General features: G+C 42.1%; 4 protein-coding genes across 8 annotated transcripts in view; all 4 read right to left on the reverse strand.

Moving 5' to 3' along the window:
- Positions 1-22,886: 22,886 nt before the first annotated feature.
- LOC143482357 (ribonuclease inhibitor-like) lies at positions 22,887-24,983 on the reverse strand. The gene is made up of 4 exons (XM_076980701.1): positions 24,971-24,983; positions 24,642-24,852; positions 24,286-24,462; positions 22,887-23,669 (listed from the first exon to the last, which is right to left on the reverse strand). The coding sequence occupies exons 1-4, from the start codon at positions 24,981-24,983 to the stop codon at positions 23,663-23,665; spliced, it is 408 nt and encodes a 135-aa protein (XP_076836816.1). The 3' UTR covers positions 22,887-23,662.
- Positions 24,984-25,462: 479 nt separating this feature from the next.
- Positions 25,463-85,273, reverse strand: LOC143482222 (NACHT, LRR and PYD domains-containing protein 12-like). Its single transcript, XM_076980526.1, is given in 24 exon segments — positions 25,463-26,259; positions 26,880-27,056; positions 27,238-27,414; positions 27,669-27,845; positions 28,127-28,303; positions 28,592-28,768; positions 28,956-29,164; positions 29,504-29,546; positions 32,198-32,374; positions 42,305-42,481; positions 47,028-47,204; positions 47,518-47,694; positions 54,463-54,639; positions 54,758-54,934; positions 57,171-57,347; positions 57,723-57,899; positions 59,962-60,138; positions 60,428-60,604; positions 68,858-70,625; positions 70,756-70,960; positions 73,916-73,973; positions 76,132-76,239; positions 82,728-82,805; positions 85,127-85,273. Coding segments are annotated over 23 exon segments (5,094 nt in total). The 5' UTR covers positions 82,769-82,805; positions 85,127-85,273; the 3' UTR covers positions 25,463-26,252.
- On the reverse strand, positions 32,652-34,953 carry LOC143482220 (ribonuclease inhibitor-like). The gene is made up of 5 exons (XM_076980524.1): positions 34,887-34,953; positions 34,033-34,075; positions 33,485-33,693; positions 33,121-33,297; positions 32,652-32,832 (listed from the first exon to the last, which is right to left on the reverse strand). Exons 1-5 carry the CDS (start codon positions 34,898-34,900, stop codon positions 32,652-32,654), a joined length of 624 nt encoding a protein of 207 aa, XP_076836639.1. The 5' UTR covers positions 34,901-34,953.
- A 13,675-nt stretch (positions 85,274-98,948) lies between the features above and the next one.
- The window catches only part of LOC143482203 (NACHT, LRR and PYD domains-containing protein 12-like), a 46,612-nt gene continuing 1,381 nt past the window's right edge, over positions 98,949-144,179 (reverse strand). For 3 of the 5 annotated variants that reach the window (XM_076980498.1, XM_076980494.1, XM_076980495.1), the window contains exons 2-13: positions 142,109-142,187; positions 139,381-139,497; positions 138,948-139,005; positions 138,640-138,844; positions 134,788-136,558; positions 133,568-133,735; positions 131,889-132,065; positions 107,009-107,185; positions 106,070-106,246; positions 105,334-105,510; positions 100,981-101,157; positions 98,949-100,743 (exon numbers count right to left, since the gene is read on the reverse strand). In XM_076980498.1, the coding sequence (XP_076836613.1) occupies positions 100,575-100,743; positions 100,981-101,157; positions 105,334-105,510; positions 106,070-106,246; positions 107,009-107,185; positions 131,889-132,065; positions 133,568-133,735; positions 134,788-136,558; positions 138,640-138,844; positions 138,948-139,005; positions 139,381-139,497; positions 142,109-142,149 (3,414 nt within the window). In that variant the 5' untranslated portion in view covers positions 142,150-142,187 and the 3' untranslated portion in view covers positions 98,949-100,574. Of the gene's footprint in view, positions 100,744-100,980; positions 101,158-105,333; positions 105,511-106,069; positions 106,247-107,008; positions 107,186-131,888; positions 132,066-133,567; positions 133,736-134,787; positions 136,559-138,639; positions 138,845-138,947; positions 139,006-139,380; positions 139,498-142,108; positions 142,188-142,433; positions 142,749-144,179 lie in introns of all 5 variants that reach the window. The other 2 variants (XM_076980497.1, XM_076980496.1) reach the window with 1 other exon arrangement.

The following is a 144,179-nucleotide window of genomic DNA, read 5'->3' on the forward strand; positions in this document are numbered from 1 at the left end:
ACATGGAGAGAGGCCAGATTTACCATAAATTAAATAAAGTGAATCTTTCCCACTCACAGTCATTTTTGTATTCCTCAGGCAGCAGGGTTGCCAACTTTTGACGTTCGCTTGAAGTGAGATTTTAACCTGGAGCCGGTGGCGAGTGTATTTTGTTGAGCGGGGGTGGGGGGGTCGGGGGGGGTGGCGAACGTAAAATGGACACAGATTCAGTGTTATATCGCCGGTGGATGGCGCCAGAGCTAGCGAACTAGTAACGTATTGAATCATATATGTGGATCTGAGGTAAATAAACTGGATATTTTTTTTCCGGCGTGAGATATCGGAAGTGTGGCGTGAGAGCGTGTGAAAACGGTCAAATGCGTGTGTCTCACGCTCAATACGTGAGAGTTGGCAACCCTGAGACAGTATTTTATTTTAGGTGTTGCATTTTTTAATATCAATGGGCAACAGCATTAAGGATGGTACAGAATGCAGGGAAAACAGAACAGGGTGCTAGCTACTTCACAGCCTGCTAGCCATGTTTTCCGTTCATACGAAAATCCCCGGTTATATTCTTTTCCTCACTTTGTAGACACTTCACTTGTTTGATGTTTAAATTTGGTCTCAGTGGCCCTAATTCCTTAGTTGCTAGTTTATCTTGTTTATTACGATGACAGAATGGCACTTCTCTTAATGGAACAATAGAATTGTTCCAAGTTGAAGAAACGCTGGCCATGTTGAGCAGATCGCTAGCTGCCGTTATTTTTCCTAGGTTAAGTTACGTCAGACGCAAGCACCCCGATATTGCATTGCAGTGCCTACACTTAAAAAAAAAACATTAATATGAGTTTCTACCAGAGCAATCAGAGCGATTTTCAGTCAGACTAAAATCGCCCAAAAAGGGGTGGTACTACAGGGAATGCACCTTAACGCTGATTGGACATACTGACTTCCTTTTCATCCTTTCGTGGTGCGTCGCCCAATTGCCCTAATGAACAAACCGCCCCTGCAAGTGAGAGACTGTCGTGGTGCCGTGGAGAGACTGAAGTTGGTCGGAGGGACTAAACGAAAGCCAGACTTACCTGCTGAGGGGGTGGACTACCCACCTCCAGAGACTGGTTGGCAGGAGCACCGACTAGCGCGAGAGTGTGGAGGGGACTGAGTTCCCATTGAGAAGGAGCCCGGAGCAGCCAAAGTACTGTGAGTTATGTGAGGTACTGTTACACCCTTTTTCTTTACTTTTTATTTTTGCCCTCCTGGGGTGAAGCGGCCAGGTGGGAATATGTGGGAAAGGGATGACCTGACTGTATATAGTGCTAATTCATTAGCCCAAATGAGTGTGAATGTGCTGGATGTCTCTCAAAATCACAATCTGAAGTGTGATCAATAAATGTAAGTTTAATGGGTAATAACAAGTATAAATTGCACCCCTACTGTGGTTTATTTAATTAATCTCTAGTTCAAGGGTTCTCAACGGTCTCAGCGAGGGACCCACATTTTCTCATTGTCATTAAGTCACGACCCACTTTTATACAATACGAATGTTATAACAAATTAAAATGGTAAACAATTGGTGGTTACCATGGCAACAAGGGCTCCAGACAAAAAATACTCAAGGAGCAAGTGGGTCCTAAAAGGAAAAAACCCAGGTGCCAGTAACTTTTTCTAGGCACCATAATAATATACAAACTAATAAGCATTGAAACACCCACATCAAGTCAGCTCTTATTTAGGATCTCTGCCATCCAACATGACTGTCTCTTCCTTGCTACTGCAGTAAAGTTGGTTTCACAATCGTGGTCAGTTTTTGTTTAAACATTTCAATAGCTTTTAAACAGTCCATCATAAGACCATAAACAAGGTATATTACACAAAGTGTATCCTAAATAACAACCTAGAACCTGGATACAGTGGGGAAAATAAGTATTTAGTCAGTCACCAATTGTGCAAGTTCTCCCACTTAAAAAGATGAGAGAGGCCGGTAATTGACATCATAGGTAGACCTCAACTATGAAAAAAATGTGTCAAAATGTGGAAAAAAAAATTTAGAAAATCATTTTGTATGACTTTTAAAGAATTTATTTGCAAATAATGGTGGAAATTAAGTATTTGGTCAATAACAAAAGTTCATCTCAATACTTTGTTGTATATCCTCTGTTGGCAATGACAGAGGTCAAATGTTTTCTGTAAGTCTTCACAAGGTTGGCACACACTGTTGCTGGTATGTTGGCCCATTCCTCCATGCAGATCTCCTCTAGAGCAGTGATGTTTTGGGGCTGTCGGCGGGCAACACGAACTTTTAACTCCCTCCAAAGGTTTTCGATGGGGTTGAGATCGGGAGACTGGCTAGGCCACTCCAGGACTTTGAAATGTTTCTTACGAAGCCACTCCTTTGTTGCCCTGGCAGTGTGCTTGGGATTATTATCATGCTGAAAGACCCAGCCACGTTTCATCTTCATTGCCCTTGCTGATGGAAGGAGGTTTGCACCCAAAATCACACAATACATGGCCCCATTCATTCTTTCATGTACACGGACCAGTCGTCCTGGTCCCTTTGCAGAGAAACAGCCCCAAAGCATGATGTTGCCACCCCCATGCTTGACAGTTGGTATGGTGTTCTTTGGATGCAACTCAGCATTCACTGTCTTCCAAACACAACGAGTTGTGTTTTTACCAAATAGTTCTACTTTGGTTTCATCTGACCATATGACATTCTCCCAATACTCTTCTGGAACATCCAAATGCTCTCTAGCAAACTTCAGACGTGCCTGGATATGGACTGGTTTAAGCAGGGGGACACGTCTGGCACTGCAAGATCTGAGTCCCTGGCGTCGTAGTGTGTTGCTGATGGTAGCCTTTGTAACGTTGGGCTGAGATCTTGCGTGGAGCCCCAGATCGAGGGAGATTAGTAGTGGTCTTGTAGGTCTTCCATTTTCTGATTATTGCTCCCACAGTAGATTTCTTCACACCAAGCTGCTTGCCTATTGCAGATTCAGTCTTCCCAGCCTGATGCAGGTCTACAATTCGGTTTCTGGTGTCCTCCAACAGCTCTTTTGTCTTCACCATAGTGGAGTTTGGAGTGTGACTGAGGTTGTGGGCAGGTGTCTTTTATACTGTTAACGACTTCAAACAGGTGCCATTAATACAGGTAATGAGTGGGGGAAAGAGGAGCCTCTTAAAAAAGAAATTACAGGTCTGTGACAGCCAGAAGTCTTGCTTGTTTGTAGGTGACCAAATACTTATTTTCCACCATTATTTGCAAATAAATTCTTTAAAAGTCAGACAAAATGATTTTCTCAATTTTTTTTTCACATTTTGTCTCTCATAGTTGAGGTCTACCTATGATGTCAATTACAGGCCTCTCTCATCTTTTTAAGTGGGAGAACTTGCACAATTGGTGACTGACTAAATACTTATTTTCTCCACTGTATGTGTATTTATACCTTACTCCAATTTGTAGTGGTCAGTTTTTGTCAAATATTTCAATAGCTTTTAAAATGTCCATCATAAGAGCATAAAACAAGTTATATTACATTAAGTGTATCCTAATCAACAACTGTCACGGTACGGCGGCCCCCTACTGGTCGCCCCCGTCTACAGCAGCAGCTTGTCCTGTGGGTGTGGCGTTGTGTTCGTCCCTCAGGTGGGCGGAGCCCGCGATCCGTCTCACCTGAGGGTCATTTGTTCATCTATATATGTCTTGTCTTTGTACTAGTTGACCGCTGGTTATTATATCCTTAATTCGGATCAGTTCACAGGTTTTGGTTTGCGCACTTTTCATATTAAACCATCCTATTTCCCTGAGACTTGGCGTGATCACTTCCATTTATTTTCACTCACCCTACCCGTCACAGAAGCCACTTTCGGAAGCCGCCAGTCTCCTTTACTTTCTCCTTCGTTTGTGGTCATGTCTCGTGGTAAGTGTTTGTCTGCGTGGTGTTTTGTGTGAAGAGCTCCGCCGTGCTTATGTGTTTTGTGTGTGTGTGTGTGTGTGTGTGTAGCACAGCGAGGACCAGGGCAGTCTGCCCTGGGAAAGCTCTTCATGTCCGTTGTCTGTTTGTCCGAAGAGTTCCGCCGTGCGTTTGTGTTGTGTGTGGCACGGCGAGGACCAGGGCGTCTTCCCTGGGAACAACTGATCTGTGATCTGTGTGCGTTGCTCGTTTGGGTTTATGTGTTTTGTGTGTGTGACGCAGCTGCCGCTCGTCACCGTCGCCTCGCTCCCCGTTCGTCTCGTGTTTATGTGGGGAGCGACTGCGTACTTGAGCGGCGCGTCACTATTGGGGAAACGAGCATGTACACGTGTGGGTCCCGTCCGTTCATTGTTTGAACAAAATTTTTTTGGTTGTCTAGTCTTTGCGTGTGTGTTGTCCTCGCGTGCCTGTGAAATGTTGTATGTAATTCCACGCATGCTCCTCCCCTTAAGTGTGTGTTTGGGGGGAGGACCGGCTGTGGTCCCGTGCCACGGGGAGTGGCACGGGGGGCGTCACTCCTGAGGGAGGCCCTGACCAGGAACGTGGGGGGTTCTCCTGAGCCGGTGGAAGTCCCCTGCTGAGATGGAGACCCCTCCCCCATTGTAGGGGGAGGTAGGTCCAGGAGGTGACGTAGCCACCCCCCAGGGAGGTAACCTGCACACATACACCCCGGACGGACAAGGAGCCGTAGCCCGTCGTCCTCGCACCTGTGGGGCTATGCGGCTTAATGCCGGTTAGGGCGTGAGGGCCCTGTGACCGACCGGGGAGTGGTTTTGTCTTGTTGACGGCCCAGTCGGTCCAGGGCCCCACCAAGGTAGGTGAGCTAACGTGTGTTTGTTTGTGTTTCAGCTCCGGGACTACAGGGGGTGTGTCCCTTGTCCCTGCCTTCCTGCCCCTTTGTTTTGTGTGCTGCCGGTGAAGGGGAGTGCGGCTTGGAGGGGGGATCTGTCACGGTACGGCGGCCCCCTACTGGTCGCCCCCGTCTACAGCAGCAGCTTGTCCTGTGGGTGTGGCGTTGTGTTCGTCCCTCAGGTGGGTGGAGCCCGCGATCCGTCTCACCTGAGGGTCGTTTGTTCGTCTATATATGTCTTGTCTTTGTACGAGTTGACCGCTGGTTATTATATCCTTAATTCGGATCAGTTCACGGGTTTTGGTTTGCGCACTTTACATATTAAACCATCCTATTTCCCTGAGACTTGGCGTGATCGCTTCCATTTATTTTCGCTCACCCTACCCGTCACAACAACCTTGTTTAGTGGACTTATGATGGACCGTTTAAAAGCTATTGAAATAATTAGGAAAAAACTGATCACCACAAATTGGTGCAAGGTATCAGGGCCGGAGTGGACCACTTTTTCAGCCCGGGAGTTTCATGCCCAAATCCGGCCCAAAATTATTTTTCCCTCCCAATCGGCCCAAACTAGAGACTGACATGAGCCGGCACATCGGGAATCCTCCCAAATCTCCCAATTATCCACTCCGGCTCTGCAAGGTATAAATACCCAGCTAAAAGTTGTAGGTTGTCGTACATCATGCACTTTATGTAATACAACTTGCTTGGTGGTCTTCTGAAGGACCGTTTAAAAGCTATTGAAAAAAACAGTGTGTGCAGGGCTCTGGGGCCTTTACGACCACCACTTGCATCTGTGTTAAGGTATTTGTAGACGGGGGCCTTTGACATTGGAGTGGTAGTACATTTAAAATAACATATTGTCTGCTATTTAAAATATATCTATTCCTGATGTAAACAAAGTTGTAGATATTTGTCTTGGTAGCCAAAAATAAGAATTTTAATATGTTGGCACTTTTTGATCCAAACATATTGTGAGGGTTTGCTGGGAATGTCTGGCAGAGGAATGTCAGAAAGGTCTTTAACTCCCACATCCGACAGAGCTTTGACCACATCCCAAGGGAGGCCAGTGACATTGAATCTGAGTGGGCTTTGTTCCGTGCCTCCATTGTTAATGCGGCAGACTGGAGCTGTGGCGGCAATCCCCGAACTCGGTGGTGGACAACTCTGGTAAGGGAGGCCGTCATGAAGAAAGAGTCCTATAAGGCCTGGTTGGCTTGTGGGACTCCGGAGGCAGCAGATGGGTACAGGAGGGCTAAGCAGATTGCGGCTTTGGTTGTTGCAGAGTCAAAAATTTGGGTGTGGGAAGACTTCAGTGAGTCCATGGAAAGCAGCTTTCAATTGGCTCCGAGAAGATTCTGGCAAACTTTGAGGCAACTCAAGCATAGACTGAAGACTCACCTGTTTGTTGAGTTCTTAAAAGAGCACTAACTCAGCATATAGCACTTGCCATTGTTCTTAAATTGTATGTATTTCTATGGTTATTTGTGCTTCTTGGTAAACGTTTAACTTGCAAAACACTAGGCAATGACATTGATTCCTGTAGTTTAGTAGTAGTCTGACTCAAGGGTATATTGAATTCTGGCCTATCTGTACTATTACCTAGGATGAATTCTGTCATCAGATGTAAAGCACTTTGTAAGTCGCTTTGGATAAGAGCGTCTGCTAAATGCATTAGAGATAAGGCTCTGCCTTAGAGATAAGGTACGGAACACGGTCATCCGGGAGAGCCTTGGAGTAGAGTCGCTGCTCCTCCACATAGAGAGGAGCCAGTTGAGGTGGTTCAGGCATCTGGTTCGGATGCCCTAGGGAGGTGCTCTGGGCATGTCCAACTGGGAGGAGACAACCGGGAAGACCCAGGACATGCTGGAGAGATAATATATCTCAGCTGTCCTGGGAACGCCTCGGTATCCCCCCAGAAGAGCTAGAAGAGGTGGCTGGGGAGAGGGAAACTTGGGCCTCTTTGCTTAGGCTACTACCCCCGCGACCCGGACCAGGATAAGTGAACAAAAATGGATGGATATTTTGGCTCTTTTGCTAATACTGTCTTAAAGTTATTGAAGAAAGAATTCCGAATATGCGAACGTGAAACCAACTTTACTGAATTTTCCTAGTAGCATACAAGTGAATTTTGATCCCATTAAAATTAACTTAAAACGATGTACAGTTATAAAGGAGTGTGTCATCTTTGGGTCAGACAGAGATGTAGACTGTGAAAAAATGTGATATTTTTTGCTTGGCCATTTTCAATGCTTAGTGCTAAAGGTTCAGCTCAGCTCCGCTGCTTTGTGAGTCCCACTGGTGATTGAATTCCCGCATTTGTTAATGGGCAGAGACATCCATGTGAGTGGGAGCTACAGCATATCATTTAACTTTTTCAAATACAAAATCAAAAGAAAATGGTGGATATTTTTTCCAATTACAAAAATCCTCACCCATAAAAAATAATGTAAAATAATTATATTAATCACAAGCAGGCCCGTTGACAGTCTTGCTGGGGCCCGGGACAAGAAAGTTTCATGTTTCAAATGCACGTCATTAGAATTTTCTCTGTAGCAGACAATCCTTGAGTTATGTCATATAGTATATAATATAGCCACACATCAAAGCTGTTTCTGACAGCTGACTGGTTTATACTTGATGCGTTGCGAGCTGCGAGAGGGTTCGCGAGGCGAAAATGACGTAATCGCAGTGGCACTGCCCGTGCGCGAGGGCCTCACGCGCTGTCGATTCGCGAGGTCGTACACCTCTTGAATTTTGTAACTTCGCAATGAACAAAGTCATGTTTGCAGGGTTCATACACCTTTATAATGTGGAATTAAAGCACTTATACGTCACTTTAAAGGTCCATTTTAATATTTTCCAGCACGTTAAACTTAATAAAGTTAAATATTTATACATATACTCGAAATAATTCGCTTTTTATCACATTATTTAATGGTTGTTTATTTTCAAAACGCCCAATCTTAACGTCTTCACGTTCTCTCATGTTTTGTCCTGGAATTACAAGAGGTTAACGTAATACAAGAGAACTCTTCAGTCAGATTTGTTGTGAAACGAAGTAGTTACAATTTCAAGCATTTTCAAGTACTTTAGCCTAAATTCCAGCACTTTTCAAACCTGGAACACAATGCAACTTTAAAATTCGTCAGGTAAATGTTTTTCCTTTCTTTTCTGCGCTCCAGATTTCTGTATTTACTTTAACTATCCACCACTGTATTTCCCGCTGTTGGGCGGGTACCAGCCGGTTACGGTCGCTGGATCAAACCATTTTTCAGTGGGAGGCAGGAGTATATGCACTTAATGGAAAATATGCAGATAGGTAAAAAAACATACATGAGCTTATTTTGAGTACAGAATTTTATATTAATGAAAGATTTCAAGATTATTTAAAAATTATAGACTTTAAATAAAAAATAAATTGCTGGGCTCTTTGATGGGCCCCCCTGGCCCTGGGGCCCGGGACAACAGACCCGGTTGTCCCCCCCTGTTGACGGGGCTGATTGCAAGTTAATATTTATGGTCATGATTGCCACCATTTTAGTCGCAGTCTGGATCCCTGGCATGTCTGACGTGTGTAGAAGAGTAGCCTATTCATTTTTTTACAAGCTGTCCGCAACCCAGTTGAAAATGACTGCTCTAGTTGGATATACGTGTAACGTATCTGTCACGTAGGGCTACGCCCCCCCCCCTCTAGCTGTCACTTCAGTTTCCTGCTCCTCGTGTCTGTGTTGTTTCTTGCTTGTCTGTTCCCATGGTTTCCCACCGTCTGCCACGCCTGTGTCATCTGTCTCCACCTGTGTCTAGTTTAGTTCTGTGTATTTATAGTCCGTGTAGTTCTCTAGTCGGTTGTTTTGTGGATTTGTGTTCATGTGATCGCTGCTTCATTGTGATTTGCATTCTTCGTTGTTTTTGCTCTTGCCTGATCTGTGTTACCCTGCTCAGTTTTGTTCAGTATGTCATTCCGTGTTTCATGTTCTGATCATCTAACCTACGCCTTCCTTTTCAACTCTGATTTTGGAATTCCCTTCATTAATTAAATCTCACTCTCCTCAGCGTTTATATCTGCCTCCTGCAGCACGAGCTGCTTTACAGTATCGCTTTTTTAAGCATTAGAAGGAATCCGTTGTTATTCTGTACACAATTACATTCTAAATAAAAGCACACAAATAAACCATTAAATAAAATCAAAATGAGGCGTCACCGGGGGAACCAAAGTGATGAGGAGGAATCGTGACAAAAAGCTGCAGTATGACACACTGCAATTCACTAAACAGACTGAAAAACTTAAATAAACACTGCCTCTCTGTATATTTCGTGTGTACAAAGAGAAAGAGAGAGAGTGACTGACCAACAGTGAGAAGGGGGGAGTGTGTGATTAATATAGTGATATGTGTGTTTGAGAGAGGAAGAAGGATTAATGTCTGTAGAGGGTTTTCCATCCACCGAGTTTTTGCGCATTTTGAAAATGCGCATGAAAAAAGCTGGATGGAAAAAGACCAAAATTCGAAAAAAGCCCCAAATGTCGCAAAAAGATTTTTATGCTAAGAGGAGGTGGAAAAGTTAGACTATCGCATCGCCAAAATTCGAAAAAACTGGATGGAAAAGGGTTTTTCGCATAAACGATGACGTATCATGCCTCAAGTCATGTGGTTCTGTACATGATCACGATGTAAAGATGGCAAATGCATGCAAAAACAGTTCTGGAGAGAGCAAAAATTGAATTTAACTTCTCCATGTATAGAAAAGAAAAAGAAAAAAATGTTTCAAAACCTCAACGTGCAAAAATGCGTAACTGCCAGATGGACGTAAAACCACTATTGTTTGGCGTCCTCTCACGTGATCTAAAGTTTATTCGCATAACTGTAATGAATGGAAACAAGGCTTAATTCGCATTTTTTTCTGCCGAAACTTGGAAATTGCGCATAATTTTTTCGAAAGGTTTGGATGGAAACCCGGCTTGTGTGAGAGAGCAAAAGCCAGAAAGGGATGTTTGTGTGAAGAAAGACAAAAAAAAGACAGAGGAATGTTGCCTCTCTCTGTGTTTGTGTGTGTGTGTGTGTGTGTGTGCGTGTGGTGGAAGGTATTAACTGTGTTCGTACGTAAGACAGTAAATCAAAAAGTGTATATGTGTGAGGGTGTGTGTAGAGCCAGTAACTCACTGTAGTGTCTTCAGTTTAAAGTGTGGGTACTCCAGTAGAGCAGAGAGCTGCTTCACTCCTGAGTCTCCTGGTTCATTGTAATTCAGATTCAGCTCTCTCAGGTGTGATGAGGGGTTTGACCTCGGAGCTGAACACAGAGCAGCACAGCCTTCCTCTGGAATACTGCAGTTAGACAGGCTGTAAAGAGGAGGAGGAAAACTCACACTTACAGATCAACACACAAAATGTCTTTCCTATAATTGTACGGACACTCAAAAATGTAGTTCACACTCTTTACAACTTACCAAGCACATGCAATATGTTGTGTGTGTGTGTGTGTATGTGTTAATGAGACAGGGATGCAGTGTTAGTGTATATGAGTATGTAAAGTGTATGAATGAGTGAGCATTAAAGAGATGAAAAGAGTGTGTGTACACCTAAAACATTAATATATTGATTACATGTGTATCAGAGACAGGAAGAGGGTAACAGTAATTATATTTGTTAGTGTGAGTGAGAGAGAGAGGACATTGACTGTTTGTGTTTAAAGACACTAAGTCAGTAACTTACTGTAGTTTCTCCAGAGAGCTGCTTCAATCCCGTCTCCCCTAGATTGTTATAGTTCAGATTCAGCTCTCTCAGGTGTGATGAGGAATTTGACATCAGAGCTGAACACAGAGCAGCACAGCCTTCCCCTGTGATACTGCAGTCAGACAGCCTGCAGAGAGAAGACGAAAAACTGCTCACATTTACAGCTCAACTCTGAGACATACATTTAGGGCTGGGTGATAGGGGGGGGGGGGGGGGGGGGGGGGAATCTTATGATAATTTATTTCATATTAGCCCATATTGAAAAAAAGTTTACTTTTAATTTTTGCGTAAGACACACTAGGGCACACTATACATGAATATATATATTATATATATATATATAACAAGGGATAAACACAGCAACAAAATGATGGGAATGAAACACAGGAAGCAAAAAGCGATATAGTCAGGGACCTTAAAATCAGTGAGGATGCCAGGAAGAGCAGACCCAAGCATGTTATGAGGGTTCGCTGGGAATTTTGGCAGAAGAAACCATCAGAAGGACGTTCAACTGCCACATCCAGCAGAGACCATCTTATGGCTCCTGCAGAGGCAAAAATGTGGGTGTGGGAGGAATTCCGTGAGGCCATGGAAAACCATTTTCAGTTAGCTCTGAGAAGATTCTGGCAAACCATCAGACATTTCATGAGGGGGAGTGGTTCCCAACCAACACCATACACAGTAAAGCTGAGGAGTCACCGACCTAGACTGGGAATATCATCAGGAAGGAGGGAATACAGTGATCCCATGTCACTTCGCACTTCAGCTTTTGCGGCTTCACTCTTTCATGGGTTTTTATAAGATATTAATGGGAAAATTGTTTTGTAAATCTTCGCTTTTTCGCTGGTTTTCTGCAGGATTCGATTGGCGGAAAATGTATATATTTTATGAATTTTTACATGAAAAAATTTATTTAAAAAATATATAAATATATTACAAATATTAATTGTAAGAATCTAGTAATGTTATAAATAATAAAAAAGTGTCACGGTGAGGCGGCCCCCTACCGGTCGCCTCCGTCCGCAGCGGCTGTTGTTGTTGTTGTTGTTTTGTGACGTCGTGTGCGTCCCTCAGGTGGGCGGAGCCCGTGATCCGTCTCACCTGAGGGTCGTTTGTTTGCCTATATATGTCTTGTCTTTGTACCAGTTGACCGCTGGTCATTATATCCTTAATTTGGAGATATTGCACGGGTTTTTGGTTTGCACACTTTCTATTAAACCATCCTTTTTCCCTGAGACTTGGCGTGATCGCTTCCTTTTTGTTCGCACACCCTGCCCGTCACAAAAAGTACGAATTACAGTGCATGAGTGCATATAATAGTGCATATTTATGTAACGAATCAAAGGACGGGCGTGACGCAAACGCAAGCAGTATTATAATTTATTAAATCAAACAAACACCAGAATTTAACAAGAGAGTACAACTACAGAAAAGAGATACACACAGGGCGAGCAGACGAGAGACAACACAACCAGCACGTAACACACAAAATAAAACTACTTTAAACACATTACTGATTACACTGTAACACGCTACTGGAAGGATTACTAGACTACAACGACGGACATTCTAACAACCACGAACATGTGACACAACTACTACTTAAACCGGACAGTTAAACTAAACAAACAAGAAGATAGAAATGCACAGGGTAAAACATACACAAACCTAAACAAGAGAGACGAACATTCAACTAAAGAAAACTACATAATACTGACAGGGAGACCTACAAACGCTGAAGAGGAGAAAAACACGCAAGGGAAACACGCATAACAAGAACTAACTAATTAAATGACGATGAGAATCAGTAAGCACAGGAGAGAGGAAGAGAAACAGAAGCAAAGCAAAACGAGAACCAAACAGGGAAGGCAAAAACAGAACAAACCGGACCGGCACACGGGAGAAGTGAAGGGGAAGCACAAGATACAGAACGCGGAGGGCATGAAACACAAGAAACACAGGAAACCTTACAAACACAATGACCGACAACTACCGGATAAGACAGAGGGGATTAAGTACCTGGGAACATGGAGGAGAAATGAGACACAGGTGTGGGCACTGAAGACAGGGGCGTGACAGACAGAAGGGGAACCAAGGAAACGGGGAAACTAGGCGGGACCAGGGAGGAGGGTGGAGCTGGACATGACAATTTACTCTCAGAAACAAGAACAAGCATTGATTGCCTGAGATGCTTCTCGCCTACGTAAACAACACACGATTGATTGCACATTCACAGAACAGTGTGGGAAAGGTTATTAAGGGAATGGGAAAGTATTATGTAAAAGTGTGGGGAGGGTTAATAAAGCCTTAATATAGTGTATAAATACTTAAATATACCGTTTCTACTTCGCAGATTTTTCGGTTATCGCGGGTGGTTCTGGAACACATCTCCCGCGATAAACAAGGGATTACTGTACTTCAAGGGTCTTCGCAATGCCACCAGCTCGCCTTCCACAGAGGAATCATAGCTCATGGAATTGGACAAAAGTTCACATCACTTGAGCTGAGTGACCAAGATTGTTGGTTAGCTCCTTGGCGGCAAATCTTTTTGAATATTCAAGCCAAGGGTGGATACCTTTACCAGTTCACCATGACTGAATTCTATGGCTCTAACTGTCTTTAGTATTATTATTTTTTAATGTCACGTATAGCTCCGCCCTCTAAACCTGTCTTGTGTCATCTGTCCTAGTCCCGCCTTATTTTTTGGTTTCCTTGGTTTCCCTTCTGTATAGTTCAGGGATGGGCAACTGGCGGCCCGCAAATAGATCAATAATAATTTAATAATTAAAAGAAGAAAAAAACAGATATAGCAGGACTTTTTTGTTCTTGTCACGTAGGGCTACGCCCCCTCTCCTAGCTGCATAGTTGCCAGGTTTGCGGTTTTCATGTCAAATTGGGCTTGTTTGAAAGTCCAGCCACGGGTAAAAATTCTGGGGTCGCGGGGTGCGGTTTTTTGGGCTACTTTTGAGTTGGGCTACCGCGGGAGTTACAAGTCAACACTAAGAATCGATCGCGATATAATACTTAATTCGTCTCCATTTTACACTCGCCACCTTCCCTCTGTCTGCCATGCCCGTGCTTGTATCTCTGTGTTTCGCCCGTTGTTGGTTATTTGTGGTTTGTTCCGATTTGTGGATTATCTGTCATTGTTGTTCTGGTATTTTCCGTCTCCGTTGTGTTTCTCCGTTGTGAATGGCTCTCCTGTTACGACTCCTGCCTGTCCTGGTGGCCACTTGGACGGCTCTCCCCTTTTGACCTGTGCCTGTACAAACGACCTATGGAATTCCCCTTATTAAATCTCGCTCTTCTCAGCGTTTGTGTCCGCCTCCTCGCTCCACAGCGTGCTACGCGTTACACTTCTTTGATATGAAGGAGTTCAAATTCCTTTTTGCACTGTTTTATTAAGTAAATGTTTTGTCTTTCTTGCTTATTAAGGACATGTTAATGCATTTATATGCAGAAAATAGATGTATGTTGGTGCAATAAACATACAGATCTGAATTCATTTAAAATGTGTTCTTATTGAGAATAATTTGTAGTGTCTTTCATATCCAATTATTTGAAGTGTGTGGTCATGTGGCCCTTCAATGACAGGGCTGAAAAACTTTTGGCCCTCTTTGTCATGGAAGTTGCCCATCCCTGGTATAGTTACATGCAGCTAGCTATGAAATACTTCATATGCAGCACATTCTCATAATCATTAGCCTAGATGACTGCATGTTGCCAACTCCTCACTAAGAAAAGTAGCTATTGGCTGTCCTGAAATGACATAACCCCCTAAAAAAGCCCCTGGACCAGACAGTATACCTGGCAGAGTGCTCAGAGGATGTGCAGAACAGCTCACAGATGTTCTCACAGACATTTTCAACATCTCTGAGCACTGTGGTCATGCCAACGTGCTTCAAGATGCCAACCATCGTTCCTGTGCTGAGGAAGTCCCGAGTGTCCTGCCTCAATGACTACCGTCCCATTGCACTTACTCCCATTATCATGAAGTGCCTTGAGAGGCTGGTCATGAGGCACATCAAAAACCAGCCCCCTCCTTCACTGGACCCACTGCAGTTCACGTATCTTCCAAACCGATCAACGGATGATGCCATCTCAACCACACTACACCTGGCTCTCACTCACCTGGACAACAGAGACTGTTACGTTTGAATGCTGTTCATCGACTTCAGTTCAGCATTCAATACCATTTTCCCTCAGCATCTGATCGAAAAACTGAGATTGCTGGGCCTAAACTCCTCCCTCTGCAACTGGGTCCTGGACTTCCTGACTGAGAGACCACAATCGGTCAGGATTGGAAACAACACCTCCAGCACCATCACACTGAGCACCGGTGCTCACCAGGGGCCTCATGTACGAACGGTGCGTACGCACAAAAACATTGCGTACGCTATGTTTCACGCAAATGGTCAGATGTACGAAATGTGATTTGAACGTGAGAAAGTGCGTACACCCACGACACCTTCACCTCTGGCGTACGCATGTTTCTAATGTGTTTTCGTCAATTAGCGACACTTAGAGGTGATGCATTGAAATTACAACTATTAAGATATTTAATATCTTAATAAAGATAATCAAAGCCTGTTAGAACTTGCCCCACCCAAACCACTGAAAGTGTTTGAACCAGAAAGTCCAAAGGTGAAAATATTTACTGATAGATTTTCCAAAGCTGTCCAAGACTGCAGTTATTGATTACATATATGAATATAAGATAACTTCGGAGATTAAACAGAGGTATCCACAACAGTCTAAAGGGGAGAAAACAATGTCAGGACAGATTAAAGAACATTAAAGAAATTCATAGTCAAACTGGTTAATAAACATCATGACAGGTATGGAAATTACATTGGAAGATCTATTTATCTATTAAATAGACAGGTGTTTTGTCTAGGATATTGTACTCTTGTAAGATAAAACCCTCTTCTGTAAAAGAGAGGATTTTATTCTTACAGATGATACTTTGTCCATATAGGAAGTGGTATCAATATACAAGGAGAACCTTTATACCTTCTTTTGAATTTTCAAGTGTGTGTGTGTGTGTGTGTGTGTGTGTGTGTTAGAGAGAATGTCTTTGGTGTCATCCTCTTCTCTGTAGTGTGAGTGACTCAGACCAGATCAGATCAATAGTATAAACTTACTAAATATGTCCTTATTTTTATGTATAATTCTTAAATGACAGGTGCGCTTCAGATACTCACCGTTTTTCCTTCCTAAAGAAATGTGTATTCCACTTTTCACAGCACTGCTGAAAGTTTCATTTTAATCACGGTGAACAGGTGGTGTGAATTCCGCCCACGTAGTAATCCTGCAGGATATAACAACTCCAAATGGGAGGTGCTGAGGTGAGGAGTTGTGTTGGGTTGAACTGGGCTTACACAGTGCACTCACATGCCCATTAAAGTGAACTTTAGCTGATCGACCGTCAGATCGGCTGACAGTGCAGCATATGAACTGAATACCACAGTGAACAGTGAACGTTAGGTCACAGCCAGAGGTGGAAAGAGTACTGAAAAATTGTAATTGAGTAAAAGTATCATTACTTTGCCTAAAATCTACTCAGAGTAAAAGTAAAATTACCCATCTCAACATTTACTCGAGTAAAAGTACAAAATTACTTCATTTAAAATGTAATTTGAGTAAAAGTTACTTAGTTACTTTCAGTTATTTAATGCATGGATGAATCATGAACCAAATTCAGCACAAGTTGTTTTAATCGATTTCAAAGCATATTTAAGTGCACATCCACACTTGCAAAAAGATCAGTTGGGCTCAGGAACATACTTCCTCACAGCACAAGAACAGTCACAACCTGTACCATAAAGTGCAAACAATTTTCAGTCCTATTGTCCAACAGACAACACTATGATAAGAATAAAGAAATTTAAATGACAAATTATTCAAAAAACAAAATGCACACAAAATTAAGTGCCGACAAGATGCCACAAATCAAACTAAAATGCAACAAGATTGTGCAGTGACCTAAGACCACAAACCAAAAATTTACTAGCATGACCAAATTAATGAATAAATGTTCAAAATTATAAGCATTACATGTGGAATTATTTGGCTCAGATGAGTAGCTAATCCTAATAAGTAAGCTTCCTAGTATAAATCAAAAGGAAAGCCATAAAGCAATAGATTATTATATACCTATGAATGGACTGTGTAGCTAAAGTAAACTTTCCCTAAACAAAGTAGGACCAAGGGAAAAGTAAGGACTTTAGGAGGAAATCAGAAAGTGCGCAGAACCCCCAGACTGAGGCTAATGAAGAGCACTAGCCATACCAAACGTTATGGAGAGAGAGAGGACTCTACAGAAAAAGACGATTCAAGGCTGGCACCCCAAGCAACATGTGATTGTGGCCTACTTGGAGGTTGAAAGGGAAACACATCCGTAGGCAGTCAACTGTCGAAATTTTCAAATGTGGACTGGACTCGACACGTCTTGGAGCATGGATCTTGGCCTTGCAGTTGGCGCTTACACTACCCGGGGACCTTTCTCAAGTTCAGTTCACAGACGTTCACAGAGTCGGCCTAGTTCAGGCTGCTCCCAACTTCCTTGGTTAGTGAAGTCTGTGCAAGATGTCACCGCAGTGGCTAACAGGTCCTCAGTTGAACTTTCGTCTGCGTTATCTTGACGTTGACTACACTGAACATTAACTAAAATCAAAATCTGCCAGCCAAGCAAAATGAACATTTAACTTAACTGAAATTAAAGGCTCGATGAATGAGAGCAATTTGACAAAATGACATAAAACATGGGTCCAGACATGTATAAAGTAACTTAAGAAGAAGTTGTGTTCTTTAAAAACTATACTTAAGTGGAAGTACAGAAGTATTCAGCATTTGTTGTACTTAAGTATTGCAAGTAAGTTTATTCTAAACTGTATTACTGAATTACAATTACACAGTACAAGTACTGTGTTTTGTATTAATTAAAGAAAGCAGTCAGTTTGATTATCAAATTGCTTATATATCACTTACATATCAAAGCTGTCAAATACCACAAAGGGTTCTGTTTGGTAAAACTGGTCTTAACACTTCGTACACAAAAAACAGTGCTTCTCCCTTTAAACAATCCTTCCCTTCCCTGTTTCTCTCCACTTATCTTCTTAAACTAGAGTGGTAGTGTTGTTTTTTTTGGAAGTGTTACGACCCCACGTATAGGGGAGACCGGGTATGGTTGTAACATGGGGAGAGTTGTAACACCATCAGTTCCACCCATCACGGATAAGACAGGAGTCATATGATCATTTCAGTATTAACCAATTCCTCCCTGATCCCACATGGTGAATATCAAGACTGTAAACAGGCACATGCAGATTCCATCGCGAAAAAAACTGATTTTGAGGTGAGAAAGTACATTTCTGAATCAAGACTATATTTTGAATAGTACTTATACTATTGCAGATAAAACAATATGAATTATATTACATTAAACTGTAGTTTCTCAGGTAAATTGTGATGCATTTTTCCCCTGTTAATTTCAAATCACCTTGCTAATACAGCTAGTTAAACACTGGCTGACAGGGGTGGGGATGGTTGTAACACAGCTTTAAAACGTGTTATAGCCATCCCCTGACATAAAAACTTTATTGATTTTTTTTATCATTTTAAAGAAAGACTGACAGAGGTGTGCCTGCAAATGTTTTTAAAAGAAGCATCTGATGAGGTCACAAATAAGGGCAAGCCAGTCAGATCAGTTGCAAAGGCACATGTGTGTGTGTGCCATTTAGCGCATCAAAGTTAAGGAATCCAGAAATATTTTGTTTATCCTCAACAAAATATTTTTTAATTGAATGCATTCAGTCTTGCTCTTCTAGGACTAAAGACTAATCCTCCTATGCTAAAAGCCTCTCACAGGCTGCTAATGCTGGAAGGGTTGTGTTTAGCCTAACAGACAACTTACACACAGCTGGAAGTCTTGGAGCAAGTCCATGTTATCTGATGGACAGGACAAGTACGCATCTAGCTGTTTGGCACCGTCTTGTGCCTTAATCCTGCAAGCCAGAACGAGAAGAGCTCAGATGAGCTGGACCTGCTGACCTCAGAGGACTGCAACGAGGAGTGTTCATATGATACTCTTTTTTTTCGTACTGTTTTTGTGAAGTACTGAGGGTCAGGCTAGCGAAGGCAATGGGCTTTGCTTTGTTTTCACCAGGTGGTATCTGTGACAAAACTGCTCCTAACCCCTCCCAATGATGCATCTATGGACAGAATAAAAGGCTTATAAAAATCTGGATGAACCAAGACAGTACAGTGCAGCAGCCTCTCCTCGAGTGTGTTAAAGGCATGAGTACACTCATGCGTCCAATCAACAGATGTAATCCTTCTGAAGGTACCAACCCGGTTTGCAGCCTTTCTCACATTTCTTTTCTTTTGTCCAGCAGTGAGGCCAAACAGGGATATTGCAATAGCAGAGCAATTTGGAATGAAATGTTGATAGTAGAACACCATCCCCAGGAATGATTTAATTCTCTTCATGGATGGAGTAACACCACCCCCTCTCCATGAGGTCATCTGTAGACATGTCTGATATCACACTGACCTTCTCTGGATCTACAGATATACCACTACCTCTAATGATGTGTCCCAAAAACGTAAAAGATGTGTGCAAGAAATTGCACTTTTTCTGACTTAACTTAAGCCCCTGGATCTCAAGTCTCTCCAGCGCCTCTCTCTCTGAAGACACAAACACCAGTAAGTAATTTAGATTAGCGGTCATCAACCACCGGGCTGCAGACCGGTAACGGTCCGTGGGTCATTTGGTACCGCACAGATAAAAAAAAAAAAAAAAAAAAAAAACATAAAGGTACCGGAACTAAATGGGGCACAGACATACACTATATTGCCAAACATTCGCTCACCCATCCAAATTATCGGAATCTGGTGTTCCAATCACTTCCATGGCCACGTGTATAAAATTACGCACCTAGACATGTAGACTGTTTTTGCAAACATTTGTGAAAATGCGTCGCTCTCAGGAGCTCAGAGAATTCCAGCATGGAACTGTGATACGATGCCACCTGTGCAACAAGTCGTGAAATTTCCTCAATCCTAAATATTCCACAGTCGACCGTCAGCTGTATTATAAGAAAATGGATGTGTTTGGGAATGACAGAAACTCAGCCACGAACTGGTAGACCACATAAACTGACAGAACAGGGTCAGCACATGCTGAAGCACATAGCGCGAAGAGGTCACCAACTTTCTGCTGTCAATCACTACAGACATCCAAACTTCATGTGGCCTTCAGATTAGCTCAAGAACATTGCGCACAGAGCTTCATGGAAGGGGTCGAGCAGCTGCATCCAAGTCATACATCACCAAGTGCAATGCAAAGCGTCGGATACTGTGGTAAGGAGCAAATTATAAACAACATTTAAAACTAAAAACAACGGGAGATAAAAGAAAATCGTTAAGCTTTCTATGGCACTGGTATTGGCACCCTTTACAATAAATCAGTATGCAAACACATTTTGACTCACCTGTGCTAAATCACAAATGAGAATCACAAGTGATAAATTGTCAGTGCCCATGTGACATTAATTATCCAATGAATGATCACCAGATCATTCATTGGGTAATGCTTCAGCAATTCAACAGAGCACCTTTGGGATGTGGTGGAACAGAAGATTTGCATCATGGATGTGCAGCTGACAAATCTGCAGCAACTGTGTGATGCTATGACTGAATGAATGTTAAATTTATATAGTACCTTTCAAGATACCCATGGTCGCTTTTACAATTTTGACCCAGGTACAAGTCTTATACAATCACACACGGGCGAGAAGCGGCAGCCAATTTTGTACAGCATACTTTCTACCAGAAGCCACAGCCCCCTGGGGGACTGAATCACACACAGAAGGGGAGAGAGGACAGACCTGAATGACAGAGCACCATCCACCACTGGGCATACAAGCACACACACATTCATGCACAGACACTCAGACAACACAGTCACACAGGGAGAATTTTGTCAGGGACTCACAATTTACCTAACCACCATATTTTTGGACTGTGGCAGGAAACAGTGGGCAAAAGGGGGTCCAACCCCCTTTATATATAACTGTGGAGGCGATTCGAGTACAGTGAACTCAATGTCGTGTTCAAGAAACCAGTCTGAGATGATTCGGGCTTTATGACGGCACGCCATCCTGCTGGAAGTAGCCATCAGAAGATGGGTATGCTGTGGTCATAAAGGGATGGATATGGTCAGCAACAATACTCATGTGTGGCGTTGACACAATGCTCAGTTGGTACTAGTGGGCCCAAAGTGTGCCAGGAAAATATCTCACACACCATTGCACCACTACCACCAGCCTGAACCATTGATAAAATGCGGGATGGCTCCATGCTTTCATGTTATTGACCCCAAATTCTGACCCTACCATCCGAATGTAGCAGCAGACATCGAGACTCATCAGACCAGGCAACGTTTTTCCAATCTTCTATTGTCCAATTTTGGTGAGCCTGTGTGAATTGTAGTCTTCAGTTTCTTGTTCTTAGCTGACAGGAGTGTCACCCGGTGTGGTCTTCTGCTGCTGTAGCCCATCCACCTCAAGGTTCGATGTGTTGTGTGTTCAGAAATGCTCTTCTGCATGCCTCAGTTGTAATGGCTGGTTATTTGAGGTACTGTTCTATTGTTCTCAAATGAGAACTCAAATGAGCCGTTCTATTGACTCAAACCAGTCTGGCCATTTTCCTCTGGAATTAACAAGGTATTTGCGCCCACAGAACTGCTGCTCACTGGATTGTTTCTCTTTTTCGGACCATTCTCTGTAAACCCTAGCGGTGGTTGTGTGTGAAAATCCCAGCTTTCTTCCCCATTCTGATGCTCTGTTCGATTGTCCTGGCCATGTCTACATGCTTAAATGCATTAAGTTACTGCCATGTGATTGGCTGATTCGACATTTGCATATATATATATATATATATATATATATATATATATATATATATATATATATAAAACAAGGCCATGGCAGGATAAAACAGAACAGTGGACAATAAGAGATAAGACTAAGTTTATGAGAACATTTCATTGAAGTATTGAAGTTTAAATCTCATAAACTGCAGCACAACATTTTGAACAGTAAACAATATGAGGTTTGTGTTGAGGTCACCACGTGTGTGCTCCAGGGATGGACCACAGTCAGCCACCAGAGGGAGCTGATGAGTTAATGAAGCCAAATAAGCCTCAGCTGATGGTTAGGCTTTATAAGGGCTGGGAGAACAGGCTCAATAGGCTGAGTATTTTGTTCAGTGTCCCGTCATTATGAATGAATGAATGAATTAATGTTCCAATTTATATAGCACCTTTTCAGGATACCCAAGGTGCTTTACAATTGTTAACACAGCTACATCTCAGACAACCAATCACACACCGGCGAGAAGCGGCAGCCAATTGCGCACAGCGTACTCTCTACCGGGATCCACAGCCCCCTGGGGGACTGAATGGGGTGCAGGAAGGGGAGAGAGGACAGACCCTAGTGGCAGAGCACCATCCACCACTGGACACACAAGCACACACACATTCATACAACAACTTGTTTTTATTGAACAGAGAGAGAGACACAGACACACACTCGGGGAGAATTTGTCTGGGACTGCCAATTGACCTAACCTCCATGTTTTTGGACTGTGGGAGGAAACCGGAAATCCTGGAGGAAACCCACGCAAACACAGGGAGAACATGGAAACTCCACTCAGATAGGGACTTGAACACAAGACCCCAGTGCTGAGAGGCAAACGTGCTAACCACCAAGCCACTGTGCTGCCATTATGACCGACCTGTAATTTCGATTGGGAGCCCTGGGAAAATATTTCAGAGCTCCTTTTCTCTTGTCTCTACACGAGTCTTTTCCATTCCATCGAGTAATCTTTCTTTTCTAATAATTATTGAAAAACTAGTCAAAGGACCAGTCTGTTTCTCATTTTTGTTTTTCTTTGATCAGTGTTTTTTGGGGAGAGAAATTAGTTTGTCCCTAGTTAGTCTTTCAGTGTTTGATAGAGCTGTGTTTCCAGTTGTTTCCTTGAAGCTCCTTGAGCTAACTGCTCTAATACCCACTTCCTCAGCCTGCTGAAACACAGCCTACATGGACCCTGCTGCTCTTCCTGATATGGATCAGGTCAGGATTGCCCTGACTAATCAAGGGGCTGTGATTGGGAGGCACGAGTATTACTTACAGCAAATACTATCTCAGCTGCAGGGACTCATTGTTACAGCAGGCTGTCGCTCTGGTAATGGTTCCCAAGGAAACCCACCATGTTGGTCAGAATTTTTAAGTCAAATTGATTACAGACACAATGCAAACTGACTGAACAATGATGTTCGGATGCAAAAGGTTTGCTCTTCTCATATAAGCACACATTTATTTGTATAACATTTCATACACTGTGGAAATAATTAAATACAAAAATAAAACAAATCCATCACATCAGGAAAGTACATATTAAAAAATGTACTTAACCGTAATACAAATGCATCGAAATAATTAAATTTATTAAATAATAAAACTTATTACATTGAAATAATAAGATGGATTAAAACAATAAACTGAGTGAAAAATCCATTTAGAAGGAGGTGTGTACAGCCTTTTGACTCCTCCCATCAGTCCATATCCAGGTATGTCTGCGTTCGTGTGTTCGCCTCTATTTATCATATCATCTGTTGTTGGTCTTGTAAACACCGTGTTGCAGGTGTCTTGTTAATGTTCGTGTATTTAAGTGTGCGTTAGTTACGTCTTTGTCGGTTCTCGTCTTTGTCCCATTACGTCGTCTGTCTGAATGGTACCGTATGGTTGGTAATAAACGTTAACATAACATGCTCTTCGCTCAGCCTGCTTCCTCACTGCATTACAAGATGATATGTTGTTTTAATATTATATGTGATTCTCTTATAAAACTAGATTTTTTAATAAACCTTTGTTTTACGTTCATACACAAGTGTATATCTAATAAAAACTTGTGTGTGGTGTCCAGGTCAGGTGTGTGTGTGTGTGTGTGTGTGTGGTGTCCAGGTCAGGGGTGTGTGTGTGTGTGTGTGTGTGTGTGGTGTCATGTTCGCACATTCACACCAACACACGTTACCAGAGACTCATATGTACAACCGCCTGTGTGACTCAGACACTGTAAGAGAGAGAAAATGACAGAATGATCAGACATGAATACACACTCATTAGTCAGACATCAGACTGTATGCAGAAGATCAATTTTGTATACCACACATACAAAGAGGTATGATTCTTATTGGTGTCCAACTTTAACATTAATCAGACAATCAGCCTACAGCTCACTGCTCATATCCAGTTGTTCAGTAACAGCTCATACTGTGGTTGTGTGTGTCCACATGATAAAGTACATTTAGGCTTTATGTTACTGCAGCTGTCGGTGAGACTGTGTCTAAGTAAATTCCTAGCATTTCTTACTAAAAACCTACTGAACTTTGAAACCGTGTAAATATGTCTCCCCTCCATGTCTCTGTCTATCATAATCACATACACCCATTCAACGCCTACCATCTGCTTAAAACTACAAAACTCCTTAAGGCTACAAATATTCACATATGTCAACGCTCAGTTAAATTGTGTGTGCAAGTGAGTAACATACGGAAATGTGTGCATGTGTGTGAGTGGGTTTGTGTGTGTATATGAAGAGATACTGACTGCACGATGGGAATATTGAATGAGCATGTGTGGTGGGATACTGACACACACACACACACACACACACTATAGTAACTCACTGTAGTTTCTCCAGTTTACAGTGCGGATCCTCCAGTAGAGCAGAGAGCTGCTTCACTCCTGAGTCTCCTGGTTTATTGAGGATCAGATTCAGCTCTCTAAGCTGTGATGAGGGGTTTGACATCAGAGCTGAGCACAGCGCAATACAGCCTTCCTGTCTAATATTGCACCAAGACAGACTGTAGATGGGGAAAAAACACTTACAGCTCAACACAGACACTGTGTATTCATTAAAGACATGTAGTAATGGTCTGTGTGCAAGTAGAATGAGCAACAACGTGCCTGTATGTGTATGTCTTATTAATACAGTAATGATCTGTCAGAGAAAAAGGTGGGCTAGATACAGTAAGTAACTCACTCTAGTATCTCCAGTGTACAGTGTGGATCCTCCAGGAGATCAGAGAGTTGCTTCACTCCCGAGTCTCCTAGTTTATTGTTGTTCAGTTTCAGCTCTCTCAGATTTGATGAGGGGTTTGACCTCAGAGCTGAACATAGAGCAGCACAGCCTTCCTCTGTAATACTGCAGTTAGACAGACTGTAGAGAGAAGCAGAAAATCTCACATTTGCACCTCAACACCTCAAACGTGCTAACCACCAAGCCACTGTGCTGCCATTATGACCGACCTGTAATTTCGATTGGGAGCCCTGGGAAAATATTTCAGAGCTCCTTTTCTCTTGTCTCTACACGAGTCTTTTCCATTCCATCGAGTAATCTTTCTTTTCTAATAATTATTGAAAAACTAGTCAAAGGACCAGTCTGTTTCTCATTTTTGTTTTTCTTTGATCAGTGTTTTTTGGGGAGAGAAATTAGTTTGTCCCTAGTTAGTCTTTCAGTGTTTGATAGAGCTGTGTTTCCAGTTGTTTCCTTGAAGCTCCTTGAGCTAACTGCTCTAATACCCACTTCCTCAGCCTGCTGAAACACAGCCTACATGGACCCTGCTGCTCTTCCTGATATGGATCAGGTCAGGATTGCCCTGACTAATCAAGGGGCTGTGATTGGGAGGCACGAGTATTACTTACAGCAAATACTATCTCAGCTGCAGGGACTCATTGTTACAGCAGGCTGTCGCTCTGGTAATGGTTCCCAAGGAAACCCACCATGTTGGTCAGAATTTTTAAGTCAAATTGATTACAGACACAATGCAAACTGACTGAACAATGATGTTCGGATGCAAAAGGTTTGCTCTTCTCATATAAGCACACATTTATTTGTATAACATTTCATACACTGTGGAAATAATTAAATACAAAAATAAAACAAATCCATCACATCAGGAAAGTACATATTAAAAAATGTACTTAACCGTAATACAAATGCATCGAAATAATTAAATTTATTAAATAATAAAACTTATTACATTGAAATAATAAGATGGATTAAAACAATAAACTGAGTGAAAAATCCATTTAGAAGGAGGTGTGTACAGCCTTTTGACTCCTCCCATCAGTCCATATCCAGGTATGTCTGCGTTCGTGTGTTCGCCTCTATTTATCATATCATCTGTTGTTGGTCTTGTAAACACCGTGTTGCAGGTGTCTTGTTAATGTTCGTGTATTTAAGTGTGCGTTAGTTACGTCTTTGTCGGTTCTCGTCTTTGTCCCATTACGTCGTCTGTCTGAATGGTACCGTATGGTTGGTAATAAACGTTAACATAACATGCTCTTCGCTCAGCCTGCTTCCTCACTGCATTACAAGATGATATGTTGTTTTAATATTATATGTGATTCTCTTATAAAACTAGATTTTTTAATAAACCTTTGTTTTACGTTCATACACAAGTGTATATCTAATAAAAACTTGTGTGTGGTGTCCAGGTCAGGTGTGTGTGTGTGTGTGTGTGTGTGTGTGTGTGTGTGGTGTCCAGGTCAGGGGTGTGTGTGTGTGTGTGTGTGTGTGTGTGGTGTCATGTTCGCACATTCACACCAACACACGTTACCAGAGACTCATATGTACAACCGCCTGTGTGACTCAGACACTGTAAGAGAGAGAAAATGACAGAATGATCAGACATGAATACACACTCATTAGTCAGACATCAGACTGTATGCAGAAGATCAATTTTGTATACCACACATACAAAGAGGTATGATTCTTATTGGTGTCCAACTTTAACATTAATCAGACAATCAGCCTACAGCTCACTGCTCATATCCAGTTGTTCAGTAACAGCTCATACTGTGGTTGTGTGTGTCCACATGATAAAGTACATTTAGGCTTTATGTTACTGCAGCTGTCGGTGAGACTGTGTCTAAGTAAATTCCTAGCATTTCTTACTAAAAACCTACTGAACTTTGAAACCGTGTAAATATGTCTCCCCTCCATGTCTCTGTCTATCATAATCACATACACCCATTCAACGCCTACCATCTGCTTAAAACTACAAAACTCCTTAAGGCTACAAATATTCACATATGTCAACGCTCAGTTAAATTGTATGTGCAAGTGAGTAACATACGGAAATGTGTGCATGTGTGTGAGTGGGTTTGTGTGTGTATATGAAGAGATACTGACTGCACGATGGGAATATTGAATGAGCATGTGTGGTGGGATACTGACACACACACACACACACACACACACACTATAGTAACTCACTGTAGTTTCTCCAGTTTACAGTGCGGATCCTCCAGTAGAGCAGAGAGCTGCTTCACTCCTGAGTCTCCTGGTTTATTGAGGATCAGATTCAGCTCTCTAAGCTGTGATGAGGGGTTTGACATCAGAGCTGAGCACAGCGCAATACAGCCTTCCTGTCTAATATTGCACCAAGACAGACTGTAGATGGGGAAAAAACACTTACAGCTCAACACAGACACTGTGTATTCATTAAAGACATGTAGTAATGGTCTGTGTGCAAGTAGAATGAGCAACAACGTGCCTGTATGTGTATGTCTTATTAATACAGTAATGATCTGTGTCAGAGAAAAAGGTGGGCTAGATACAGTAAGTAACTCACTCTAGTATCTCCAGTGTACAGTGTGGATCCTCCAGGAGATCAGAGAGTTGCTTCACTCCCGAGTCTCCTAGTTTATTGTTGTTCAGTTTCAGCTCTCTCAGATTTGATGAGGGGTTTGACCTCAGAGCTGAACATAGAGCAGCACAGCCTTCCTCTGTAATACTGCAGTTAGACAGACTGTAGAGAGAAGCAGAAAATCTCACATTTGCACCTCAACACAAAGTAATACAACAACCATACACACAATACAAAAAATGTCTGTTCCACACATGTTCACACTTAATAACATCAATACACAAGGTTGAAATGAAGTTGCACCACTTCACTAAAACTCCCATTATATAGTGTGCGAGTGTGTGTGTGTGTGTGTGTGAGAGAGGGAAATGGCATATTGACTGCATGTATAAATTACCAGTACGTCAGTAACTCACTGTAGTATCTCCATTTTACAGTGTGGATCTTCCAGTAGAGCAGAGAGCTGCTTCACTCCTGAGTCTCCTGGTTTATTGTAGCTCAGATTCAGCTCTCTGAGGTGTGATGAGGGGTTTGACCGCAGAGCTGAAGCCAGAGCAGCACAACCTTCTTCTGGAAAACCGCACCAAGACAGACTGTAGAGGGTAAAAAAGTGAATACAGGCACTGTGTGTGTATTTACAAGAGACATGCAGGTGTTTGTGTACAGAAAGAGTTATCAAGAAAGTGTGTGTATGGATATACAATTAATACAATGGTAGTTTGTTTTAGAGAAAAAAGACAGATATTGACTGTATATGGGACAGGGAGGAGATACTGACTCTGTGTGTGTGTGTGTGAGAGAGAGAGAGAAGAGAATGACTGTGTGTGGAATACTGACTATGTATGTATACAGAGCCAATAAGTTACAAACTCACTGTAGTTTCTCCAGTTTACAGTTTGGATCTTCCAGTAGATCACAGAGCTGCTTCACTCCTGAGTCTCCTGGTTCATTGTCATTCAGGTTCAGCTCTCTCAGGTGTGATGATGGATTTGACCTCAGAGCTGAACACAGAGCAGCACAGCCTTCCTCTCTAATATTGCAGTTAGACAGACTGTAGAGAGAGGGAGAAAAACTTCATACTTACAGATCAACACTCACATGCATGCAACACTCAAGTGAACACAGGCACTGTGTGTTCATGAAACACATGCAGTAATGTGTGTGTATAGGGAGAATGGGCAAGAAAGTGTGTATATGAATCTTAGTAATACAGTGACAGTGTGTGTCTGAGAGAAAATGGCAGGGAGATGTGGGGAGGATATATGGACTGTGTGTGTGTGTGAGTGAGTGAGACAGAGAGAGACTGTGTATGTTAAAAGGCACCCAGTCAGTAACTCACTCTAGTTTCTCCAGTTTACAGTGTGGATCCTCCAGTAGAGCAGAGAGCTGCTTCACTCCTGAGTATCCTGGTTTATTGTAGCTCAGTCTCAGCTCTCTCAGCCGTGATGAGGGGTTTGACCTCATAGCTGAACACAGAGCAGCATAACCTTCGTCTCTAACATTGTTCTTAGACAGACTGTAGAGAGAAAGAGAAAAACCTACATTTACAGCTCAAAACACACACGCATGCATGTGAACACAGGCACTGTGTATTCATGAGAGACATGCAGTAGTGTGTGTGTGTTTAGGGAGAATGAGCAAGAAATTGTGTATGTGAATCAAATTAACTGAACTAGTATTGTTTGTTACTATTAATACTGAACCTTGGAAGTGCTTGATGGAAGCTGCCTCTCACTGTAGATTTCTGTGGACATTCAACTGGCATCATTAAAGACCTGGTATTTTCATCATGGTGGATTTCGGGCATTTGTTCATCGTTGCAGGCCTTTTTTTTACGAGGAGGAACGTCAACCCGTTCTGCCATTCTCTTCTTGGCTGCTTTTGAACGCAGAGAAGCTTTGGTACGTGGCATCTACAAAAACAAGACCAGAATATTCCACGTTTTCTGCATTAATTATTAAAACAATGATGCGTAATATGCAGGTTAAGTTAATGTAATCTGATTTCAAACCTCAAAGCACAATGAATAAAGGTAAAAAACCACAAGAAGACAGAAGGGACAGTTCACACTGAATTGGTCTTTTGGAAAGATGCCGCAGTGTTTCCATGAATCACTACAGGTAAATTCTTATTACAAATCATGGCAACCATCATACTCACCAAGACGCTCTGTGTACTATTTATAAACGTAACACCACCAGAAATCATTCATTATAATCATTCATGATAGCCTACACTATAAACAACATACCTTCAACTTGTAGCAGTCCAATATTCTTTCACCAACAGGTAACCTTCCGAAAATACAAAGAACACATTTGTAACAAGAAATTAACATTACAAAAAGGAAAAATATTATATGACATCATGTTATATGACAATAATATGACATCATGTTGGACAAATAAGAGTCCTTAGGCGTACAGCTACGGTCCTACAACACCACTGAAACACAATGCTCATCAAATTCAATTCATAATTTACCCATTATACACATACCAGTATGTACCAAGTGTAGAACACTGCTCATTCCAAAACCTGCCTTTGTATGCACAAACATATGCCACTCTCCCTTTATCACACACTTCAAGTACTTTAAAATAATTGATATATGATTTCAGGTTGATATAACCTGAAATCATTAAAAAAAATAATGTTTACATCATACTTCGAGAACTAGGCTAAGATGAATTACATTCATTCGAAGCACATAAATGATAGGACTGTACAATCTGAATTAGGTTAATTTAATCTAGCAGGCATACTAGTTTAACAACATAATTCCTTCTTTACTCACAGCCATTAGACCCCTTCAGCAATATAACCAAACTTGACTAAAGCTACATCGATTACGACGCATAAACCAAGGAACAATAAAACAATGCACAAAACTAAATTACTACTAAGATAGGTCACCTTGCACAATACCTATCGAAAGGCAAATCGAATTAAATTAATTAACTGTAGATTAGTAGAAACCCTCGATCTTAGTATTTGTAGTGATGAACGGTGTGTTTGTTTAGTCGTTAAAATAGGCGACCCACTAAAACGCGGTTTCAACTTTGCTTGGAAAGCTAGTTAGTTATATAAATAACATCAAATCACCTGGTAATAAACATCTAGCGAGAGAACAAGGAAACTAACTGGGTTAGTTAATCACAAATTTAAACCAAGACTTTATGAATACTTTGAAAGCAATTTTAAAAAGGTACATTAGATTCACTGCATCAACTCACCTCATCAATGAAAAAACTCGGAGGAAAACACTTCCGGTGTCACGTGTATTTAAGCAGCAGTAGTGAAGCAAGCGAACACACGGCACATTTCAAAATACCAGTACTGTCAAACCAATTACAAGAATGCCCTGGTATTACATATGCCCGGAAATACTGCATTTACATCAATATTAGAAAACATTAAGAGATTTGTATAATATACCTCATTATATACCTGAGACATTTCATCCCTGCACAGCTTCAAGAAGAGTCTCAAAACCTTCCTGTTTAGATCTGCTTTTAGCTAAGAAACTCTAACTCTGTTCCATTTACTTTATTACATTGTTGTCTATTATTTTAGAATTTGTCACTTTATTACATTATTTTATTGTGTTTGTTTCCTTTTAATCTTTAATTTCTTTTAATATATTCTTTTTGTCTTATCTTTGCTTCCTTTTAATGTTTATTTTTTATTTACTCTGTAAAGCATTTTGAGTTGCATGTGTGTATGAAAGGTGCTATACAAATAAATATTATTATTATATTATTATTATTATTATTATTATTATTATTATTATTATATACCTAAAAATATTTAAGATTCTTAAAAGGTTACTAACTTAAGAGTGCAACAACTTACCTCCCCTAAGAGTTAAATGCAATTTGGTTAATCTCCAAAATTTTAAGCTACAGGCAAACAGCAACAACCAAAAAACCAAAAACAACCAAAAAAGTGACACTTTGCCTGTTTGGAGAGCATGCATATGGAAATACTTTCTAGTATAATCAACAAAACATTTCAAAGTTAAAAACCATGCAAACAATACATTTCAAAAACAACCAGAAATACACAGCAAAATATGTAACACACAAGAAACCAAAAACTTAGTGCTTAAAACAAAATGACTTCAACCGTTTAGATTTATATGTACATATGTTTATATGTACATTACATAGTACATAATAATTTACATTATTTACATTAACATTAAATTTGAAGCAAAATAAAACATTACACCTGGTAAACTATATGAACTAGTATAAACATAATGTACTTAGTAAATCCCACTACTACTACTAATAATAATCATAAAACAACGTATTCATCTCTTTCCAAAATACACTTTCCTTTTCATAATATTTCACTAGAAAACTGAAAACAAATCAAAGAATTAGTTGAAAATATTCGTCATGGTTACAATACACTCAACAAATTGAAATTGAATTCAATATTTACAAAATGAACAAAATAAATGATCATCACTACTGTAGAACCAAGACAATCAGAACATGTACCAAGTGAATCAACACAGGTCTTCAGCTAAATCTGCCTCCACAGATAAAGATGGACCTACACCTGTTCCAGCAGTCTCTCTAGATGGATGTACTGTGTCTTTTTCTGCAACAATTTTGCTGCCTGACCCTAATGCCAATTATTAATTGGCGGTATCTACAACAAAAGTTAAATTAGGCATAAAAAAAAAAGAATCTAATGCTTTGTGCACAACTTTGAAATACAGTCTTTACATTCATCTGTGATTATACCACCAGCAATATTTTCTCATAGCAAGCTGATTCTTAATAACATCAATACACAAGGTTGAAATGAAGTTGCACCACTTCACTAAAACTCCCATTATATAGTGTGCGAGTGTGTGTGTGTGTGTGTGTGAGAGAGGGAAATGGCATATTGACTGCATGTATAAATTACCAGTACGTCAGTAACTCACTGTAGTATCTCCATTTTACAGTGTGGATCTTCCAGTAGAGCAGAGAGCTGCTTCACTCCTGAGTCTCCTGGTTTATTGTAGCTCAGATTCAGCTCTCTGAGGTGTGATGAGGGGTTTGACCGCAGAGCTGAAGCCAGAGCAGCACAACCTTCTTCTGGAAAACCGCACCAAGACAGACTGTAGAGGGTAAAAAAGTGAATACAGGCACTGTGTGTGTATTTACAAGAGACATGCAGGTGTTTGTGTACAGAAAGAGTTATCAAGAAAGTGTGTGTATGGATATACAATTAATACAATGGTAGTTTGTTTTAGAGAAAAAAGACAGATATTGACTGTATATGGGACAGGGAGGAGATACTGACTCTGTGTGTGTGTGTGTGAGAGAGAGAGAGAAGAGAATGACTGTGTGTGGAATACTGACTATGTATGTATACAGAGCCAATAAGTTACAAACTCACTGTAGTTTCTCCAGTTTACAGTTTGGATCTTCCAGTAGATCACAGAGCTGCTTCACTCCTGAGTCTCCTGGTTCATTGTCATTCAGGTTCAGCTCTCTCAGGTGTGATGATGGATTTGACCTCAGAGCTGAACACAGAGCAGCACAGCCTTCCTCTCTAATATTGCAGTTAGACAGACTGTAGAGAGAGGGAGAAAAACTTCATACTTACAGATCAACACTCACATGCATGCAACACTCAAGTGAACACAGGCACTGTGTGTTCATGAAACACATGCAGTAATGTGTGTGTATAGGGAGAATGGGCAAGAAAGTGTGTATATGAATCTTAGTAATACAGTGACAGTGTGTGTCTGAGAGAAAATGGCAGGGAGATGTGGGGAGGATATATGGACTGTGTGTGTGTGTGAGTGAGTGAGACAGAGAGAGACTGTGTATGTTAAAAGGCACCCAGTCAGTAACTCACTCTAGTTTCTCCAGTTTACAGTGTGGATCCTCCAGTAGAGCAGAGAGCTGCTTCACTCCTGAGTATCCTGGTTTATTGTAGCTCAGTCTCAGCTCTCTCAGCCGTGATGAGGGGTTTGACCTCATAGCTGAACACAGAGCAGCATAACCTTCGTCTCTAACATTGTTCTTAGACAGACTGTAGAGAGAAAGAGAAAAACCTACATTTACAGCTCAAAACACACACGCATGCATGTGAACACAGGCACTGTGTATTCATGAGAGACATGCAGTAGTGTGTGTGTGTTTAGGGAGAATGAGCAAGAAATTGTGTATGTGAATCAAATTAACTGAACTAGTATTGTTTGTTACTATTAATACTGAACCTTGGAAGTGCTTGATGGAAGCTGCCTCTCACTGTAGATTTCTGTGGACATTCAACTGGCATCATTAAAGACCTGGTATTTTCATCATGGTGGATTTCGGGCATTTGTTCATCGTTGCAGGCCTTTTTTTTACGAGGAGGAACGTCAACCCGTTCTGCCATTCTCTTCTTGGCTGCTTTTGAACGCAGAGAAGCTTTGGTACGTGGCATCTACAAAAACAAGACCAGAATATTCCACGTTTTCTGCATTAATTATTAAAACAATGATGCGTAATATGCAGGTTAAGTTAATGTAATCTGATTTCAAACCTCAAAGCACAATGAATAAAGGTAAAAAACCACAAGAAGACAGAAGGGACAGTTCACACTGAATTGGTCTTTTGGAAAGATGCCGCAGTGTTTCCATGAATCACTACAGGTAAATTCTTATTACAAATCATGGCAACCATCATACTCACCAAGACGCTCTGTGTACTATTTATAAACGTAACACCACCAGAAATCATTCATTATAATCATTCATGATAGCCTACACTATAAACAACATACCTTCAACTTGTAGCAGTCCAATATTCTTTCACCAACAGGTAACCTTCCGAAAATACAAAGAACACATTTGTAACAAGAAATTAACATTACAAAAAGGAAAAATATTATATGACATCATGTTATATGACAATAATATGACATCATGTTGGACAAATAAGAGTCCTTAGGCGTACAGCTACGGTCCTACAACACCACTGAAACACAATGCTCATCAAATTCAATTCATAATTTACCCATTATACACATACCAGTATGTACCAAGTGTAGAACACTGCTCATTCCAAAACCTGCCTTTGTATGCACAAACATATGCCACTCTCCCTTTATCACACACTTCAAGTACTTTAAAATAATTGATATATGATTTCAGGTTGATATAACCTGAAATCATTAAAAAAAATAATGTTTACATCATACTTCGAGAACTAGGCTAAGATGAATTACATTCATTCGAAGCACATAAATGATAGGACTGTACAATCTGAATTAGGTTAATTTAATCTAGCAGGCATACTAGTTTAACAACATAATTCCTTCTTTACTCACAGCCATTAGACCCCTTCAGCAATATAACCAAACTTGACTAAAGCTACATCGATTACGACGCATAAACCAAGGAACAATAAAACAATGCACAAAACTAAATTACTACTAAGATAGGTCACCTTGCACAATACCTATCGAAAGGCAAATCGAATTAAATTAATTAACTGTAGATTAGTAGAAACCCTCGATCTTAGTATTTGTAGTGATGAACGGTGTGTTTGTTTAGTCGTTAAAATAGGCGACCCACTAAAACGCGGTTTCAACTTTGCTTGGAAAGCTAGTTAGTTATATAAATAACATCAAATCACCTGGTAATAAACATCTAGCGAGAGAACAAGGAAACTAACTGGGTTAGTTAATCACAAATTTAAACCAAGACTTTATGAATACTTTGAAAGCAATTTTAAAAAGGTACATTAGATTCACTGCATCAACTCACCTCATCAATGAAAAAACTCGGAGGAAAACACTTCCGGTGTCACGTGTATTTAAGCAGCAGTAGTGAAGCAAGCGAACACACGGCACATTTCAAAATACCAGTACTGTCAAACCAATTACAAGAATGCCCTGGTATTACATATGCCCGGAAATACTGCATTTACATCAATATTAGAAAACATTAAGAGATTTGTATAATATACCTCATTATATACCTGAGACATTTCATCCCTGCACAGCTTCAAGAAGAGTCTCAAAACCTTCCTGTTTAGATCTGCTTTTAGCTAAGAAACTCTAACTCTGTTCCATTTACTTTATTACATTGTTGTCTATTATTTTAGAATTTGTCACTTTATTACATTATTTTATTGTGTTTGTTTCCTTTTAATCTTTAATTTCTTTTAATATATTCTTTTTGTCTTATCTTTGCTTCCTTTTAATGTTTATTTTTTATTTACTCTGTAAAGCATTTTGAGTTGCATGTGTGTATGAAAGGTGCTATACAAATAAATATTATTATTATATTATTATTATTATTATTATTATTATTATTATTATATACCTAAAAATATTTAAGATTCTTAAAAGGTTACTAACTTAAGAGTGCAACAACTTACCTCCCCTAAGAGTTAAATGCAATTTGGTTAATCTCCAAAATTTTAAGCTACAGGCAAACAGCAACAACCAAAAAACCAAAAACAACCAAAAAAGTGACACTTTGCCTGTTTGGAGAGCATGCATATGGAAATACTTTCTAGTATAATCAACAAAACATTTCAAAGTTAAAAACCATGCAAACAATACATTTCAAAAACAACCAGAAATACACAGCAAAATATGTAACACACAAGAAACCAAAAACTTAGTGCTTAAAACAAAATGACTTCAACCGTTTAGATTTATATGTACATATGTTTATATGTACATTACATAGTACATAATAATTTACATTATTTACATTAACATTAAATTTGAAGCAAAATAAAACATTACACCTGGTAAACTATATGAACTAGTATAAACATAATGTACTTAGTAAATCCCACTACTACTACTAATAATAATCATAAAACAACGTATTCATCTCTTTCCAAAATACACTTTCCTTTTCATAATATTTCACTAGAAAACTGAAAACAAATCAAAGAATTAGTTGAAAATATTCGTCATGGTTACAATACACTCAACAAATTGAAATTGAATTCAATATTTACAAAATGAACAAAATAAATGATCATCACTACTGTAGAACCAAGACAATCAGAACATGTACCAAGTGAATCAACACAGGTCTTCAGCTAAATCTGCCTCCACAGATAAAGATGGACCTACACCTGTTCCAGCAGTCTCTCTAGATGGATGTACTGTGTCTTTTTCTGCAACAATTTTGCTGCCTGACCCTAATGCCAATTATTAATTGGCGGTATCTACAACAAAAGTTAAATTAGGCATAAAAAAAAAAGAATCTAATGCTTTGTGCACAACTTTGAAATACAGTCTTTACATTCATCTGTGATTATACCACCAGCAATATTTTCTCATAGCAAGCTGATTCTTCCCACGACTCATACATAAATAAAATTTATGCTTAATAATAATAATAATAATAATAATAATAATCTTTATTTGTATAGCACCTTTCATACATACATGCAACTCAGTGCTTTACAGTATACATAAAATAAACATTAAAAGGAGATAAGACAAAAAGACAAAAGGAAAATGTTAAAAGAAATTAAAGATAAAAATATTAAAATAACATAAAAAGTAAAAAAGGTAAAGTAAATAAGATAATAAGAAGTAAAGTAAATAAGATAAAACTATTAAGATAATTGGATTTAGAAAATAATAGACAACATAATGTAATAAAGTAAATAAGATTGAGAATTTCTTAACTAAAAGCGGATCTAAACAGGAATGTTTTGAGACTGTTCTTAAAACTATGCAGGGATGAAATGCCTCTGAGCTCTTCAGGAAGAGAATTCCAGAGCTTTGGGCCATAGTGGCTAAAAGCACCCTCGCCAATCTTTAATCGGTTTTTAGGAATCACCAGTAGATTACTGTTTGAAGACCTGAGAGACCTGACTGGAACATATCTAACCATCATTTCACTGAGGTAAAGAGGGGCAAGACCATGAAGACATTTAAAAACCATGACTAGAACCTTAAAATCTATTCTAAAGCTTACTATCAATACCCTGTGTTTGGTTTACTTATAAGTTGAACATTTCCATTTCAAATGGAGGTAATCGGCAATTATTTGGCCCTGAATTCACTGGACTTTGATGCAGCCCTGGATGATGGGAATTGTTTATGCTTAATTGTTTAGGGGTTTCCCCCCTTCACACACTGGTATATGTACATGTATGATATTTATTACGCCCATCCCCACATACAGTGATATTTGGGCTGGCTGATAATTTCCTAGAAAAACCCAAGATTTATTACCATTACATCATACAGTGCTACTGGTGCCCCAGTCATGTCCCTTATAGTGGAAGTCTGAGATAGATGCACATACATCATAGTAGAGGAGTAAGGAAAACTCACATGTGTCTTTTTAGAGATAGGCTAAGGTGCTTTAGGGGTCCCTACAGAATTTCCTCCACACTAGGCACACTATCAGATCCTAGCAGTGACAGGAAAACATGCTAACCACCAGGCCACCGTGCTGCCTCCTAGAAAACAGGAATGAAGGATTTTCCGATGAGATCGGGTGTGCTTATGTATGTCCAGGTCAGGTGTGTGTGGTGTCCAGGTCAGGTGTGTGTCCAGGTCAGGTGTGTGTGATGTTCCAGATGCTGGAGGACACACAGCCCTGTGCTGCAGTCATGTTCACACATATTTGCTGACACGTTACCATGGAGAATCACATGTATAATCATATATTTGTGTGTCTTTGGTTGTCCTCTGTGCAGGATTCAGATGTTAGCAGTATGGTGTCCAGGTCAGATACTGTAAGAATACAACACGATCAGTCATGAAGATCACAGTCAGCCATCCGACTGCACATAGGTGAAATGAATGTAAACATCATGCAGGCACACACACACACACACACACACACACACACACACACACACACACACACACACACACACACACACACACACACACTGTAAACTTTGCGTTTGTGGTCAGCACAATGATATTTTAAAATTGATCTATTTTTAAGGATATTCGCCATATTTCAAGATACTTAAGAAGCTTCTGGAATTGTGAGAACTATCATGAAGTTTCTAGAACTGTCCAGAATTATCTAGAACTTTCTGGGACTGTACAGAATTGTAGGTAGCTGTATAACTAGTTATATAGGGACACTATAGCCCTTCCTGAGAGACAGAGAGACATGATCTAATTGATTGGGATTGCATAGTAAGTGGGCAACAGCCATCACAGACAAAGGGGAATTGACCTAGACAGACAGGTGTGAATTCATTCTCTATTCAGATTCTGATAACGACAGTATTCACACTTCACCCCACACCCATTACAGGAGGAGCTTAGGAAGGACCACTACTTTCAAATGTATATATTGTGTGTTACTCTGCTACCGGGTGATCAATCTTGCTCTGCTGAATACTCAGAACACTCTTGTACTTTGATACTGCATGGAATAAAGATTGACCATTTTTATAGAGTTTGGAGAGACGTCCTTTTTCCTTACAGTACACAGTAACTTAATCAATTTAGATGGCATCAAGAGGTTGCATACATCCAGCAGACGCATTTTCCTATGTATGTGGCCATTTTATAAAGACACGAGCCAAAAAGTACTCTGCTGGTGTCAAATGGTGTCATTCCTGATGGGCCTCGAAGGTGGTTTTACTAAGTATCCTTGCTTTATTTGCCTTTGGGACCCACGCAAGGTGCTGATGCCACCACTACACATCAAGTTGGGGCTCATAAAACAATTTGTCAGGGCTCTAGATAAGGAGTAGAGAGCTTTCAATTACTTTCAAGATCTTTTCCCTAAGCTGTCTGAAGCAAAGATCAAAGCTGGTGTCTTTGTCAGACCACAAATCAAGAAGATCATAGAGTGCAGTGAATTTCCCAAGAAGCTGAATAGGAAGGAGAGAGCGGCTTGGAACAGTTTTGTCACAGTGGTTCGCGGCTTCCTAGGCAATCATAAAGATGAAAACTATGTACAACTGATTCAGACTCTGATAAAGAACTATGCTGCAATGTGCTGCAGGATGTCACTCAATATCCACATCCTTGATGCTCATCTTGATAAGTTCAAAGAGAACATGGGAGTTTATTCAGAGGAGCAGGGCGAGCGCTTCCACCAGGACATTATGAACTTTGAACGCTGTTACCAAGGACAATATAATGAGAACATGATGGGCGACTATATTTGGGGATTGGTTTGTGAAACTGATTTGCAGTATAGTCGTAAATCTCGGAAAACCACACACTTTGGTAATCTGTGTAAATTTGCAATGCTTATAGTGTTCTTAGTCTGACTGTATAAATGAGAAGATGCAAAATAGTCTGTTTCTATAATAAAAATTCATAATTTTCGTTGTTGTGGTCACAAAAGCGAAGAATGTAAGCAATTTTTAATTTGTTTTAGACATAAGCAATTGGAATATAACATTAAAAAGCTGGGAACAAAACTTGTGTTACATAGTGTAATCACAAGAAAAAAAACAGGAACACTACTTATTATATTCTCCACACAAACTTCCGCAAATATCAGCAAAACTGTAACATCACCATAGAAACAAACATCTCATTCTCTCTCTCTTAAACACTCTAAGCACAATTACACATGCTTGGAAAGAAAATGCATGAGAACAGAATCACTCAGTACAACGTAAAACTAGTCAGCCTCTCGAACAAAAATTAACTGAAATACTGTTGGAAAATCCCCTCTGAAAACAACATACTCTGTTTCACTGTGGTGTGATATTAGAACATCTACTCTAGTGTTTAGATGACAACTGCTACTGTGTGTACTCTGAGAATCAGTATTGTATTGCCAAGCCTTGTTCCACCTGCCCTGACACGTGATCTACAGGACGTGGGTCTGTAGTTATTCAAACTAGTGATGTGGATGGAGCGATTACAAATACACACATTTTTGTGTTGTGTTTGTGGTAATGTGAAGGGGTCAGACAAAATAAAAAAGAATATTTGTGCCAGACTGACTTTTCCTCAATGTTTCAGTGTTAATGGAGTTTTATGTGAAATCTCCTGCTCAAAAACCTCACACCTAAAGAGTAAATACTAGTGCTGTCAATTCCAGGTGCCGCGATTAAAAGTCCTCACCAGGATTTTGCTCAAGCTTGCTAGATTTTCTAATTAGCAATCCAGGTAAAATTAGTAGAATCAACACAATCCAGGAAGCCTGAACAAAATCCTGGTGAGGACTATTAATCGCGGCACCTGGAATTGACAGCACTAGTAAATACCCATACAGATACTGTGGTGTATGTAGTGTTGAGTACTGAAATCAGTACCACTTAACAGTTTGGCAAAAAATAATAAAACCAATTAAAAACGATATTGTGACGTTCGGTGCGACATGAAGGACGAGACAGAACTCCCACTTGACAACCGACGTCACGTTTATTTACACACATAAATTGCGCTCGAAGCGCACGGAGACACACAGAACACTAACGTAAACGTGTGGACTCAGGCAAAGACGAGCACAGGACACTGCGCGAACGCACAGTAGACAAACCACATAAGCCCCACGTGATGACGAGACGAGCCACAGGTGAGACGAATCAGCACAAGACACAACCGCAACCACGGAGATCCACAGATGCAGACTAGGAGACGTAGATGACGTAAACACACGCCCAAAAGGGAGGGGCCGGGGTCCTCAACGTGACAGATATAATTTAATATATAATATTATATTCTCTTAAATATAAATAATTATAATTAATTATATATAATGATACTACAATTGTTATTTATTATAAATGCACTTATTATCATTAACCCCAGAGTTTTTTTTATTTAATTTTCCACGCCCCTCAATTCGTGTTCAATTTAGTTCTCCGTTAGGTTTTAATTTATACTCCTGCTTTTGTTTCTTTATTTGCTGGTCTGTTTTTTCATGAACTTATGTTTTCGCAACCATTTGTTATTTTCTGTTTTGGTGTTCATAGCTTGGTCACTCCTGTGTGTTATTCCTCGTCTATGTTCTTAAGTGTTAATATGATGTTTTGTCATACACTCTTTAAGTGGTTTGTTCTGTTTGTTTCGTGTTTGGTAGTTCCCTGTTTATCTCGTGTCCTGGCTGTGTTCTCCCCGTGTACTTTGTAGCTTTTCACACTTTGTATCTTTCTATGTGGTTTTGTATGCGTAGTTGAAGTTCAGTCTCTCGTTTTGCTTAGTTAATCCACCAATAGTATTTATTTAGCCCACTGTTTAGTAATAACTTGTCTGTCGGTTGTCCCTCATTTGCTTCTCCAAGAGGATTTCTCCATGTAGAATAAATCAAACTGATCTCTCTCAGTGTCCTAACTTTGCTAATTTAGTCTAGAACAGGGCTATACAACTGGCGGCCCGCGGGCCAGATACGGCCCTTTAATGAACTTGTACCGGCCCGTGGCCCATCTCCCCGTGGAGAAAAATTACATTTTATACACATACCCCCCCCTCCCCCTCGTCAACAAATTACATTCTGGCCTACAGGTCAGAGCCCTCTGCCAAATCTGACCCACAGAAAAATATAGTTGAATAGACCTGGTTTAGAAGAACAGCAGCTAAAGTTGCTGCTAAATAATAGAAAATATATTTATTCACTTTTATAGTTTACAGTTGGTACAACTGCTTTGTGGGTGTATTTATGAAGGCTGTTTGGATTGTTACTGGCTTCCAGGGTTTTGTTAGCAATGTTGGCAGTTAGCGACCTTTGTTCCAATCTAAAGAATTAAAATTTGGACGACTAATCATGGCCGATCGACCGCTGTAAAAAAATCATTTGTATCAAAATTTTCACTTTGAATTTTCATTTTGAATACTGATACCAGTCACAGAAGCAGAGCTACTTGTCACACTCCCATTGCTACCTAACATCTCACATTTGAGCACAGTGATTATTTAGTTTTTAATTATTTTAACTGTTATTTAGTGTGGATGAGAGAGAAATGAATATTTACTTGTGTTTGAGAAAGATACAGAATTGGTGTGAGTATGCCTGTGTGTGTGTGTGTGTGTGTGTGTGTGTGTGTGTGTGTGTGTGTGTGTGTGTGTGTGTGTGTGTGTGTGTGTGTGTGTGTGTGTGTGTGTGTGTGTATAAAGAGACAGCAAGTCAGTAACTCACTGTAGTTTCTCCAGTGTACAGTGTGGATCCTCCAGTAGAGCAGAGAGCTGCTTCACTCCTGAGTCTCCTGGTTCATTGTCAGTCAGATTGAGCTCTCTCAGGTGTGATGAGGAATTTGACCTCAGAGCTGAACACAGAGCAGCACAGCCTTCCTCTGTAATACTGCAGTTAGACAGACTGTAGAGAGAAGGAGAAAAACTCCTCACATTTACAGCTCAACACATACACAGCCAAAAATACACACGAATAATACATATGAAAAATACATATGTAATCTTTCTGCATGTCAAGTTACAGCATCAGTTACAGCCCCTCCCCTCCCGGACCCCTCCCTTTGGGCCTGTGTATATGTCGTCTGCGTACATATATGTACTTCTTGTGGGTGTGGTTGTTTGTATACGTGTTCACACATATGTGTCTAATGTGTTAAAATTGCTCGTTTGCTGAGCACTATGGTCTGTAGTCGCTATTCACTTAACACTCTGTTATCAGTGTGTTAACTTGTCACTGCATCCTGCTAAACCTGCCAATGTTAAACTGTATTTTATCTTCCCATATGTCCTAAATTGACATCATTATCGTATTATTAGACATGGTTTGGTGGATCAGTTTCAATCTGAATAGCAACAAGCATTGTTTTATGTTGTTTGTGAAATGGTACCTCTAAAGATTAGGAATAAAGCCTCCATTCACCTTGGTTTCATCATTGATGGATGATATAAATGATGATATAAATGAAAATGTTAATGGATTGAGCAACTTTGGAAACATTCTGGGGTCTTTGGTAAAAGAATAAGAGTAAAAGAATACTGGGTGGCTTACTTTGCCAAATTAATCAAAGAATCCTAAATCTTATTAGCCAAGCGTATTATTCTTGCTTATTAGCCTTACTCAATAATCTACTTATTAGCCTTAAATATTACTTATTAATCTTACACATTAGTCTTACTGTCACGTTGTGGGGGGGGCCCCTGCCGGTCGCCCCCGGTTACAGCGGCAGTGGTCCTGTTTTTGGTCACGTGATGTTCGTCCCTCAGGTGGGCGGGGCCCGTGATCCGTCTCACCTGAGGGTCGTTTGTTCGTCTATTTATGTCTTGTCTTTGTACCAGTTGACTGCTGGTTATTATTTCCTTAATCTGGAACAATGTCACGGGTTTTTAGTTTGCGCACTTTCTATTAAACCATCCTCTTTCCCTGAGACTTGGCGTGATCGCTTCCTATTTAGTTGCTCACCCTGCCCGTCACACTTATTAATATTACCATCTCTTTTTAAATTAGTATGTTTCTCTTTTTATTGTTTATGTAATTAGATGCAATCTGGTTTCTGGAAATTACACTCTACAGAAAATGCACTGTTGAGTCTCAAAAAATATGTTTGTTTTTATGTTCCACATATTAGTGTTACTTGATCTTAGTTCTGCATTGGACACAATAGCAGAGATGTTCAAAAGTCTCCAAATACAAGTCCAAGTCAAGTTACAAAATCTTTCGGCTAGAGTCCAAGTCAAGTCTCATGTCAATGCCAGGATGAGCTTAGGGACAGGAGATGGAAAATAACTTTTATATGTTACCTTGGTAGCACCTATTGTCAGCCGTCACCCATTATCGGCCACTTCCACGTTATCACGTTTGCAGGAAAACAAGGTTTATTTTTTAAATGAAACCACCAATTGAAGAGGGGAATATAACCAAGCACGGGGAAACACATGCAACAATAGACCAAATGAAGTGGTGTTATAGAAAATGCTGAATTTCTACTTTCTCCTGAGAGTATTTTTAAACATAGCGTTGTCTTGTGACCAAATGAGGAAATTTAAGGTCACCCTTAGGGTCAAGGGATTAGACAGGGAGAAGACGGGAATGGAGACATGTTACAGACAGGTGACATGTCCCAGACAGGTGACATGTCCCAGACAGGTCACATGTTCCAGACAGAAGACCTGTGCCTGGCAAGAGCAAGTTTTTCCTAGGACTGCAGAATTTATGTGCTTAAGTAGGCTTTACTGGTACTAACATATCTCATTGTTATCATATCTCATTGATATCTCTGGCATCATGTGAAATAAACTAGAGTGATTTTGGTGAAGTAACCATTCTGTGTGTGTGTGTTGCTTTCACTTACTGACACTCTCTGAGCACTCGTAACTCTTCTTACAGAGAGACCTTGGCTGTTGTGACGGTGAATTTCCACGACAGTGGACATGGTGAACAGGCAAATAGCGACGAGGAAACAAAAATGTTAACAAAAGACAATGGACATATACTGCTACAGCCAGTGATGGCTTAGTTAGCTTGAAAAAGTAATCCGATTACTGATTACTCCTTTTAAAAGTAACTTAGTTACGTTACTGATTACTTGATTTTAGAAGTAACTACGTTAGATTACAAGTTACTTTAGTAGTTACATTCAGCAGCAAAATTTATTTTTCCAATACTCACTTTATTGGAAGTGCATTTTTAACAGTAACAATGTATTAAAGCAGTAACCGAGGCAAAAATCCCGAGCAGGAAAACTTTATTGATAACGCAACCCTGGCGCGCGCAGGCACCGCCCCCCCAGTGTCACTTAAAGGGCTAAGACTCCTTGAGTGGTCAAGTGTCCGTTAGGGAATTCACCGTGAGCAGTAGTAGTCGCTACAGTATCTCCTGACATTACGTTTGTGTAGGTGCACGGTATTATTTGTACATTTATTTGGTAACGTAATACAAGCGAACTGTTCAGTCAGACAGCTATTTGTTGTGAAACGGAAATACCATTACAGTTTCAAGCATTTTAAAGTAGGCTACGTTAGTCAAAATTCCAGCACTTTTCAAACGTGGAACACAGTGCAACATTAAAATTCTTCAGGTAAATGTTCCTTCCCCTGTTTCTGAGGGGTATTTCTGTCACGTTGAGGACCCCGGCCCCTCCCTTTTGGGCGTGTGTAAACGTTGTCCACGTGCTTTGTCTGCGTCAGTGGATATACGTGGTTGGGGGTTTTTGTCGTGTGATTTATAAGTTTCACCTGTGAATCGTCTCGTGATCACGTGGGGCTAACGTGTCTTGCCTATTTAATGTGCGCTCGCGCAGTGTCCTGTGCTCGTCGTTGTCTAAGTCTGCACGTTGTGTGACTCGTGTGTGTTTCTCGTGCGCTATTGCGCAATACCTGTGTGCATTAAAAAGTGGCGTCTGTCTACAAAATCGAGGATTCTGTGTCTCGTCCTTGGCGTAGCCCGAACGTCACAATTTCTTTATACTACCACATATCGTTACTGCAAAATAATGACTTGTAAAACGTGCTCGCGCTCTCACAGGGTCGCTCGCATCGTGCGGAGTCGAGCGCTACGGTCAGACGCAAAAGTAGAACTGAGCCAAGAAGAAAGTAAAAATACATATTTTTACTAGGGAAAATAAAAATAGTAAAGCACGGTTACGTGGATAAGTAACTTTAATCTGATTACTGGACTGGAAATAGTAGCGCTTTATATTACTCGTTACCGAAAAAAGTGGTAAGATTAGAGTAACGCGTTACTGACATCACTGGCTACAGTAAATCTAAATAACAAAGAATACAACGAGGACGAGAGACAAAACCAGTGACGAGGATACAGGGATAACGGGGAGAACTAGGAATAAACGCAACATAGACGTGAGCTAGGAAGTCAGGAAAACGAAACACGCACCATAACTAGACACCTCAGAGATTGAAAAAACTGAAACAACCAGAACTAAACAAAACACAGGTGGGAACAATAATCAAGGGGCAGGGTTACAAATGAAGGCAGGACAAAGAGGCAGGGAAAACACTGACACAGGAAAGAGAGGAAAACAGAAATTCACAGCTAGTAGAGGGGGATGGAGCCAGACGTGACACATGTATTGCATATTTTCTGTCTCTCATCACCAACAGGATTTTGAAAAAATGTAAGCTCCCATCTTAAACTTTGCTTTAGCAAGAACCACATCTGAAAACTATTTAAATAACACTAACAATGATGTAAATTTTCACGCCCAAAACCATATAGAAAGCATCACAAATTTTCCTCCCGGTTATTTGTGTCGGTGTAAAACGATCTTAACGTGGTGGTGATATTGGGTAACAGATACTCCAGATACTAGCGTCAAAGTAAAAAATATAACTACAATAAAGTTTTCTCATTAAGACATGAGTCAAATGAGTCCTGTATCACTCCTGTAAAACAATAATTGTGGAGAGTAAAGTACTTAGTTACAGTTAACTTAATATTGATAGTTGTTTTGATGTTTATTTACAAGTGGCTTCTATGCTAATTGCTAACTCTAATGACGGCTAAGTGGCTAACGTAAACAAAACAAACATATCCGGGTATGTTTTATATATTAAACTCCCAATAGCCAAAGACTCCACATACAGTACTCCAACTGAAACCAAGGCAACCTTGTTTGTTTACGATTAATGCTTCTCTTCGATTTCCCGAATGTTGATACATTCTTCGGAGAAGGTTGTTCCTTGGATTAAAAGTCTTTGTCCCTTGTGCTCTGCTGCCCATACATCTCTATGTAATTTAGGTATTCTAAGTCTTTGTCTTTTGATAGTCATATAAAAACGTGTGTAGGTCCATGTGCATGATGAAGGGAAAATTGTTTCTCTGTGTGAGAGATACAGTTTGTGTGTGTGTGTGTGTGTGTGTGTGTGTGTGTGTTAGAGTGAAAAGGTATATTAACTATGTGCATATATAAAAATAAAGTAAGTCAGAAACTAACATTAGTTTCTCCAGTTTACAATGTGAATCCTCCAGTAGAGCAGAGAGCTGCTTCACTCCTGAGTCTCCTGGTTTATTATATTTCAGAGACAGCTCTCTCAGGTGTGATGAGTGGTTTGACCTCAGAGCTGAACACAGAGCAGCACAGCCTTCCTCTGTAATACTGCAGTTAGACAGACTGTAGAGAGAAGAAGAAAAACTCCTCACACTTACAGCTCAGTACAATCCCCCCACCCAGACGTCGCTTCCATGTACACACACCCACACACACAAAGAGTTGATTAATTCAAAAGCAGGCTCACAGCAGACATGTATGGAGGTATGTGGTGCTTGTATATGTGTATGAAACAGAGATAGTGATCATCTTGTGTATGTGTATGCAAGAAAAAAGTTCAGTGAAAATGTTCGTGTGAGAGACAGAGCTGTCATGAGTGTGTGTGTGTGTGTGTGTGTGTGCGTGTGTGTAAAGAGACATTACATCAGTAACTCACTCTAGTTTCTTCAGTTTACAATGTGGACCCTTTAGTAGAGCAGAGAGCTGCTTCACTCCTGAGTCTCCTGGTTTATTGTGGTTCAGATTCAGCTCTCTCAGGTGTGATGAGGGGTTTGACCTCAGAGCTGAACACAGAGCAGCACAGCCTTCCTCTGTAATACTGCAGGAAAACAGTCTGCAGAAAGAAGGAGAAAAACTCAGTAAAGCTCAGTAGATACACAATGTCTCTCTCTCTCACACACACACACACACACACACACACACACACACACACACACACACACAATGTCTTTCAATACATGTACACACATACACACAAGCTCATGTTCTCTGTATGAGACTGTGTGAGTGTGTGTCAATGACTGTGTGAGTGTGTAAATTACAGTGTGTGTTTGTGTGCAAATCACGGTGTCTGTATGTCTAGTGGTGGATGGTGCTCTATTTGTTACATCGGGGTTGCCAACAGTGGGCAAAAATTTTAACCAGAGGAAAAGCAAACATAGGACACCAGGGTGTGTGTGGTGAGCTGGCTACCTTAAGGACTGAGAGAAAAAACAACAAAAAGACCTTCCCTAAAACTACAGACTAAAATTTAGGTAAGTAAATGTTAGAAAATCTGAGACTGAGAAAAACCAGAGAAAAACCAGATAAAAATGGAAGAAGAATCCCAGGAGGAAATGGAGAATTAGGAGGAAAAATTCACACTAACTGAGGAGAAGCCTTTACCCTCAGGTCATTTGAACACTAAACTCACCAGATACACTAAACACATAACACACGTGGTCCATTCCATTCTGTTCTTCATCAGACACACAACCACCTTATCAAACACGCAGTCACTTTATCACTTTATCAGTCACTTATAAATTTATTTATATGTATATGGTAGATTTATTTATTCTCATTTTTTTTATACTTTATATTTGATAACTTATAAATACTTGTTAATTGTAAACTGTAATTTTATTTAATTGCTGCATAATGTATATATTTATGTGACGCTGGGCGCAAAGCGACGGACAAGACAGAAATCCCTTTACGTTTCTCCAAACGTTACGTTTTATTTCACACGAATGAGCACAGACAGCGCACATACACTTAAACATAAACGTACAAACAACGACGAGCCGTGCTATGGTTTGTGTCTCGCGTCTCTCTCCCTGGAATATTTTGAGGATGTGTATCTAGTTGGAACCTTGATCACTGGGTTTCTGTTGATTGGATTAGGTGTTGCCCTGGTGTGCGTTGGGTAGAGCTGTCGAAAAGCAGACTGTGACTGTCAGTAAAGCTGGGATTCGATCATGGAGGGTCTCACTGCTCTACCTACAAAGTTGGATCAGTTGGGAGACCACTGACTTACGAGGAGTTTCATGTGCTCAAGGACGGGCTCCTTGCTAAATTCTGCATTTTCGTTTATCTACATTGGCGCCCAAACAAAATTCTCCCTGTACAAAATTCATGTAGGGGCTACACCCCCCTCTTTTAGCTGTCACTCTGGTTCCCTGTTCCTCGTGCCTGTGTTGTTTCCCTGCTTGTCGACCCCACCTTGTTATCTGTTTCCATGGTTTCTCTCCGTCTGCCATACCCATGTCATGTTAGTCCTGTGCATTTATAGTCCCTGTGTTTCCCTAGCCCGTTGTCGGTGATTTTGTGATTTGTAATCCCTGGTATTTTGTGAGTTTGATCTGTTTATTCGCATTGTTTATTCTAGCATTTGTTCCTGCCTGTTCTGTGTTACCCTGCATTGTTTTGTTCATTTTGTCAGTATGCCTATATATCTTTCTTGTTCAGACTGCCCTCCTAATAAGACCCAGTGTGAACAGGTTCACAGCATTAGGAAATTGCTGCGGTACTGGTGCTAACATACAGACCAGAGATGGGGACTCGAGTTTGGGACATGTACTCAAGTCGCACTTAAGTCGCATATACAGTGACTTCAGACTCGACATAGACTTGCATTCAAAAGACTTCCAACTCGACTTGGACTCCTGATTTGAGACTCGTGAACAATCTTTTATTTGTAAAGTTCTTTTGTGTTTCATTTGACAACCTCTTCTCCGCCTGTCTGTAGCCTATGCTTTTCACTTCCCACTGACGTAACATTTTCGGTGCGCGGACCCTCGTGCCAGTAGCAACGTGTCAAGTATAAACCTAGCTTTATGTGACACAAATGCGTGCCCCGCAAACCATCGCGATCATGGCGGCGCTGGTGAGGATGCTCGCTTCTGTTCCACTATTCATAATATGTGTAAATAATTAATATTTACCCAGTTAGCTTGGTATTGACTTGCCACCAGTGTTCAGTCATGGAGGCCTCATAATGCACCCTCACCGAGCCAGGCTAAGTGCAAGTACCCTGATCTTTTAAAAATGTAATGCGTTAGTTGCATAAACATTTTCCTTGTGTTGGGACATTGAAAGACATCTTGAAGTTCAAATAGATTGTGTTTGATCCAGTTCATTAGGAGACAAAAAGATGTTGCTGCAGGGCTTTTTATGTCAGGATCACTATTATTGTAAAATTTGAATTCTGTTTTTAATTATTTTATAACCACTAATTTGGTTGCTATTTTCTTTATATGCAAACTGTCACGTTGAGGACCCCGGCCCCTCCCTTTTGGGCGTGTGTTTACATTGTCCACGTGCTTTGTCTGCGTCAGTGGATCTCCGTGGTGATGGCTATGTCGTGTGATAATCTGTCTCACCTGTGAATAGTCTCGTAATCACTTGGGGCTAATGTAGTTTGTCTATTTAATGTGCGCTCGCGCAGTGTCCTGTGCTCGTCGTCGTCTAAAGTCTACACGTGGCTGTGTATGTGTGTTCTCTGTGCGCTATTGCGCAATCTTTGTTGAATTAAAAGTGACGTTGGCTGCTATAGAGGGTATCCGTGTCTCATTCTTCACCACGACCCCATCGTCACACAAATCTTTCATATATAGGCTATAGTTAAAAATGTGATTGTTAGAAAGATTAAATTTTTTTTATTTCACAGCCCGCCTTTATCTTTTAAAACAAAATATAGCAGATGTTCTACTGAAAGAAGAGAATATTGTATCCAGAAAAATATCAGTTTTGTAAGAAAAATACTTTTTGGAGAAAAATACAGAACACAGCCCTGGGGAGCGCCAGTGCTGATAGTTTGGAAATCCGAGACATTCTTCCCCAGCCTTACGTGCTGCCTCCTGTCTGTCAGGAAGTCAGTAATCCACTCGCAGAGGGAATCAGGCACGTTCATCTGAGACAGCTTGTCTTGGAGAAGATCTGGGAGGATGGAGTTAAAGGCAGAACTGAAGTCCACAAACAGGATCCTGGCGTAGGTTCCCAGGGAGTCCAGATGCTGCAGGATGAAGTGCAGCGCCAGGTTGATAGCATCGTCCACCTGTTGGCTCTATAGGCAAAATGCAGGGGGTCCGAGAGGGGAGCTGTGAGGGTCTTGAGGTGGGACAGCACCAGATGTTCGAAAGACTTCATGACCACTGAGGTCAGTACCACAGGTCTGTAGTCAGTAAGTCCATTGATCCTTGGACAGGAATGATGGTTGAGGTTTTAAAACAGTCAGGCACATGGCATGTCTCCAGTGCGGAGTTAAAGATGTCTGTAAACACTTAGGCTAACTCATTAGCACAGTGTTTCAGTGTGGCAGATGAGACAACATCCGGCCCTGGAGCTTTGCGAGCTTTGACACACCTGAACTGCTTTAACACCTGGTCTACTTGAATACAAAAGTGTGTCGGGGTGGAGGAGGAGGGAGGTTCTGGGGTAGGAGACCTTGATCATGTGGACTCCTTTGTGGTGTGATGAGTGGGGCAGGTGGGGGAGCGAGTTTCCATGCTGGCTGTATTGTATTCAGGACAAATGGGACAAGTGGAGGAGTGAAGGTGTGAATGGCTGCTGAACTGACCGTCAAAGCGACAACAGAACTCATCTGTAGGTCATCTGTGGAGTGGGGGGTTTTAGGCTTGTAGTTGGTAATCTGCCTAAAACTTTTCCACACAGAGGTTGTCGTTCTGAGATCTGCTGCTGCATATTCTCAGAGTGGTGTAATCTAGCAGAGGCCACTTCCTTGGTAAACCTGTACTTCTTTCTAGCAGTCTTTGTCCCCACCTTTCAAATCCTTCCTCTTCTCTAACCACAGCTGCTTCACATTGGGAGTAAACCAGGGTTTGTCACTGTTGACTCACCCTGGTGCGTGATGGTACACTGCTGTCCTCACAGAAGTGAATATATGAGGTTACAGTGTCTGTATAATCATCCAAGCTGTCACAGGTAGTTCTCATTGAGTCCCAGTCTGTTGTTTCAAATCAGGAGCGGAGCGCCTCCACAGCCTCGTGTGTCCACTGCTTTGTTGTCCTCACCACCGAGTTTGAACGCTTTAGCCTCTGTTTGTATGCTGGGATCAGATGGGTCATGTTGTGGTCAGAGAGGCCGAGTGCAGCACGGGGCACTGTGTGATAAGCCCCACTTATCGTGCTGTAGCAGTGGTCTAATGTCTTTTCCTCTCTGGTCGGGCACTTGACGTATTGTTTGTATTTTGGAAGTTCCCGATGCAGGCTGGCTTTATTAAAGTCCCCAGGTATGATAATAAGTGAGTCCGAGTATGTCCGCTCCATGCACAGAATCTGTTCTGTGAGCGCACGTCCGCATCTGGCATGTCGTAAACAGCCACCAGTTTGAATGAAGTGAACTCCCCCGGAGAGTAAAAGACGGAGAGCAGTGCTCGCTGTTACATCCGTACACCAGCCACTGTTGATGTAGAAACAGACACCTCCACCTGTAGCCTTGCTGGAGAGTGCAGCTTGCCGGTCCACGCGGAGGATATTAAATCCATCTAACTGAAGCGTGCAGTCCGGTATCTCCTCACACAGCCACGACTCCGTGAAGCATAACACACATGATGTGGAAAAGTCTGTTCATGCTTTTCATCAGTGTCAGTTCGTCCATTTTATTTCTAAGTGAGCGCACATTGGAGAGGAAAGTCCCAGGTAAGGCTGTGTGTAATCCACGTCTCCTCAGCCGCACGAGCACACCTGCGCGCTTACCTCTCTTTCTCCGTCTCACTTTCCGGATCAAAGTATGTAGTAAATCTGTTGCAGATGCAATAATAACAGGAAATAGATCCATAGGTGTTGTAGTCCTAAGGTTTAAAAGCTCTTCTCTGGTGTAAGAATACCCAGAAGAGTGACCAGACACACAAATAACGCACAAAAACAAACAAAACAGAGCACACCCAAGTACCAGGGCGGCCATTCGCAGCACCATCTTGTAACATCTCAGTGCTTTACACAGTGGCCCCATGGGAACTGAATTTCCCACTCGTGGGATCAATAAAGTATAACAACATAACATAACATAACATAACATAAAATACTCAGCAAGGAGTTGCTGAGAAGCCAGCCTATATAAAGACAAAAAGGCAATTGTGGCTCTATCAGCTTAATTCAGCGTTTTTCAAAGTGTGGGGCGGGTATTGCAGGTGGGGCACAAGCAATTGGAAGAAATTAACCTTTTTAAGTCTGTCGTTTTAATGCCTGTTCGATTTGCGTAAGCCCCGGATGTTTAAAATGTCTGCGGAACAGTGTGAACCAGGGCTAGATTTGGCCCTTTAATGAATTTGTACCGGCCCCCCTGGTCAACAAATTACACTCAACACACCCCCATCAACAAATTTGTTTGGGTGATATTGGACAGGTGGGGCATGGAATATCTCCTTCTTCTGAGGTGGGGAATGATAGAAAAAGTTTGAAAACCGCTGGCTTAATTGGACTGGTTTAGGATAATGGCTCCCTCTAGTGGTGGCTGGTGCCAGGTTGCGAGCTACTTATAAGATGACCAAGTCAGAAAGATCTACCTCGCCCCGAGTGTAATTTGTTGACGGGGGGGGGTGGCGAACGTAAATTGTTACCGAGGCAGTGTATATATACAACCGTCAGAGCAGATGGACGATATCCTGTCATTCATCCACTACTTTTTAATGTCATGCGATCTACCCACATTCCTTCACGATCGACTGACACTTCCTTTGACGTAATGAGCACCCCTGACTTACATTATTGTCCTCTCCCCTCCTTCCTCGATTCTCCCACCCTGGGTAGCTGTGGTCTCTGACTGTGAGTGATTGGCTGCCACTGCTCACAGACGTGTGAGTGTAAGTGTTGATTATAGAGAGTCTTTGGGCTCCTTTGAAAGGTGCTATATTCACTCAATCATATTAAGTGTGTGTGGTATCTTAGTTAGTCATAGAGAAGCTCACCTGGAATCTAATTTGACTTCCCTTCCCCAGTACCTCATACCTCAGGGCACCAAACACGTTCAGCACTGCCTGATCTCATTATCTGGGTAATCCGTTCGGTTTTCTTTTGTTTCGTTTTTTAAGTAGTAGAGGCAAAAAACATTTAAAAACATAATTGCTAAGTGGAACTCTAGTTGCAGGCGGAGGGAAGAGGAAAGTCTGTGTGTCTCCAAACGCACCAACAGTCTCGTTCTTCCTCTAGCTCACAGGTGAAATGTAGTGGGAGGTGACTGAACTCTTGTTTGACTCAGCTGTGCCTCGACTCTGTGGAACCAAACTTACCAACAATTACAGTTCTCTCCTCAAGGACAATGTTCTGTGGGAAGGTGTCTGAGTGTTTGATTCATTCTATATGGTTTCCTTATACAGATTTGTACAGTGTATAAATACTGTAACTCAACATGCGATCACCCCACACTTAAAATTAAACTTAGGTCATTTTCTGCAGAAGGTAGACGTTTTGGTACTGAATAATATTTCCAAATTTCCATCACAGAACCAAAGTATGAATCCCAGCTAAGTGATGTCATCTGAGCTCCCCTGAGTGAGTCTCTATATCCCGTGATGGAGTCTATTCCAGAGTCTATTCTAATCTCCTAACACACATGCAGGGATCAATGCACAAACACACATCCCAGAAAGTCAGTAACTCACTGTAGTTTCTCCAGTTTACAGTGTGGATCCTTCAGTAGAGCACAGAGCTGTTTCACTCCTGAATTTCCTGGTTTATTGTAGTTTAAATTCAGCTCTCTCAGGTGTGATGAGGGGTTTGACCTCAGAGCTGAACACAGATCAGCACAGCCGTCCTCTGTAATACTGCAGTTAGATAGACTGTAGAGAAGGAGAAACTCCTCAGACTTACAGCTCAACACACACACAATGTACACGTGTGTGAGAGAGAAAAACTGACTGTCTATTTGTCTAAAGTGGCAATAAGTCAGGAACTCACTTTATTATTTCCAGTGTACAGTGTGGATCCTCCAGTAGAGCAGAGAGCTGCCTCACTCCTGAGTCTCCTGGTTCATTGTAGTTCAGATTCAGCTCTCTCAGGTGTGATGAAGGGTTTGACCTCAGAGCTGAACACAGAGCAGCACAGCCTTCTTCTGTAATACTGCAGTTAAACAGTCTGAATAAAGGAGAAAAACTCTTCACACTTACAGCTCAAGTACATACACATGCACACACACGTACTCACAAAAGGTAGTTCCACACTCAAGTGACATTATTGGTCGAGGAAGTGCAGTAGACCTTCATCTGGACATTTTAACGTTATTTCATTATTTATTACTTTTGAGAAGATGCTAAAATGAAAAATCACAGTTTCTATCATGTCTGTCTGTGTTGGATATATGTAAGTTTCTGATTGCCCTCGTTTTCAGACCTTGGACTGTATTACCAACTGTGATTTTGCATTTGCCCTTAATAAATCTCGCTCTACTCTGTATTTGCATCTGTCTCATAAACTTTAGTGCCTCCGGCTTTACACCTTCATGATTCTCTCTAAAGCAATTTTTAAGCCATTTAAGAAGGTTCTATAAGAAGTATATATAGAGTCATATATTACCATATTATAAAGCACAAATTACATGTGCTGTGTGTTCTGTGGATAGTAATGTATTCGAGAATGTATAAAGTTATGACTATCACTCAAATTAAACTAGTCTGTCCATTCACAGTTCAGGTTGTTAAGACGTCTTTGGTCTCAGACATTTGCATTTGTCAGATGTCGAATCTACATGACCCACTGCATTTCGTTCTAAGCATCACAAATCTCGAAAGGCTAGGTGACGAGAGGCGCCGAAGCAGCCACATTTGTGCAGTCAGAATTGTGTGATTGATCCACGTACGGTTCGGACGGAGTTCTTGGGTGTGAAAGCAAGCCAGCAATCACGAGACCCTCCCTCAAACAAGCCCAGAGTCAATCTTGGTGAGGACGAGTAAGGACGAGTGTGAAAATGCCATGAGACGAACCAGAGCCCAGTTTTCAAACTTGAACAAACGTACTAAATTCATGCATGAAGCAGATCTGGGTGCAGAAAAAAGCTGTAGTGTGAATAAACCCATACACAGCACAAGCAGTCAAGAAGTCCATCATAAAGCTGCACCACTCTTCACTAAACACCCAAGTATGTTTTGCGTGCACGCGTGTGTGTGTGTATGTGTGTGTGTGTGTGCGATAATTTTCATGAGACTGTGTGAGAAAGTGTAACGATGGTCAGAGGCAGGGGTGACGCAAGTGCAAGTTACTGAATATTTATTAAAAGAAAAACAACAAAACACTAGACAGAAACACAAAATACCGATGGGGACTACACCTTACAACGAAGGGTTAATACTAAAGAATGGGACTACAAGACAACTAAGAAAAGTTAACATACATAGGAACATCCTACAACACACGCTACACTAACATAGAAGGGAGAGCCAAAATACCAAGGACAGCAACGACAACCGGGGAGAGCGGGGCACAAATACCAACGCCAGGCAAAGTACAAAATAACAGAATAAGGTAAACGTAACCAAATGCAAACCTGTGCGAACGAGAGACTAATAAGACAATACACGAACGAGCAGATAATGCGGAGCACAGCGGACAGTAGTCGGGAGAAAACATAAACTAACAAAGCTACTTTTATAGATATAGAACAAAGAACATGAACTGGCATAGGGAGGGAGGGAGGCACGGAGGAGCAGGGAGGCACGGAGGAGCAGGAAGGTAAGGGAGGACTCACGTACATTGACCGACACAGAGGAGTGAAACAGAGGGGATGATATACACTAAAACGGGAGTGAAAACGAGACACAGGTGTGAATACTGAGGACAGGGGCGTGACAGACAGAAGGGAAACCAAGGAAACGGGTAAAACTAGGCGTGACCAGGGAGGAGGGAAGAGCTAGACGTGACAGAAAGAAAGTTTGTGAGAAAATAAATTGTGAAAGATATATATTTTCAGTGTTTGTTACAGCTATAGAGACTGATTGATAGAAACCTTTTTTGCCCCAAAAGGAATTTGTTTTGCTCAAAAGAGCCACATTAAACATTAAAGCACAAATAACAATGTGAAGATTAGTACTGTACACAAATTAGTACACAAATTAGCACTGTAATTAAAAGTGCGTAACATTTCCGTGTATCTGTGTCTAAACTGTTCAAGGACGGAATGCATCTCAGCACCAATGATGTAACGGCTCATTTGTTTGTTTTTTTTTAGAAGCCTGTGGTCTGAACTCTGTGGACGAAGATGGGATGAACTGTCCAGTATGTTCAGAGCAAGGCTGACGGTGTACTGAGTGGGGAAATAATGAGAGAGAGATATGGGGGAATATTCACTTTATGTGTGTATAAAGAGTCAGTAACTCACTGTAGTTTCTCCAGTGTACAGTGTGAATCCTCCAGTAGAGCAGAAAGCTGCTTCACTCCTGAGTCTCCTGGTTTATTGTAGCTCAGATTCAGCTCTCTCAGATGTGATGAGGTGTTTGAACTTAGAGCTGAACAGAGAGCAGCACAGCCCTCCTCTCTAATACTGCAGTTAGACAGACTGTAGAGAAGGAGATGAACCCCTCACACTTAAATCTCAACACACAGGCACTTGCATACACACAGACACACGTCCGCCCACAAATTGTCTTATGCACAGACAGGTGCATGTGCATGTACACACACTCACTCTCCATTACACACAGACATCTACAAACACACAATGTCTATCCAAAACACACACACAGACATACACAGTGTCTCTCCCACAGAATTACGCACCCACAACCAGAAATGAAGCAGAACCACACTTCACTAAACACCCCAAACACACACAGTATGTTTAGTGTGTGTGTTAGTGAGAGAGAAAAGTAGTGGTGATGTGATGTGTGTGTGTGTGTGTGTGTATAGGGACAGTAAGTAGTCAGTAACTCACTCTAGTTTCTCCAGTGTACAGTGTGGGTCATCCAGTAGAGCAGAGAGCTGCTTCACTCCTGAGTCTCCTGGTCTATTGTGGCTCAGATTCAGCTCTCTCAGGTGTGATGAGGGGTTTGACATCAGAGCTGAAGACAGAGCAGCACAGCCTTCTTCTGGAATACTGCAGTTAGATAGTCTGAAGAGAGGAGAAAAAACTATTCACACTTACAGCTAAATATACACAAGTACTCAAAAGAGAGTGGGGGGGGGGGGGTGTCAGGGCTGGCTCGGATGACGTTTCCCCAGCCATCACTGGAGGCAATCGAGTCAGTCCTTAATCGGCGTAAGCGTCTTAACCCCAGACAGGCCAGGGTGGTCTTTGTTTTTCGGGCAGTTCGATTTCATCCTCTCGTATTGCCCAGGCACTAAAAACGTCAAGCCTGACGCTCTGTCCCATCAGTGGGAGTCACCCCCCAACCAATCAGAGCCTAGCACCATCATACCAACTTCCAAAATTGTGGCACCTATACAGTGGGTGGTGGAAGCTGATGTTAAGCGCTCTCTCGCTAACGATCTTGGTCCGGGTGGTGGTACCTCTGGACGCTTGTATGTTCACCCTAGGCTTAGAAAGAAAGTCATACCTCGGGGTCATACCTCGCCTTTCGCTGCCCATCCTGGGTCACGGCGAACGCTCAAGCTTATTCAGAGTAGGTTCTGGTGACCCGGGATGGACCAGGATGTTACCCGTTTTGTTAAGGCATGTGAAACATGAACCAAGAACAAAGTGACCCATTCCAAGCCCGTTCGGCTGTTGCGCCCTCTTCCCAAATCCGTCAAGGCCTTGGACCCATGTGGCCCTAGACTTTGTCACCAGTTTATCCCCCTCTCGGGGTAACACCACCATCTTAGTAATTGTCAACCGTTTCTCGAAAACTGCCAAGTTTCTGGCCTTGTCTAAACTCCCTTCGGCCCGTGAAACGGCCTCCCTCTTTCTACACCACATCGTTCGACATCACAGCTTCCCCTTTGACGTGGTGTCCAATCGAGGACCCCAATTTTCCAGCTGCTTTTGGGGTGCTTTCCTGGGTCTCTTGGGGGCCAAAGCCAGCCTGTCATCTGGGTTTCACTCCCAGACTAATAGCCAGATGAAGCGGACGAACCAGGACCTGGAGCAGACTCTCAGGTGTCTGGCCTCCTCCAATCTCTCCTCCTGGTCTGATCAGCTGCTCTGGGCGGAGTATGCCCACAACACCTGGTGGCACTCAGTCATTGGAATGTCTCCATTTGAATGCCTGTATGTGTATTCTCCTCCATTGTTTGATGACCAGGAGGAGGAGGTGGCCATCCCGGGTGCTCGTGCCTTGGTGCGCCGGTGCCGTTTAGCCTGGCGTAAGGCCTGCAAAGTCTTGCTGTCAGCTTCTACCGGCTACTGTTGTAACGCTGATAAATATCGCCTGCTGGCTCTGTCGTTCCTGTCAGGGTTGGCTCAGATGTCGTTCCCCCAGCCGTCTCTGGAGGCAACCGAGTCAGTTCCAGACTTAACCGGTGTAATCAGCAATAATTCGTCTCAGCTGTTTTTAGGCTCCTTAAGGAAGTTTGTGGAGACAAATCACACTGAATCGTTTTGGTTATGCCGGTACGTTCTTTGCCAGTCTCTGCTTTCTCTGTGGTTGCTTCTCATTTTAATGTTTCTCTCCACCTCTCTCTCTTATGCTTTCTCATTATTTATTTGATTATCTATCTCCTGCGTTGCTTCCTGACCCATCTCAAGTTTTCCCAATCCTGTATTTCTTCCTATCCGTTGTGCTTTTCATTTTGGGAAGGGTTTTATTTTGCTGCAGCGTTTTTTGCCTGCTCCCAGTTACTTCCCCTGGTGTCATTGGTTTAATTTTCGCATTGCATTTATCCACACTGTTTTAGTTACTGTAGTTATTTTGTTTCTTTCTCCCATTTCTCTACGGTTATTTTTCATGCGTTGTCATTTCCGCGTTGTTTTTTGTTTCTATTTACTCCATGCCCTCACGGTTTTGTTTTCTATTCCCTTGCGCATTGAGTCTTACACGTTGTTTTGTTTTGTTTCGTTCCGCGTCGCTGTGTGCGTTTCCCTCTTGCTAATACATGTGAAATGTCACACGTATTGCTCTTGCAAGTCGGCACTTGGGTCCACCCTTCTCTATATTATTTCAGGCGGTGTGCGCGTTCCCGGGGGTGGGCAATATTAATTGTTTGTATGTTTAGAAAGACAGTAAGTAACTCACTCTAGTATCTCCAGTGTACAATGTGGATCCTCCAGTAGAGCAGAGAGCTGCTTCACTCCTGAGTCTCCTAGTTTATTGAGGGTCAGATTCAGCTCTCTCAGATGTGATGAGCGGTTTGACCTCAGAGCTGAACACAGAGCAGCACAGCCTTCCTCTGGAATACTACAGTCAGAAAGACTGTAGAAGAAATAACGAAAACCTCTTCAGACTTACAGCTCAACACACACACACACACACACACACACACACACACACACACACACACACACACACACACACCCCACGCATCAAATGTTGCTCTAAAACACAAGTACACATCCACCCTCAACATTTCCCTCACAGACACACACATTCTTCATCACACATTGACATCCGCACAGATACACACATGTATCCCACACACTAGGAGGGATAATGTGTGTGTGTATGTACAAAGACCCTGTAAGTCTCCAAGCCAGTAACTCACTGTAGTTTCTCCAGTGTACAGTGTGGATCTTCCAGTAGAGCAGAGATCTGCTTCACTCCTGAGTCTCCTAGTTTATTGATGTTCAGATTGAGATCCCTCAGGTGTGATGAGGGGTTTGACCTCAGAGCTGAACAAAGAGCAGCACAGCCGTCCTCTGTAATACTGCAGTCTGACAACCTTCAGAGAAAGGAGAAAGGTGTGAGGAAAAACTTATCATGCACACACACACAAACTGACACATGAAATACTGTCAACCCACATGCTTAATCATACACAGTATCACACCTATGCCCCCACAAATGAGAAACATTGAATAATGCACAGTGGTGGACGAAGTACACCAATTATGTACTTGAGTAAAAAGTACAGTTACCTTGCATTGAATATTACTCAAGTAAAAGTAAAAGTATTCACCTCAATTTTTTACTTGAGTAGAAGTACAAAAGTATCTGCCTTCAAAAATACTTAAGTATTAAAAGTAAAAGTAAAAACCCCTTTTTTCTTAGCGTCACATCAAAACCCCTAGGCCTACTCAATCAAAAGGTGAACAGGAAACAGTGCCTTACATTTGCCTAGCAAACACAAAATACACAAAACTAGCCTATATTATCCTCACAACATTCATCTCCAAACTGTGACGAATCAGACTCGTGAGGCATGTTCGGATCCATGTGCAGGTCAAGGTTTAATAAGGACAATCCAGAAACGTAGTCGTACAGGCAGGGGTCGGGTAATCCAGAATACAGAGGAGATGTCAAAGGTAAGGCAAAGGCAACGTCGAAAGAACCAGGCAGAATCATACACAGAGACTAACGAGAATAAAGGCTTGGTATGCAGACTACGAAAGAACGGCAATACTTCGCAATGAGCAAGGGGGCTGGCAGTGTTAAATACGCTTCATAATCAAGTGTAATGACAGACAGCTGGTACGCTCTAGAACTCAGGGGAGTCAGACCTCTGGTGGCAAGATCGGGGAGTGCAGGACCTGACACCAACTTTATCCATATTAATAATTCACACTAGAAAGGTAGACAAGTGGACAAACCGTTTAATATGAAAACATAATTCACCACCAAACAGAACAATAATTTCGAACCGGCCACTTCAGTCCAGCTTGGGGGACTTTTTCTGAGGTTCTACGTTGTCCACCACATGGCGGGACAGGGAAGCTAAAAGCTCTAGCACCTAGAACTAGAACTGTGTGCAGCCCTACCAACTGAACTCATAATATTAAACTTGGCCGAATAATTAATATAATAATAATCAGAGTTGCCAACTCTCACACACATTGACTGTCTTTACCAGAGACCATTTTCACTCGCACTACACTTCACATACATCCGAATTCTCACACTGAAAAAAAATCTAGTTTATTTACCTCTGATCTACATTTATGATTCAATGAGTTACTAGTTCGCTGTGGCGCCAACCACTGGCGATCGATCGCGACATAATACTTAATTTGTGTCCAACAATTTACACTCGCCGCCACCCCCGCCAACATTTTACACACATGCCGCCGCCCCGCCCCCCAACCCTGATAATAATAATTTTAATAATAATCTTAATAATTTTGCTTCGCTCATATTTACTTGCCTTCGCCTCCCTCATAGGAATGAATTGCGAAGTTCGCTTCGCTTGGCCAAATTCGCGTGTATGTGTCCCCGGCTTTAACGTTTGATGTGGGAGTCTCCTGTGTTAAACTGGCGCTTAGCATCTCCACAGATTGCAATTCGGGTACTAGCACACTGTTTTGGATAAAAGCATCTGTTAAAAGTAGTGTACTTCAATGTGATATAATTAACAGGGGTATATAAACCTACTAATCTAATGGTGAACTTACTTCGATGTGTTTTTTCAAGTTTGACAGCGAGTTCATAAATGATGACAGCGATGTGTTCTTCGGAATGCAGAGGAGGAATACGAATAATTCTTCTTTTCGAGGAATACAAACACTTCGGCTAAATAAGGCCAGGGGTGTTGGGGGAAGACATCTGTTGCAGCCATGTCAGATACTCAGCCATTTAGCGTACAAATCTTAATCTCTTACTGAGCGCTGATTGGTTATAGTCTGTGACATGGTACACTTTTACCTTTCGGTATTTTATTAAACGTTGATTTAAAAATGAAAAAGGAACGAGATGTTTCTGTAAATGTAACGAAGTGAAAAGTACAAATTTTCGCTTTGAAATGTAGTGAAGTAAAAGTATAAAGTCTTACCAAATAAAAGTACTTGAGTAAAGTACAGATACATGGAAATGTTACTTAAGTACAGTAACGAATTACATTTACTTAGTTACTGTCCACCACTGATAATGCATTAATTAAGAACAACTGATCAAGAAATTGATCAGCATCACCAAAACACATTCACTTCCAGTGATAAGTGCTAATTTCCACACAAAAAGAAAATGTGCTACTAAGATAATTGTTTAGCTTTGTCGTGTGTTCTCATTAGCTAAACTTAATAGTAACAGTACAGCCTCTGACCACTCCCTCTGACCACTCCCTTTGGGTGTGTCCGTGTGTGTGTAGATGCATCGTCTGCATAGGTGTTTGTTTCCGTGTTTGCTTGCCCCTTGTCAGTTGTTTTGACATTACGTACGTGTTGCATGTTTCTGCTGGCACTAAGCGCTATTTACTATAAATAAAGAAGACGTCCGTCTTTATATGCATCTCATCTTAGGTTTTTGCCACACCCTCACCAATACATATTGATTCAGTGCTGTCGATATCAATAACAGCAGGTGAAAGGAAACATCTGAATCAGGATGTTTTCTCCCTTTATGATAAAATGTCGTTAAATAATCAAACAGGGAACCACAGCATATCCCCACTCGTACTGCCCATAATTTCCCATAATACCCATAATTCTATTCCACAACCATATTAGTGTAATGTATCAAGGGGGCGGGTGTGACAACACAGAAATTAAATAAACACAGAATAGAAACAAGGATAACAACCAGGTAGAAGGGGATGTACACTAAAGGGAACATAAACTTAACGACACGGCAACTAAGCAAGACACTACCAGAACAACAATATTAAACATGCTATCAGAGACATACTTCAACTCATGATGACGGACATACACGCAACCACAAAAACATTATTCTAATTCAACCAACCAAGACAAAAGAGCTGAATAAAACATACGGTTTTAAACACTTAGGAGTACAGAACACGCGAGTCTAGGGATACAGCACGAACACATGAACAAACATACAGTTTAAACACTCAGGGGTACAGAACTCGGGAATCTAGGAATGCAACACGAACACAGTAATTAAAAACAGAACACTTTTATCGGGAGGGTGAAATGACGAAAAACAATGCATAGACTGAAAGCATAAAACTAGTTTTAGTGACAATTAGTGACAGTCACCTCTCTGTCTTATTAAAACAAACCTATATTCCGATGTAACTGAATTTCCTGCTAAGTCTTGAAAAGCCTGGAAAAGTCTGTTAATTCAGTAGTTGCTCCAGGAAGCGGCACAGGAGGTAAGCACTAGAATATTTAAAGGTTTTGAGAGAAAGAAAGAGAATGTTGATGGGACATCAACAATTCAACTCGAGACCAATGAGGAGAAACTGGCATGGGGATCAAAACGATTCAGCAGTGAACTGCCACAACTCTTTCCCTAAAATAGGGAGGGAGACAGCTGAGATAGATCACCACTGATTGTGAGAGCTCTGCCTGGAACTGGCTCATGAGCTCCTCCCTGTGGCGGCAAGAGGTACCACACTTGAGCCAGCCCTGACAGAAAGAAAACAACACCGGTAAAGGAGCGGCCAACACAGATGTGCACAGGATACCCTTTACCCGGAAGTTAGTTGTTCAACACTCAACACAAGCCAGTGTTTTACAGGTGCAGCCTGTGAGTGGAGACTCACCTTTTTAAAGGGATGCCATTAGAGGAAGAGAGGAGAAGACATGCAAGAGAGAGACCACAGAGGGAGAGAAGTTTGGGCTATGCTACTCTAGATAAAAATGTTTGGTGTGTCAACCTGGGGAAGGGGGTTGAGCTATATTCTGTGAAAATGAGTTTTGTAAACTAGAGATAAATTACGTTCTCAATCTTTAAGTCACAATCTTTAAGTCTAGGTTGAAAACCCACTTATTTAGTTTAGCGTTTGATAAATAATATCCCCCCTTAAATAAAGGTACAGATCCAGGGGTTCACAGGCGAAGGGTTTTATGGTAGACTGGGGCGCTGGTGCTGTCATCCTGTCACTGCTCGTGGTCACTCAAGTTTGTTGACAGTGCAGTGGACAGATGCCATTGTCTCAGAATGCCCCCAAGCCTATGTTACCTTCTGGTTCTGTCTTTTTTAGCTAGGCTGTAATAATTTAACCTAATGCCGGAGTTGCTGCCACACTCCAGAAATGTTTATAATTTCACCTGTCCTGTATATGTCCTCATACAGAGCTAATTTTCCCTGTTTCATTTCTCTACATGGCTGCCCGCCTGCTTGAGGAATAATGAGATGAGGAGACCAGTGATCCATCCTGGGCCGGCCACCTCATGCCTAACCGGATGCCTACATCACGATGGACATTATTACATCTTTTTCCTTTTCTTTCTGTCGAAATTGTTGTTGTTGTCATGGTGACCGGTGTCGGCCAGAGGAGGATGGGTTCCCCCCCTGAGTCTTGGTTCCTCTCAAGGTTTCTTCCTCATGCAAAAACTAGGGAGTTTTTCCTTGCCACTGTCGCCCTTGGCTTGCTCACTGGGGGCTAGGATTCGGCACTTGTAAAGCTGCTTTGTGACAACAACTGTTGTAAAAAGCGCTATATAAATAAAATTTGATTGATTGATTGATGGTTCTTTTGAATTTATTTGTCTTTGTTGGTTTTGGGGGTGGACAGGGAAGGATGAGCATGCTCCCACATATCATCATGTAGGCCTTACTTTGTCTAGACAAATTAAGTAAGGGGCGGACACCATTCTCTGTATATTTTTGATTATTAGATTATTAGAGTAGGTAGAGAGAGTTAGTTATTTAGTTTTCCTAGATTTAGAAATGTTGACATTGTTTACTAGTGTCACAGTGACCGCTCCAGACCCCTCCTTGTGGGCATGTTAGTACGTTGTCTGCGTCTAGTTATGTCCATGTTTGTAGTTCCGTGGGTGTGGGTTGTTTGTGAGTGTGTTCGTTAATCTCACCTGTGCCTTGTCTCGTGATCACTGGAGAATATGTTCATCACCTATTTAATGTGCGTTCGCGCAATGTCTCGTGCTCGTCTTTGTCTGAAGTTCGTGCCTGAGTGAGTGGCTTGTGCAAAGTGCTTACGCTGCTGTGCAGAACTTCATTCATTGTTCACATTAAACATTCTATGTTGCACTACTTTTCGTTCGTCGTGCCTGCCTCCTTCAACCATCACAAGCTTCCAGCTTCCATCACTAGCTTAAGGTTTGTTTTTTGTTGTTGTATTCTTTGCTTTGATGACGTCCAGGTCCAGTTTTCCTTGGTTCCTTGGTCTGTATATATACCTTAGATATTTTGTGGTTGACGTTCACGCCATTTCACCATCTCACATACACCCATTCACCTGCCTGCTCATCTTCTTGTTACTTGTTATATAATACTACCCCCAGATAGAGCTTGAGGGGTTTGTAACACTGGCCAAATACTGGAACTGAATAAAATGTATCTCTTAAATGAAATGCCTGTCACGGTCATGTGCGTCCCTCAGGTGGGCGGAGCCCGTGATCCGTCTCACCTAAGGGTCGTTTGTTTGCCTATATATGTCTTGTCTTTGTACCAGTTGACCGCTGGTCATTATATCCTTAATTTGGATCTTTTGCACGGGTTTTGGTTTGCACACTTTCTAATAAACCATCCTTTTTCCCTGAGACTTGGCGTGATCGCTTCCTTTTCAGTTGCTCACACCGCCCGTCACAGAATGACCAGCCACCCTTCGGAAGCCGCCGAGTCTCTTTTTCTTTCTCCTTCGTTCATGGTCATGTCTCGTGGTAAGTGTTTGTCTGCGTGGTGTTTGTTTGAAGAGATCCGCCGTGCCCATGTGTTGTGTTAGTGGCACGGCGAGGGACAGGACTGTCATCCTGGAAATACTCTTCGTGTTTGTTGTTTGTTTGTTTGTGTGAAGAGATCCGCCGTGCCCATGTGTTGTGTTAGGGGCACGGCGAGGGACCGGACTGTCGTCCTGGAAATACTCTTCGTCTTGTGTGGTGTTAGTGTGTTCAGGTAAACGGACGTGAGGATCCGCGTGCGCGTTTGTTATATGTTAAGTGTTTTGTGTGTGTGACGCGCTCGCCGCTCGTCACTGTCGCCTCGCTCCCCGTGTGTTGTGTGTTTTATGTGAGGAGCGACTGCGACTCTGAGCGGCGCGTCACCATCGTTTATGTGTAGTGCACGCAAGTATCGGTCCTGTTCGTTCAGTGTCTGCTCACTAAGTTCTGTTTGTCTAGTCTTTGTGTGCGTGTTTTGTCCTAGCATGTTGTCAACTGTTTGCGTGTAATTCCACGCATGCTCCTCCCCTTGAATGTGTGTTTGGGGGGGACCAGCTGTGGTCCCGTGCCATGGGGTGTGGCACAGAGGGCGTCGCTCCCGAGGGAGGCCCTGAATAGGGTAGGGCGCGTTTGTGTTGTGTGTGTGTGTGTGTGTGTGTGTGTGCTGTTCTCTGTGCAGGTGCTTCTCCTTGGCGGTGTTCCTGGACCTTGTGGGGGTCTCCACCTGGCAGGAGCCCCCTTGTGTTGTGGGGTGACCGTAGCCCGGTCATGAAGAGCCCCTCCCTAGAGGGCTGGGGCCCCCGGATGTTTGGGGACCATGGGGCTCCGGTCTGAAAAGCTCCTGCTGAGGAAGGAGATCCTCCCTCCTGCCCGGGGTGACCAGGAGGCCCTTGGGGCTGCTCCCTAGCCCGCGTCGGGGGGTGCTCTGGGCCTCGGTCTCTGGCGCTCCTGGGTTGGGTGGAGGAGTCCACCTTGCGATGAGAGGCCCCGGGAGGGGTTGGCTCCCCAGGAGGCTGGGGTGACCCCTAGCAGAAGGCAGGGGTCAGCTCTGGGAGGAGGTAGGTCCAGGAGGTGAAGTAGCCACGCCTTGGAGAGGTAGCCTGCACACTTGCACACACACACGAGGGACGAGAGAGGAGCCGTAGCCCCTCGTCCTCACACCTGTGGGGCTCACCGGCTGAAGGCCGGTTAGGGCGTGAGGGCCCTGTGACCGACTGGGGCGTGGTTTTGTGTTGTTAACGGCCCGGTCGGTCCAGGGTCCCGCCCGGCAACATCATGCTTTGGGGCTGTTTCTCTGCAAAGGGACCAGGACGACTGGTCCGTGTGCATGAAAGAATGAATGGGGCCATGTATTGTGAGATTTTGGGTGCAAACCTCCTTCCATCAGCAAGGGCAATGAAGATGAAACGTGGCTGGGTCTTTCAGCATGACAATGATCCCAAGCACACTGCCAGGGCAACAAAGGAGTGGCTTTGTAAGAAACATTTCAAAGTCCTGGAGTGGCCTAGCCAGTCTCCGGTTCTCAACCCCATCGAAAACCTTTGGAGGGAGTTAAAAGTCCGTGTTGCCCGCCGACAGCCCCAAAACATCACTGCTCTAGAGGAGATCTGCATGGAGGAATGGGCCAACATACCAGCAACAGTGTGTGCCAACCTTGTGAAGACTTACAGAAAACGTTTGACCTCTGTCATTGCCAACAGAGGATATACAACATTTACAACAAGTATTGAGATGAACTTTTGTTATTGACCAAATACTTATTTTCCAACATTATTTGCAAATAAATTCTTTAAAAGTCAGACAAAATTATTTTCTCCATTTTTTTTTCACATTTTGTCTCTCATAGTTGAGGTCTACCTATGATGTTAATTACAGGCCTCTCTCATCTTTTTAAGTGGGAGAACTTGCACAATTGGTGACTGACTAAATACTTATTTTCCCCCACTGTATGTTACTATGTTGGTCTCACTGAATGTCGCATCCAGCTATCCAGCTAGCTAAATACCCTCACTCAATGATCGTGGTTTCCCAAATCCTTTATCAAATGAAAGGTATAAAACTACAACCACAAGCAAAAACAAGTGTGTCACATTAACATAAGATCTTAAATCATATATCAACATTCATTAAATACTAATACTCACAGGGAATGCCTCGTAAACAAGCAGTAAGTGCGGATTGCATTGACTGTCCATGCAAAGATCCACATGCTCCGCCTCTCTGCTATTAGATGAAATCTCTTCCTAACTGTATTGGACAGCAGGAGTTGCTAAACCGCCAGCAGATTTACTGGACTGGCCAGAACAGATACCAGTCAGAGCTTTGCAGTGCGTTTACTGAATATTGCAGCTATATAATGGTAACAGTGTACCTAGCCTTACAATAATTTTGTCTTATGATGCTTTTGGGAAAGTAACCGGTACAGTAATATGTTTCTGAATGAAAATACTCACTTGGCTTTTCTGGATGCTGTGACCACTGGCAGCAGTCTCATTAGACATTTCACTGATGGGTCAAATTTCCTCAGGTCAAACTCATCTAGCTCCTCTTCTGAGTTCAACAACACAAACACCAGAGCTGACCAATGAGCAGGAGAGAGTCTGACTCCACTGAGACGACGGTCACCTCCTCTATTCAAGTATGTTTGGACTTCCTGCACTAGAGAATGATCATTCAGTTCATTCAGACAGTGGAACAGATTGATGGATTTCTCTGGAGAGGGGTTGTCCCAAATCTTCTCCTTGATGTATTTGACTGTTTTTTCTTTGCTGTGAGAGCTTCCTGTCTGTGTCAGTAGACCTCGTAAGAGAGTCTGATTGGACTCCAGTGAGAGACCCAGAAGGAAGCGGAGGAAAAGGTCCAGGTGTCCATTCTCACTCTGTAAGGCCTTGTCCACTGCCTTCATAAGGAAGTCAGACATTGTTGATGTTTTGAAGATGACTGATGTATTTTGCTGTTTCAACACATTTGTGTTGTTGGAGATGAAGATAAGAAATGCATATAAAGCAGCCAGAAACTCCTGAATACTTAGATGGACAAAGCTGAAAACCTTCCCCAGGTGCAGCCCAGACTCCTCTCTGAAGATCTGGGTACACACTCCTGAGTACACTGACACTTCTCTGACATCAATACCACACTCTCTCAGGTCTTCTTCATAGAAGATCAGATTGCCCTTTTCCAGCTGTTGAAAGGCCAGTTTACCCAGTGCAAGAATTTTCTTTTTAGTCTGGTGAGGATCTGTGTCAGTTTTGCCATGGTACTTTCTGTCCTTGTGTTTGATGTGAAAGATCAGGAAGTGTGTGAACATCTGAGTCAGAGTCTTGGGGATCTCTCCACTCTCTGCTTCAACCAACATTTTCTCTAGAACAGTGGCTGCAATCCAACAGAAGACTGGAATGTGGCACATGATGTAGAGGCTTCTTGATGACTTCATGTGTGAGATGATTCTATTGGCCAGGATCTCATCACTGATTCTCTTCCTGAGATATTCCTCTTTCTGAGGGTCACTGAACCCTCGTACCTCTGTTACCAGGTCAACACACTCAGGAGGGATCTGATTGGTTGCTGCTGGTCGAGAGGTTATCCAGAGGAGAGCAGAGGGAAGCAGATTCCCCTTGATGAGGTTTGTCAGCAGCACATCCACTGAGGTCGACTCTGTTACATCCTACAAACTCTCATTTCTCTGGAAATCTAGAGGAAGTCGACATTCATCCAGACCATCAAAGATGAAAATGACTTTGTAAGCATCACAATCTGTTATTGGTAATTCTTTTACTTCTGGGAAAAAGTGATGAAGTAGATCCATGAGACTGAACTTTTTCTCATTCATTAAATTCAGCTCCCTAAAAGGAAGTGGAAATATGAAGAGGACATCCTGATTGGCTCTTCCTTCAGCCCAGTCCAGAATGAACTTCTGCACAGAAATTGTTTTCCCAATTCCAGCAATTCCTTTAGTCAGCACTCTTCTGATGGGTTTGTCTTTGAAGAGGTCATTACATTTGATGGGTGTCTCCTGTGTTGCTGGTCTCCTGGATGCTGTCTCAATCTGTCTCACCTCATGTTCATTATTGATATCTCCACTCCCTCCCTCTGTGATGTAGAGCTCTGTGTAGATCTCATCCAGAAGGGTTGAGCTTCCATGATATGAGAGATCTTCACTAATTCTTCTAAATTTCTTCAACAGTTTGTGTTTGAGCTTTTTCTGATATATAGAGACCACCTCTGATAAACAGAAGAACATGATGACAACTATTTTATTTTGTTGTTATCTGTGATGTTGATGTCGGTATTCTTACAAAATAAACACTAACATAGTAGATCTGTTTATAGAGCCATTAGCCAGAGCTCTTACTGGTCTGTAATGTGTTAGCGAGGTCTGTCTGGTTCATGTTCTTCAGGACGTGCAGTGTGATCTTCAGCACCCCCTCTCTGACACTGCTCTGATCCTCCTCAACCTCCACCTCTCCCCCATAGCATGCTGGGTAATCTGGAATCAGTAGCTTTTTGAACCTCCTCAGTTCCTTCTTCACCAGAGAGATAAATTTGTGCTCCAGCTCCTGATTAGGAATAAACACCAACAGATGTTCATTCTTGAGAGTGAGGGAGAGATAACTACATAATTTTGTTTTGTGACAGAGAACACCTATCTGTGTTGGTTAGTTACTCAAAAAGGTTGATTATTTCTAAGTGACAGTGGGGGAAAAATATTTAGTCAGTCACCAACTGTGCAAATTCTCCTGCTTAAAAAGATGAGAGAGGCCTGTAATTGACATCAAGCAAAAAGACTTCAACTATGAGAGACAAAATGAGAAAACAATTCTGAAATTTATTTGCAAATTATGGTTGAAAATTAGTATTTGGTCAATTACAAAAGTTCATTTCAATACTTTGTTATATATTCTATGTTGGCAGAGGTCAGAGGTCAAATGTTTTCTGTAAGTCTGCACAAGGTCTTCACAAGGTTGGCTTGCACAGTTACTGGTATGTTGGCTCAGCCCCAAACAGCCCCAAAGCATGATGTTGACACCCCCATGATGTTGACACCCCCATGATGTTGCCACCCCCATGATGTTGACACCCCCATGATATTGACACCCCCATGATGTTGACACCCCCATGATATTGACACCCCCATGATGTTGACACCCCCATGATGTTGCCACCCCCATGACGTTGACACCCCCATGATGTTGACACCCCCATGATATTGACACCCCCATGATGTTGACACCCCCATGATATTGACACCCCCATGATGTTGACACCCCCATGATGTTGCCACCCCCATGACGTTGACACCCCCATGATGTTGACACCCCCATGATATTGACACCCCCATGACGTTGACACCCCCATGATGTTGCCACCCCCATGATGTTGACACCCCCATGATGTTGCCACCCCCATGACGTTGACACCCCCATGATGTTGCCATGCCATGACGTTGACACCCCCATGATGTTGCCACCCCCATGACGTTGACACCCCCATGATGTTGCCACCCTCATGCGTCACAGTAGGTATGGTGTTCTTTGGGTGCAAGTCAGCATTCACTCTCCTCTAAACACAACGAGTTGTATTTGTACTAGTGGTGGGCCGATATCGGCGTTAACGTGCTTCGATAATGTGATACTCATATCGGGCGATATAAAAAATATCGCCATTAATCTATTCTTAAAGTTGGGTTGGGAACTGGTTCAAAATAGGTAAGCAAACTGATGACTTTCACCTTGATAATTTAGCTCGGGTGTATTCCTAAAGCCCTCCGCACACAGTAAGCAATTAGCTGAGCAAACGGGCACGCATGACCGTTTGCTCAGCTAGTTGCTCGCTGTGTGCGGGGGGCTTAACCAAATTGCACAGTAGGGGGCAAGAACAAGTTTTCAAACCTTTCATTACCACCCACAACAAATCGCACATGTGCTTACATGGATGCAGCCACGAAGCTGCCAGGTTTGCTTCATGGAAAATTCATTTTTAAGAAGCTTCCTAATGGAGACATTGACAAGACTAAAGTGGTTTGCACCTTATGCAACGTGGAATTAGTTTATTGTAGGAGTTCTACCAGTCTGGAGTACCATTTAAACGCAAAGCACCCGTTTGCTAATGTTGCTGACGCTGGGTCAAGCACTGATGCAGCCCAGGGGAAGAGTCACCGCCGCCGAAAACAGGTTAAATGTACTAAATGTTGGCTTACATTTCAAATCTCATGTTTAGCTGAATAAACATGTTACTAACCCCTTTTAATGTAAAGTATGTAGGCTTACAAATTCATGTTTGACTAAATATGCCCTCTTAAAGTATGTAGGCATACAGTACTATTTTCATGTTTAACTGAATAAACCGTTAAGTTAATTTTATTGAGCATGTTTTTTTTCTTCAAGTATCAAAGTAGAACAGCTTTCTCAAGCAGACATTGATGAATTTTGGAAACAGGAGATGAGCCCCTGGTCTAATGCACCCTCTGTATTAAGAAACTCTATCTCAAAAACTGACTTTTAGTCATTACTTGGGTAGCACGCATATTCTGAATGAGCCATTTTAATCTAGATTAATCTAGATTAATTTCAAGATTTCAGTGAGATTAATCTAGATTTAAAAAAATTATCTATGCCCACCCCTAGTTTGTACCAAACAGTTCTACTTTGGTTTCATCTGACCATATAACATTCTCTGAATACTCTTCTGTAATATCCAAATGCTCTCTAGCAAACTTCAGACAGGCCCGGATATGTACTGGCTTAAGCAGGGAAAACGTCTGGCACTGCAGGAAAGAGTCCCAAAGAGTTCCTGGCGGCATAGTGTGTTATTTGTAATGTTGGTCCCAGTTTTCTGCAGGTCATTCACTAGGTCCCCCATGTGTTTCTGGGATTTTGCTCACCGTTCTTGTGATCATTTTGACCCCATGGGCTGAGATCTTGCGTGGAGCCCCAGATCGAGGGAGATTAGTAGTGGTCTTGTAGGTTTTCCATTTTCTAATTATTGCTCCCACAGTTGATTTCTTCACACCAAGTTGCTTGCCTATTGCAGATTCAGTTTTCCCAGCCTGGTGCAGGTCTACAATTTAGTTTCTGGTGTCCTTCGACAGCTCTTTGGTCTTAACCATAGTGGAGTTTGGAGTGTGACTGTTTGAGGTGGGCAGGTGTCTTTTATACTGATAGGTTCAGAGGTGCCATTAATACAGTTAATGAGTGCAGGACAGAGGAGCCTCTTAAAGAAGAAGTTGCAGGTCTGTGACAGCCAGAAATCTTGCTTGTTTGTAGGTGACCAAATACTCATTTTCCACCATAATTTGCAAATAAATTCTTTAAAAATCACACCATGTGATTTTCTGATTTCTTTTTCTCATTTTGTTTCTCGTAGTTGAGGTCTACATATGATGTCAATTACAGGCCTCTCTCATCTTTTTAAGTGGGAGAACTTGCACAGTTGGTGACAGACTAAATACAGTTTTCCCCACTGTATATCCTACAACACTTCCAAATATAGTGGAATTATCCATGCAAACACACCTTGAATATGGACTCCAGTTGACTTTTGTTGCTGAGCACTAATTTCTCCTTTTGTTCACTATGAACAAACAACAATGAGTTTAGTGGGGAATATATAGCACATTCATACCTGTACAACACAGCACACGTCATTAAACACACCAACAGATACGTACAGGATTGAATATTATTGTCAGCAATGTCATCTGATAGCTATTAGGACTCAGCTGTTCCTCATCACCACACCCACATTCCAGGCATTCATATACACCGCCATCACAACACCTCGTCGCGAAGTATTGCCAACTATGTTGTGTACCGAGCGTTATTCTACTCTGCTGTTTCTCCTGTGTACCGACCTCCTGTTCCCTCGACCCCGTCTCTTGCCTAGCCCTCAGGTACCGTACGGACTCTGCCTTCCCGTTACGACCCCGGACCGGATAGACCACTCTCAACAAACGGCATTAGATCAACTCCGTTTATGCATTAACATCTCGCATTCTCTGGTTGTATCTATCTGCCAAATAAAGAGCACTGTGCTTTTGCATAAGGATCCCTCTCTGTCTCCTCCATTCATTACAATTATCAACACACGTGTTTCTACATTTCAGAACAGATCTGAGGCAGTGATTTGCTGCAATCCAAAACCGAAGTCGTAAACTACAACAATCTGAAAACCAGGAATATTAGTCTGATATAGAGGAGGTACCAGAGGGATGATGCAAAAGACTAAACACAATAGCAAACCAGGTTGAACTATAAATGTTGTAGTCATAATAATGCTCAGTATGCTTCCCAATGCAGGTAGGCAATACTTCACACAGGAGAGAGAGAACTGCCTGTATATAGGGAAAGTCTAGTCTACTACAGGTGTGGATCAATAATGAGGAGAGGAGGATCTGGGTAGGTGTTGCTGGGGTTTCTGGGTATTGGAGGCTCCTGAGTTGTGCCTCATGACTGTCCAAAACTCAATGCACATTTTAGGTCACGGACCAAACTTTTTATTTAACTCTTCTACTTTCATCACTACAACCAGGAGAACATCCTCACCTCATCACTACAACCAGGAGACCATCCTTATCTCATCTCTACAACCAGAACACCATCATCACCTCATCACTACATCCAGGAGAACATCCTTACCTCATCACTACAACCAGGACACCATCATCACCTCATCACTACAACCAGGACACCATCATCACCTCATCACTACAACCAGGAGACCATCCTTACCTCATCACTACAACCATAACACCATCCTTACCTCATCACTACAACCAGGACACCATCCTCACCTCATCATTACAACCAGCAGAACATCCTCACCTCATCACTACAACCAGGACACCATCCTTACCTCATCAGTACAACCAGGAGAACATCCTCATCTCATCATTACAACCAGGAAAACATCCTTACCTCATCACTACAACCAGGACACCATCATCACCTCATCACTACAACCACAACACCATCCTTACCTCATCACTACAACCACAACACCATCCTTACCTCATCACTACAACCAGGACACCATCCTCACCTCATCACTACAACCAGGAGACCATCCTTACCTCATCACTACAACCAGGACACCATCCTTACCTCATCAGTACAACCAGGAGAACATCCTCACCTCATCATTACAACCAGGAAAACATCCTTACCTCATCACTACAACCAGGACATCATCATCACCTCATCACTACAACCAGGAGACCATCCTTACCTCATCACTACAACCAGGAGACCATCCTTACCTCATCACTACAACCAGGACACCATCCTTACCTCATCACTACAACCAGGACACCATCCTTACCTCATCACTACAACCAGGAGAACATCCTCACCTCATCATTACAACCAGGAGACCATCCTTACCTCATCACTACAACCAGGACACCATCCTTACCTCATCACTACAACCAGGACACCATCCTCACCTCATCAGTACAAACCAGGAGACCATCCTTACCTCATCACTACAACCAGGAGACCATGCTTACCTTATCACTACAACCAGGAGACCATCCTCACCTTTCATCACTGCCACATTCAGTCTCTCTGAAGTGAAGGTCTCAAAAGAACACACAGAGCACTCACATCATCATAACTTGAGTTCAATATGGAAAATATTATGGTTCTTAAGTGATCTTAAAGAGTTGAATAATAGAACAAAGGAAGGAGCAAATTTTTAATTCCTCAGAGTCACATTTCTACATCATCATTACCTGAACTCAGTAGGATTCTCTCCTGCTCTGAAGAGATGTGGAAGTTCCATTGACCAGTCACTCTTCATGGACACACAGCTGGGTTCAGGTGAGTCGGATCTCTTGAAACTAACACACAATAGAAAAAATCATTAATGCCTAATTGCTAATATTGGTGGAATTTCTATTATTACAATTTCTGTTTAACATTTATTGTTAACAAATTATATTTATAAGATATGTTGGAAAAATTACAGTTTTTACCGAAAATAAACTATTATAATAAATATTATATAAATTGTTATAAAGTAATACTAACTCAGACTTCCAGATTAGGAAAATCATTTTTTTCAGTCCCTGGGGCTACTGGAGTTAACCTGTTACATTCTGTTTTACTGCCAAAGTCTAAATTAAAATGGACTCAAAGTTGTAGTGTATGGGCTAAAGTAATCATCTCATAGACCCAGAGCTCACTTCCACATTGATGTTACTCTTTGAGAACTCCCTGCTCACGTTGAGGATGCAGAAGTCTGTGTAGTCTTTGTGGATGGGCAGTAATTGTTCTGGGTTAATGTTTCATGTTCATCCTTCACAACATCTGGATGATTTGATTGTTTCTTTCTACAGGCCACTCAGATGTTTGCCCAGTTCCTCATTACCTTGAGACTGGGTGACTGTAACTCACTCCTGGCTGGTTCCCCTATGTGTGTCTCCAGACTGTTTCAGCTGATCCAGAATGCAGCAGCACCGCTGGTGTCAGGAATGTCACCTGATAGCCATTAAGGACTCAGCTGTTCCTCATCACCACGCCCACATTCCAGGCATTCATATACACCGTCATCACAACACCTCGTCGCGAAGTATTGCCAACTATGTTGCGTACCGAGCGTTATCATACCCTGCTGTTTCTCCTGTGTACCGACCTCTGCCTGTTCCCTCGACCCCGTCTTCTGCCTAGCCCTCAGGTACCGTACGGACTCTGCCTTCCCGTTACGACCCCGGACCGGATAGACCACTCCCAACAAACGGCATTAGATCAACTCCGTTTATGCATTAACATCTCGCATTCTCTAGTTGTATCTATCTGCCAAATAAAGAGCACTGTGCTTTTGCATAAGGATCCCTCTCTGTCTCTCTTTAACGTTACAAAATACTTCGCCCTTAACATGGATCCTGCAGAAGCTCAAACCTATCCGGAGTGCATAGCAGCCAGCATCGCGGCGTTGAAGGAGGAAATCACACTACTTACCGAGACGACTCGTAACCAAGGGATTACCATCCTGGCTCTCTCGGAGACCCTCCATCAAGCCACCACCGCGCAGAACCTCGGTACTCCTAGTCCCGTAATAGCCTCCGTGTTACCCTCCGGTATTCCTGTCGCTGTTCCGGAGCGGTACGACGGATCCCCTGAACGCTGTAGACACTTCCTGATGCAATGTGCGTTGTACTTCATGTACCATCCTACCCAGTTCCAGACCGAACGCCAAAAGGTTCATTTCATCGTCTCCTTCCTTACTGGAGAGGCAGGTGCCTGGGGAACAGCCCTGTGGAACTGTGAAGATCCTGTTCTGGAGTCGGAAGATCAGTTCACAGCCCTCGTTCGGTTGGTCTTCGATCATCCCGCAGCGGGGCTGGACATCGGCACACAGCTGTGTGAAATACAACAAGGAGGACGCAGCGCAGCCGATTACGCCCGGGAGTTCCGCACGTTGGCTGCAGGGAGTGGCTGGGGGGACTCAGAACTGAAGACCGTGTTCCGACGCGGCCTTAGCATCGACCTCCAGGTGGAATTAGCCTGTCAGAGTGACGACCTGTCCCTTACAGAGTACATGCAAGCTGCTGTAAACGTGGATAAAATATTAGCCACTCACCGTCCCAACCGTGAGAGATCTCCTGTGTCAACTCCCCGTGTTCAGTCTTCCAAACCCCTCGGCGAGACACCCCATGCCTTCCCAGACCCCGTACGATTGAGCAGGTCTCCCCTCACGCCGAAGGAACGGGCTCGTCGTGTCCGCGAGGGCCTGTGTGTTTACTGCGGTGAGGAGGGTCACTTCCGGGTTGGCTGTCCTACACGTCCAATCCACTCCAGAGACAGATCGCCCTCGCAAGAAAGAGTAAAAACACCGTTGTTTTTCATTAGTGGTAGGTCCCAGCTTAGCCTTCCCATACTACTCACCTGCGGTGGTATCACCAATCACTATTCGGCTTTAGTGGACTCTGGTGCCGGAGGTGATTTCCTAGACACGGACTTAGCCAAATCGCTAAACATTCCCACCGAACCAGTGAAACCCCCACTACACATAAATGCTGTCAATGGTCAGCCTATCGGTGACGGCATGGTGACCGTACGTACCAAGCCTGTCGTTCTCCGAGTTGGTATGTTCCACACAGAGCTGAGACAGTTCTACCTGGTGTCCTCTCCCCGAGATCCAGTTATACTCGGTTTTCCTTGGCTAAGGACACATGATCCAGAAATTTCATGGAGGACTGGAGAACTCACCAAGTGGCGACCACAGTGTTTAGAATCCTGTATACACCTACCTCTCCGTTCCACTACGGTGGAGAGTCCCGACACGCCCCTCTCTAGAGTCGTACCTGAACAGTACCAGGAGTATAAGGACGTCTTTAACAAGACTCAGGCCAGTCTATTACCCCCTCACAGACCTAGCGATTGCGCCATCGACTTTCTCCCCGGGTCGTCTTTGCCCAAGAGATCCAAGCCATACCCTCTCTCCCGTCCCGAAGATGCCGCGATGGAATCTTACATCAGTGAAGCACTGCAGAAGGGGTTCATCCGCCCATCGACGTCCCCAGTAGCAGCCGGATTCTTCTTCGTGGAGAAGAAGGGGGGTGGACTACGTCCCTGTATTGATTATCGTGCGCTTAATGCTGTCACCTCGAAGTTCGCTTACCCCCTTCCCTTTATCTCTGCTTCGCAAGAGCGATTGATGGGAGCGACTGTATTCACCAAACTGGACCTGAGGAGCGCTTACAATCTGATACGCATACGGGAGGGGGATGAGTGGAAAACTGCCTTCGTTACTGCTCGAGGCCACTATGAATACCTGGTGATGCCCTATGGGCTATCAAACAGTCCGTCAGTATTCCAAGCCTTTATGGACGATATCTTCCGTGAGATGATAGATCGTTTTGTCTTCGTTTACATTGACGACATCCTGATTTATTCTCCCTCACTCACCGAACACGTCCAACATGTCTCCGCTGTCCTGCAACGTCTCCGGGAGAATAAACTGTATGTGAAAGCTGAGAAGTGCGAGTTCCACGTTTCTACCGTCTCGTTCCTAGGATGTACCCTCTCGCCGGGCCAAATGCACATGGATGCGGATAAGGTGGATGCAGTGACTAACTGGCCGGTACCTCGTTCGACGAAAGAACTGCAACGGTTCCTGGGATTCGCGAACTTCTGCCGTCGTTTCATTAGGAGCTTCGGTTCGATAGCGGCTCCTCTCACCGACCTCCTGAAAGGGGGGAAGAAGACGCGCTTCGTGTGGTCCTCCAAAGAGCATCAAGCGTTCAACACGTTGAAAACAGCGTTCACCAGTGCACCCATATTGCACCTCCCGGATCCTAAACTCCAGTTTATCGTCGAGGTTGACGCATCGGAGGTGGGTGTGGGCGCTGTTCTATCCCAACGACAAGGAGACCCCCCTAAACTGTTTCCCTGCGCTTACTTCTCAAGGAAGTTGAAACCGGCCGAAGTAAACTACGACGTGGGAGATAGAGAACTCCTGGCTATGAAACTAGCACTAGAACAGTGGCGTCATTGGCTGGAGGGCTCCGAACATCCGTTTATAGTATATACTGACCATAAGAACCTAGAGTATGTGAAGTCCGCCAGACGATTGAACCCGCGCCAGGCAAGGTGGGCTCTGTTTTTCTCCCGGTTTAAATTCTCAGTGTGTTACAGGCCCGGTTCCAAGAATACCAAGGCGGATGCTCTGTCTCGGATCCACGACCGATCAGCGAGCGATGAGGCGCCGGTGCATATTCTCAAGGACTCTTGCTTCCTCGACCTCATAAGATGGGATGTGCAGGACGACTTGGATGCGGCTTTACTCACTGACCCCAGTCCCGAAGACTGTCCCGAGGGTAAGCAATATGTCCCGGTGTCGTTGCGAGGGCGAATCCTCCAGCTCGCCCATGACACGGCAGGAACTGGACACCCTGGCATCACTCGCACTCGCCACCTCATCGCTCGGAAGTATTGGTGGCCATCGTGGGAGGATGACATTCGCGACTACGTACTCGCCTGCGAAATATGCGCTCAGTCGCGGACTCCACGCACCTTACCCACGGGTAAACTCCTCCCGTTACCTATCCCACGTCGGCCATGGTCACACATAGCGGTCGACTTTGTTACCGATCTGCCTGTCTCAGGAGGCAATACCGTAATCTTTGTTGTAGTGGACAGGTTTTCGAAAATGTGTCGTCTGATTCCTCGCCCCAAGTTACCTACAGCCATGGAAACAGCATCGGACATCTTCCACTACGTCTTCCGGATCTATGGGCTCCCAGAAGACATCCTGTCCGATCGAGGGGTTCAGTTCACCTCGCGCGTCTGGACCCAGTTCTGCAAACTGCTCGGAGTGACAGCCAGCCTGACGTCAGGATATCATCCCCAGTCCAATGGTGAGGTGGAGCGGTACAACCAAGAACTGGGCCGGTTTCTACGCCAGTACTGCGCATCTCAGAGAGACTGGCATAAATATCTCCCCTGGGCTGAGTATGCACGCAACTCCATAATACACTCCTCCACCAAACTCACTCCTTTCCAAATCGTCTACGGCTATCAACCCCCGTTTTTCCCATGGGATGAGACGCCCTCTGATATCCCTACACTAGACGAGTGGCTGACGCGCAGTGCTCGGACCTGGGAACAAGCTCACGTTCAGTTGAGACGTGCCCTCCATACCCGCCGCATGAATGCTGATCGCCGTCGTCTCCCGGCCCTGATCTATCACCCTGGTCAGCGAGTATGGCTCTCCACTAAGAATCTCAACCTGCGTCAGCCCTGCCGTAAACTCAGTCGACGCTACATCGGACCGTTTAAAGTGCTGAAGAGGGTTAACGCCGTAACCTACAAACTTCAATTGCCCCCTCATTATCGCATTAATCCCACCTTTCATGTGTCTCTCCTTAAGCCTGTCCATTACAGCCCCATGTCTGTCTCATCTGTTCCTGCCCGTCCCCCGGAGCCGCTGGACATCGACGGTCGGCCGGCGTATATCGTCAGGGAGCTGCTGGAGTCCCGACGTCGGCGTGGTGGTCTCCAATACCTCGTCGATTGGGAGGGCTTCGGTCCTGAGGAGAGGACCTGGGTGGCCGCACGGGACGTACTCTGTCCCTCGCTCATCGCCGACTTCCACGCTGCCCATCCGCATTTTCCTGCCCCCCGGGGCCGTGGCCGTCCGCCTTTGCGTCGTGGAGCGTCAGGAGACGCTCCGTTGAGGGGGGGTACTGTCAGGAATGTCACCTGATAGCCATTAAGGACTCAGCTGTTCCTCATCACCACGCCCACATTCCAGGCATTCATATACACCGTCATCACAACACCTCGTCGCGAAGTATTGCCAACTATGTTGCGTACCGAGCGTTATCATACCCTGCTGTTTCTCCTGTGTACCGACCTCTGCCTGTTCCCTCGACCCCGTCTTCTGCCTAGCCCTCAGGTACCGTACGGACTCTGCCTTCCCGTTACGACCCCGGACCGGATAGACCACTCCCAACAAACGGCATTAGATCAACTCCGTTTATGCATTAACATCTCGCATTCTCTAGTTGTATCTATCTGCCAAATAAAGAGCACTGTGCTTTTGCATAAGGATCCCTCTCTGTCTCTCTTTAACGTTACAGCTGGTCTTAAACCTTCTGGAGTTCTCCCATGTCTCCCCACTCCTGTGTTCCCTTCACTGATCTCCTGTAGCTGCTGCTTCAGATCTAAAACCCTGATGTTCACCTTCAAAGCCAAACGTGGACCAGCCCCTCTGTCTGATCACACCTAGAACACTTCAAGCTTCAAAAACAACCCAGCTTTACCTGCCTAATGTCCTATCTTCCAACACACATAGAAGACAAAAATCAGGACTCTTCTGTCTTAACACCAAGGTGGTGAAGAAATCTTTAATATAAAAGAATGACCAATAACTGTGTTACCATGATGTGACAAGCATCCCCTGTGTAACATGGGGGGTTGCCAACAGCAGGGAAAAACCCTAGGATGTTCAGTAGCTGGCTGGCCAACCACCATTGGGTTTTTTAAGAGGTAAGAACCCAAGTGCTAGGTGTCTGAGAGGGAGACAAACAAAAACCTCTGCTAGTAGAATGTGGCTGACAAAAAGCTCTGGTCATAGTAAAACCAGAGGAAAAGCAAACATAGGACGCCAGGGGAAGAGCTGGCTACCTCAATGACTGAGAAAAAAAAACAAAAATACCTTACCTAAACAAATGCCTTAAAACAGGTAAGTAGAGTTTTGAAAACTTGAGAGTGGTCAAGAAATGCGCAGAGAGAAACCAGAGAAACTTGGAAAAGATATCCCAGGAGGGAAATGAGGATTAGGAGAAAAAGCTATGTGTGTGTGTGTGTGTGTTGTTCTTACCTCTCTCCTTTCTGTTTGTGCTGTTCCCCAGAGACACTCATTCTGGAGGTCACGTCTCCTACAGGTTACAGCTGTAAGCTTACACACACACACACACACACACACACACCCATGCAGATAAATAATGCAGGACACATTATCAATTACAGTACTGACTATTAGGGGTGTATTCAACTAAGGATTTTCATAGTCGAATCTGATTCGTCAGCTTTCCCCTTTAGTCGACTAATAGTCGACTAATGTTTTTATATATATTTTTTTTTATTTAGACCACCTTAAACGGGATCCCGTTCCCCGATCCCATCAGGACTTTTTTCCTCTTCAAAGTAAAAACCTAAAACACTCAGATAAATGAATAAACACGGTTGGTTGGCTTTATTCAGCTTTTACTTATTTTTTTATGAAACGTTAGAGAACATTAACCGTCAGTGCGCATTGCGCATATCGAACTGTCAGACAGGCACTGTGCAAAATGTCACAAAATATTTTAAATAAAATATGCCTGCCTGAAAATATAAAAAATTGCCACACAACAGCAAAATACAAGGAAAGGTTAAAGTAACGGAGTTTAAAAGCAAACAACAACAAAAAATGTTTATAGGCTACTTGCCGAGATGCACCGCGACGAGACGAGACGACGCGACTGAAACGACAAACGTTTTTTTTCGCCTTACGCGTTTTAAATGGTATGTCATGTTGGTTGTTGTCGTACGAAATGAAAGACGTTGATGACATAACTTGCACTTTACTTTGTTTGATTCATCTTTATGTTTTTCAAAATACTTTTGAAGTTTTTAAGTAGCCAGTTTTTTAGCAGGTGCTCCGCGTATTCTGTAGCGTGTTCAGCTCCGCTCGTTTGGATTGTGCAACAGCAGGGTGTGATTTATTAATGTGTAGTAAGGAAGATGCCTATTGGTAATGCGCAAACATCATTTTTAAATATTTATTAACAGAAATTAGGATGATTTTATTTGACAAAAGGCTATATATAACGAAAACAAAGACATTTCATGTAACAACTAATGCTTAGCTGCATCCTTGGGCACCCCCATGCAGTTATAATGGTACATTCGACTATGACGTTCATAGTTGACTAGGGGGTATAGTCGACTATAGTCGAATCAGCGACAGGTCACCCCTACTGACTATATTACATTATTACAACAAAGATCTTTGAATATGTGGATTACTCTGTTCCTGCTTTGGTGTGTTAGTTTGTGGTGAAGGATGGAATAGCGTGATATCTTGCTTATATGTGAGTACTCTTGTGAATATGTGAGTTCTCTTGTGAATTAAGTAGAGCTCTAGTGATTTGTAGGTGGCAATTCTGCCACCATACAAGTGACAGCAGAAAACAGTGTTAAAATCACCATACAGGTGACAGCAGAAAACAATGTTATAATCACCATACAGGTCAGAGCAGATAACAGTGTTATAATCACCATACAGGTCAGAGCAGATAACAGTGTTATAATCACCATACAGGTCAGAGCAGATAACAGTGTTATAATCACCATACAGGTCAGAGCAGATAACAGTGTTATAATCACCATACAGGTCAGAGCAGATAACAGTGTTATAATCACCATACGGGTCAGAGCAGATAACAGTGTTATAATCACCATACGGGTCAGAGCAGATAACAGTGTAATAATCACCATACAGGTCAGAGCAGAAAACAGTGTAATAATCACCATACAGGTCAGAGCAGATAACAGTGTTATAATCACCATACAGGTCAGAGCAGATAACAGTGTTATAATCACCATACAGGTCAGAGCAGATAACAGTGTTATAATCACCATACAGGTCAGAGCAGATAACAATGTTATAATCAACATACAGGTCAGAGCAGATAACAGTGTTATAATCACCATACAGGTCAGAGCAGATAACAGTGTTATAATCACCATACAGGTCAGAGCAGATAACAGTGTTATAATCACCATACAGGTCAGAGCAGATAACAGTGTTATAATCACCATACGGGTCAGAGCAGATAACAGTGTAATAATCACCATACAGGTCAGAGCAGATAACAATGTTATAATCAACATACAGGTCAGAGCAGATAACAGTGTTATAATCACCATACAGGTCAGAGCAGATAACAGTGTTATAATCAACATACAGGTGACAGCAGATAAAAGTGTTATAATCACCATACGGGTCAGAGCAGATAACAATGTTATAATCAACATACAGGTCAGAGCAGATAACAATGTTATAATCACCATACAGATCAGAGCAGATAACAGTGTTATAATCACCATACAGATCAGAGCAGATAACAGTGTTATAATCAACATACAGGTGACAGCAGATAAAAGTGTTATAATCACCATGCAGTCAACATATAACTTATCAGAAATGTTTTGAGCTAACTGAATTAAATTTACCTGGTTAACAAGACAGAAAGAAAGATTCAGTAGAGTGATTTTTTCTATTACTGCTGTCTGTCTTCAATAACATCATCTTCTGGAGTTTGAAATTCTTATTGTTGTGAATCTACAGCACACACTCAGACACTCACCAGTTTCCTCTGAAATAATTTATATGTCCGTCCTAAAATGATGATTCAGCACAGTCTCTCTCACTCTGATCATAACCTGTAAGTCCTGTTCAGTTTCTCATTTGACTCTGCTGGAGGTGGAGACTCCAGGTTCAAGTGTTATCTTCATATTTTAACAGATCAGTCTCCTACTGGTTTCAGTGCTGAATATGAGGAAAAGGTCTAGAGTGGGTCACAGGTAAGACTGTGGTGAAGAATGCAGCCAGACTGGTACATGTACACTCCTACCCAAACATGTAGAACTACTGGAAATAAATTACATCTGGCTCATCTGAGAACAGTGCTCAGATCAGTAGTAGAGCTAAATGTGTATTTGAACATAACATGCAGGTCCCAGGTCAGAGGCCCCACTTGCTCATACAGTAGCTGAACAGACCTGCCCAGAGTCTGTTACCAACACAGGTAAGAGTGTTGTACAGCATTTTCATGATGAATTGATAAGAGATCAGCCCAAATTAAGGAGGGATTTTTATACTGATTGTTTTATACTGAGGCTTGAGTGAGTGCTGTTTAATAACTTTACTGATGAGACACTGTTCAGAGCTTCTAGTCAAACCCAGTTAGAGTCAGTGAGCAGTGATCTGAATCAGGACACTGGACTGGATTCCTGCTGTTCACACTAGAATTTATGTTTGGATCAGAGGCTTTCACCACAGACTAATGTTAGGTTGTTAAATGAATGCATACTTTACTGAGCACATGGCATAGAACATTCCTTCTTCTCCTCTGCCTTCCTCTCCTACAGTATACAGTGCCTCCTAGTGGAGGATCTAATTAGAACTCTATAGAACACAACATTTCCCTCACACCAAAATAATTATACCTTCTAGGAAATAAGTGTTGATTACCAACATAAACATCGGGTAAGCTTTACACATAAGACTCTCATCACATGACCCACTTTACTCTGTCACATAGTCCTTCAGCCATATGGGCTCTCGTCTAGCACGTCCTTCAGTTCTAGTGTTGACAACACTGATGCTTGACTGTTGATTAGGTCTGTTATGCTCTTTAGAGGCCAAGCTGAATTCTGCAGGCAACATTGCCAGGTGCGAAGTGTCCCATATCCGACCATCGGTGAGCTGGTAACTATGCGTTCCACTTGTCCGTACAATTTGGAGAGGCTCAGTGAACCTTGACTTTCCTTTCTTTACATGAGTTGGCTTTCTCACACGCACAAAATCACCTTTCTTGAACTTTGGTGTTTGTGCATGTCGCTTGGCATCTGTGTAAACTTTCATTTTCTGTTGCTGTTCTCTCACTCGTTTTTTTAGTTCTCTGTTTTCTGGGCTCAGTCGGAGGGAGGACATTCAGCTTTGTCCTCATCTTTCTTCCAAAAAGGAGTTTGAACGGGGATTTCCCAGTGGTTGCGTGAGGAGTAGCTCTATATGATTGCAGAAATGTTATGATAGCTTCCTTCCATAGCTTCCTCTCTTTTTCTGCTGTGAGTATAGCATGCTTAAGAACTTTGTTCCATCTTTCTACCGCCCCATTGCCTTGAGGGTGATATATTGACAAGCGGATATGCTTAACATCTCTATCTTTGAGGAATGAAGCAAACTCAGATGAGAGGAACTGGGGCCCATTATCTGTGACAAGCTCGAAAGGGTTCCCTTTCTGACTAAAGACAGAGCTCAGAAAAGCAGAGACAGTGTGCTCAGTCACTTGTGAAACAAATGCTATTTCTGGCCATTTTGAGTGGTAGTCTACCAGAGCAAATCTGCATTCAGAAGGGCCAATTTCAAAAGGACCTACGATGTTCATGGCAAGTTTCTGCCAGGGGCTATCAGGGTAGTCTACTGGAGTCAACGGAGCAGGAGCCGTTCTTGCAGTCTTGTCATTCAGTTGGCATGTCACACAGGCCGCAATGGTGGATTGCACAAGTGAGTCCATTCGAGGCCACCAATACAAGTCCCTCAATCTTTGTTTAGTTCTGACGATGCCCTGATGGTTTTCATGGGCTAGACCAGTGGTTCCCAAAGTGGGGGGGCGCGCCCCCTAGGTGGGGCGGGGAGCTATTGCAGGGGGGGCGCGGAGCTTGGAAGTAAAGCCTGGTTTATACTTTCGCGAGTGACTGTAGCGCGTGACTCCGCCCACATCGCGCAACCCTGCACGAACGGTGGAGGCGTTTACTCTTTTTTTTACCTGACGCTACACCAGACATCAAAATACATAAATATATACACAAACTATATATATATACATAGATCTATATAGATAGAAATATACATCTATGAATCTGCGCGAATGGTGGAGGCGTTTATACTAGCCGCGTCACATTCTTTGTAGTTTTGTCCGAAACGATATGTGGTAGTATAAAGAAACACCCCTCAAAAACAGGTGAAGAAATATTTACCTGACCAATTTTAATGTTGCTTTGTGTTTCACGTTTGAAAAGTGCTGGAATGTAGGCTAAAGTACTTGAAAATGCTTGAAACTGTAACTACTTCGTTTCACAACAAATATCTGTCTGACTGAACAGTGACTCCTCCTATCAGGATCATCGGACCTATTATTGTTGGTCTGTACTGGATTGTCTCCTCCTATCGGGACCATCAGGACTATTAATGTTGGTCTGTACTGGAGTGTCTCCTCCTATCAGGACCATCAGGACTATTAATGTTGGTCTGTACTGGAGTGTCTCCTCCTATCAGGATCATCAGGACTATTAATGTTGGTCTGTACTGGAGTGTCTCCTCCTATCAGGATCATCAGGACTATTAATATTGGTCTGTACTGGAGTGTCTCCTCCTATCAGGACCATCGGGACTATTAATGCTGGTCTGTACTGGTGTGTCTCCTCCTATCAGGACCATCGGGACTATTAATGTTTGTCTGTACTGGAGTGTCTCCTCCTATCAGGATCATCAGGACTATTAATGTTGGTCTGTATTGGAGTGTCTCCTCCTATCAGGATCATCAGGACTATTAATGCTGGTCTGTATTGGAGTGTCTCATCCTACCAGGATCATCAGGACTATTAATGTTGGTCTGTATTGGAGTGTCTCCTCCTATCAGGATCATCAGGACTATTAATGCTGGTCTGTACTGCTGTGTCTTCTCCTCCCAGGATCATCATATCGGAGCTTCTCCATGCAGGTTGTCCATCCTCTGAGAGGAGGTTCTCACTGACCTCCAGCAGGTGCTGCTCCCCCACATCCACCCGTTTGGGTGTGAGGTGACCCCTCCGAGATGGAGCTGTGCTGTCACCACATGCGAGTAGCAACAAATATAAACAATGGTGCTGAGCACTGGAGTGTTTAGCAGGATGTCGGGCCGGTCCAGGGTCATGCCGGGAGAGCAGAGTCCGGGAGGTACAGGAGGGCCGGGCTGGGAACGAAGTCTATTAGGGAAGCAGATGTCAGAGCACAGGAAATCAACAAGGCAATGAGAACGTTTGGTATGAGTCAGCAATTCTTTGCAAGGAGGAAGTTAAACTTCCATCTTAAATAGCAGCGGTGGAGGGTGTGGCTGAGGAGAGACAGATGTAAGAATAACTATTTGTAGCGAAGGGGCGTGTGTTGTTCCTGACAACAAGTGATCACAAGAGGGCTATGGTGCACTAATGCCCAAAGCAGGGGGCAGCCCTAGCCCTTAAGCAGTTAGGGTTTAAGTGCCTTGTTCGAGGGCACTTCAGTCATGGTCTAGGGCCTGGAAATCAAACCCATGACCCTTCGGTCACAAGACTGGTTCCATAACCACCAGACCATGACTGCCCCCTTAGAATGACATTTAAACTTCAGGAAACAAAAAAATCACATCTGAATCACATTGGTGTAATTTTGCGTGCTCAAAACAGTATAGATTTTTGGTCTCATTTTCATTCTGCCACGGTTAAAAAATCTCGGTATAAAATGATCTTAACGTGGTATTGGGGGACGCCCATCTTTTCTCAAGATACTAACATCCCCATAAATAAAAATATAATTACAGAAAAAGTTCTCTCATTAAGTCTAATGAGTCTTGGACATTAAATTACACGCCAACACTTTACATTGTGTTGACTAACTAACGTGAAGTAATGCAGGGGCAGTCATGGTCTGGTGGTTGGGAACTGGTCTTGTGACCGGAGGGTCGTGGGTTCGATTCCCAGACCTGAGGCCATGACTGAGGTGCCCTTGAGCAAGGCACCTAACCCCAACTGCTCCCCGGGCGCCGGGCAAGGGCTGCCCACCGTTCTGGGCATGTATGCACCACAGACCCCTAGTAATCACTGGTGTGTGTGTGTGTGTGTGTCTGTGTGTGTGTGTGTGTGTGTGTGTGTGTGTGTTAACTGCACAGATGTGTTAAAAGCAGAGGACAAATTTCGATTGTGGTGTAAAAAATCACAATTGACAAAATATGGCACATTTGCATTAGTTAACATGAACAACACATGAAGTAACATGTTAACAATAATTAAATAATGTTAAGTAAACATTTAACAGGTGCATTAGTTAATGCTGTTTGTGTGAAGTGCAGACAATTGAAAATTAAATAATGCATTCGATTACATGTTGTTAATCAATACTAAGTAAACATGTAACAACACCATTAGTTCTTGTTCTTGCCTTTTACTCACATGTGGCATTGATACAGAATATATGAGAAACCAGTGATTCTTATACAAAAGCTTAATGGGTTGTATTGACACTTAAGCAGTACTAGCTACTAACTTGTTGTATTTACTCACTTCCATTGACTGATGTAATATTGTGTCCACTATTTTTAAGCGATACCACATCTACTTCTGCCTGTTGTTTCTACCTTAGTTCCATTCAGTCACTGGTGTTTTGTTGCTTCTTGAGGTTTCATTGTGTGATCTTATTGAGGTGGATCAGCTCCTGTTTTGGCTCTTTGTTACTCGCACCTCCCATTTTAGAGCTTTAGTGTTTCAGTTTGGAGCAAAAGAGAATAAAAGGCTAAAAACAGTGTGGACACAATACAGGTCCTATGTTGATAGATTTGGGATATTTCCAAGTTACCCATAACTTATGTATGTAAATTAGTACAATGTAATATTTTTCTTTAAGGTCGCACCAATATGTTACATTCTGATATATGTTAGACATTCGTCTGTGACGGGCAGGGTGAGCAACTAAAAAGGAAGCGATCACGCCAAGTCTCAGGGGAAAAAGGATGGTTTAATAGAAAGTGTGCAAACCAAAACCCGTGCAAAAGATCCAAATTAAGGATATAATGACCAGCGGTCAACTGGTACAAAGACAAGACTTATATAGGCAAACACACGACCCTCAGGTGAGACGGATCACGGGCTCCACCCACCTGAGGGACGCACACGACGTCACCAAACAACAACAACAGCCGCTGTGGACGGAGGCGGCCGGTAGGGGGCCATCTCACCGTGACATCGTCTTTGTGTCTTGCAAGAAGTAATTACACCTACCATTCTCCACACTGCAATCATGGACTCACCTACCAGTCTTTTTTTACTTGCAAATGTGTGTAACACTTTTAGCAAGTCATCATGCATTTAGAAATTGTAAAAAATCTTAGCTTTGAAGTCTTGGTCCTTTAATTCAAAATGATGTAACAGAATCCCCAGGGAGGCGTCCATGTGGAATCTGGACCAGATGCCTGAACCACCTTAACTGGCTCCTCTCTACGTGTAGGAGCAGCGACTCTACTCTGAGTCTCTCATGGATGACCATGCTCCGTACCGCTAAGGGAGAGCCCGGACACCCTGCGGAGAAAACTCATTTCAGCTGCTTGTATTCGCAATCTCATTATTTCGGTCACTACACAGAGCTCGTGACCATAGGTAAGAGTTGGAAAGTAGATTGACCTGTAAATCTCTTCACCACAACGGTCCGGTACAGTGTACAGCCACCACACCAATCCGTCTGTCAATCTCTTGTTCCATCCTTGAACTCTTCCACTTGAGGTAAGGATTCACTCCCAACCCAGAGAGGGCACTCTTCTCTGACTGAGTACCATGGTCTCCGTTTTAGAGGTGCTGATTCTCATCCCGGCCGTCTCGCACTCGGCTGCAAACTGATCCAGTGAGAACTGTAGGTCTTGGCCCAATGATGCCAACAGGACCAGATAATATACAAAAAGGAGATGCGGAATCCTGAGGCCACAACATAGAACCACCTCCATCACTTGGCTACGCCTAGAAATTCCATAGAAAGTCCATAAAAGTTATGAACAGAATCGGTGACAAAGGGCAGCTCTGGCAACTCCAATGTCCAACTCCAATCGGGAACCACTCTGACTTACTGCCAGCCATGCGAACCAAGCTCCTGCTCCATTTGTATAGGGACTGGATAGCCCGTAGCAGCAGGCCCTGTACCCTATACTTCCGGAGCACCCCTCGGAGGAATCCCTGAGGAACACGGTTGAATACCTTCTCCAAATCCACAAAGCACATGTGGACTGGTTGAGCGAACGCCCATGCACCCTCTAGGACCCTCATAAGGGTGAAAAGCTTTTTCAGTGTTCCACGAACAGGACGTAACCTATCGACCAGACTATGTTCTCCAGATTCCCTGCATAGACCTTACTGGGGAGGCTGAGGAGTGTGCTCCCCCCATAGTTGGTGGGGTTTCATAGTTTCTTAAAAAGGGGAACTACCACCCTGGTTTGCCAGTCCAGAGGAACCTCCCCTGATGTAAGACGTGTCAGCCAGGACAGTCCCACAACACCCAGTGCCTTAAAGAACTCAGGAAGGATCTCATCCACCCCTGGAGCCTTGCCGCCAAGGAGTTTCACAACTGCTCTGGTCACCTCAGGCTGAGTGATGGGCAAACCCCCGTCCGAGTCCTCCAGTTCTGCTTCCTCTGGGGAAGGCGTGATGGTGGGATTGACCCAGTTAGATTCCTTCCACCACCTAATGACATCCCCAGTCGAGGTCAGCAGATCCCCAGCATCACTGTATACTCTGGAACAGCTCCCAGCCTCACTATAGCTCTGGAACAGCCTCCCTTTACACCTCCGGTTAGCAGACTGTTTCCTTTTAAAAAGAGTTAAAAACTTTAAACAGGCCTTCTGCTAGTATATATGCGGATGTATGCATATGTGTATTTGTATGTTTATATGTATATATGTATATATATGTTGTGTGGTGTTTTATCAAAGGTTATTATGTTGTCTTATTTTATCTTATTTCATTTGTCAACTTTATTTTTATCATCTTATTTTACTATTGTATTACCTTCTATTTGTTGTGCTATATGTACAGCGCTTTGTGACTATTGTCTGTGAAAAGCGCTTTATAAATAAAGCTTACTTTATATACTTACTGTATACAGTGTTGATCAGGAACCACTTTCCCCTCCTCAGGTATTGATGGTTTGACAGAATCTTCTTGGAGCCGATCAAAAGTAACTTTCCATGGTCTCACCAAACTCTCACACCCGAGTTTTTGCCTCTGTAACAGTCTGTTATGACTACTCTAGGCAATAGCCCTAACAGAAAATGAGTATTGAGAGACTGTGATAGATATGATGAAATGATTAATATTTATTCAAATTATGGCCAAGGGATGTAACTCCAGTATGACGGGCGGGGTGAGCAACTAAAAAGGAAGCGATCACGCCAAGTCTCAGAGAAAAAGGATGGTTTAATAGAAAGTGTGCAAACCAAAAACCCGTGCAATATCTCCAAATTAAGGATATAATGACCAGCGGTCAACTGGTACAAAGACAAGACATATATAGGCAAACAAACGACCCTCAGGTGAGACGGATCACGGGCTCCGCCCACCTGAGGGATGCACATGACGTCACAGAACAACAACAACAGCCGCTGTGGACGGAGGCGGCCGGTAGGGGGCCGCCTCACCGTGACATCCAGGACACGACCCAATGCTCAAAATAACAAAAACGTCTCTAAGCAAAATAATATCGACTACCTAACCTGATGCATGTTTAAAGAAATGAAAGTAAATGACAATAACCTACCCTAACTACCTATGACAAAACAAAGATAACGGGATAACCAAAAGAGCGTTGTTGTCCTTTCTTCCTGTCTGGGCCGAATTAACAAGCACTATTTACTATTTACACAGATATTTACACTTATACACACTATTTATATACATATACACATAAAATATATACATCAGCTACCAAGACCAAAAGGGGCAAATCCAGACTCAAGTACAGGGACGATATAATTCAAATTCAAATAAACCAGGAAACCAACCACACAATCGAACGATACCAAACCACACCAAACACCAATATGAAGAAAGATCTCCCCATCTTGCTGCTTTGTGGGTCTTTTAAAGGCGGGACTGTGGGTCTTGGGCAGAGAACAGCCAATCCGCAACAACCAGGAAGAGAGTGACATGGTGGGAGGAGAGACACATCTGGACCTGTAGCAGCAAGCGGCAAATACCAAAACGCAACAATCAACATTGGTCGTAACACAGTCAAAGCTGTGATCCGCTTGGATCCCACAAGCCAAACAGGCCTGATATGAGTCTTTCTTCAGCATGACGGCCTCCCTTACCCGAGGTGTCTAACACCGGGTTCAGGGACTGCCGCCAGGAACAGCAGAAATAAGCACAGTGAAGAAGATTCTGTTACATCATTTTGAATTAAAGGACCAAGACTTCAAAGCTAAGAAGGTCACCTACTGAGATACTGTTCATTAACACGCCTATAATAACAGCATTTATTCAATATGAATAAATTACTGCATGTACTGACTATATCAAGTAATGAAACAAACATACACACTATTCTTGGTCCACAGAGAATGCCTTTCCTGTTGTTACTGTCTGACTCTGCCTCTGTCTCTGTGCCTATCTCTGAGACTCCTGCATCTTCATGTTGTGCCTCCTCCTCTTCTGCATTTTCTTTAAGCACAGGGTCATAATCTCCATCTCTCTCATCATCTGAGAGCCCCAAATCTGAGTCTCCCTGAACTGTCCTGTACAGAATACTCTCTGCTTCAGTTCTGTTCCCTACAAGTGTGGAGTTAAACGTCCTCCTGTTGTCCATTATGCTGGATATTTATAAACAAGCTAATATTTCAAATCCTAAATATTGATAGTGTATACAAAATTTAAAATATAAATCCTAATATGTTCATAAACAAAAACGTGTCAATATCATAAGAAAATTCACAAGAAATAGACAATATTTGACATACCTTTCCTTCTTCTATAAAATGTGCTTGTTCCTATGGAAGCCATCTTGGAGAGAAAAAAATGTGAGGTTTCCAGCAACCAAACCAATCGAATGCCCAGGATGTCTTCTTTATAAGAAGGTATTTATAGAGTAGCTCAAAAAGATAAAGAGTTGTGTAAAAGTATTGTCCACTACAAAGGACACAAGTCTATGGGTTGGTTCACAGAAGGGTAGCTTTTCCTCATAAAGATGAAAATGTGTATCTGCATAGAACATGCACATCGCAGATCAGAGGCTCCTCCTATTCAAAATGACAAAATTATTTTAGACACCTGGCTAGCTACATAACATACCTGAAGCAAATCTTACCAACAATAATGTTAGTTGCTGTTCCTGATGTATCCATCCAAAAGGCTATGGGAACCTCTGCTTGGTGGCTATCAACCACACAATCTTCCATCCACCAAAATGTACAAAACAGTCTAAGAATCGTTATAACCTGAACTAAAGTAAAGGTCAATGACAAAATTATTGCTTCTCTTTAGCACCCCTAGTGGACATTTTTTAATGAAAACTGTGGCAAAATCAACCTGACATTATATATGACCACATTTAGGATCAATGTAGCACCTGTGTACAGATATTCAGACTGTAGGTTGATGTCTGTGTCAGTGCTGTTTGAATACCTGTGTACTGATGAGACAGACACTGTTCAAAGTTTCTAGTAAAGCCCAGTTAGAGTCAGTGAGCAGTTCTCTGAATTGAAATGGACTGGATTCCTGCTGTTCACACAAACAAATACTAATTCATCCTCAAGGATCATGTGTTGCCACAGTAGCAGGATAACAATAAACACACATTCAGTCTGAATAACACTGGCAACACCCCCCACCATTTGCATTTAACATTAGAAAGCTAAAAAAAATCTATGAAAGCACATAGTAATACACAACTGCATCACACACATGTCCAAATCAGTTGTGTGGTGTGTCCAGGTCAGGTTTGGGTGCTGTGTTTAGGTCAGGTGTGTGTGGTGTGTCCAGGTCAGGTTTGGGTGCTGTGTTTAGGTCAGGTGTGTGTGGTGTGTCCAGGTCAGGTTTGGGTGCTGTGTTTAGGTCAGGTGTGTGTGATGTGTCCAGGTCAGGTTTGAGTGCTGTGTTTAGGTCAGGTGTGTGTGGTGTGTTCAGGTCAGGTTTGGGTGCTGTGTTTAGGTCAGGTGTGTGTGGTGTGTCCAGGTCAGGTTTGGGTGCTGTGTTTAGGTCAGGTGTGTGTGGTGTGTCCAGGTCAGGTTTGGGTGCTGTGTTTAGGTCAGGTGTGTGTGGTGTGTCCAGGTCAGGTTTGGGTGCTGTGTTTAGGTCAGCTGTGTGTGGTGTGTCCAGGTCAGGTTTGGGTGCTGTGTTTAGGTCAGGTGTGTGTGGTGTGTCCAGGTCAGGTTTGAGTGCTGTGTTTAGGTCAGGTGTGTGTGGTGTGTCCAGGTCAGGTTTGGGTGATGTGTTTAGGTCAGGTGTGTGTGGTGTGTCCAGGTCAGGTTTGGGTGCTGTGTTTAGGTCAGGTGTGTGTGGTGTGTCCAGGTCAGGTTTGAGTGCTGTGTTTAGGTCAGGTGTGTGTGGTGTGTCCAGGTCAGGTTTTGGTGCTGTGTCCAGGTCAGGTTTAGGTGCTGTGTTTAGGTCAGCCGTGTGTGGTGTGTCCAGGTCAGGTTTGGGTGCTGTGTTTAGGTCAGGTGTGTGTGGTGTGTCCAGGTCAGGTTTGGGTGCTGTGTTTAGGTCAGCTGTGTGTGGTGTGTCCAGGTCAGGTTTGGGTGCTGTGTTTAGGTCAGGTGTGTGTGGTGTGTCCAGGTCAGGTTTAGGTGCTGTGTTTAGGTCAGGTGTGTGTGGTGTGTCCAGGTCAGGTTTGGGTGCTGTGTTTAGGTCAGGTGTGTGTGGTGTGTCCAGGTCAGGTTTGAGGGCTGTGTTTAGGTCAGGTGTGTGTGGTGTGTCCAGGTCAGGTTTGGGTGCTGTGTTTAGGTCAGCTGTGTGTGGTGTGTCCAGGTCAGGTTTGGGTGCTGTGTTTAGGTCAGCTGTGTGTGGTGTTGTAACACAGCTCACACTGCGGAGATAGGAGGTGGACACAAACGCTGAGGAGAGTGAGATTTATTAAAGGGAATTATTCCATAAACAGAGTCGTAGTCACAGGCGCGGGTCATAACGGGAGGGCAATCAGAGTAGGACAGATAGATGGGCATAATATTACAAGAACAAGACAAGGCAGGGAAACAGAACGAGCAGGAACAAACCGAGCAGACTCACCAAACGACAGATAACAAAAGTACAAGGGCACGAATGAACAAAACACCAAGAGCACCAGATGGCAAACAGACTTGAGACACAAAACTGCACCAACCACAAATAACCGACAAAGGGACTAGGGAAACACTGGGATATCAATACATACAACTAAATTAGACACAGGTGAAGACAATGAAGACACTGGCATGGCAGACAGAGGGAAACCAGGGCAAGGAACGAGCAAGGAACAACACAGACATGAGGAACAGGGACACTGGAGTGACAGCTAGGAGAGGGGGGCGTAGCCTTACGTGACAGGTGTGTTTAGGTCAGGTGTGTGTGGTGTGTTTAGGCCAGGTGTGTGGTGTGTTAGGTCAAGTGTGTGGTGTGTTTAGGTCAGCTGTGTGGTGTGTTTAGGTCAGCTGTGTGTGGTGTGTTTAGGTCAGGTGTGTGTGGTGTGTTTAGTTCAAGTGAGTGGTGCATTTAAATATATAACAGGACATTCTTTAAAAGAACATTATTTAGTATCATCCAGTAAAATAAAAACCCTTCCCTACCATACATATAGGGAACTTAAAGATTTCTTACTGATGGTTAATCAGTATGGTATCAATCTCATGCTGAAGCGATCCAACATGTACATTTCCTTCAACTCTTTTTTGCGCAAGCTTTGACTAGGGGTGGTTTAGGCACTTTGGGGACGGGCTCATGGGAGTTTCTTTCAGTGAATGCTATTGGCTGATGGCACATTAGAAAGTGTTAAGATTGTCTGTTAAATTATATTTATAAGTTGGAGCAACCCAAATTTTACTTTTAACCTGGATAGGTAGCTAACTATGGGAGGTATTTCCTGCCAATAATAAAACTAAAATGAAAACACTAAAATGAAAATGAAAATACCGTTTTGCCATTTTTTTTTCCATACATGTGTGAAAATATTATGACAAAATTAAAAATAAAATGAAATCACTTAATTTGCAATTTAATTTTTCACTCGAGCACGGGTTATATGTGACAAATATAAAAAGAAAATTAAAAAGGAGGATTGGCGCTACCTGCTGGTGATTTTCTTTTTCATTTTCCACTTTTCATTTTCTTTTTCCACTTTTCTTTTTCGTTTTCAACTTCACCAGCATGCAAATACATGTAAATGAACAGTAGGCGGAGCTACAACTACAGAACCTCCCATGAAATCCAGAGAGGGCAGCACACAGCAACATGGCTGACGTTTTACTAGAAACGGCAAATGAGATTGTGAGGTTGGCGAATTGCCAGATTATATATTGCTTAGATGTGAAGTAATCTTGCAGGTTAATACTGTTGTATGTCGGAATATATGTGAAGTGGTAGAACGCTTTAGGTCTGGATCAGGGACCATGGAAAACCGCTCAGTGCATAAAGTAAGGACGTTTTCTTACCTGATGTCACCAATAATGCTTCACTTAAATTTTCTTCCTCTGTGCCCCGTTTCCATCTTATTTTGTTGAATTATCCAACGATAATCTGCTCAAAATAATAATTTGGCAGGCAGATGTAAAATAATCCAGGTAGCTAGCCACCACAGCTCTGACCGACCGTAATGTCCACCGTCAGCACACACTCGCTGAAATTTTCAAATATGACCTGAGAGGCGCAAACAGTTGTCATTAGCCAGTTTCCTGAATGACAGTCTGATTAATCAATTATGGTTAAAAGCAATAGGTTGAGCTCAAATCACGTTTATGCCCCTAGCCTAGAGATAACATTTATATTTAAGTGGTTGTTTTTATTCCAGTGTGTAACTATAGGCACACACATTTTTAAGTTTAAAAGCCTTTTCCATTACAATGTACGTCTACCAGTATATCAGTTCATCTGTCTGCCAGTGTGTTACAGGTTATTTCCTTGGTTATGTTCAAGTATAGACCCAGTGTTTAGAAATGTTTCTTTTAAATTCCTGCACCCAAACAAACTGCCATTTTCTATTGCCATTGACTGCACAAGAACTAAAATGAGAACAGACATCAATAGAGATGGAACAATCAACAGAAATCTCCTACAGCCATTACTACAGTTACATACTTTAGATATGCCAATGTAAAAATCTAATGTCTGAACTGACATTAGGAAGTCACAATTCATTCTGTAGGCATCATAAAAATGAGCATCTTCAATTGCAGAAATTATTTTCTTTTTCGTCAAATCAATTACCATCACGTTCTGTGGCATATTAATATGTCCGAACCTATATATTTTGTTCTGTGTACATTTTTCTCCTGAACATCAAAGGATCCTCTGAATTACGAGGACGCCTAACAATCAAAACATGAGTATTGATACATGTAAGCTAATACTATGAAAACCACATTCATTTCTGACATTGAAAATCATGTTTAAACCAGCAGTGCCAAAAGACATAAGATTTTGATTAAAATGACAGAGAAAAAAACTTTTTAGTTCTTACAGACATAAACCTTTATATAATCAACTGAATGTTTAATTGCAGATAATTGCTGTAATTATACATGAATCTGTATATAATTTAAGAAAGCAGAAAAATACCGTATAAACAATACTGTATTATTTCCGTAAAAAAAGAGAAAAGCATGTAACTTGTAATTATTGTCATAATACTTAAAATAAAAGACATTTTAATTTTACAAAGTTTTACATACAATTGGAAAAAATGTTAAAATACATTAAATATTTACAGTTATTTTCCATAAAATTAGGATTTATTTTTACAGTGTGCATGTTTGGCTGCCATCAGAGCTGAGCATACCAACCACTTTGAATTTAATTACACTGCGTAACTTTAGGTCAAAACATAATTCCAAAGCTGTTGATACCACCACCAATGACCCGGCTAGATTCTGGACTGTCCTGAGGTTCTCATAGATGACATCACAGGCTGGCTCCTGTTCGGAATGTCTCTGTATGAAATCCGCAAGGCCTCTGAATATGCAAGGATGTTTGCAGTTCTGGATCAGCCTTCATGACCAACCGCTATCGTGGGCTATTCTAAAACTAATCCAAAATCATTCTAATCAATTTGGTATCTGATTGCTAATAGTCAAATGGAAATAATTCTAAGAAATAAATTACAAATAAATTACTTATTTATTCTCACAAAAATTTCCTTCTGGAAAACTTTTTGGAGTTTCCCAAACTCTTTGCTGTTCCTTACGACCTCTTCTTCCAAGAAAGCCCAGGAAATGTTTTTCTTTGACTGCCTATATATTATAATCTTTATAATATAATCTTTGGGAACAGTACAAAAAGGGAGATGATTTAACTAGCATGTTCTTTTGCTTCTAAACTAGAAAAGAAATGAAGGCATTTTGTTCGAGTTCTCTTACAAATAAAAGAAACTGAAGCAACGCCAGAAGGTTTACATTCTGTGAATTTCCCCATTGCGAGACTAATAAAGGTTTATCTTATATTATTCCTCTAATAAACCTGTAACGCTAGGTGTAATTGTTTTACATTTATTAGGAAATATAATAATGTCACCTGAACATGCCACTTACTAAGACAGTCTTCCTTGTTTTTACTTCAATTACGCTGAGGAGGTAAAGTCTTATTAATAGCCATAACAGACATTACTGTGCATATTCTATAATGACAGTAGAAAGGCATCAATAATAAAGGTACCAATAATGTGCATCAGTACATGGGAAAATACATGAAGGTGAAGGACAGATTAAGTTGATGTAGAGATTAAAGCCAGAAAACAATTCAATGATTATAAGAAATAGCTGGATCCTGCTCGTGATTGAAGACAATTCATCATAACATAACTGTTATGAATGACAAATGTATTCAGGGCAGCTAGGTACAGGTTATTTGATCATGCTGAGAAGCATGTTAGATAAAAAGATTATTTAGATATCAAAAAGATTCGAATTTGGTGTCGTTTTAATGTTCATGGAGAGCCGAGTCATTTTAATGTTCATGATTTACAGTGTGGATCCTCCACTAAAGCAGAGAGCTGCTTCACTCCTGAATCTCCTGGTTTATTGTGGTACAGATTCAGCTCTATCCAGTGTGATGAGGGGTTTGACCTCATAGCTGAAGACAGAGCAGCACAGCCTTCCTCTGTAATACTGCAGTTAAACAATCTGAAGAGAGAAGGGGAAAAATCCATAGTTACAAAGGGGCATAAAGTGTGAAAGAGCTAGATAAAGTGATGTTTGTAGGAGAGGACAAGTGTGTGTGAAAGAGATCAATATAGTCTGTGTGTGTTACAGAGGTTATGTTTTTTGTGAGAGCAAAAACAGAAATATATACATTGTGTGACAGAGAAAGAAGAATATTGACATATATGTATATATAGCCTACACAAGTCAGAAACTCACTCTAGTTTCTCCAGTTTACAGTGTGGATCTTCCAGTAAAGCAGAGAGCTGCTTCACTCCTGAGTCTCCTGGATTATTGGAGTTCAGATTCAGCTCTCTCAGGTGTGATGAGGGGTTTAACCTCAGAGCAGAACACAGAGCAGCACAGCCTTCCTCTGTAATACTGCAGCCACACAGTCTGTTGAAAGAAGGAAAAAACTTCTCACACTTGTTCAGTACTCTGCAAAGTAGGAATCTTTTAAAAATAGAATTGTCAGTTACCAAAATGCTAATTGAATAAGCAAATGAAAAGTCTAGATTAAATCAATATTTGCTAGGACCACCCTTTATCTGTGAGTCAGAGAATGAAAGAACTATAGAAGAGGATCTACATCCAATCCATGTAAACTTTCCACTGGAGTCCCCCAAGGCTCAGTCCTAGGCCCTCTTCTCTTCTCTTTATATACTCGTTCCCTTGGTGACATTATTTTGTCTCATGGTTTCTCTTATCATTGCTAACACCCAGGATTCTAGGCGTATCTCGGCATGCTTGGCAGATATTGTTCATGGATGACTGCTCACCACTTGAAGCTCAACCCTAGCAAAACTGAGTTTTTGTACATTCCAGGAACCCCAAACCCACACAAAAACCTCACAGTTTCCTTGAATGAATGAATGAATGAATGAATGAATAGGTACTTTATTAATCCCGAAGGAAATTAAGTTCTCAGTAGCATTCAGCAGCAATAACATTACACACAATAGGAATATTGCACATTTAAATTTAAATTGCACACATGAAATAGGTGTACAACATTAACAAAAAAATTAGTAATAATAATAATATTAAGAAAACAGTACTACAGTGGTATAATGTGACAGTTTGAACTGCTCCTTGCTCCATGTTTGGTAGATATACATGGCCAGTTTATCTACCTGCCTGCGTTGTAAAGTCTGATTGCACGAGGAACAAAAGACTTCCTGAGTCTCTCAGTGGTGCACTTTAGAGACAGAAGTCTGTCACTGAACTTACTCCTTTGTTTCTGGAGTTCTGTGTGTAGTGGGTGTTTTCCATTGTCCATTATTGATTGCATTTTGTTAAGTGTCCTCCTATCAGTAATTGTGACCAGTTGTTCTAGCTCAGAACCGACCACTGAACCAGCACGCTTGATGAGTTTGTTCAGCCGTGTTTCATCTTTCTCTGCAATGCTGCCTCCCCAGCACGACACAGCATAAAAAAGGACACTGGCGACCACAGATTGGTAAAACATGCGAAGGAGTGTTTTGCAAATGTTAAATGATCTCAACCTTCTTAAAAAATAAAGCCTGTTTAGTCCCTTCTTATACAGTATGTCCGTATTGGTTGACCAGTCCAGTTTGTTGTTCAAGTGCACCCCAAGGTATTTATAGGTACTTACGACCTCTACCTCACTCCCCTCGATTAAAATGTTCTTGTGAGGCTGCACAGATCTCCGGAAGTCTACCACCATCTCCTTCGTCTTTGATGTATTGAGTAGAAGGTGGTTCTTCTGACACCACACAACAAATTCCTCTATTAGTTTCCTGTATTCCCCCTCCTCCATCCCTGACACATCCTAGGACGACTGTGTCATCCGAGAACTTCTGCATATGGCAGGTCCCAGAGTTGTAGCTGAAGTCTGACGTGTACAGTGTGAAGAGAAAGGGGGATAATACAGTTCCCTGTGGTATTCCCGTGCTACTAAAGGTTGTTTCTGAAGTGCAGTTCCCCAATTTAACATGCTGTGGTCTGTTTGTGAGGTAATCTTTAATCCAGGATGTCAGGTGTGAGTCCACATGCATTGCCATCAGTTTGTCATTAAGCAAAAGAGGCTGAACGGTGTCAAACGCACTGGAGAAGTCGAAGAACATCATTCTAACAGCGCAGCCACTCTTATCCAAATGAGAGTGGGTCCTGTGAAGGAGATATGAGATGGCGTCTTCCACTCCAACCTTTTCCTGGTAGGCAAACTGTAATGGGTCTATTGTATGCTGGACTTGGGGTCTGAGACGGCAGAGTAGTATACGCTCCATCGTCTTTATTATGTACGAAGTTAGCGCTATCGGTCTGAAGTCATTGAGCTCCACTGGACACTTCTTCCTTGGCACAGGAACAATGCACGATGTTTTCCAGAGTGAGGGGACTCTTCCCAGTTGCAGACTTAGATACTGAAGAGGTTCATCAGCACAGGACTTAAGTAATTTTGGGCATACTTTATCCGGACCTGCTGACTTCCTGGTATGAATCTTCCTCAGTTCTCTTTTAACCTGGTCTATGGTTATGATAGGTAGAGAAGGGGGGGGGAGTGGAAGAACTGTGGAACAATTCGGAATGAGGTGGTAGTCAAGGGCTGTGGCAGAAGGAGGGGTGTCAATGGCTGTGTGGACTGAAGTTGTTATGTTACTCGTAGAGTACAAGGCTGTGTCAACTGAGGTTGTCTGGGCATTAGGCATACTGGGGGAGAATGCAGGAGTAAGGTCCATGGCATCATGTGCAGGGGTTGCCGGATCAATAGACAGGCTAGTATAGGGTATGGGTGTGATGTCGGAACACTCACTGTCCATCCGACTCCGAGCAGGGCCCTCGAAGCGATTGAAGAATAAATTGAGCTCATTTGCCCTCTCCACATTGCCATTGTGTATTGTTTCCATCCTCTGCTTGTGTCCAGTTATTGTCCTCATTCCACTCCAGACCTCCCTGGTATTATTGGTTTGGAGTTTCTGCTCCAGCTTCCTTGTGTAGGATGCTTTAGCTTCTCTCAAGCAGACTTTGAGCTCCAGTTGTACACTTCTAAGTTCCTCCTGGTTCTTATTCCTGAAAGCCCTTTTCTTTTTATTCAGGAGTACCTTGACATCACTGGTTATCCAGGGCTTATTGTTGGCATAGCAGCGTACCGTTCTTGTTGGGACAGCTATGTCCATGCAGAAGCTTATGTAATCTGTTACACAGTGAGTGATCCCTTCAATGTCCTCCCCCCATGATTCCTGTAACACACTCCAGTCAGTTGAAGCAAAACAGTCCTGTAGGGTCTCTTCCGCCTCAGGAGACCATTTTCTGAAGGTGTGTGAGGTTATAGGCTGCCTTTTTACAATAGGTTTGTATTGTGGCTTTAAGTAGATGAGGTTGTGATCTTATTTTCCTAAGGGGGGTAGTGATATGGCAGTATATGCCTCTTTAATATTTGCGTAGAAAAGGTCGCTCCTTTGAGAACACCTTGTTAACACCATCGAAACTGCTAGAAGCCTGGGTGTAACGTTGGACAACGAGTTGTCCTTCTCAACACATGTTTCAAAGCTGACCAGATCCTGCAGATTTCCCCTCTGCAACATATGGAGAATACGACCCTTCCTTTCACAGGAAGCAACTCAAGTGCTTGTGCAGTCTCTAGTAATCTCTAAGCTGGACTACTGCAATTCCCTACTTGCAGGTCTTCCTTTACAGGTCATCAGATCTCTACAACTAATTCAGAATCCTGCAGCATGTCTGGTCTTCAATCTCCCCAAGTTCTCACATGTGACTCCTCTGCTACGCTCTCTTCACTGGCTTCCTGTAGCAGCACGCATCAGATATAAAACCTTGATGCTTGCTTACAAAGCTAAAAATGGACTGGCCCCTCCCTACATGATGTCCATGGTAAAAAGCCGATTCGTACAGCGAATACTCAGAACCTCAAGCTTGGCTCGACTCAAAACTCCATGCTTAAAGTCTCATGGAAGACAAAGCTCCAGACTATTCTCCGTCCTGGCTCCAAGATGGTGGAACAATCTTCCATTAGCTGCTAGGACTGCAGAGTCTATTGCTATCTTCAAATGTAGACTGAAGACTCACCTGTTTGTTGACTTCTTACCAGAGCACTAACTCAGCTGATACCACTTGCCGTTGTTCTTAAATTGTATGTCTGTCTATGGTTATTTGTGCTTCTTGACAAACGTCTAATTTGCAAAACTCTAGGTAATGACATTGACTCCTGTAGTTTAGTAGTAGTCTGACTCAATGGTATCTTGAATTCTGGCCTATCCGTACTATTATCTAGAATTAATTCTGTGATCAGATGCAAAGCAATTTGTAAGTCGTTCTGGATAAGAGCATCTGCTAAATGCCGTAAATGTAAATGTAGAGAAAGAGTAATAATGTTTGTGTGACAGAAAAAAACTGAAATAATTTGAGAGAAATGTGTGTATGTGAGTGAAAGATAAACAATGTCAGTTTGTGTGTTATTGAAATAGAGTTTGAGAAAAATGTTTTGTGATGTTTTTTGAGAGAGAGAGAGAGAGAGAGGGAGAGAGAGGAATATTGACTGTATGTGAGTAAAGGATGTTGACAGTGTGTGAGATAGTCTGTATGTCAGTAACTCACAGTAATTTCTCCAGAGTACAGTGTGGATCCTCCAGTAGAGCAGAGAGCTGCTTCACTCCTGAGTCTCCTGGTTTATTGCGGTTCAGTTTCAGCTCTCTCAGTTGTGATGAGGTGTTTGACTTCAGAGCTGAACACAGAGCAGCACAGCCTTCCTCTCTAATACTGCAGTCAGACAGACTGTAGAGGGAAGAAGAAATACTGAAAACACTTATAACTCAACGTGCATACAAAATAAGCCCACACACACAATGTTTTTCCCATACACATGCACACACCCACAGTCCAATGAAGCTGCACACTCCAAACACAGGCGTTGGGTTTGTGTTTGATAGTGAGAGACATGCAGCAATAATGTGTGTGTGTGTGTGTGTGTGTGTGTGTGTGTGTGTGTGTGTGTGTGTGTGTGTGTGTGTGTGTGTGAGAGAGAGAGAGAGAGAGAGTGAGAGCAACTGAGCAAGATAAGAGTTAAACAGAGAGAGGACAGTGGGTCTATGTGTATGTGATTAAAACAGTAATGATGTGTGTTAGAGCTGAATAGACTATGATAATGTTTTTGTGAGTGAAAAAACTGATATATTTACTGTATGTGCAAGAGGAATTTTGATGTGTGAGAGGTAGAGAAAGAGATGGTGATGCTGTTTTGTGAGAGAAATACTGTACAAATGTAATTTTCTCTCTCTCTCTCTCTCTCTCTCTCTCTCTCTCTCTCTCAAGTGACAGTAAGTCAGTAACTCACTGTAGTTTCTCCAGTGTACAGTGTGGATCCTCCAGTAGAGTAGACAGCTGATTCATTCCCGAGTCTCCTGGTTTATTGTAGTTCAGATTCAGCTCTCTAAGGTGTGATGCGTAGTTTGACCTCAGAGCTGAACACAGAGCAGCACAGCCTTCCTCTGTAATACTGCAGCAAGACAGACTGTAGAGAGAAGGAGGAAAACTCCTCACACTTACAGCTCAATACTGTAGAATAAATAGAATATTCAATTATCTATTTTTATTTTAGGTACATATTCAATATAACATTCTTTATCTGTGTTCCGTAATTTGACTCAAGAGGGAATGTTGAACAGAGCTGTGCATGTGTGTGAGTACAAGTGGTTTGGGGTACTGTGTGTGTGTGTGTGTGTGTGTGTGTGTGTGTGTGTGTGTGTGTGTGTGTGTGTGTGTGTGTGTGTGGATGTGTGTCAGTGTGTGTGTGCTGAGCTGTATGAGGTAAACACCTTCCAAGATACAAGAATAAGTCCATGAAACCTACTAACGGATCCAGCTCATTCCAAACTCCCATTACCTATTTAAATGCAGCATGTGTTAATACTAATGAGGAAAGCATAAACATTACTGAGATTAATCTGATCCAATAACTGGCAGCCCATGGAAAGATACATTGATCAGGAGATAATTTTAGCAAGCCAATCACAGTGAGCAGGTTCTCTCTGCAAAACATTTGGTCATTTATGATTAACACACAATTAAGTGTTAGGACTTTCCTCTTGAGACTGAACTGTGTTACAGAGGATGCATGCAATATGTCCCACACACACACACACACTCAGAAATGAAACTGCAAAAATGAAACTTCACTAAACATCTAAACACATGCAATAATGTGTGTGTGTGTGTGTGTGTGTGTGTGTGTGTGTATATATATATATATATATATAAAGATTTAGTAAATCACTCTAGTTTCTCCAGTGTACAGTGTGGATCCTCCAGTAGAGCAGAGAGCTGCTTCACTCCTGAGTCTCCTAGTTTATTGTAGTTCAGATTCAGCTCTCTCAGGTGTGATGAGGGGTTTGACCTCAGAGCTGAACACAGAGCAGCACAACCTTCCTCTGGAATACTGCACTTAGACAGACTGTAGAGAGAAAGAGAAAAACACCTCACATATAGGTCAATGCATTTGCACACATTAAAGCTCACGTGTACATATATGCACACTCTCACCATCCCACATTTACAAAGCTTTGATTGGTTAGAAAACAATCTTACAACAGTCATGTAACATTGGGAGAGACAGAGACATTGAGGTAATGTATGTATTTAGGTATATAGAGATACACTATATTGCTAAAAGTATTCGCTCACCCATCCAAATGATCAGAATCTGTTCCAATCACTTCCATGGTCACATGTGTATCAAATTAAGCACCTAGGCATGCAGCCTGTTTTTACAAACATTTTGTGAAAGAATGGGTCAATCACAGGAGCTCAGTGAATTCTAGCGTGGAACTCAGGTGGATGCCACCTGTTCAACAAATCCAGTTGTGAAATTTTCTCGCTCTTAAATTTTCCACAGTCAACTGTCAGCTGTATTAAAAGAAAATGGAAGTGTTTGGGAACGAGAGCAACTTAGCCATGAAGTGATAGGCCTGGCAAACTGATGGAGTGGGGTCAGCAGATTGAAGTGTATAGTGCGAAGAGGTCACCAACTTTCTGCAGAGTCAATCACTACAGAGATCCAAACTTCATGTGGTCTTCAGATTAGCTCAAGAACAGTGCGCTGAGAGCTTCATGGAATGGGTTTTCATGGTTGATCAGCTGCATCCAAGCCATACATCACCAAGTGTGTTGGTTGCAGTGATCTAAAGCATGCCACCACTGGACTCAAGAGCAGTGGAGGCATGTTCTCTGGAGTGACGAATTGCGCTTCTCCATCTGGCAATCAGATGGATGAGTCTGGGTTTGGCAGTTGTCAGGAGAACGATACTTGTCTGACTGCATTGTGCCAAGTGTAAAGTTTGGTGGAGGGGGGATTATGGTGTGGGGTTGTTTTTCAGGAGCTGGGTTCCAGTGAAAGGAACTCTGAATGCTTCAGCATACCAAGACATTTTGGACAATTCCATGCTCCCATCTTTGTGGGAACAGTTTGGAGCTGGCCTCTTCCTCTTCCAACATGACTGTACACCAGTGCACAAAACAAGGTCCATAAAGACATGGATGGCAGAGTCTGGTGTGGATGAACTTGACTGGCCTGCACAGCGTCCTGACTTCAACCCGATAAAACACCTTTGGGATGAATTAGAGAAGAGACTGGGAGCCAGGGTTTCTTGTCCAACATCAGTATGTGACCTCACAAATGTACTTCTGGAAGAATGGTCAAAAATGTCCATAAACACACTCCTAAACCTTGTGGACAGCCTTCCCAGAAGAGTTGAAGCTGTTCTAGCTGCAAAGGGTGGACCCATGTCATATTGAACTCTATGGATTAGGAATGGGATGTCACATAAACTCATATGTGAGTCAAGGAAGGTGAGTGAATACTTTTGACAATATAGTCTATATAGACAATGGTGTGGGTATGTATGTGCGAAACACAGTGATAAGAGTGATATTTCAACACTTAGTGTACAGTATATCTGTATGTGTATGAAAAGAAGTGATAATTGTGTGTGTGTATGTGTGTGTGTGTGTGTGTGTGTAGTACAGCTAGACATAAAGATAATTACGGTGGCCGAGAAAACCGATCGTGCTGCAAAAGAATAACAGGCTGCAAAAACACAAAACAAATTCTTCAAAATGACAACACGTATGCAACATTTAAAAAATACTTTGTAATTTCAGAAACACTGGAAATGTAGTCACAAGACATCAGATGTGGGCCACAACACAATGGAAGTGATTCTGGACAAATTACACCATGTAACAATTTTCAAAAAATGTTTTGTTCCCAGTTGTTAAGTGTGTTTTCCTGATTGTTTGTACCATACATAAATATAAAAAAGTTATTATTCCCTGTAAACTTTGCTTTTGTGGTCAGCAAAATGATATTTTGAAATTGAGCTATTGTTAAGGATATTCGCCATATTTCAAGATACTTAAGAAGCTTCTGGAATTGTGAGAACTATCAAGAAGTTTTTAGAACTGTCCAGAAGTATCTAGAACTTTCTGGGATTGTACAGAATTGTAGTTAGCTGTATAACTACAGTTATATAGGGCCACTATAGCCCTTCCTGAGAGACAGAGATACATGATCTAATTTATTGGGATTGCATAGTAAGTGGGCAACAGCCATCACAGACAAAGGGGAATTGACCTAGACAGACAGGTGTGAATTCAATATCTATTCAGATTCTGCATGGAATAAAGATTGACCATTTTTATTGAGTTTGGAGAGACATCCTTTTTCCTTACAGTACACAGCAACTTAGTCAATTTAGATGGCATCAAGAGGTTGCATACATCCAGCAGACGCATTTGGTATGTATGTGACCATTTTATAAAGACATTTATAAATGGTGTCATTCCTGATGGGCCAAGGTGGTTTTACTAAGTATCCTTGCTTTATTTGCCTTTGGGACAGCCGGGATACTAAAGCACACTACCACAGGCGGGACTGGCCTCAGCGAACAGAGTTCACTGTGGGGAAGAACAATGTAAAGTGGGAGCCACTGGTGGACCCACACAAGGTGCTGATGCCACCACTACACATCAAGTTGGGGCTCATAAAACAGTTTGTCAGGGCTCTAGATAAGGAGTCAAGAGCTTTCAATTACCTCCAAGATCTTTTCCCTAAGCTGTCTGAAGCAAAGATCAAAGCTGGTGTCTTCGTCGGACCACAAATCAAGATCATAGAGTGCAGTGAATTTCCCAAGAACCTGAATAGGAAGGAGAGAGCGGCTTGGAACAGTTTTGTTGCAGTGGCTCGCGGTTTCCTAGGCAATCTACTCCATCATGGCTTTTCCGCTGAGCAATTGTTTTGCTCTACCCCGTCTGAGTGAGTGCCCCTTTTTTTTGACAGTCACTATACTCAACAATGCTGGCTTTAATTACATTGGCACTGCTGGTAAGAGCCCCAGTTTCCCCTTTTCCAGTTAATACTCAGTATTGGGGAGAGACTTATTATAATCCACACTCGCTGTGTCTGCCAGTAAAGCTAGCATACTATCTCAACGTCACTATGTCCATCTGGGCTCAAGACGGCATCATAACAAAACTGTTCACTACTCTGCTGGGACTAATATTTGCTCATTCTGGACTACCCTTCGCCCAGTACAACAAACTGTCTCTCGTACTGCCAATCTATGCAACTTGCGCTCTTTCCCTTCTACCAACTCCGGTGCTGTTTGGGCACTACTTCATGTTCGCTCACTGTCTAACAAGGGAATGCTACTCCATGAGTTTATACTGGACAATTGTATTGACATGCTTTTTATAACCGAAACCTGGCAACAAGCTGGTGAATTTTATGCTTCTGAATCAGGCCACCCCCCCCCCCCCCCCCCCCCAAACTTTAAATACATTTGTAAACCTTGTTCCTCTGGGAGAGGAGGTGGTCTAGCAGTGATCTTTAATAGCAATTTTAAAATTACTGAAGTGAGCATTACATCTGTTACTTCTTTTGAACATGTTGCTGTTAAATTACCAGGCTTGGTCACTGTGATCTTGCTGTATCGTCCACCCAAACTGAATCCAACATTCCTTCTTGAACTGTCTGAAATACTCACTTTGGCGTGCACAGTCTCTCACCACTTGTTGCTGGTCGGTGACTTTAATATACATGTTAATACGCAAGATTGCAAAATTGCTTCTGATTTTGTGTCTGTTCTCGAGGGCTTCCAGTTTAAACAACATGGTAATTTTCCTACTCATGTCAAAGGTCACACCCTTGACTTAGTTTGTCACTCCATCAAAAATGTATCTCTTTCGGTAAAACTCAGTCTATTGATCCTCTTCTTCTTAACCAATCTGTTTCTTCCATCTTTCCTGTTGCCACAGCTCTCCCATCTCCTGAAACACATGCATTAATATTAAAAGCTGCTCTTTCTGAAACTCTTAATACACTAGCCCCCCTGAAAACTACAACTGTGACCTTTTCTACTTCCTCTCCCTGGTTCACTGTGGATCTGCGTGCCATGAAGCAAGTTGGTCGTCAACTAGAACGACGCTACAAAAAAATCAAAGCTTACTGTACACGCTGATGCCTACAAGCAGCATTTGTCGGTGTATAGAGATGCTCTTCATATTACTAAAACAATCTACCTCTTTGTCTAAACCAACAGAATCTCTTTTCAACAGTTGCAAAGCTCTTTAAAACCCTGGAAAACACCCTTGTACCCTCTCCCACTCTTTGCAGTGCTTTCTTAAGTTCATTTGAAACCAAAATTACAGGTATTTACAATCTCTGTTTCCTCTGAACCTCTTTCCCATATTCCCTATGTTGCACATATTTCTCATTTCAGCCTACCTTTTCCATCCTTCACTACCTTTAACTGTGTTGACTCTTCTTTCATTGCTAATATTATCATGTGCTCCAAGACTACAAACTCTCCCCTGGATCCTCTTCCTACTAACTTAACTAAAACCTGTCTACCCACACTGCTTCCCCATCTCACCATTCTTATTAATCAATCATTCCTACTCTGAGAGGTTCCGTCTATCTATAAAATAGCTGCTGTCACACCCATACTTAAGAAACCTGGTCTTGACCATTCAGACCTCAACAATTATCGCCCTATCTTTAATCTACCCTTCCTGTCTAAGGCTCTTGAAAGAACTGTGGCCTGCCAATTGCAAGAGTATCTGGACACCAATAATCTCTTCGAACCTTTTCAGTCTGGGTTCCAACCATTCCACAGCACTGAAACAGCCTTGGACATATATTGCATCATTTCAACATAAATTTTCATTGTTACGCAGATGACACCCAGATTTATCTCACTACCAGTTCTGTCAACAATCCACCCACTGCTCATATTGAAAACTGTCTATTAGAAATCAAAAACTGGCTGAAGCAAAACTTCCTTATGTTAAACGGCAAGAAGACTGAGCTTATCCTGATTGGCACCAAGTCAGCCCTGAGTAAAACACCTCCATTCTCTCTCAACATTGACGGTGTACATATTTCACCTGTTACCCTGGTCCGGAATCTGGGTGTCCTCCTCGATCCTACCCTTAGTTTCACTGCCCACATATACTCTGTTGTAAAAACTTCATTCTTCCACCTGTGCAATATAGCAAAGATACGGCGATAGCTCTCTCAGTCTGCTGCTGAGCGCCTCATTCTTGCTTTCATTTCAAGCAGGTTAGACTATTGCAATTCACTGTTGGCTGGTATTAGTTCTTCCTCTGTTCATAGGGTTCAAATGGTCCAAAACTCTGCAGCTCGTCTCCTCACTTACACCCGTATGCATGAGCACATTACACCTGTTCTCCAGGATCTTCACTGGCTCCCTGTTAGATACCGGATTCAATTTAAGATTCTCTTTCTGACCTATAAGGTTCTAAACAACATGGCTCCTCCTCCTTATCTGTCTGACCCCTACAGACCTTCTAGATCTCTTAGATCTTCCACTGTTGGACTTCTAAAGGTACCATCATCTAAACTCTGTAGCTTTGGTGATCGGGCTTTTTCCAGACTCGCTCCTCGACTGTGGAACTCCCTTCCAACTGTGATCAAACAGTCTCCCTCTCTTTCCACATTTAAATCTAAACTTGACTCACCCCTTCTCTCTCGCCTATGATCTCCCTGCTCCATAGTTCTCTTTGTACTGTTTTGTATTATGTTTCTGTTTCCTTATGTATTGTAAGCGTCATTGGGTTTCAGAAAAGCGCTATATAAAAATAAAGTGTAGCGGAGACAGCCAAAGACATTGCAATATCACAAAAAATATCACATCCACAGCTCTTTAATTGTATGTAAAGGTAACACTGGCCCTTTGCTCGGTAACAAGCACCAAGGAATTCATACTTCTAATGGCTCTCCTCTCCAAAAAGCTTAGGAAGACTTAACCTATTTGATCGTCTGAGAGTAAAACAAAGACCTTTAACGTGCTCTGGCCAGGATCAACCCTTCTCAGGAGGGCACAGAGCACAGAGAGCAGAAAAGGTCTTTGATTCCACCCTATCTTTCACTGCTCACATTAACTCTGTCGTTAGAATTTCATTTTTTCACCTCCGTAATATTGCTAAAATCAGATCATCTCTTTCTCAGGCTGCTGCTGAGGCTCTTATTAATGCTTTCATTTCCAGTCGTCTCGACTACTGTAATTCACTCCTATCAGGTATCAGTTCTTCCTCCATCCATAAACTCCAGATAGTTCAGAACTCTGCTGCCCGTCTCCTCACCCACACTCGCGCACGTCACCACATCACCCCCGTCCTTCAAAGTCTTCCCTGGCTCCCTGTCAAATACCGTATTCAGTTTAAACTCCTTCTTCTGACCTACAAAGCTCTTAATCATCTTGCACCTTCTTACTTATCTGATCTTCTTCTTCCCTACGAACCATCTCGCTCTCTCAGGTCTTCCTCTGCTGGACTACTAACAACCCCTACATTCCACCTCCAAGGTTTTGGTCACCGAGCTTTCTCTCAAATGGCACCTCGACTCTGGAACTCCCTCCCTTCTTCAGTTAAACATTCTGCTTCTTTTTCCACCTTCAAAACAAACTTAAAAACATATCTCTTTGCACTGGCCTATAACACTCCCCTTACCTTCAATACCTGACTTTAAACTCCTACACTACCGTTGACTCCACATATACTGGTCTACTTTACTCCATCATCAGCTCCCAATATGTTACCATACTTCATGACCTCTTCCCATTTTCAGCTTTATTCTCATTGTCTGTTGCTTGTGCTTTTTTTGTTTCCATTTGTCTGTTCTGCTACTCTTAAATGTAAGCGTCTTTGGGTTCCTGAAAAGGGCTATACAAAAATAAATAATAATAATTATTATTATTATTAGGTCTACACTCGTAAACCTAAATCACAGGCCTATCTGATTCCCCAAGGTTTAACCCCAGCTCATAACACCTTGGAATTCTTGTGTTAAAATCCAAAACTAAAGATGCAATATTTCAGAAATCCTTGTAACTCCAAATCTGAACTGTACACAGAATTGGCATTCAGCCTACAGGAACCAGCTCGGTGAATGCAGTCTAGAGACACCAAACTTGACTACCTTTCATACAAGGAGAGATTAATTATTCTTGAAACCAGTATTCAGCTTTCCAGCCTTTAAGGACAAAGGACCACAGGACCATGTGCCTCTAAATGTGAACACTGTGACATGTGGTTGATATAAAAACACAACTTATGATCTTTCATGTATTCAGTATTAAGTGATCTTATTAGAATACCTGTTATTGTATAAACACACCACATTGATGCATATCCATGTATTACTTTGTGTTTCAGTAGTTAGATATACCTGTTCTTGTAGTCTTAATTTCCACTTTTGGTCAATAAATTATACATAATGCACAGACAGGCATGAATGTGAGGTCACATACGCACACATGAGAATGATTACATTCAATGAGTAACATACAAACTAATACATAGATATGTGTATGCCTAATATAGCACATCACATGTTGATACTTGGTTATATATATGAATCTAAATTAATATCACATCAGAATACAAGTGTAATGTTATATCTAAAATGATGCAACACAAGAATATGTGAGTACACAGGTCTCTATGACTAACACATAGAATTAATGAGCATGCATGTCTAAACAGCAGAACACAGTAATATATATATATATATGCATGCCTGCATTCATTATACAATTTAAGAATAGCTCAATGTATAGACTAATAGAACCAAATTAATACTTATTTAGGCAGCGTATGTAAGTCAATTTATTTAGGAATAGGGAATTACCTTGGTCTTCAAATTGTGCTAATCTGTCTTCTTTGGTTAAGTCATTAACTAGACCTGGGAAGACGGGCACCCTTCGCTCCCTCTCTCTCTCTCTTTCTCTCTCTCTCTCTCCCTTGTCCGGGCAGAGGTAATGAATATTCAATAATACAGGCGCAATGGTCAATGACATGATGACCTAGGAAGCGCCTTCCGATGATGCCCCTAAAAGTCGTTTTAAAACACTTTACTCAAGGAGAAACAATGAGCTTGGCAGCCTGGTACACTTGGAAGGACTTTAAACTTTCACCAGACTCGCCTAGACTCAAAGACTCGAACTCGTTGGAAACACCCCAAACCATCGAGACCAACAGAGTGCTGGACTCACCCCGAACACCTCAGAGTCCACCGGAGCCAGGCCAAAAGACCGCCACTAAAGCTCTCACCGAATCCAACAGAAGATTCTTCTATATTTTATTTTATTTTCTTTATTTTACGCGTCGTCGTCAAACGTAATTTTATTTCGTCTAGTCTTTCAAGTTGAGCTCGTTTTCTTACTCAGTTATCTGCACAAGTTTGTCTGCGCCCTTCAGCTGCGACTGTGACGTCACTGCTAAGTATCCGCGATTCAAGCCGTCTCACGTGACCTGCTCCGCAGACCTTAGCCACCTTAGGAAACTAACTGTGAACACGCACCAGTTGGTCCTCTTCAACGAAGTAAGACGCTCAGTTCATATACTAATTTAGGGTTGCCAACTTCTATTTCTCCCGGAGTCCAAAATAGTAAACACTGTTACCATTAACCTGCCCAAACTTTCTCTTTCTCCTTTCTATTCTCTCTCTAAAGACCTTGTGTCCGTCCCTGGGCCCTACACTAGTTAGGCAAGCCTTATAATAGTCATATAATCCATTTAAATCTCATGACCGTCGATAACTGCTTATCATTCGCTGTTGTTGTTTAATTTTATATTCTTTGTTGTTCACTATTATATCCCTGGTTTAGATTAGTAGATTCCATATGCTATTCTTCATATCAATTGTAATATTAACCATTTAATTTGGACATTTATTCATTAATCTGGTCAAGGTGGTAAATACATATTTTGGTCGATGTGATATTAGGTCACTGCGCGGAACCAGAACTATCTCCGTTATCACAATACTGTCACGGTGAGGCGGCCCCCTACCGGTCGCCTCCGCCCACAGCGGCTGTGTTGTTGTTGTTTTGTGATGTCGTGTACGCCCCTCAGGTGGGCGGAGCCCGTGATCCGTTCCCACCTGATGGTCGTTTGTCTGTCTATATATGTCTTGTCTTTGTACCAGTTGACCGCTGGTCATTATATCCTTAATTTGGATCTATTGCACGGGTTTTAGGTTTGCACACTTTATATTAAACCATCCTTTTTCCCTGAGACTTGGCGTGATCGCTTCCTTTTTGTTGCTCACACCTGCCCGTCACAGAATGACCAGCCACCCTTCGGAAGCCGCCGAGTCTCTTTTTCTTTCTCCTTCGTTCGTGGTCATGTCTCGTGGTAAGTGTTTGTCTGCGTGGTGTTTTGTGAAGAGTTCCGCCGTGCTTTTGTGTTGTGTGTGTGTGGCACGGCGAGGACCAGGGCTGTCTGCCCTGGGAAAAACTCTTCATGTTTGTTGTCTGTTTGTTTGAAGAGCTCCGCCGTGCCCGTGTTGTGTGTGTGGCACGGCGAGGACCAGGGCAGTCTCCCTGGGTATGCTCTACGTCTTGTGTGGTGTCTGTGTACGTATGAATGGTAACGTTGGTCAGTGTGCATTGCTCGTTTGTGTTTGTGTTGAATGTTTCATGTGTGACGCGAGTACCGCTCATCACCGTCGCCTCGCTCCCTCGTCGTCTTGTGTTTAATGTGGGGGAGCGACTGCGAACCTGAGCGGCGCGTCAGTGTCTACCGAGCGTGCACGTATGGATCCCGTTCCGTTCGTTGTTTGTACACTCTTTTGTTTGTCTAGTAGTTGCGTGTGTGTTTTGTCCTAGCGTGTTGTCAACTGTTACATGTAATTCCACGCATGCTCCTCCCCTTAAATGTGTGTTTGGGGGGGGACCGGCTGTGGTCCCGTGCCAGTGGGTGTGGCACGGAGGGCGTCTCTCCCAAGGGAGGCCCTGAATAGGGTAAGGGCGCGTTTGTGTTTCCTGTTTGTATATGTGTGTGGTGTGTGTGTGTGTGTGTGTGTGTGTGTGAGGTTGTGTTCTTTGTGCAGGTGCTTCTCCTTGGCGGTGTTCCTGGACCTTGTGGGGGTCTCCACCTGGCAGGAGCCCCCTTGTGTTGTGGGGTGACCGGAGCCCGGTCGTGAAGAGCCCCTCCCTAGAGGGCTGGGGCCCCCGGATGTTTGGGGACCATGGGGCTCCGGTCTGAAAAGCTCCTGCTGGGGATGGAGATCCTCCCTCCTGCCCGGGGTGACCAGGAGGCCCTTGGGGCTGCTCCCTAGCCCGCGTCGGGGGTGCTCTGGGCCTCGTTCTCTGGCACTCCTGGGTTGGGTGGAGGAGTCCACCTTGAGATGAGAGGCCCCGGGAGGGGTTGGCTCCCCAGGAGGCTGGGGTGACCCCTAGCAGAAGGCAGGGGTCAGCTCTGGGAGGAGGTAGGTCCAGGAGGTGAAGTAGCTACGCCTTGGAGAGGTAGCCTGCACACCCACACACACACGAGGGACGAGAGAGGAGCCGTAGCCCCTCGTCCTCACACCCATGGGGCTTACCAGCTGAATGCCAGTTAGGGCGTGAGGGCCCTGTGACCGACCGGGGCGTGGTTTTGAGTTGTTAACGACCCGGTCGGTCCAGGGTCCCGCCCGGGGAGGTGAGCTGTGTAATGTTTTGTGTTTTATGTTTCAGCTCCCGGACGGCAGGAGGTGTGTCCCTGCCTGTCCTTGCCTTCCTGCCCCTTCGTGTTGTTGTGCAGCCGCTGTGTGCCACACACCCAGTGGAGGGGAGTGCGGCTTGGTGGGGGGGTCTGTCACGGTGAGGCGGCCCCCTACCGGTCGCCTCCGTCCACAGCGGCTGTGTTGTTGTTGTTTTGTGATGTCGTGTACGCCCCTCAGGTGGGCGGAGCCCGTGATCCGTTCCCACCTGATGGTCGTTTGTCTGTCTATATATGTCTTGTCTTTGTACCAGTTGACCGCTGGTCATTATATCCTTAATTTAGATCTATTGCACGGGTTTTAGGTTTGCACACTTTATATTAAACCATCCTTTTTCCCTGAGACTTGGCGTGATCGCTTCCTTTTTGTTGCTCACACCTGCCCGTCACAAATACTTGTTCCTGAGCAATCAGGATGGTGCCCCATTCATAATCCATAAATAACATATGTATCCGCTACAAAAGTGTTATTATTATTTAATGTTGTGGATAAATTGTTGGCCTTTACAGCTGCAACTCTTGAGCCTTTTGGCTTGGCTGCTAATAATCTATCTTCACTGATATTGTAGATTGCTTGTGTGTGTGTGTGTGTGTGTGTGTGTGTGTGTGTGTGTGTGTGTGTGTGTGTGTTTGTGTGTCAGGCCCGTTATACCCGTCTGTCCTATGATATCCGTGTCTGCTGTGCCAGAACACCACGTGTTCACATGACTTCTCAGCATTCTGACTCACCGGTCTATTGATTGAATTCACCTGTCACACACCCAATATATTTTGTGAACGTTCAGTCATTCCTTGCTGAGCATTGCCGAGATGTGTCCATCTCTACAAAGTGTTAGTCTGTCTAGATTTATTTTGTACGGAAGCCCTAAGAGGACGTACACTGCAACTTATTCTTAATTCATTTTCCTTAGATTTTTATTTTTTAATAATCGTTTTCCCGAAATCCCGAGATAATTAACTCGTTATAACGAGAAAACAACATTCGTTTTCCCGAAATCCCGAGATAATTAACTCGTTATAACGAGAAAACAACATTCGTTTTCCCGAAATCCCAAGATAATTAACTCGTTATAACGAGAAAACAACATTCGATTTCCCGAAATCCCGAGATAATTAACTCGTTATAACGAGAAAACAACATTCGTTTTCCTGAAATCCCAAGATAATTAACTTGTTATAACGAGAAAACAACATTCGTTTTCCCAAAATCCCAAGAAAGGTATCCCTCGCTCATTACATGGATCCGCAGGATTGATTACCGCATCACATATTTGTTCAACCAAGGACTAACACAAGCTGAAATAGCATTGTGTTTAGCAGTAGAAGACGACACACACATTAGTGTCCGTCATCTAAGAAGAATGTTGGCTAGGTTTCAGCTTTATCGCCGACGCAACTTCACTGACCCTGATGTAGTGGTTAACTACATCGCTGACCAGCTTCGAGGCCCTGGTCATCTGCATAGATACTGTTGGGAATTATATTTTAATCCCTTCATATTTTTTTACAGTATTAATCAAGCAGCTCATCATAATCCTTATATACTTTGACTAGTCTTAAAGTATTAATAAAATTTCTTATATTAATCACTTTATATTTTGCTTACAATATAGTATTAGGCCTAATCAAATTGCTTGTTATCAAGAATGCTTGGGAAAGTGCTTGTATGCTCATTCCCAGACTCTAGGTGCCTGCCGTTTTCTAAAAACAGGGTGTGTAAGAGCAGCCTCTGTAAGTCAATCTGACAAGCTCAGCAAGCGAAGACCTCGCTTCTAAAATAAGAGAGAAAAGCTGTAGGTTTAACATATGGAATGTACGTGCAACTCCTATGAGGGGGGCTCATACCCAGGCCACACTATATAGTAGCTACAGGATGAAAAGTGTCTCAGGTAGAGACCTGCACACAGAGCTACAGGGTAGAGTTGTTAGGATTGTGTGTACTCTCTCCAGAGATCTCTGTTTTCTTATTTACTTTTAATAAAAGGTTAAAAGACAAGACTGGTAGTGTTTTTTCTTGCAATCAATGAGCATGCTGCGCTAAGGTGAAAGAGGATCAAAGCGCGACAGTTACCATGAGTGAGACCAGCAATGGGAATCGGAATTTCGTACAATAACAAATAAAAAAAACAAATAAAATATCTCTGGAAAACGATTGTTGTTTTCTCGTTTTAACGAGTTAATTATCTCAGGATTTCGGGAAAACGATTATTAAAAAAATAAAATCTGAGGAAAGCGAATTAAAAATAAGTTGCAGTGTACGTCCTCTTAGGGCTTCCGTAATTTTGATCCTTGTTCTCCTGTTGATTTCTTCTTTTGTTTGGTGCTCTGGTATTTGGTCTCTGCCTGTCATTGCTGATCTGGACTGTTTCTCAACCCTGTTTTTGTTAAGCCTCTTTGTAAAACATCCTGTCCTCCCACATCTGCGAGTATCTATTATTCTGTCTCATCGTGTCAGTGTGCTGTGCCTATTATGCAGAAGCGCCCCCTAGTGGGCCCGCCGGCGGGCCCAGCTCCTTTACGGCGATATAAAACATATTAAACATTAATGAATCTCCGAACAAAAGCGCTTAAATCAAAACTTCCTATCCCATCTACATGCCTACCGAGTTTCAGCCGTCTACGTGCAGCCGATCGCGAGATATCCGGCTTTGAAGTTGACCACAAAAGTGCACCCCACGAGGGGGTCTCCCGACATATCCGTTTACAAAACATATTTATGTTGTGAAATGTCTTAATGTTTTGTCACCTAAAAATCGTTTACTAATAAGGCTTTAATTTAAGACCTTAACAGCGTAGATCCGTTGTGGTTAAGTACCTTAAAAAGCTTGCTCACCTCACTGCAAAATTTTCCGAAATCCGCTTCCTGAATGAGACACTCCGACAAATCTGCCCCCTAAGCGTCACAGAAGCATTCTTAATGCTGATTTGACCCCTCATTACAAAGCTGCAGCGGTTCTGCTTTGATTTGAGTGGTTTTTATTGGTCTAAAGTGGGGTAGTGACTTTGAATGACAGGTTTTACAACCTCTCCCACGGCGAGGTGCGAAGGGGAGGGGGGGAGGGTGAACCAATAAGCCCACAGAGACAAGCTGGAGCCTCAGAAGTGATTGAAAGCTGTTCTAACCAATAGTTTACTTCCTTTCGAAGCTAACCAGCCCTCATATGACATGATTGGTCAAGTATATTTTTAAATTGAGCCCTCGGAAACTGGCGCTTCATTTCCAATTTCGGCCGCTAGCATAGCAACATAAGCTAACCCTTTGCTAACCTAAGCTAAGCTCCCCAGAACACACTGTTCGGCGAAACTGAAGCAGCCATGGATTATTTTGTTCGTTTTTATGCGGATTGTGGATACTTTTGAACATAAACGGATTACTCTTGAACATAAACGGATTACTTTGTGTGGAATATATGGGCAATTTTCGGAATTTTCGCCAACCCGGAAGTGAGACGGTACACCGGCTACGAACCGCGGTCAAGCTATCCGCGCTTTTGCGATTCATCCGTGCTTTAAATTTGATTGCGCCTATATGCTTGATTTTACGGTATTTCGCTGCTCACCGCATACTAAGGCTGTCTAAGCGCCGAGAAACTCTTTGCTATTATTTAAAGAGCTTTCTCTACATTCATAAATACTTTACTTGATTTACCAAATTTACTTGCAACATTAAACACAATTAGAAATGTATTTCAATTGCTTAATAAACACTAAACAAAATAGTTTTAATGTTTGTATTTAGTCTATTGTAGGGCTCGACTACCAGCAATAATGGAGTATTGCAATGCTGCAAATGTTCAGGGCAGGGGGTTACTCCATGACTATACATGTTTTTAATAAATCTAGTCCTTATATTTGTAATGATGTTTAAATGTTTGTTTAATTCTGAGACTGTGGTTTCCTGTTTGTCTGAATTTTCCCATAACGCCAAAAAAATCCTACTACCACCCAAGAGTGGGTAGCCTTTGCTTATCCCCGGTGCAAATAAAGACAGATTCTGCTGTACCATTTTTCAAAAATCCACATTGAAGTCTTAAATGTTGTTAGGGCTTGGAGATAAACTTAAATGACGTGATTTAAAGCACTCATGTCAAATAGGCTAAATTTCTCAGAAATATCCCATAATGCCAAAACAATTCCACTGCTGCATAAGAGTATACACCCTTAACTGTCATCACAGTAAGTATGAACAGGTTTCACTGTACCATTTCCTCATAAATCTATTTTATCTTCATACCACATTTAGGCGAATTAAAGCACTCATGTTACATAGGCTGAATTAGGACATCAATTTCTCAGAAATCTCCCATAATGCCAAAACAATTCTAGTACTGCATGAGAGTATGCATCCTTAACTATCACCACAATAAGTTTGAACAGGTTTCACTGTACCATATCCTCATAAATCCACTGCATTTAGGCTAATTAAAGCACTCATGTCAAATAGGCTGATCAATTTCTCAGACTTTTCCCATAATGCCAAAACAATTCCACTGCTGCATGAGAGTATGAATCCTTAACTATCATCACAGTAAGTATGAACAGGTTTCACTGTACCATTTCCTCATAAATCCATTTTTGTTCATAATGCATTTAGGCTAATTAAAGCATTTGTGTCAAATAGGCTGAATTAGGACATCAATTTCTCAGAAATCTGCCATAATGCCAAAACAATTCCACTGCTGGATGAGAGTATGAACCCTTAACTATCATCACAGTAAGAATGAACAGGTTTCACTGTATCATTTCCTCATAAATCCATTTTAGGTTCACAAAGCATTTAGGCGAATTAAAACACTCGTGTCACATAGGCTGAATTAGGACATCAATTTCTCAGACATTTCCCATAATGCCAAAACATTTCCACTGCTGCATGAGAGTATACACCCTCAACTATCATTACAGTAATTTTGAACAGGTTTCACTGTACCATTTCCTCATAAATCCAATTTAGATTCATACCGCATTTAGGCGAATTAAAGCCCTCATGTCAAATAGGCTGAATTGGGGCATGTATTTCTCAGACATTTCCCATAATGCCAAAACAATTCCACTGCTCCATAAGAGTATACACCCTTACCTATCATCACAGTAAGTATGAACAGGTTTCACTGTACCATTTCCTCATAAATCCATTTTTGTTCATAATGCATTTAGGCTAATTAAAGCATTTGTGTCAAATAGGCTGAATTAGGACATCAATTTCTCAGAAATCTGCCATATTGCCAAAACAATTCCACTGCTGTATGAGAGTATGAACCCTTACCTGTCATCACAGTAAGTATGAATAGGTTTCACTGTACCATTTCTTGATGCATCCATTTTATCTTCATACCACATTTAGGCGAATTAAAGCACTCATGTCAAATAGGCTGAATTAGGACATCAATTTCTCGGAAATCTCCCATAATGCCAACACAATTTCACTGCTGCATGATAGTATGAATCTTTAACTATCATCACAGTAGGTTTGGACAGATTTCACTGTACCATTACCTCATAAATCCATTTTAGGTTCATTCTGCATTTAGGCGAATTAAAGCACTCATGTCAGATAGGCTGAATTAGGAAATCAGTTTCTGAAAAATCTCCCATAATGCCAACACAATTCCACTGGGGTGGAATGGTCAGGGGTAATTTCTTGACTTCTTGTAATTTTAACTTTTTCTTCTTCTTCTTCTTCTTCTTTGTCTTTCGGCCATTCCTGTTTAGGGGTCGCCACAGCGGATCAAACTCCTCCATCTGGCCCTGTCCTGAGTGTCCTCCACTGACACACCAGCCACTCTCATATCCTCTACCACTGCATCCATAATCCTCCTCTTAGGTCTACCTCTCCTCCTCTTGCCTGGAAGTTCCATCCTCAAGACCCTCCTACCAATATACCTCTCCTCCCTCCTCTGTACATGTCCAAACCATCTCAATCTCGCTTCTCTAACTTTATCTTCAAAACATGCTACATGTGCTGATCCTCTAATAAACTCATTTCTGATCCTATCCTTCCTCGTCACTCCAAATGAGAATCTCAACATCTTCATCTCAGACACCTCCATCTCCCTCACCTGTCTCTTTGTCAGTGCCACCGTCTCCAGTCCATACAACATAGGAGGTCTCACTACTGTCCTATAGATCTTTCCTTTCATTCTAGCCGACACCCTTCTATCACAGATCACCCCAGACACTCTACACTACCCTGCCTGCACTCTCTTCTTTACCTCTCTTTCACTTCCTCCATTACTCTGTACCAGGGGCGAGGCTAGGGTATTTTTAGTGGTGCTAGAGCACCACCGTGAAGTTGCTCAGCACCCCCTGGCTCAACACATTTTTAAAATATTATATTATGCAAAAACCTTGCTCTGCACCTGCGCAATACTTTGGTATTGTGCCTCTGTGAGCACTGGGGGCTGGGCACCCCTAAAGACCAGATCCTAAAATCGCCCCTGCTCTGTACCCTCGACCCTAAATAGGTAAACTCGTCAACCTTCACCAAATCAACTCCTTGTAACTGGACCTGTCCACCGTCTGCCCTCTCATTCACACACATGTACTCTGTTTTACTCCTGCTCACTTTCATTCCCCTGCTCTCCAAAGCATATCTCCATCTTTCCAAGCTCACCTCCACCTGCTCCCTACTCTCACTACAGATCACAATGACATCAGCAAACATCATAGTCCAAGGGGACTCCTGCCTAACCTCGTCCGTCAGTCTGTCCATGACAATTGCGAACAGAAAGGGACTCAGGGCTGATTACCGATGTAGTCCTACCCCCACTTTAAACCCATCTGTCATTCCTACCGCATATCTCACTGCTGTCACACTGTTCTCATACATATCCTGCACCACCCTCACATACTTTTCTGCTACTCCTGTCTTCCTCATACAATACCACAGCTCCTGTCTCTGTACTCTATCATAAGCTTTCTCTAAGTCAACAAACACACAATGTAACTCCTTCTGTCCTTCCCTATACTTCTCTATTAACACTCTCAAAACAAACATAGCATCTGTGGTGCACTTAGCTGGCATGAAACCATACTGCTGCTCACAGATCTCTACTTCTCCTCTAAGCCTAGCTTCCAATACTCTTTCCCACTGTTGACTGATCAACTTTATTCTCCTGCAATTACTAGAGCTCTGAACGTCGCCCTTATTCTTGAAAATCGGCACCATTATGCTTCGTCTCCACTCCTCAGGCATCTTCTGAACTTCCAAGATTCTGTTAAATAACCCAGTCAAAAACTCCACTGCTGTCTCTCCCAAACATTTCCATACCTCCAGTGGAATATCATCTGGTCCAACTGCCTTACCACACTTCATTCTCCAAATTGTAGCCCTTACTTCCTCCTTGCTCACCTGGGGCACTTCCTGATTCACAACCTCTACCTCTTCTAACCTTCTTTCCCTTTCATTCTCTTGATTCATCAGTTCCTCAAAATACTCCTTCCACCTTCCCAAGACACTCTCCTCACCAGACAACACATTTCCATATTTATCCTTTATCATCATAACCTGCTGCACATCCTGCCCATCACGGTTTCTCTGTCTGGCCAATCTGTACAGACCCTTTGCCCCTTCCTTGGTGTCCAACTTCTCATACAGCTTGCTATATGCCTTCTCTTTAGCTTCTGCCACTGCTCTCTTTGCCTTACAACACATCTCCTTGTACCTCTGTCTACTTTCCTCATCTCGCTGAAAATACGAATTCTTTTTAGCCAACCGCTTTCCTCTCAAACTTTCCTGAACTTCCTCATTCCACCACCACAACTCCTTGTCTATCTTCCTCTGACTTGAGGTCACACCAAGGTCACACCGAGGTCATACCTTCCTAGCCACATCCCTTACTGCATTTGAAGTCCCATCCCAGGTATCCAGAACACCACCACCATTACCCAGTACCTGCCTCACCTCATCCCTGAATTTTACACCACAGTCCTCATCCTTTAACTTCCACCACCTTAGGTTCCACTCTCACTCTCTTCCTCTTCTTCACCTCCAAAACCATCCTACATATCACCATCCTATGCTGTTTAGCTACACTCTTACTAACTTCTTTCAGGTTTTGTCTCCTACAGAGGATATAGTCGACCTGTGTGCATCTTCCCCCACTCTTATACGTTACCCTGTGCTCTTCCTTTTTCTTAAAGTAAGTGTTAACTACAGCCATCTTTATCCTTTTAGCAAAATCTACCACCATTTGTCCTTCCGTATTCCTTTCTTTAACACCATATCTACCCAACACCTCCTCAACACCACTGTTCCCTCCACCAACATGTCCATTTAAATCTGCTCCAATAACCACTCTCTCTTCTTTAGGAACTTGCAAAACAACTTCATCTAACTCTCTCCAGAATTCTTTTTTCTCCTCCACATCACAACCTACCTGAGGAGCATAAGTACTGATGACATTCATCATCACCCAATCAATCTCTAACTTTACACAGATCACCCTGTCACTTACTCTCTTTACCTCCACTACACTCTTACTAAACTCATCCTTCAGGATTACCCCTACTCCATTTCTCTTCCTGTCTACACCATGATAGAAGAGTTTGAAGCCACCACCAATGCTCCTGGCCTTGCTCCCCTTCCACTTGGTCTCCTGTACACACAGTATATCTATTTTCCTCCTCTCCATCGCATCAGCTAGATCTCTCCCTTTGTCATAGAGCCCACATTCAACATACCAATTCTAACCTCCACCGTCCTGCTCTGCCTCCTCTCCTTCAGCTTCAGGACCCTCTTCCCCCCTCTCCTCCTCCTCCTTGTCCCAACAGTAGTCCAATTTCCGCTAATGCCCTTTTGGACAACAGCACCAGTGGTGGTCGTTGTTAACCCGGGCCTCGACCGATCCGGTATGGAATATCTATTTTTGATCCGCATCATTTGATTTGCCACAGTTTTTACACCGGATGCCCTTCCTGGCGCAACCCTCCCTATTTATCCGGGCTTGGGACCGGCACTACAATACACTGGTGTGTGCGCCCTAATGGCTAGGTTATTAGCTATATAGTTAGTGGCTATTTGACATGAGTGCTTTAATTCACCTAAATGCATTATGAACCTAAAATGGATTTATGAAAATATGGTACAGTGAAATCTGTCCAAACTTAATGTGATGATAGGTAAGGGTACATACTCTCATCCAGCAGTGGAATTGTTTTGGCATTATGGGAGATTTCTGAAAAAGAAATTCAACATATTTTACATGAGCGCTTTAATTAGCCTAAATGCATTGTGAACCTAAAATGGATTTATGAGGAAATGGTACAGTGAAACCTGTTCAAACATACTGTGATGATAGCTAAGGGTTCACACTTTTATACAGCAGTGGAATTGTTTTGGCATTATGGAAGATTTCTGAGAAATTGATGTCCTAATTCAGCCTATTTGACATGAGTGCTTTAATTCGCCTAAATGCATTGTGAACCTAAAATGGATTTATAAAAAATGGTACAGTGAAACCTGTTCATACTTACTGTGGTCATAGTAAAGGGTTCATACTCTCATGCAGCAGTGGAATTGTTTTGGTATTATGGGAAATTGATGTCCTAATTCAGCATATTTTACATGAGTGCTTTAATTCGCCTAAATGCATTATGAACCTAAAATGGATTTATGAAGAAATGGTACAGTGAAACCTGTTCATACTTACTGTGATGACAGTTAAGGGTGTATACTCTTATGCAGCAGTGGACTTGTTTTGGCATTATGGGATATTTCTTAGAAATTTAGCCTATTTGACATGAGTGCTTTAAAACATGTCATTTAAGTTTATCTCCAAGCCCTAACAACATTTAAGACTTCAATGTGGATTTTTGAAAAATGGTACAGCAGAATCTGTCTTTATTTGCACCGGGGATAAGCAAAGGCTACCCACTCTTGGGTGGTAGTAGGATTTTTTTGGCGTTATGGGAAAATTCAGACAAATAGGAAACCACAGTCTCAGAATTAAACAAACATTTAAACATCATTACAAATATAAGGACTAGATTTATTAAAAACATGTATAGTCATGGAGTAACCCCCTGCCCTGAACATTTGCAGCATTGCAATACTCCATTATTGCTGGTAGTCGAGCCCTACAATAGACTAAATACAAACATTAAAACTATTTTGTTTAGTGTTTATTAAGCAATTGAAATACATTTCTAATTGTGTTTAATGTTGCAAGTAAATTAGGTAAATCAAGTAAAGTATTTATGAATGTAGAGAAAGCTATGGTGTGATTTTTGTTTCAATAGTTCCACAAAAGCAAAAGTAAATCCAAGAGCAGAAAGTATATGTTATGAATGCAAAACAGAAAAAAATATATCAAAAGTATATATTTTTATATAATTGGTTGTTTGAAACTTATTTTCGTTTGCATTTTGACAAGTTTTTGGTTCCATTGTTTTTGTTTTTTTGGATTTTCCCAGTAAGGTCTTTTGCTTCTGGAATCTCTCTTTGCTTCTGGTTCGTTTTTTGCTTCTGACTTTTGGAACACATTTCACGTGTGGGAGGGTCTTAGATGAAGGCGTTCCTCTGCAATCTCCATTGGTCACTGATTCCGGACTGACACAGAGCTCTGAGACCGCCTCTGGGACCAAGCCACGCCCACCCCACCAGCTTCCCAGCGTTTTCAAACATGGCGGAACGCGGTGGTTCTGTTTCACAGCAGCATGTAAACTGAGTTTTACCATTAAAGTTTATACGAAGTTTATAATTAATTGCTAAATGGTCTGTAGATATTGCAAATGTACACTGTATAATAACTACATTAAGCATGCTCACCAGCACGAGCTTTTAAAAATTTTAGCGAACTGGATGGAGAGAACATTGATGTGTGGAAGAAATATGAGTATTTGCAATATCTGGTATGGCGACGGACGGGGGGTGGGGGCAGCTGGTGTACGAGAGGTGATGCCAAATATAGTAAAATCCATAATAGTAAAAAATACCAAAATTAAAGCAATACTGAAAAGTGGCCACCCTATATACAACCAGCTTTGTTCACTCACAGTTTTTCAGTGTTCTGCAGGTACCACACACAAACACACATCACATGCATCTTGTGCTGTCCATATTTTATTAAGAAGTGAACAATATTCATTGAACCATTGAACATAGAGATACTAAACATAATACATGTCAGACATGACATTCAGACACTGTCCGACTCAGAGATAAAAACAAAAAGATTTTAACTTGGAGGGGTGGGAGTAAGAAGAGTAGTCCATTGAAACGCAGAGTGTGGATTAGTTTCCTTCTCACTTTAGACCCGCGGGGACGCTAGCGAATGATCCAGGAGGAGCGAGTAACTAGTCGCTACTATTGTCAATGTAGCAAAACGGTGACAGAAGCTACAGCAGCGATTAAATTAAAAATAATTTAAAGGCTAGCTTTAAACACGCTCTTCCCTGTTGACTTCTCTCACGGTAATGTCGCGCTGAAAAATATTGACCTGTCTTGTCAATATATGGAGCCAGATCCGTAAACGCGAGCCGCTTTCGCCATTCCAGATGGCTACATCAGCGGCAAAAATGAGTGTAAAAAATACCAGGGTTCATCATTTAGAACTACAAAAAATCTTGTTTCTTATTTTACTATCTACCTATTTTTCATAAGAGTTTGTTTTACCGCAAAATATGAAAACTTCAAAACGGCGAATTTCGCCGCAAGGTGACAGATTTTCATGCCTGCATCCAGTTCACTAAAATTTTAAAAAGCTCGCGCTGGTGAAGTGTGCTAAATATTAACTGACATGCTTAATGTAGTTATTATACAGTGTACATTTGCAATATCTACAGACCATTTACCAATTAATTATAACCTTTGAATAAACTTTTATGGTAAAACTTAGTTTACATGCTACTGTGAAACAGAACCACCGCGTTCCGACATGTTTGAAAACGCTGGGAAGCTGGTGGGGTGGGCGTGGCTTGGTCCCAGAGCTCTGTGTCAGTCCGGAATCAGTGACCAATGGAGATTGCAGAGGAACGCCTTCATCTAAGACCCTCCCACACGTGAAATGTGTTCCAAAAGTCAGAAGCAAAAAACGAAGCAGAAGCAAAGAGAGATTCCAGAAGCAAAAGACCTTACTGGGAAAATCCAAAAAAACAAAAACAATGGAACCAAAAACTTGTCAAAATGCAAACGAAAATAAGTTTCAAATAACCAATTATATTAAAAAAATATACTTTTGATATATTTTTTTCTGTTTTGCATTCATAACATATACTTTCTGCTCTTGGATTTACTTTTGCTTTTGTGGAACTATTGAAACAAAAATCACACCATAGAAAGCTCTTTAAATAATAGCAAAGAGTTTCTCGGCGCTTAGACAGCCTTAGTATGTGAGCAGTGAAATACCGTAAAATCAAGCATATAGACGCAATCAAATTTAAAGCACGGATGAATCGCAAAAGTGCGGATAGCTTGACCGCGGTGGCTAAGACGCGATTCTACGTACTGTGAGTAACAATGGATAATTTTTCATAAGCGATATTGTACAAAATATATATTCTAATACTAAACATTAACTAAGCGTTAGGTTATAAACAGTTTTGGAGCTTTTGAGTGCTGGAGTACTCCGTATCGTGTCGGATGCTACCGGAGTTGGCTACGGTAACCTAGCTTATGCTGTCGGACTATAATGGACATAAATATGATATCATAACGTTCATATTTGGACATGAAATTTTGTCATTGGAATTTTATGGTCTTGATGTAATATGTGCAACGTTGTTGTTTGTCGTAGCTCCTCGGTTTCGTGTAAGGAATTTGTTAGCATGTTAGTTTAGTTGGCTAATGGTGTGTGTCGGGTGTGGCATATTTGGACATGGGTTTGGTGCACTTGACATACATTGGATAAAGCTGAATAACTTTTCAATGCTTGCATGCATTTGCTCCATTTTTTCTGTGTTGTTAGAAAAGACTCTAGCGAAATTTATTGTAATTTCCGATACCACATTTGAATAACTATGTGAATATACATTCCAGTCATGTTCAAGTTCAAGTCAGCATTTTTGACATTCCTGGCATATTAGCATCTGCAATAGAGGCTCTAAAATAAACCAAATTATGTGAATATGATACTGAAGTGTATTAATATGTTCCCCCAACTGCCTACTTCAGTTTGAGCCATGAATGATAATTTTCCTATATGTACAACTTGAGATATCTAGTTTTAATGTGAACTATGTAAAAGATGTTAAAAATGGCCACCGGGCGTGCGAATCTGCAGCATAAGGTTAATTGCATTTTCTTTCTTCTTTTTCTCCATACATGTTGCACAATGTGGGTGGAAATAGTGTTTTTGGGAGATTAGTACAATGAGCCCTGGGCTTTAGATTGTGACTGGGACTTTTATTTTGTCCTCCCTCTGGGTTTAAGGTGTTCCTCTTTTTAATAGTGAATATAAGTATCTTTCCTACCTCTGCCACCTGTTGTTCATTTAGTTGAACCCACCTTGTGGGGAATCCTCTTTGAGGGAACACCACCTGTTTAGTTGGAGGGGTTGTAGGTTGCTTTCACCCCTTAAATTGAGGTTGGCGTAGTTAAGGTATGTAGGATTAATCAGTTGAGGATGTATTTAACCATTTAACTAACTTCCTGACTAGAGAGGTTAGTGAGGGCTATATGTACACATTGTCATTTTGATGAATTTGCTTTGTCTGTTTGCAGCTGTAATGTTTCAATATGCAGAGACAGACATGTGATAGAGAGCTATCCAGGTTTGATCTTATTTCTCTGGTTCGGAATGGTAGTGTTACTAAGTCAAACTTACGTGGCATTGTGAAAGCAGGGAAGCAACACAGATTTTAAATGACAACCAAGTATTAACAAGAAACACAACAGAGGATGCAATAACAGAAACAGATCATTACACACTAGTCAAACAAGGAACAACTGTAACAAAGGGGCATGGCTATAGAACAGGGGAGAAACCAAAATGAAAAAAATCACAAACAGAAGCAAGGGCTACCAAGAAATGAAACGAGATTGGCGTGTGGGGGCATGTCTAGGTATGTGCAATCGGTTTTCTTGACCACCGTAGATAATGTAAGCGTAAGAGAAAAATTTGTGTATGTGTGAGAGAGCCAGTATGTCAGTAACTCACTGTAGTTTATACAGTGTACAGTGTGTATCCTCCAGTAGAGCAGAGAGCTGCTTCACTCCTGAGTCTCCTGGTTTATTGTGGTTCAAATTCAGCTCTCTCAGGTGTGATGAAGGGTTTGACCTCAGAGCTGAACACAAAGCAGCACAGCCTTCCTCTGTAATACTGCAGTGTTCCAGCCTGCAGAGAGAAGGTGAAAAATTCCTCACACTTACAGCTCAGATGTACACTTCTACATCTCTCTATTGCTCTATTGTGAACACACACACACACACACACACACACACACTTCAAACTAAGTGATGAGAAACTCCTACAGTGGACTTTTATTTATATTATGGCTTCCTGCTGTAATATGAGCGCTAATGTTTTCTGTCAGGCATGCACAGGCCCCTGGGCTGCAGAAAGAACACTTCACTTTGAGAAAAACACACTTTATTTCATGTAGGCTGCTTCCCGAACACCCGAATAGTCTTTTTAAATGTCTCTAAATATGTTTATTAGCTATAGTGTATTGTTGGCGCTATTATTAGCTGGGATTCACAATCTGTTCATTTTTGTTTATTATATTGTAACACTCAATGATCTTTTATTATCTTCTCTTTACATTTATGTAGGGCTGTAGCCAGAGCTGTAGCCACTTTTCCCCTTAGATTCTCTTTTACTAGTTTAGCTATTATTTGGTTCCTTTATTTAAATTTATTGGGTAAAGTTGGGAGCATGGAATTGTCCAAAATTAATTCAGAGTTCCTTTCACTGGAACTAAGGGGCCAAACCCAGCTCCTGAAAAAGAACCCCACAAAACAACCCCACACCATAATCCCCCCTCCACCAAACTTTATACTTGGCACAATGCAGTCAGACAAGTACCATTCTCCTGGCAACCGCCAAACCCAGCCTGTCCATCAGATTGCCAGATGGAGAAGTGTGATTTGTCACACTCTACTGCTCTCTACTGCTCTAGAGTCCAGTGGTAGCGTGTTTTACACCACTGCATCTGACGCTTTGCATTGGACTTGGTGATATATGGCTTGAATGCAACTGCACAACCATGAAAACCCATTCCATGAAGCTCTCTGCGCATTGTTCTTGAACTAATCTAAAGGCCACATGAAGTTTGGATGTCTGTAGTGATTGACTCTGCAGAAACTTGACAACCTCTTTACACTATGTGCTTCAACATCTGTTTGTGTTGTCATAGCTTATCTAGTACATGTTTTTTGTTTGCTTGTGATCTGCAGATTTAATTCATATAAAGTGGATTTAATGAGGTTTGATTTTACGTCACCTGTCATCCCTTTAATGGCTGAATATTGGTGTGGGGACGAGGGTCATTACAGGGTCCTTATTCCCTGTAGTAAGAAATGCAGGTGCATTTTTTCTCCATGTTGTTGCTTGTTTGTTTTGGGGTGTTTATGAGACCATTTATTATGGATATCGGGCAGCTCATTTTTATATTACACACTGAATTTAAAAATTTTTATGTTTCTTTCATACTCTTTGCTGTTTTTCAACATAAATAAATAAAGATTCAATAAAGAGAATCTCAAACAAACAAATATGTGAAGTATTTGGGTGAGTGTAGAAACTGAATAATATAAGGGACTCCAGCCAAAATCTTTCCTAGGGTACTACATTGGTCGGGGTTGTGTGTGTAAAGATACAGTAAGTCAGTAACTCACTCTAGTTTCTCCAGTGTACAGTGTGGATCCTCCAGTGGAGCAGAGAGTTCCTTTGCTCCTGAGTCTCTTAGATTATTGGAGTTCAGATTCAGCTCTCTCAGGTGTGAAGACCTCAGAGCTGAACACAGAGCAGCACAGCATTCCTCTGTAATACTACAGTTAGACAAACTGTAGAGTGAAGGAGAAAAACTGCTTAAACTTACATTTCAGTATACATAGCTGTGCAAACAGTCAATGGCGCATGTCTGCAAACATGCCTACATATGCAAACACACAAAAACCAACATGATCAAACATACTCACTCCCACAAAAGAAACATTGGATTCTGACATCAGTCTTACAGTGAATCGGTGATTGTGTGTGTCTATAATTTATACAGAGATGGACACAAAATTACCATAGTAGTGTAGAATACAAGTAGCACTTCTCCACCAGCAGGGGTGTTATTGGCCACCCCTATAGTCTGGTGTCCGTGTTGAAGAATCAGAAATGATGGGACGTGTTACAAAAGATTTTTTTAAATAAAGGACAAAATTTCTCATTCATCTTGTATCCAGACACAAGCTTATGTACCTAGAGCCTTTCATTTTTGAGAAGGCCCATTAACAAGAAATTATAAAAACAGGTTTAAAGTGTCAGTCTAGCAAAGGTCCCATAAGTCAAACATTGGCTTGATTTTGTGAAATGTTATGGGTCATCTACACAAGGCTGAACTCGTTGAAACAGGTATAATCCTGCATTTCATATATTCATTGGGCATTTTAATAAGGAGAAAGTGTCTCCTTATCAGTGAGTGATGTAAGTTAGCTGTGACAAGTTTGAGGGGCACTGCCTGTAATACCATAAATAGTGATTAAGGTAGTGTACTAGCCCCAATTTTGCTTCACCTCAAAACAACCATCCAAATGTAAGTTAACTGTAAATAAGTAGAAGCACTTTACTATCCACAATGACTGATTTTCAGGAGTGATAAAGTGTGAAGATTAATGTTCTAGACTCATTTGATTTCATGAGAACATTCTTTTCATTCATTTTTTGACAGTAGTATGCAGAAGGGAGTGTTGTTTTTTTGTAGTTATAAAAAGCAAACACAAATGAACCATTGGCTGTATGACAGGTTAAGAATTTCCTTAGTCTTACTACACATTTGTACTTGGATTATGATGTTTTTGGGAAACTTCGCACAGTGTTGTATTGTTGTTTGAATTATATTACTCACTCAGCTTTTCTGGATGCTGTGACCACTGGCAGCAGTCTCAGTAGACATTCCTCTGATGGGTCATATTTACTCAGGACAAATTCATCCAGCACCTCTTCTGAGTTCAGCAACACAAACACCAGAGCTGACCACTGAGCAGGAGAGAGACTGGCTCCACTGAGATGATGGTCACCTCTGCTCAGGTATAGTTGAACGTCCTGCACTAGAGAATGATCATTCAGTTCATTCAGACAGTGGAATAGATTGATGGATTTTTCTGTAGAAGGACTGTTTCTGATCCTCTTTTTGATGTACTTCACTGTTTCCTCTTTGCTGTGAGAGCATTTTCCTGTCTGTGTCAGTAGGCCTCGTAAGAGAGTCTGATTGGACTCCAGTGAGAGACCCAGAAGTAAGCGGAGGAAAAGGTCCAGGTGTCCATTCTTACTCTGTAAGGCCTTATCCACTGCATTCTTAAGGAAGACAGACATTGATCTTTTGAAGTCATATGGGACTGCAGTGGTTTGCTGTTCAAGCACATTTGTTTTGTTGGAGATGAAGGAGAGAAATGCATATAAAGCAGCCAGAAACTCCTGAACACTCAGATGCACAAAGCTGAACACCTTCCCCAGGTGCAGTCCAGACTCCTTTCTGAAGATCTGGGTACACACTCCTGAGTACACTGACACTTCTTTGACATCAATGCCACACTCTCTCAGGTCTTCCTCATAGAAGATCAGGTTGCCCTTTTCCAGCTGTTGGAATGCCAGTTTTCCCAGTGCCAGAACAATATTCCTAGTCTGGTCAGGATCAGGGTCAGATTTGCCATGGTACTTTCTGTCCTTATGTTTGATCTGATAGATCAGGAAGTGTGTGAACATCTGAGTCAGAGTCTTGGGGATCTCTCTACTCTCTGCTTCACCCAACATTCTCTCTAGAACAGTGGCTGCAATCCAACAGAAGACTGGAATGTGGCACATGATGTAGAGGCTTCTTGATGACTTCATGTGTGAGATGATTCTATTGGCCAGGATCTGATCACTGATTCTCTTCCTGAAGTACTCCTCTTTCTGAGGGCCACTGAACCCTCGTACCTCTGTTACCTGATCAACACACTCAGGAGGGATCTGACTGGTTGCTGCTGGTCTAGAGGTTATCCAGAGGAGAGCAGAGGGAAGCAGATTCCCCTTGATGAGGTTTGTCAGCAGCACATCCACTGAGGTCGACTCTGTTACATCCCACAAGCTCTCATTGTTGTGAAAATCTAGAGGAAGTCGACACTCATCCAGACCATCAAATATGAAAATGACTTTGTATACATCACAATCTATTACTTTTAACTGTTTTGTATCTGGGAAAAAGTGATGAAGCAGATCCATCAGACTGAACTTTTTCTCCTTTATCAAATTCAGCTCCCTAAAAGGAAGTGGAAATATGAAGAGGACATCCTGATTGGCTCTTCCTTCAGCCCAGTCCAGAATGAACTTCTGCACAGAGACTGTTTTCCCAATTCCAGCAACTCCTTTACTCAGCACTGTTCTGATGGGTTTGTCTTTAAAGAGGTCATTACATTTGATGGGTGTCTCCTGTGTTGCTGGTTTCCTGGATGCTGTCTCAATCTGTCTCACCTCATGTTCATTATTGATCTCTCCACTCCGTCCCTCTGTGATGTAGAGCTCTGTGTAGATCTCATTCAGAAGGGTTGAGCTTCCATGATCTGAGATTCCTTCATAAATTATTTTAGATTTCTCCATAAGGTGTTTTTTCTGCTTTTGTTGATATACAGAGACCAATTCTTAAACAACAAAAAACATTTAGATAATTATTTTATTTGGCTATTATGTATGATGTTAAAATCAAAGTTATCACTAACATTAGTGCTAACATGAGTATTCTTTTAAAAAGAAACTACAACATGTTCCTCAATCATATGACAGCCATTACATTGGGAGTATCACACAAAATTCTAGGAGCTCTTACTGTGGTGTAATTTCCGTGCCAAAATTAGGGGGTACAAAAACACAGGGCGAAGTGCGCGTGTTGTTGCACATGCTGAAACTGTCTTTTTTCACGCTCAAGTGTTTTTTTCCTTCTCGATTTTATGATGGTGCTTTGGCTTTTTTTTGCGCGAGTTTTGACAAGGGACATTTTTGGTACTTTGGGGGTGGGATCATGGGCATATTGCACTTTGGGGTGGGCACATGGGAGTTTCTTTAAGTGAATGCTATTGGCTCCTGGTTTTGTGATTGACAGTACACAGTCTTTTCAGAATATGGTGGAACATGATGACTGTAGACAAACGAGTTAACTACCCATCCAAGTTAAAAGTAAAATTTGTGTTGATCTAACTTATAAATGAAGAGCTTGGTTCCAAAATGCGATAAACGGCGTTTAAAAAAAAAAGAGTTAGAGCCAGAATCAGAAGGGTATGTGACCATTCTTGAAAAGCCAATATTCAATTTTGATCAAAACGCCACATCCGCCATGTAATACTGCCCTGCTTTCTCTCTTTTCTTCCAAAATGCAACAAACGCCAATCCTGATTTGCCGCATAACGCCACATCTCCACTCATCCAATCACAGTGCACCACCAGATATGGAAACATAGAACGCGACCTGTTGAGCCGCCTGGCATTTCTTGTAGCCTACTTTGTTAAAATATATCTCGTTTTTCACTCTCCAAGTCCGCTAAAATGAACGGTTTTGATGGTATAGAGGAGCCTGTTCGTATAGCAGTTATACTATTTATGTTAATAGTTATACTATTTTACTACTTATGTCTTGTTCGTTAATGAAGTTTTGCACTTTTTTCGAAAATACATGTTTTGAAATGTGTGTTTTTATAACGCTGGCGGCTGGGTGAAGGACAAGGCACGAGTCCAATGTGAGCAGCAAACGTCACTTTTTAATTTACACAAAGCGTAGACGGCGCACATAAAACACGCTTGCAACGAACGTGTTACACTTAAACAACGACGAGCACAGGACACCGCGCGAATGCACATTAAATAGACAAATCACATAAACCCCGAGTGATGACGAGTGACAGGTTACAGGTGAGACGGATGAACACAAGACATAACCGCACCCACGGAGATTCACAGACACAGATGACTAAACGTAGACAACGTAAACACATGCCCAAAAGGGAGGGGTTGGTGACCGTAACGTGACAGTTTTTAGGCCCAATGGTCAATCTATTATATTAAGATGTACAATTTACTGTTATTTATTATTGTATTTTGCACATTTTCAGTCAAAAAATATTTTCTATTGATGCCAAAGGATATATAAGACATTTTGAAAAAAACATGGCATGGATTTATTGCGTTTTGTGAAAAAACGAATTGTTTTTTTTAAATAAATCTTTAAATATTAAAATCTTGATTTGATTTGTTTGTGTTTTTTTAACCTTAGTATGGTATTTGATAGTTTGAAACAGAAAACAGTGGTTTTCAGCCTAACACTTTCTTGCTAAAGAAAACACGTTTTTACTCAAATTGATCAAAATGGATTTATAGCGTTTTGGAACCAAACTCTTCAAATATAATTTAATAGACAAACTTAACACTTTCTAATGTGCATGAATTCGTAGATTCCCATAATACCTATGATAATTATCATTATGAAAAATGTTAAAAACATACTAAGTCAATATTTCTATAGTCATTACACTCTTAGAAAAAAGGTTACTATATGAAGTATTATTTCATATTATTTCATCAAACACGCACAGAATTTCTGTGCTCGTGACTTTCGCTTTTACAATTGCAGCTGAATTTTTACGCTCGCAAAATATTTTAACGTGTACGTTTATGTTTTTCACCCTGTGTTTTTGCGCCCCTAGTTTTGGCACAGAAATGACCTCTTACTTACTGGTCTGTAGCGTGTTAGCAAGGTCAGTGTGGTTCATGTTCCTCAGGACGTGTAGTGTGATCTTCAGCGCCCCCTCTCTGACACTGCCCTGATCCTCCTCATCCTCCACTTCTCCCCCAGAGCATGCTGGATAATCTGAACTCAATATCTTCTTAAACCTCTTCAGTTCCTTCTTCACCAGAGAGATGACTTTGTGCTCCAGCTCCTGGTTAGAAATAAACACAGACATTCACAAAACACCACAATGTTCAAAAGAAAATAAATTGTATGATTTCATTATATTATGAAAAACAAACACACACAAGCACCTTGAATATGGACTCCACATGGTACCTGTAGGTGAACATTAATTTCTCCTTTTGTTCACTGTGGACAAACAATACTGAGTTTAATAGGGAATGTGTACCAACTGATGAACTGGTTAAATGCCCTAATCCAGTGTTCCTTACTCCCTGTGCTGGATGGACTGATTCAGTCCCCTAATCCAGTGCACAGTTTAATGTTTTCCTGCTCCAATACAACTGGTGTAATGAAGGTCATTATGATGAGCTGAGTGGGTTTGATCAGGTGGGACTGGGAGTGAGGAACACTGTCCTAAACTAGGAAACCATTCTTACCTCATCACTACAACTAGGAAACCATCCTTACCTCATCACTACAACTAGGAGACCATCCTTACCTCTTCACTACAACCAGGACACCATCCTTACCTCATCACTACAACCAGGACACCATCCTTACCTTTCATCACTACTACTCCCTCCCTCTCTGAAGGTAAGTGGAGGGACCATTGACCAGTCACTCTTCATGGACACACAGCTGGGTTTAGGTGAGTCTGTTCTCTCTCTCTGTAATAAACTAACACACACCATTGGGGAAAAAATTTAGTTAACACCATAAATACTGGACACCATCTGTCTATTATATTGTCTATACCAGGGGTCTCCAACCTTTTTGAAACTGGGAGCTACTTCTTGGATACCAATTATTGCGGAGGGCTACCCGAAAAGTTGTTGAGCGGGGGGTGTCGAACGAAAGTTGCGTGTGCGAGTGTCAATTGCTAAGCGGTAAGACCGCTAGCAACCGCAGACATTCTATAATAGTTGCAAAAACATGACGTGGCGACTCATGACATGAGTGACCCCTGGTTTATTCAATATTGACGGCAGCCTAACTTTTTGATTGACAGCTAATTGAGCAATAGAACACGAGAGGGAGTGTGTTATCCTGAATATATGTACATGCCGTTACTTGACAACGCGTCCGCGGAGTGATACAGAGAATGAGAATACCGTGCTGTTATCACACATATCTGCAGGGTTAGAACACTTCTCAACCAGTCGGATTGTGAACTAACTGTTGTATAACTGGCGAATAATCATTTAGTGTTAGAAGGGGAGGGACAACTGTGAATTTTGATTGGACATAAATTTAAGTAGATTTCTCGATGGGACCAATTAGGTTTACAAATTTATATGTAATTCATTGGCCCTTTGGCGAGCTACTCGGAAAGCGGTGGCGAGCTACTGGTAGCTCGCGAGCGACGTGTTGGAGAGCCCTGGTCTATACACATATCAATTTAACATTATTAGCTCAGATTTAACAGAAAAATAGATTAATATCTATATACATTAAGTTAAATTGCTTTTCTACTCAAGTTCTGTCTCTACTGTCTCCTTCTCTGTGTTCTCTCTCTTACTCTCATGTCTTCTTTAACTCCACTATCTTCATCTCTATCTTATTTAACTCTACTGTCTCCATCTTGTTCTATTACACTCATGTCTTCTTTAACTCTACTGTCTCCATCTTGTTCTATTACACTCATGTCTTCTTTAACTCTACTGTCTCCATCTTGTTCTATTACACTCATGTCTTCTTTAACTCTACCGTCTCCATTTCTCTGTTCTCTTACACTCATGTCTTCTTTAACTCTACTGTCTCCATCTCTGTGTTCTCTTACACTCAAGTCTTCTTTACCTCTACTGTCACCATCTCTGCAGAATAATCTCCATAATATTTTTCTATTGTTTTATTCCTTCTGTTTATTTTATTATATTTTACTACACTGTATTTTCATATTCCTATCCTCCTTTTTTGTCTAATCTACATTCCATATAGTACCTAACAGTAAATATCACTCATTGTGTAGACAATTTGTTGCCAAAAATGCACACATACTGAAAAAAAGTCCAAATGAAGCGGATTACAGTAAAGATGAACTGACTTAGAAAACAACAGATGTTACTGTAAAATATCTGTTGTTTGCTGGGAGAGAGTAAAATATTACATGTAATACTGTTTCTGTATTGTACTAAATACTGTTCGTTTTTTTTACAGTGGTTGTGCAATGATTGACTATGTTCATCTCGAATAGAGGATCTGTGCTAGTGTTTGAAAGAATGATTGGATACTGAACCAGGTTTGCTGTGTTTTAACAAAGTTGGTGTATAAAGAGAAAAATTTGTTTGTGTTGTGAAATGCAGAGTTGGTATTTAGTTAAGAAAATGCACTTTTGAACAGGATGTTAACTATTTGGCTATTTGTATGAGGTAAATGTGTTGCTGTGTTTAGAGTTTTTAAAATGTATCAAGTTAGCAGTCGTAAAAAAACTGTAATTCTTCACACATAATACATCATCATTACCTCAGTAGCTCACATACTTACATAGTACAATATACATGACAAAATACTACACATATGTATATGCATTTTTAATTAACATGACAAAGATGTTGCAAGTTTTATAGCCAATAATATAGCAAATAGTAAAAGTTACATTATAGTAAATATTTTCTTGTTATATACAAAGTGAACTTCAAAATTTCCAGAGTTAGAACTCATATCCCCCATAAGCAGCTGGGAATGGTGGGATTCATTTGTTGTTTTCCATAGTGTCATATGCCAAAGTCTAATTTAAAATGGTGTCACATTTGTGGTGTATTTCCCCAGAGTTCACTTCCACACTGACCCTGTGAGAACTCTCTGCTCACTCTGAGGGGGCAAAATTTCTATGTGTCTGTGGATCACCTGTTATTGTTCTGGGTTCATGTTCCAACCCTGTTTTGGTTGTGCAGGTTTCTCCTTCACAACATCTGGAGGTTTGACTGTTTCTAAAGAGACGACCAGATGCTCATCCAGTCCTTCAATACCTTGAGATTGGGTGACTGTAACTCACTCCTGGGTGACTGTAACTCACTCCTGGGTGACTGTAACTCACTCCTGGGTGATTGTAACTCACTCCTGGGTGTCTGTAACTCACTCCTGGCTGGTTCCCCCATGTGTGTCTCGTGTGCTATTCTCACCTCTCTCCTTTCTGTGTGTGTGTTATTCTCACATCTGTGTGTGTTATTCTCACATCTGTGTGTGTTATTCTCACCTCTCTCTCTCTCTCTCTCTCTCTCTCTCTCTCTGTGTGTGTGTGTGTGTGTGTGTGTGTGTGTGTGTGTGTGTGTGTGTGTTTTATTCTCACCTCTCTCCTTCCTGTGTGTGCTGTTTCCCAGAGACACTCATCCTGGAGGTCACGTCTTCTACAGATTATAGCTGTAAACCTGCACACACACATAATGCAGGAAACATATTCAATTACAATCTGGGTCAGAAGACAACTAAACTTCAGGATGAATATTTGTCACTACTAAACCCATGTTTTATATTTAACTGTTAACTAACAGGAAAACATTTAAATTATTATTAATAATAATAATAATACATTTTATTTATTGGTGCCTTTCAGGACACTCAAGGTCATGTCACAGTTCCCTTGGCAACCCCTCTTGTTTTTGTTTGGATGGTTTCCTGGTTTCTTCTTTGAACTTTTATTTTGAAATTTCCTTTCGTGTCCACCTTCTCGTCCTTGTACCTTGTGCCCCACCCTGTGTATTAGGTTCACCTGGGTCTCGTTAGATTCCTCATTTGCTTGTGTATTGAAACCCTGTGTTTTACCCTGTAGTTTGCTGGTCATTGCATGTAGTCCCTGTTTTGTTCCTGGTCCTGGTGGTGGGGATTTTTCTTTTCCTTGTTGTTCTTATTTCCTGTTTGTTATCTCATTCTTGTATTCTTGTGATCAGTCCACTTTCTGTTACTAGTCTTGTTGTTAGTTTTGTGTAGATCTAATGACGGAAGATGGGAAGATGATACCTCAAAGAGTGCATCGACACACTACACAAACTGTATTGACACTGTGTTGGTCACAGTGTAGTGTCCCCTGCAGTAGTTATAGCGTCATTGCAGGTCAAAAGTGACAATAAGTTGGAAAAGCATCCTGAAAACACATCAACTTGTGAAATATTTAATTGACATTTGTTTGAAATATGATCTCATCATTTTATAATTAATTTTGTTCAATTTATTGAGTTCAGTTGTTCTTAAGAGGAGTCCAAAATTTGCTTAAAACCTTGGGTAAATGCTAAACTAACTGTAAAATATAGCAAATTTGTCTAATAAAATTCAGCTAAAATTTCGAACTTATGTAAGCCATAGACGCACCAATACGGGGTTTAACTCTTGTGCGCTTGGCACAGTGCTGACGTACCAGTGTCATTCGTCCCATCACTGTAGATCTTGTCTCTTTAGTTTGTAGTGTGCTAGTTTGCTTTGTGTGCCTTTGTTTGTCTACGTTGCTACATATGTATGATGTCCATGTCCTTGTTCATTAATTCTGTCTGTAATTGTAGTTAGTGTTTTTTTGGTGATACCTTTAGTCTTGTTTATCTGTGTGATGTCTTAGTTTTAGTCTTCCTTGTATGTCTTTTGTTAATAAATTATCAAACTCCAACTTCTCCTGCACTTGTGTCAACCTGCCTCCTCAAGTTGTTACAAGTCCATTTTTTTAGATTCAAAATGCTGATCAGGACAGAAGCACAAATTCCAGCTCAGATTCAGATACTCTGTGTGTTTCTCCCCACTGTGTTTCTGTGTGTTTATGTTGCATGTAGCCCTTGTTTTGTTCCTGGTATTGGTATTTTCTAGATCTTCCTCTTTGTTATCTCAAGTCTTGTATTGTTGTGTTCAGTCTACTTTCTGTTACTAGCCTTGTTAGTTTTGTGTAGATCTTGTCTCTTTAGTTTGTATGTCTTTTGTTAATAAATTATCATACTCCAAGATCTCCTGCGTCAATCCGGCTCCTCGAGTTGTTTTGTTTAGGTCAAACGTCAGTTCAAACTGATCATGGCAGAAGCATGAATTCCAGCTCAGGTTCAGATACAGTTTGTTTCTGCACACTGTGTGTTTGTCTCTGTCTTCACAGACTGGTGGTGCCCAGAGTTTTCACATCCCATACAATAAATCAGCAGATCCCCAAAACTCGGTTTTGTGTTGACAATCTACATGTTAAATAATTGTTATTAGTAATAATATGCAATTCAAATGGACAGAAATCAGAGTAAGGCTATACATGTGCTTAGAAAGCAGATTATTGAGCTATAATCTATATTATTAGGTTTCTTAATCTGATTTCTAGGCTTAATTCTGGTCTAAGAAATCTGAGTATGCTTTTTGCATGACCAATTGAATAATCAGTTAATTAGAGAAATCCAGTTATG

The sequence above is a fragment of the Brachyhypopomus gauderio genome, chromosome 18, assembly GCF_052324685.1.
Source record: "Brachyhypopomus gauderio isolate BG-103 chromosome 18, BGAUD_0.2, whole genome shotgun sequence".
In the NCBI taxonomy this organism is placed as follows: domain Eukaryota; kingdom Metazoa; phylum Chordata; class Actinopteri; order Gymnotiformes; family Hypopomidae; genus Brachyhypopomus; species Brachyhypopomus gauderio.

Bases quoted from the DNA above. Each gene is read 5' to 3' on its own strand.
- LOC143482357 (XM_076980701.1), bottom strand. The intron at 24,463-24,641 runs GTGAGTTACTTA...CCCCATCTACAG, and splicing joins TGTACACTGGAGATACTAGA to TCTGTCTTGGTGCAATATTA.
- LOC143482220 (XM_076980524.1), bottom strand. The intron at 33,694-34,032 runs GTATGTTGTTTA...TTGTTTTTGTAG, and splicing joins TGGACTGCTACAAGTTGAAG to ATGCCACGTACCAAAGCTTC. The intron at 32,833-33,120 runs GTGAGTTACTGA...CTCTCTCTACAG, and splicing joins TGTAAACTGGAGAAACTAGA to TCTGTCTAACTGCAATATTA.